The sequence below is a fragment of the Camelus bactrianus genome, chromosome 5 (assembly GCF_048773025.1).
Source record: "Camelus bactrianus isolate YW-2024 breed Bactrian camel chromosome 5, ASM4877302v1, whole genome shotgun sequence".
Taxonomy (NCBI): Eukaryota; Metazoa; Chordata; class Mammalia; order Artiodactyla; family Camelidae; genus Camelus; species Camelus bactrianus.
In genome coordinates, this window is record NC_133543.1 from 63,914,145 (window position 1) to 64,036,040 (window position 121,896).

Here is a 121,896-nt window from a genome sequence, read left to right on the forward strand (position 1 = left end):
TCCATACTACCCAAAGCCATCTACAGATTCTATGCAACCCCTAACAAAATACCCATGACATTTTCACAGAACTACAACAAATAATCCTAAAATTCATATGGAACCACAAAACATCTCCAAATTGCCAAGCAACCTTGAGAAAAAAGAACAAAGCTGGAGATGTCATCCTCCCAGACTTCAGACTATACTACAAAGCTACAGTAATCAAAACAGCACAGTACCTGCACAAAAAACAAGTCCATAGATCAATGGAAAAGAATGACGAATCCAGAAATAAACCCATGCACCTATGATCAATTAATCTATCACAAAGGAGATAAGAATATACAATGGAGAAAAGACAGTGTCCTCAACAAGTGGTGCTGGGAAACTGGACAGCTACCTGTGAAACAATCAGATTAGAACATTTCCTCACACCATATACAAATAAACTCAAAATGAATGAAAGACCTAAATGTAAGACCATAAACCATAAAACTCCAAGAAGAAAACACAGGCAGAACACTCTGACATAAATCATAGCAATGTTTTTTTGGCTCTATCTTCTAAGGTAAAAGAAATAACATCAAGAATAAACAAATGGGACCTAATTAAACTTAAAAGCTTTTGCACCATCAACAAAATAAAAAGACAACCTACTGAGTGGAAGAAAATATTTGCAAATGATATGACTGATAAAGGCTTAATGTCCAATATATATAAACATCTTATACAACTTCATATCGAAAAAAACAAATAATCCAATCAAAAAGGGCAGAAAACCTGAATAGGCATTTTTCCAAAAAAATACTTACAAATGGCCAACAGGCACATGAAAAGATGCTCAGCATTGCTAATCATGTTTTTGTGTTGATTCTCAGAATCATATTTCTGCTTTTCTGAGTGTCTGGAACCTAGGCTTTATTTTCCCTTTCTTTTTCTGAGGATTTATTTCTAGGTATTTGCTGATCCTTTCTGTATCTATTTAGGAATTGGATTTAGCTACACAAAACAAAGACCTGCCCATAAAAGCTTTAACAAATAGAGGTGTTTTTTGTTTTGTTTTTGTTTGTTTGTTTTTTCTCATTTAATTAGAAGTTACTAATTACAGAGCTCACTCAGATGTCAAAAAAAAAAAAAAAAGTTTCTTCTATCTTTCAGTATTTGAGCCTCTTTCAAACCTCATAGTCCAAAGAGGCTATTCTGCCCTCATTCTGATAGTCTGCTATCTGTATTCCAGGGAGAAAGAAAAAGGCAGGATGAAGCAAAAACTTTCCCAGAAATTGACTTCTACTGACTCTTCATCTTTCTGTCCAGAATTGTAATACTTGGCCACACTAGTTGCAGGAGAATCTGAGGAGGTAAGAGTATTTAAATTGACACACTGCCTTTCTCAACAAAATTATGAGTAGTAAAGAAGGGGGACACTAGAAATCAGGAGTGCAAATAGCATAGTCTGCCTCAAGTCAAGAGGTTTCTCCTACAACTTCTTTCTGGATTCCTCAGTACAATAATGAGAATGGAATCCATTTTTAAAATCTACATCAATAGTTCATGCTTTCCACGGTAAACAAAGCAACCGATTTCACATATACACTGTTCTTTTATCAGAATCTTTCAAAGTGCACCAAGTGTGCCTGTCTTCCATCTGAGGATAATCATATACTCAGTATCACTCTGTTTGTTGAAGAAATCTCAAGTTGATGTGAAATCAGAACCCAGATAATTCAACTTCCCACATCCTTTTTCCTCTAGCCAACCACATTTTGTCCACTCCAAAACCCTCCCTCACAGATCTGACTATCTTTTAATAAAAAATAAATAAATCATGCATAAATAAATAAATAAATAGTAAAATCCTTCATCTATATCAAGAATTTATTAAACCTGCCAGTATGCTATATCATGAGACTGTATAAATCTATATTTTACCTTCTACACAGATATTTCTAATATTTTAAAGTTCTGCTAAGAAAAAAATCATGGTTAATTTTAATAAATTATTCAAAACATGTAGTATTTGTCTATAATTTTATTTGTTATTTATCATTTTCCATCAATCTGGTCACCAAGTTTTTCTCTTTTTTCAGGGGGAACTGACATAGCAAACTGCATCAAGCTAAAATAAACTTTTGATTCAAATTGTATGTTTTCTTATCTGTAATTTTTAAATCAGGGTTGTTAGACTGTGGCTCTTTACTTAACTAGTTTCCCCATAAATAATTTCATCTTTTTCTGATGTATTTCAAAGTAAATGCAAAGTAAAGTACACTTAATCCCTGAATACTGCAGTATGGAAAGAGTTCAATATTTGTTCAAGTATTTAGGGTTTTTTTTTTGCTTGATATAATATTCACACACAATAAAATGCACAAATCTTAAGTGTATATTGGAGAAATTCTGATGAGTGAATACTCCTGTGTAACCTATATCCTTATCAAGATAGAGAACTTTGTCATCATCAGAAATCTCCTTTATTTCCCTGCCCATTCACTTCTTACCCACACTCAAAATGTAAGCATTGTTATGCTTTTTCCCCATAAGCATTAGTTTTATGTGTCCTACAAATCCGTATCAATTGAATCATTCAATATGCAATCTTTAGAGAAAGTGTATTTTGCTCAACAAAGCATTTTTAAGATTTACCCATGCTGTTGTATCTATCACTAGTTCGTTACTTTTCATTTCTAGTAATATTCCATTGTGTGAATGTATCACAGTTGTTTAGTACCTCTTTGTAATTTTAATTTGCATTTCCTTAATGACTAATCATGTTGACTGTGCTGCTTTGAGTCTTCCTCAGGTATGCATGGTTTTGGAGTCAGCCAGAGATTTTATCAGAATTTAAACATAGAATTTGGAGCTTCTCATCTCTGTATTTTCAGATCTAATATTTCCATCAGTTTTCTCTCATATTTGCCATTCCTCTGCTGATATTTCCTATGTTTTCACTCATTTTAAGCATATTTTCCTTTACTTCAATGTACATTAGTTCATTGAACAATACTAAAAAGAGTTATTTTAAAGTCTTGGTGTGAAAATTGTAGCATCTGAGTTAATTAGCAGTCACCACTTGTTGATAGCTTTTTCTTGACACTTGGTTACATTTTCCTGACTGGTGAATAATTTGATTTTGTCCTGACCATTGTGAATAGAATGTTGCATAGATTCTGTTATACTGCTACAAGAATACAAATGTTTTTGTTTTACTTTGTTAGACTTATAGCTAACTCTTACACCTGCACTGGGTGGCAGCTTAGATTTCCACTCAATTCCTGAATCTATGGCTGTAAGCTGCTTTCAATTTGACTTCATGTGCCTCATTCAGGGACCATTCAGTGATACGGACTGAGTTAATGAAAGAATCAGTTTTCTCTTGGCTTTCCCCTTACTAGAGACTCCTTCCTCACTTTCAGGCAGCTCTGGTTTACTGGAACTTTTTCACTGGGTTCCTCTAGCTTCAAAGATTTCACATTTTTTCTATTAGGCTTTTGGAACCCTGTGCTGGCACTTTTGCAACAATGGTGGGTCCATGTTGATCGATTCTCCCAAGTTTTCCTCCCCTCAAAAAAAATTCCCTACTCTTTTAAAGCTATAGAGCTCTTAGGCAGTGCAGTGCTGTGTTTTGTTTTTTCCTCCAAATTATTAATAATTTATCTGTGGGAAGACCAGCGTGTTAAATACTTACTCCTCTGTGGCAGACAAAACTTCTTGCAGCCATATGTATTGACTTTACTGTGTCAGACTAAAACTCTGACATTTAAAGTGTCACAAATAACAGCAAGTTACTGAATGGGCTAGCCTTCTTAAAAGTATTTTTGTGGACTTTTGTCTTTCATTTGAACTATATTACTAAACCAGAATCAAATGAATTCAGAGTATTTCCTGTGTATCTGCTATGGGCAACCATTCTATTAGCCCAACTATTCCAGCAGTCCTTTTCATTTCTCCAACTCTTATAAATGTTTAGACATGTAAGACATTTTAATAGTGGATAGATGATGTAGGTAGAGGAAATGGAAAAGCAAATATTATTGTGTGTCTACAATTATTAAGTATTTTGCTAGAGAAATGAACACTAAATATCTGGTCCTGCCTAAGCTTACTCCAGCTACTGAATTTCTCCATGTGGCTCTGATAGCAAAACTTTAAGTGCTCAAATATAACTTAAATAGTATAAGTAAAAACTGAAATCTAGTTACTAAATAGTTGTCAAATTTTCAAGTTTTCATAGTAATTTAGCATTTTTAATCAAAGTAATTTGGAAGTTTAAGATATAATTTTGAGACAGAATGGGAGATGAAATAAATGCATAAAATAAGGACAAAAAATTTCTACATGTAAAAAAAGATTAAGAAAGATACGATTTTCTTTATTTGAACATAATATGGAACCAATAATAAATATGCCTTAAATTTTGACTCAGGTTAATATTTTATGAACCTCTGTCTAACCTGCTGATTAAAATCAATTTCAAGAGTCAATTTTTCTTTCTTTTCATTTTCCTATCAAAAGGATTTTATATCTTATGAATTAATAATGGCCCATCTACTCCAGATTTTAGATATACTGTATATTATTTCTACTTAAATAATAAATGAATCTTAGGCTACCTGTGATTATTTTACAGGTATATCATTTTTGTTATGTATTTTACAATAGACTGAATTTTAGAATGCAATTATTCTTTGAGTTACTTTATCACTATTTTAATACATTGAAGATCACACTAAACCTAATACAGACTGAAAAAGTCCTTCTATTTAATGAAATCCAATCATTCTGTATGGTTCAGTCTACTTTCATAAAGCCTTTCAATCCTTCCTCACTTCTGATGATGATATCATGCAACCTCACTCAAGTGGAATTAATCATATGCTACCTTGTGACTTCATTTGTAGTATTAGTTCTGTTTTTCACACAATGTCCTGTTGTCCTAAATAAACAATCTCAGGGAGATTACATTGTACTTAAAATTGTTCCTTTATACAAAGAAACTCACAAAGATATATACACATAATCTGTTGACTACATATAAAAATGAAATACATCTGTTTGAAAACATGAAATATCTTTTTTTGTCTTCATATAATAAGATAACAGAAATATTTCATTTCTGAAGATATAAACAGGGAAAAGCATTCCAGAATGTCTACAGTTGAATTCAAGTAATTATACATATCTTTTATTATGCCATCCTAAGATTTTATTGTGCATACATTTTAGGTTGTTAGCTGGTTTTGGTTTTTGACTTTTTGAAAAATTTGCTGTTACATTTTGTAAATTTAAAGTACATAGTGTGTTACTTTGATACATTTATATATCATAATATGACTACCATTGAAGCAATATCACATTACATGATTATAGCACAATATTATTATCTACATTTGTTAAACTGTGCATTAAGTTCCTATAGCCTATTTACTATTTGTTACAAGTTTGTACCCTTAAACACCATGAATATTATCACCCCAGCCACATCTCCTGGTAATCATCATGTTTCTATCTTTTTCTTTACAAGTTTGACCTTAATAGATTTCACATATAAGTGATATCATACAGTACGTGCCTTACTCTGTCTAATTTATCTTTTAGTATAACATGCTCAAGGTCTATCCATGTCACAAATGGCAAGATGTCCTCTTTTCTCCTTGCTGAATAATACCCCATTGTGTGTATCATTTTTATCCATTCATCTACTGATTTCTGGCTGTATCCATATCTTGGCTATTGTCAATAATTCTGTGAAAAACATGGGTATCCATATATGTTGTCAAAATTCTCTTTTCATTTCCTTTGGGTATATACCCAGAAGTGGAATTTCTGGATTGTATGGTAATTTTACTTTTAACTTTTTTAGGAACCTCCATATTATATTCCACAGTGGTTGGACTGATTTACTTTCCCATCAACAGTGTTTAAGAGTTCCCTTTTCAACACACCCTCACCAACACTCGTCTTTTGCTTCTTGATGACTGCCATTCCAGCAGATGTGAGGTGATACATCACTGTGATTTTATTTGCATCTCCCTGATGATTAGTGATGTTGAGCATCTTTTCATGTGCCTATTGGCCACTTTAATGTTCTCTTTGGAGAAATATCTTTTTAGTTCTTCTGCCCATTTTTAAATTGGATTTTTTTGTTGTTACTGAGTTGACCGAGTTCTGTATATATTTTGGATACTAATTCCTTATTTGATATATAATTTGCAATTTTTTTTTCCCATTCTGTAGGTTGCCTTTTCATTTTGTTATTGTTTCTTTTGCTGTGCAGTAGGTTTTAAGTTTGATGTAGTCACATTCATGTTTTGTGTATTTATTTTTCTGTTGTGTTTTGTGCTTTTGGTATCATGTTCAAAAAATCATTGCCAAGGCCATTATGGATAAGCTTCTTACCAATATTTTTTTCTAACAGTTTTATGGTATCAGGTCTTATGTTTAAGTCTTTGATTCAAGTTAATTTTTGTGAATGACATGAGATTGAGGTCCAATTTCACTATCTGTATTTGTTATTCCAAGTTTCCCAGCACCATTTGTTGAAGAGATTTTTCTTACCTCATTGGATTTTCTTGGTTCCCTTGTTGAATACTAGTTGACTGTATATGCTGGGATTTAATTCTGGGCTCCCTTTTCTCTTCCACTGGTCTATGTGTGTTTGTGTGCCTATGACATACTGGGTGTTTGTTTGTTTGTTTGTTTTTTGTTTTATTGCTATGGCTTTGTAGTATAGTTTGAAATCAAGAAATGTGATACTTCCAGCTTTGTTCTATATTCTCAGGATTGCTTTAGCCATTCTGGGTCTTTTGTGATTCCACACAAATTTTAGGATTATTTCTATTTCTGTTAAGAATGCCTTTGTTACTTTCATGGGGATTGCACTGAATCTACAGATGGCTTTAGGTGGTAAAGCCATTTTAACAATGTTTATTCTTCTGAACCACAAATATGGGATGTCTTTCCATTTGTGTCTTCTTTGCTGTCTTTCAGAAAAGCCTGTAGTTTCCATTTTACAGATCTTTCACTTCAGTTAATTTACTCATAAGTAACATTGTTTTGACACTGTTGTAATTGAAACAGTTTTCTTTGTGTCTTTTTCTAATGCTTTATCATTAGTATAAAGGAAATGCCACTGATTTCTATAGTTTGATTTTGTAACCTGCCACTGTATTGAAATTGTTGATTAATTCCAACAGTTTTTTTTAATTGATTCTTAGGGATTTTCTACATATAAAATCATATTGTCAGCAAATAGTGACAATTTTACTTCTTCCTTCCTAATTTGGACAGGATGCCTTTTATATCTTTTTCTTGCCTAAGGGCTCTGACTAGGACTTTCAGTACTGTATTAAATATGAGTGGTGACATTGAGCAGCCTTGTCTTGCTCTTGATCTCAGAGAAAACTCTTTCAGTTTTTTTCTATAAGCAAAAAAGTCAGCTGTGAGTTTGTTACATATCATCTTTATTATGTTGAGGTATGTTCCTTCTATATCCAGTCTATTAAGGGTTTTTAATCATGAAAGGATGTTGTATTTTTATCCACACCCTCTTCAGCATTTATTATTTGTAGACTTTTTGATGATTGTGGTTTTGATTTGAATTTCTGTAATAATTAGCACTGTTGAGCACATTTTCATGTGCCTGTTGGTCAAGTGTATATCCTCTTTAGAGAACTATTTAGGTCTTCTGACCATTTTTTTCTTATATTGAGTTGTATGCGTTCTTTGTACATTTTGAAAATCAGTCCCTTGTCAGTTGTGTCATTAGCAAATGTTTTCTCCCCTTCTATAGGTTGTCTTTTCATTTTGTTTATGGTTTCTGTCCCATTTCTTTGTGGTTGGTTATTAAAGCTTATAGACTTCCTTTGGCAGTATTATATTTGCCTGCTTCTTCATGATCAATGCACCCTTGCATTGGTGGGCAATTCCTCCCAGTCCCTTGGTAAATGGGGCTAGTGGCAGGACCATGGCTAATGGGGCTGTGGTCTACTCCTTAGGGGTACAGAGCTGTTTCTGGGTCTCTAATCAAGACCATAGTTGGCAAGTCATCCTCTTGGGCACAGGCATGCTTTCTCAAAATGGCTTTCCTCAGTCTTGGAATCCACTAGAATTTCACAACTTCCTACTTAGATACCAAAATTCCCACAAAGGCAGTTTGCCCATTTATGGTTGCCAAGGTATTATTGCTGAGGGAAGATATGAATGAGGACCTCTTATTCCTCCATTTTGCTCACTTCATCAATTTCTTCTTTTTTGTCTTTTGTCTTGTATCTTTTCTTTTCATAAAGTATTATTTCAATTTTTTTCCATTTTCTTTCCTTTTATCAAGGTAACCTAGACAGGAGAGGCAGACATGGCTGGGGTAGAGGTAACTGGCAGGATTGGAGAATGGTTAAACAAAGGAGTCATGAAAAATAACTAAATCTACTAAAGATACTGGATACCAGAAGGGAATTAAAACACAAGAAAGATGAAGACAAGAATGAAGCCTGTGGCACTGGATTGGAATTGGATAAACTGGTGTGAACTTATATTGTTAATAAATGGAGATGAACAAACAAAGAAACAGGTATAGGTCTGTGTGTGTGTGTGTGTGTGTGTGTATCTTCACTCTTTCTACTGAAAACACTTAGAAGCGATGAGCATATTTAATGTCTAGGGGCTTTTTTAATAACAGTTTCAAAAACAATAATAGTAACAGAAAAGAACTAGGATTGAGAATGAACAAATAAGTAAAGAAGGTAAGATCATTTTTAGAGTATAATCACAATTAATAGACTTTAAATAAATAGAAGGAATAGTAGAATTAGAAAAAATCAAAATTTGGTAAACATCATAGTCATTTTTTTCAGGCAACTATCCTCAGTGGATACTAAAACTCATGGATGGAAATGTTTTGAGCAACAGATACAACACAGTCTTAAAATACCTCCCACGATTCCACTTAAACTGATGGCACACTTTGTTTTTGAAGAAATTTACAAACTGATTCTAAAATTTATATATAAATGGAAAGGGTCTCATATATTTAAGATTGCTTTGAAGATGAAAATCAAAGCTGGGTATTGTACAACACGAGATAAATCAATGGTAATTAAGAGAGTGTGGTATAGGTATGAGGACAGAGAAAGAGCTCAACTGAACAAATGGAAACACACTAATTCACACTAATTCATATTTTGTCACCTGGTTTATGTCAAAGGACCACTGCACTGAAATAAGGAATGGTGTTCTTTTGAAAAAAAAAAATGATGGATCAGTTGGAATCTGTATTAAAAAGAACATGCCTTTATACCAACCACACACAAATAGCAATTCCAAATAGATTATAGACCTAAATTTGAAAGTTAAAACAATAAAACCTTTAGAAGTTAAAATAGGCAAATATCTTCCAGACCCTCAAGTAGACAGCAATTTCTGAATAAGTATATAAGAAACAAATATTAAATAAAAGATAAACTGGACGTCAAAAAATAAGAGATTCTGTTCATCAAAAAACATGATTAGAGTGAGAAAATTAGGCCACAGAGTGATAGAAGATATTTGCAATACATGAAAACAACAAAGATTGTATCCAAGTCCACAAAGAACCACTACAAATCAATAATAAAAAGCAGACATGCCAGTAAAAAGTCAAAAACTTGAACAAACACTTCACAAAAGAGGATAAATAGCTAATAGTATATGAAAAAATATGCACTATTAATAGTCATCAGAGAAATGAAAATTAGATACCACTGCATGTCTACCAGAGGGCTAAAATAATTTTATCAAATATTAAAAGAATTGCAACTGTACCAGATTATCTATCTCTTCTGTACCCGTCTTTACCACAACCTTGGTAAGAATAAAAATTGGTTTTTCTGGAATCTTCTTCCCTACAAGCTCTAGGTTAGAATTTCCCAATGAAAGTAATCTGTATGAGATTTGGAAGGCAGAAATGAAGCAAAAACCATTATTTTCAGAGATCAGCCATGGTGCCTTAATCAGAGTGACACTGTAGATGTCTTTAAGGTTCACACTGTCCCACTGTGGCAAGCTTTGCAGAATTCTTCATAAGCTCTCTCTTCATGCTCCCATCTTTGGCTAGATGCCTCCTATTACTGGGCTGCCACTTGAACAACAGCTTTTCCTCCTGCTCCAGTGCTTTAGGCTGAAGTTGTTAGTTATTGTTTCACTGATCATCCAGCTGGTGCATTCCAGATGTTCATACTAACTCTTCCTGCTTTTGTATAAGCTCCAATTCCTTTTATTAAGCCCCTCATTCCTATAAAAGTTTAATGGCTCATTTTTGCTGAGTGAGAAGCCACATTGATATTTTACATATCGAAGTTTTCCAACTTTACTGCCACATTCACTTTGTTATTAAAAATAAGAATAGAATAACTTTCTGAGATTTCTTACTTAGATTTCAACTTTAGATTTCACTTTTCATTAATTTTTAATAATGTAACAATCTTCATACTTTTAAAGGTACGGCTGCTTCCTTTATCAATCTAGAAATCCTTGGAAACTTCACCAGGTAGTTAGTAAACTTGAATTACTTGATACAAGAAAGATTTTTTAAAATTCTTGCACTTTGTGAAGGTTACAGAAAGGGTACCTTGTAATAATTTTGGTTTTAAAATATATTTTATGGAAATAATGCCATTTGCAGCAACATAGATGGACCTAGAGATTTTCATACTAAGTGAAGTTAAGCCAGAAAGAGAAACAAAAATACCATATGATATCACTTATATGTGTAATCTAAAATATGATACAAATGAACTTATTTATAAAACAGAAAGAGACTCACAGACATAGAAAACAGACAAACTTATGGTTACCAAAGGGGAAAAGGTGGGTAGAGAGACGAAATTAGGAGTCTGGGACCAGCAGATACAAACTACTATATATAAAATAAACAACAAAAGTCATACTGTATAGCACAAGGAGCTAATTTCAATATTTTATAATAAACTATAATGAAAAAGAGTATATACATATACAGATATATATATTTGTATCTGAATCACTTTGTGGTACACCAGAAACTCACACAACATTGTAAATCAACTATACTTCAATTTTAAAAAAATAATAAAAATTTATTCTTTAAAAAAATTAAATGAAATAAATAAAATATATTTTATGAAGCTCAACAGCTATATATATCAAGATTTTACAATGACAGAATGATGCTAATCACCAAAAATAAAAAAAGTGTTCTTATTTAAGATTAGCTGCAAATGAAGTAGGAATTTAAATGTGTTATCTTTACAGCTTTGGACTACCAGATACTCATTGGTAAGTTCCTTCTTTAGTGGTAAAATAGTCTCCAAATAGATGTGATGAAAATACTATCTTTCAAGTAATTTTTGATGAAATCTGATAAAGCACAGAAAACTGCATTATTTGAGTAACAATGAGGAAAGTGAAAGTTGCCCAAAGAAACAGAATATGCATTTAACTCTTAGGATCACAACCAGTGAAAGTTGCCCAAAGAAACAGAATATGCATTTAACTCTTAGTATTCAAGTTCTCATAATAATTTTTGCTTCCCTAGAGGGAAGAGGAAAAAACTAATGTAAAGAGGAAAAGGAGGAAAATAACATTTATTGAGGGCTATCTATAAACCACTGCACAGTTTCTTCACATATGCTATCTCATGTTTTTAATAATGATTATTTAAAATAGATATTGCTATTATCATTGCCATTTTATGAATTAAGGGACTGAGGTTCATATCTCATCAGTTAATAGTTGGTAGAGTAAAGGCAAACTGAGAACCATCTTGTATGAAAGCCTGTTGGGATTTTTTTAAATTAGTTTGACGAAAGTAAATTATTCTTAAGACACACTAATATATAAGAACTCTAGAGTAAGAGAAGAATCACTTTCTAATTCTGTAAACTTGAACAAGTTATTAACCTTGAGATAAAAAAAAAGATTCCATTCTCAAATCAGATTTACATGAATCAAAGACCTTATCCAATATAAAGCTTTCCTAATAATTTCAAAGATACAATCAATTAAGAAGAACACGTAAGGCAGAAAGAGGCCTCAGAGTCTATCTGTATCCACCCTGGTCCCTTCTGTTAAAATGACTTTGAAAAGAAAGGACCAGGGTGGATTGGATGTATCATGTATATTATACATATATTAACTTTAATTATTATATATGTATATAACATATACTTCACATAGTATATGTTATATACATTATATGATTATATCATTTATCAGTATAACATATTAAAATATGATACATATATCATATGAGATATATATATATATAGATATATATCTCTATCTCAGAGTAATTAATGGATAAAATAATTGAGTAAAATGTGCAGGTCGCCACATAGATCAGTTAGCATTTAGGGTATGGAAATCTCCATTTTATATTCAAAAAGTTACATGCCTTATGTGACATGTTCCAAGGAGCCATGACACATAAATCGATAGATACTGGGTTTGTATACCATAAGCAATTTTAAACCAGAGACCTCCTATTCAGAGCATCCCATATATAAGAACTCTTTCTCCAAGAAAATATCATCAATTTATTCTTTAGGATGGTAATTTTTAGTGTTTCCTGTAAGATTTTATGAATCACTGGTCCTATTCTCTCCTGGGAGCACCCTCCACCTCTACCTAGGTATGGAAGAGAAAAGGATTGCAAGTTATCTGCTTTTATAAAGGTCCAAAGAGCTAATCCATGTAAAGCACTTAGTACAATGCTGTTAAAACATTAATAATGCCAATAGAAATTATTATTATCATTATTGGCTATACTCTCTACATTGGGAGTTTATAAATCATTGACAATAATGTAACAAGAACAAAGATGTACTTAGTTTTGCAAAATGCAAAACTGTTGGTACCCTCTTGCATTCATTTTTGGTCTAATCACATAGTGGAAAATATCTTCGTGAAAGCATATTTTAACAAAAAAGTTACAAGTCATAAATTACTATCCAGGTATTCAACAAAAGAAATAAGGAATGAGAGTAAGTGGGAGAGGTAGGAGAGAGGAAAGGAGAAAGAGTAAAAGAATGAAAAAAAAATCAATAAAGGAAAAGATTAAGATAATTTAATCTATGGTAACATTGTTATGCTAGAGTAATACACAGACTTTTGCTAGTGATTTGACACTAACTTTCTTCTAAATATTTAATTCAAAAGTACATAATAGCTCACTTTTATTTAACAAAATAAATGATAAACATTACTTCTTCACCTTTCAATTGCATTATTTAGTATTACCAACTAAGAGAAATTATAAAAACAATTATTACTACTTTTTGTAATACCAGTAATCATCATGCAAAGATGTATTTACAAGTCTATATTTTTGTAGCAAAGCAAATACATTTTATTACAAAACTAAACTGTGAAATGGATTACATTTAAAGAAAATTTTTACATTGCATGCTTTTGATAAAACATAGTGCAAGCATCTGAACATTAAAAGCTAATTTAGGCAAATCAATTGCTTTATTCTTTCTAATACTAAACAAGAAAAGAAAGAGACCTGGAAAAAGAAGCTTAATAAGCTATTATCCAACACCCTAAAGTCCTCCATTGTAGGGATTGCTTTTCATGACAATTGTTTTTACATAATTATCTACAAAAATAAGTTTCAATGATTACCAGGGTTACCAAAGGAAAATACAATAAATTTAAAATAAGAACAAATCTAATGTATTTCCAATATTCGGACACATCAGAGACTAATAAGATCATGTTTGAAATGAAGCACCCATATAAATGAGAGCACGTGAAAAACTCAATCCTTAAATGACAAACTTTTTCTGAAATGTCTTCCCCTTTTCACTTGAAGAAAATATTTTAGTTTTTGTTTCTTCAAGATTTCAGCAAGAAACAATGGCTCTGATGGTGTCTTAATGTTGGCCAGAATTTTTAAGAGAGATTACTCCCTCTTCCATATGCACTCCCTGGGCCAGAATAAAAATATTACAAGCACATCCTTATGAGTTCATAATGGAAAATAATTTATTAGTACTTTCTGTGTAAAGATATCAAAGAAATCTAGAAGCATTTATAAGGCAATTAAGACCTTTAATAAAGTTAAACAAGAAAGGGAATGAGAAAGAATCTTAGTAAACAGCATAAAATAATTTGACTGAGTAGAATATACATATTATTTGTGGTAATAAGTAAAATAGGTTAATCTATTAAATTTTTAAAAAGAAAATTTCAATTGTCCCACAAAACAAAGCCCAACTACCTTCTGTATTTTGGAGTTATATCTAAAATTGGTTCAGAAGGATTTACAATAAAGTGGTAGGCAATGTCACGCCAAACGTATGCAAACACTAACACAACAGAAATGTGCTCCTAGTATCAGACAGGTAGAACTGGAAAGTCTCAAAAGAAAAAGCAAAGAATTGAGAGGTTTTTTTTCCTACAGAATGTCCTCTAAGGTCTTTTTTATTCCCACCTTCATTACTTTTGAAACCATACTAAAGATAAAAATTTTCTTCAGACTGTTCACTATTTAGGTGAAAAATTAACCGACCAACCAAACAAAAGCCCCACAACTGATAAGGTGTTTCCTGAAATAATCTTGTGATCCCCTTCAACATCAATATAAATGACCAGCCAGCAGAAGACGATAAGGATGTAGTAATGTTTTTAATTGGTACTTATTCTGAACACTTATATTAGAATAGTTTTAATATCAACTACATGAAATCATTATTTAATATCAACTACATGACAATTATTCTATGTTAATAAAAAAATTCTCTTAATTCACTATTATAAGGATAAAAAGTAAAAAAAAAAATAACCACAAATAGAAGCAATTATTATTTAAATGAATATTTATTCTTTAACAAAAATTGAAAAGAACCACCACATTTCTATGGTGATTGCACTTAACTGTAATAAGTGTGCTTACTGATAAAAATTAATCTTTATTCTAGTTTGTCTGAGTAGAATGGATCCAAAGTAACATGCTTGGACAGCATAAAGCATTATGTTCTCTTAAGCTCCATGATTTAATGGAAAATTGATAGAAGAGTTGAATTACAACCTTAAATTTTCCATTAATCTACTAGCAATTTCGGAAGACTTCATTTTACTAATTCCCTGTATCCTTATTTGTAAAATAAAAGTGTTAGTTTAAATGTCTAATACCATTTTCTGTTCTAATTTTCTGAAGGGTTTTCACATTTTAGCATCTTTTACTGAAATATAAATGTTTATAATCCATTATCTTGTGTCACTTTCAGAATTTCCTTCCTTAAAGTCATAATATATACATTATATATCATATATTTACAAAGCCAAAATATGTCAATTATATATCTATAATTAAAACAAGTTTACATAAAGTAATACTCTTGCTAAATCTGAAACACACTAATTTCTATTCTTCTCTCCTTTATCTTTAAAAATATTTCCTTGATCCACCGAGTTAATTTCACAAGTAACTACCAGTTTCTGATCCTCCATTTAACAAACTAACTACATCTTTATGCATACTAGCAAGCCCTGAACTTTGTATAATCCTCAGATACTGATAGGTTTTATTAGTATCACTGTATGAAAGTGGAACAATAATTAAAATATTCTGACATAATCAAAGAAAATATGCAACAGCTATTACTACCAATTTAATTATGCACTTATAACTTAAATAAACAAATCAATGAGAGCAAAAGAGAAATGACAGGCTATAACACAGTTTTTTGTTTGTTTTTTTTTTAGACTACTCTATAGCTCACATTTTTAATGTGGTGTAGGGAAACAATAATTTAGGGATTTAAAATGTGCGATGCTATCCGAAAGAAGATAGTGTCAATTAGAAGGATTACTGCTCACAGATGGATGCAAAAATAAAAATAAAAATTAGAGATATCCGGAAGCAAACATTGGCAATGTCGGTTTAAGGAGTGACTGGGGGAAAGATAACTGATTTACTCATTTACCAAAGGGGTATTCATTGAGTCTTTTCTATTCAACAATAATTACCGAGCACTGATCTAATTACTGAAGAGTACATTGAGCAATATAGAAAAAAATCTTCCCTAAAGAATTTTCATTTCACTGTGATGAGAGAGACCCATGTCTTCACATGGTCTTTCCTCTGTGCCTGTATCCTAACCTCCTCTTCGCATAAGGCTACCAATCATATTAGATTAAGGCCTATTCTAATGACCTCATTTTAACTTAATTACCTCTGAAGGCCCTCCCTCCAAATATGATCACATTCTGAGATACCGGGGGTTAGAATTCCAGCATAGTAATTTTAGGAGGACACAATTTAGTCCATAACAAAGTCCAAAGTTTTCAAGGTGGCTGATTACATAAGCACCTGCTCTCCAACACAAATCAAAATCCCAGTGCCCAGGTAGAAAGCATGTGCCCAGCATAATCTACACTCTTCCCAGGCCGTCTAGGTACAGTGAACCCATGAAATCAGTTAGGGAATGGCTCAACTGCCAAGTTCCCAGATGCCAGTCTTGAAAGAACCTTGTAAGCAAGATTCACCAAAAAGACAGCAGGCCCAGGCCCACTGTATTAACCCTTGTGTACACAGTCAGGCTGACAAGTTCAAGGTTATTTTTAATTTGTAATACATTTTAGACTGTATATACACATATATTTATTATGATTACTAAATATTGCTTTGATTTTTAAAGGAGCAAAAATTACAGTATTTTGCAGGTTAGTTTATAATAAGCAATTTGGCCGCAACTTTCCTTTTACTCATCCCCTAAGCTTATATAACTTTAAATGCATGTAACAGAAAAGTATCCAGTGTTTTGCTTAAAGTTAGCATAGTAAATATTTCAAAATTCAAAAACACAGCGTGAAAATTGAGAGAAAAGAATCTCTACTGTCTCTGAAACAAACAAACAAATTAGAAAAACTAGTTTTAAGCCATTACTTGAAAACACAACCTCTGAGAAACATCCATCCAGGATAGAAAGTAGATGATAATAACAGGCACGTACCTTATCAGATCTCTGTCTGTCGGAGGATAAACTAGTGTAACTGCTTTGAGGAAAACACAGCAATATCTACAAGAAAAAATAAATAAAATCAATACACCCTTTAATCTAGGAATCTATATAAAAGGATGCTTAATATAATTTTTGTAACAGAAAAAAATCTAAAAATTCATAAATACAAGACTAGTTGAATAAATTATGGTAATTACAGCATTACATACTATGTGTAGTTTAAAACTAAATTAAATCACACTGTGCTCCTATGGAATGATCTTCAAAATACATTGCTCACTGAAAATTGAAAACTAAATGCTTCATAGAATATGTTTGCATGTGTATAATGAAACACAGAGTACTGTTGTTTGCCTCTGGGTTGAGAGTCCAAGGATCTGAGAATAAGGGTGAATTATTTAACTTTTTATTGTTTAGATTTTTCCCCACATATGTTATTATTTACCCATATAAAATTTTGCCTTTTATGCCTCTGAGGGACACCAAAATGATTAAATCAATTAATAGGATGAAATCTGAGAAGGGTTATCATAGAAATCAATACATCTTGGAATTCAAGATAACATAAAGGGTTAGTTTGATAATTCAGAATCACAGGACTCAGAAACCTTATCCAGTATCAAATGTTACTAATGATTTCAAGGATACATGTAATTAGAAGGCACAGGTAAAACAAAGAAAGGTCCAAGACCTCAAGCACAGTTCCCCAAGTACTACCATTCCATGTCAGATGAACTCTGACCCAAGTTAACAGATGAGGTTTCTGTGAGGAATGCGGGTTACCTCACTTTCATAGAAGGAGCCAGTTAGATTATGAGACATGTATATTTTATATTGAGAGGGTACATGGATTGTGTAACATTTTCCAACCAGTCATTGTCCATAAATCCTTATATTCCAGTCTGTTTACCATAAACAACTACAGACAATTAGGCACATCCTGTGAAAAGCATTCCATAGAAAAAGGCCCTTTTGCTGGCAAAAGCCTTTGTTGTTACTGTTGTTGTCGCTGTGCCAGCTGGGCCATCATTAGAATGTTTATAAGGGGACTGGTGCAGGTCACTTGCTTTCCTTCTTGCCCTGGAACAGCTCCAGTGAAGGGAAATACTGCAGATCTGCAACTTAACTTTTTCCATCCAGAAAACAAGGGAAAGCTACCAAGGACTGGTTGATCAACCATATTTACATTAGAATGAGAGAAGTAGTTAATTCTTAAGGTCCAAGAAAGAAATTAGTATTTAATTCACAATATGGTGAATTTACATTCTTCTGTATTAAGCACAGAGATTTGTTAAAATGAATAAAAATAAAAATAGACATTAATAAACAAATGAATGGGATCTGGGTGAATTACTGAAATACGTAAAATAGTTTAGAGATTGTATCTTCAATACCTGAGATAAAATCAAGGAGAGAAATTAGTATATCCATCCTTTTATAACCTGTTCCTCATGTCTCCTTCAGTTTCTGCCAGGGTCATAACGGTGCACAGTATAAATGGTGAAGCTACACCCACGTAGTTTTCTACTCTTCTCCCTAATTTTATACTAGCGAAGTCCAACATGAGAAGCATAGAAAACTATGTACACAGTTTTTCATGATTTAAGGGGAGAGGAAATTGGTGGAAGTTGGTCAAAGGGTTCAAACTTGCAGGTATAAGGTAAATAAGTACTGGGGATGTAGTATGCAGCGTGATGAATATAGTTAACACCACTGTATGGTGTACAGGAAAGTTGTCAAGAGAGTAAATCCTAATAATTCTCATCATAATGTGGCCTGAGAATAGGTTGGAACCTATTCTCACACAGGGAAGAATTCAAGAGTGAGGCATAGTAAAGTGAAAGCAAGTTTATTTAGAAAGATGACACCCCATAGGGAGAATGTAGACCATCTCAAAAGGCAAGAGGGAGAGAGAGGTTGAGAGGTGTGGGGTTTTCAGTTTAAAGTAAAAGTAGATACACACTCCATAGACAGAGTGTTGGCAGACTCATAAGCCAGAGGGACCATGAGGTGCAGGGTTGTTAGTTTTTTATAATCTCGGTAATTTCACATGCTAACAAGCCGGAGGATTATTCGAACTATGTTGGGGATGGGACGGAGAGTTCCAGGAGCTGGGCTCCCACCCACTTTTTGACATTTTATGGTCAGCCTGGGAACCACCATGGTGCCTGTGGGTGCACCACAAAGCCCAAGGTCTGCTGGAAGTCGAAACTTCAGCCATCTTGGTTCTAACCAGTTTGTCCTGTCCTCAGTTGCTGTCATTACTTCAGTGGCTGTGCCCTGCCCCTTTTCCTCCTGTCTCAATAAGGACCTTTTTTTCCTTTTTCTTTCTATTGTAGCTATATAAGATGATGGATGCTAATTAAACATATTGTAGTAATTATTTCACAATACATGTTGTACATATTAAATTTATACTGTGATGTGTGTCAATTATAGCTCAATAAATTGAAAAAAGTTAAGATGTAAGCAATTATTTTATTTTAAAAATGATGAGGAGAAAGAATAACATTCTGCTGGCTAAGAACTCCTTAGAACTTACAGCCAACTGCAAAGCTTTATGATAACAGGCAAATAATTTCTCCAAGCCCAATCTCCCATTTGTAAAATGGAGATTGCAATAATGGTCTCACAATGTCAATAAAAGGATTTAATGATACACACCTTGCTAGCTGCCTACCACAATGAATGGTACATACTAAGCATTAGTTATTTATTGCTATGTGACAAATTGTCCCCAAATTTAAGAGCTTAAAACAACAAACATTTAGTATCTCACAGTTCCTGTGCCTCAGCAGTGTGGGCACAGCTTGGCTGTGTACTTTTGGCTCAAGGTCTCTCACAAGGCTGCAATCAAGCTGTTGGCCAGGGCTGGTATTTTAAAAACAAACCACAGCTACCTGATTAATAAACAAAAATACTCATTTTTTCTGGATGATATTTTCCAAACTTCTTCCCCCAAATATACCAAATGTATATATTTCTGTGAATAACAGTGATTGGGATTGTGGGGGTAACATATTTCAACAATTAAAATGAAAAGAAATACATCTATAATAACCAGAAAGTCTAGTCCCTCAATGTCTCTATGATTTTACCTAGAAGATGTGGTACAGTGGTCAGTACTACACTAACTGGGGCAGGCTGCCCATTACTTAAATTAATCACGTCCCTATTTTGGGGGAGAGGGGAGGTAATTAGGTAGGTAGGTAGGTAGGTAGGTATGTATGTATTTGAATGGAGGTACTAGGGATTGAACTCAGGACCTTATGCATGTTAGGCAGCTGTTCTACTACTGAGCTATATGCTATCTCAATCATGTCCCTATTAAAGTCACTCAATCAAAGTAATGCTAATAATAAAGCTATCATTGATTAAGCATCTCTATGGGCCCATGCATTTTGTTAGTGTTTTTATCAATTTAACCTATTTAATAACGCTATGAGATAGGGGTTATCATTATGCTAGTTTTAGAGATGAGGAAACTGAAACCAAGAGTTGAAATATATCGGATTTAAACCCTAAGTCTGCACTATTAATACTGCACCCCTAGTGCTTCCTACTACCAAGGAATTTCCTCGCCTGTGATGTCTTGTATGACTGGCTACCTTAAGTTTTATGCTGTCCTCCTCTGAATGCTTATATTGGAAATATGTTTGAATATTACTTTTTAATATTTCACTGTGATGTGCTTGTGCTGTCACTTAAATATATATATATACATATACATTGAGAATATATGAATAAAGATCCCAACAAATATTTAATTTGGTTCCCTTCTTTCTGCATGGTCTGAACCACTTGATAAATCAGGAATCTCTTCCGAATCAGCTTTTCATCATCATTAAATATTATATCATCATAATACTAGCTGTAGTATTTTAAAAATAATTAAAGTATAATACAAAGTGTTTAAATGGGGAGGATACTGGATATTGGAAAAGAAAGACATTTCGTATTATGAAAGGATACTGTGTGGTCCTTACCATATCCTGTGTGTGTGAGTGTGTGTGTGTGTGTGTGTGTGTGTACACACATGTGCATGCACAAACTTTATTTAGCAGTGACTAAAGGAAGGGTAGTCAAGAAATACTGAGCAGCCCTGGACACCACTGACCCACGGGATCCAAGCAATATAACTCTGTAACTCTCATCAGAAGCACCTAGAATCTTACTGAGGATGTAAGACCCACAGGAGGAGCTCTAAGACATCCATGTAAAAAAAAAAAAAAAAAAAGCATGGTCTAACCATCTGGAGGATGAAAACAACATTTGTAGAGAGTGGTCCAGCAATCCCAACCATTCCAGCCATCCCAGCTGAAGTCCTGGACATGAGAGTGAGGTCATCTGAGATAATCTGGCCCAGACAAACAGAAATGCCAGCCAACCCGAGAGTTGTGAGGAATAATAAATCAATGTTTAAAGCCATTAAGTTTTGTGAACAGTTGTTATGAAGCAAAGACCAGTAAATACTGTCTCTGAAAAGACCCCAAAGTTCATAAAAGTTCAGACACATACTCCTCTAACATTTCCAAGAAAGCACCAAATCCTTCTCAACACAAAAACATCATGCTTTTCCTGCCTCTCTATTCTTGCTTTCCAAGTGCTTTCCTTATGAAAAGATGTGGGTTTTTTTTCAGGGAATTCACTTACTTTTCCGGCTAACTATTCCCTCCAAATCCAAGCTTATCATCTACCCTTGTTAGCTTCAAAACAGTGATTGTTCCCTTTAACTCCATTGTTTAAAAAGTGGGTGAGATAAGGAGAATCCAAAGTTATGACAGTGTTGACTCAAATATCTCTTTAACCCATTCTCTCTTCTTCATTCCTATCGTTTTTGACTCATTATTGCAGGACCTGATTGTTTATGTGATTATGTATCATTAGGTCTCCACGGCCTTCAGTCACACTCCTGAATCCACCCCCTATACTGTTGCCAGACTTACCTTCTAAAATGAGAATTTGCTTAAAACCCTTCAGTGGGTTCTCATTTAGGTCTGCTTTGGTCAGGACAACAAAAATACACTCAGGACTCACTAAATTCTTGCTAAGCACTATGCTAAGTGCTATCTTTCCATGTTTCATGTCAATGGCAATTAAGACTGATGATGGAATTACGTTTGCTCATCAGCTGACCTTAAAGAAATTATCCTGGGTCATCTAGATGGGGCCAATGTTTAAAGTATAGAAGATGGAGGCAGAGGTCAGAGTCAGAGAGAGACCTGAAGATGCTACACACTGGATTTGAAGTGGAAGGAAAGGAGGCTTCTAGACCAGACAGAGAGATTGTGCCCTACAGCCTCCGGAAGAATGCAGCCTTGCCAATACCTTGATTTTAGCATAATGAGATTCATTTCAGACTGCCGACCTCAATTATTGTAAGATAATACCGTTGTGTTGTTTCAAGCCACTGAGATTGTGGTAATTTCTTATAGAAGTAACAGGAAACTAATATAGGGACCAAGTCATAGAGGCTGTTACATGCTTTAAGTCTTCCTGAGGGCAACTAAGGATTTAATGCAGGGGAGAGAAATGGCATCAAAGATCAATTCAATAAAAGTTGGACTGCTGGGATGAATGGTAGCAGGGAGATTTTATAAGGCTGTGGTGCTCATACAGACTGAAAAAAAAAAAAATGACTGGTTTAGTTGGCGGAGTACTATAGAGACAGACAGGAGATGCCCAATTAATTTCATGACAAATTTAGAAGGACTAAGAGGTCAACTGAATGTGAGAATTAGAAAAAGGAGAAGTATCTAGAAGGATTTCTCAGTTTCTGGCTTGGGTAGATACTGATATTGTCACTGAGATGGGAAATTTAGGAAGAATAACACCTTTGTTTTGTCCTATTTGCATGAAAGGAGTGGGTTGAGATTACAATACATTGAATTTGAGATAACTGTGAGACATCCGTGTGGCAGTGGATTATAACCCAAGATTAGATTTCAAATTTAGGCGTCTTATGCATATGCATGGTATTAAAACAAATATAGCAGATGTAAAAGTAGAGTGTATTGATTAAGAAAATACCTCTGGGGCCACTATTTAATAGGGATTGTCATTCTTTAATCTTTGGAAAAATGGGGTAATTTTTGACAAGGCTGTTACAAAGATTAAATTAGTGAGTAGCATAATGTCTGGAGTTAGCAAATTTTCAATAAATGAAATGCCCCAGAAATAACAGAGGACAACAGTAGGCAAAGGAATCTAAGGGCTAAGTCCACATTCCTGACAGTCTCTGCCCTCAAAACCCTCAGAGTCTAGTTAGCTCCTTGAAGGACCGGGGCCATATTGTTCTCATCACTGTAATCCTAGTGCCCAGCTCAATGACTGGCCCAAAGGAGTCAAGCACTTTATGAATTTTGCCTGGATGTGTTAGGCAGTTAGATAGAAATGAGCACTGGGCAAGGGGAGAGGTAGGAGTGGGGAGCAACCCAGAAAAGAACAGTACACTTGTACTCAGGATAAGGGGCTTCAAAAACTTTTTACTTTCTCTAAATGAAGACCAGCGAAGAAGCCTGCTAGGATCAAACGCTGCATAGTAGAGAGAAGGGCCCGGCTTAACTTGACTCAATGCTCACTATAATGTAATTAATATCCCAGTTGGAGCCCCCTCCGGAAGGTTTCTCTGTGTGCATCATGGGTAAGAACATGCACAAAAGAGATGGGAGTACCTGAGAAGAAGGACCAGGAGCCTTCAATCAGCCTGAGCACAAGGAATGTGAGCCCTCAATCAGCCTGAGCTGGAGGAACATGAGCCAGTTAATCAGCCTGATCACTCAAAGAACCTGAGCCGTGAATCAACCAATTATAAAAACGCCCCTAAGCCAGACTGTAAGAACAGGAAAAACAAAGGCCAGCGCCATTTTCCCTCTCTTGGTCTGGCCCACCCCTAATGCTCGGGGGTGTACTATATTTTACTACCTTTTTACTTCACTAATAAAATTGTTTATATCACACTCTTTGTCTCCCATTAAAAATTCACTAAGGACTGAGGTAACTTGTATTCCCCTCCTCCCGGTAACAGATGTTTGTGAGGAGAAAGAAGGATAAATGGGAAAGCAAGGGAGGCAGAGAGGAGGGAGTGGGAGAGAGCAGAGCTAGAAATGGAGGAGGACGCCTAGAGGAGGGAGGAGGACAGTATGCCACCTGGACCTGGAGTGGGAAGAGGTTATGGGACCTGGGGATGGGCTACGGGCACCCTGGCTCCAAGGGAGCACATGTAGAAAGCCAGAGCCTCTGGCCCTAGAAAGCGCTGTACCATCAGGCCTGTTTTGTTTGTTTTCCGCAGGAAACCAAACCTTCCTGGAGGTTACGAGAAATCAGCCAGCTAACCTGCCAGCAAAGCTTTGTACGTTTGATTGGGGTTCGGTTTGACTGAGTGCTGTGGGTATCAGAGAGCAACAATACTTCGCCCTTGGTGCTCAGGCGCCAGGCCCCAGTCCGGATTTCCGCAGCTCCGCGGCGCTCCGGCCTCAGGCGCGAGGGGCCGGCCCTGGGGGGCGCGCTGCGCGTCCGGCGCCCGCACGTTCGGAGCCTGGAACGCCGCGAGGGCGGGCCTCGGGGACGCGAGGTACCGGCCACTCCGGGTCCGGTCGGGACGGAGGGACGACGACAGGGAAAGGGTGCGAGGGGAGGCGGGAGGGAAGGGCGGCGGGGACGCGGAGGGGCCCAGGCCGGCTATGGAGCTGTACCTCAGCGCCTGCTCCAAGGCTGCCAACGTCGCCGCCAGCAAGACGGCCTCCAGCGGCCTTGCCGAGGACAGCCAGCAGTGCGGAGACGTGAGTGGCAGCCAGCCTGGAGTCGTTGTCCTCCTCCGGGCCCCTGGCCTGGGGGCGGGGCGGGGCTGGCCCCGGACGAGTCACGTGCTGTCCGTCAGGCCTGTAACGCCCGCTCCTGGCGTCCTCGTGCGGCGCGGCCGGCGGCGGCGGCGGCGGCGGCGGGGCCAGGGCCAGGGCCAGGGCCAGCGCGGCTGGGCAGGCACTGGCCGCGACTGGCTGGTAACTCGGGAGGCGGGAGGCCTTCGGGGCTGCCTGGCAGGGCGGGCCCCTCGGACCCTGACTGTGTGACTCTTCGGTTCCTTTGGTTGGAGTAGCAGAGATTGCTTTAAACTAAATGAGTAAAGGAAAGACCAAACTCCCAATATATCTGACAGGGCGTGCAAAAAACCCACCTTCCGGGGGTCGGAGCGGCTCAACTACTGGATCTGCCTCTTGGGGTCAAGCTGCCTCTGATCCCAGGAAGCAATACTTTATTCTATACTACGAAATTAAGTGAAAAGGTAAAGTAATTTTTAATTGTCTACTTTGGTTTTTGTCCTTTTCTACTTGCTGTTGAATTCAGGCGCTAGCTACATCACACAGAGTTCTTAATTAAGGGAATTTGCACTGATATTTGGGGGGTCGGGGGAGGAACATAATCAAACCCATGTCTAAAGGTATTGTTTGCGATGCATGCCAAGTAACTTCATCTAGTATGGTTCGGACAAAATTATGGGCTAGAAAGTTTAGATACTCAGTTCTGTCTTAATTTATAATTAATGGAAGCACGCTAACGTTATAACACGTCACATGTACCTAATCAGTGAGATTTAATTTACTTAGAAGCGTGTTTAGTTGAAAGGTGGAAGGTTATCTGTACTGGCTGGCATTTAATTTTATGTTGTGATTTTAACCAGTAATAACTTGGACAGAACTCTCATTACTGAACAATTTTCTTTGTTTTATTTTGAGCTGAATTCTGTTTCACACACGAAGTGAGGAGAAAAGAGTTGAAATGACTTACCGGGTTTAGTATTTTAACCTCATTTTAATATAAGAAGGCTCTGTCTCCCTGAGGAGGCTCCATGATTTGCTCCAGCTGCCCGTCCAGTCTTTTCTCCAGTGCAGAGCCTCAGCTTTTTCCAGTTAGGGTCTTGTACACCTACTCACATAAACCATGTTAATGTTTCTATGCTTCCCAAACCTGGCATATCTTCTGCTCTTCTCCCCAGCTGTGAATTTGGGCCATCTTTCAAGATTCCTTCTCAACTATCACAGTCCCCAGTTAGCTTATATTTCCTTAGAATTCGCATTGCCATTGAGTATAATTTTACTCAACACTAATTTTATAATATCATCATACTGGGTTACAGTGTATACTGCCCTCATACCCTTTTATGTTTTTAAGTCCTCAAGGCTACCCCGACCTTCAAACCTCCCCATTCCTTGACTCAGTAACTCATGCTGAAGGAGTTTCCATGCATTTTTTCTAAGTGGTTGCTTTGATCAATATTGCAAAAATTCTACAAGGAAGAATTCCGAGTGACTGCTCCTTACCCATCTACTCTCTATGATGTCATCGGAAATGAGTAGGGGCCCTCTATATTTGATGCTTGCCAAATAAACATGATTTCTTAAAGTAAATTTTGTTTGGGGGGACATACATAATTTCCCATTTTAAAACCAAATCTATACTAGAATAGAGCAAGTAGACTTCAAGTATACCCACCTCATACAGTTTGATGGAGTCACATCTGTACAAGTCATCTGTCTTTAGGCATGCTTGAAACTTGTATCACTTCTCTTTAATATGTAAAATTAACTGTCTTTTGTCTGCTTCCTCAAATATATTGTTTGCTATGTTACATTTTCTCTGTTGAATATTAGATGTCGAATACTAGTTTGTCAACTAGTATTCGACAATTCTTTATGACATTCTTTATGACATTAATTTTCCACTAAACTCTTTATTTAATCATAGGCATGATTTCCCTGAAGACTGGATTTGTGCTATCTTTCTTTTTCTTTTAGTACAATTTCCTCAATGCAGGCATGCTTAATATTCAAACTTGTAGTTTCTTTCTTTTTCTTTCCAAAGGGAAACCAATTATTTTAATTGACAACAGAAGGGTTACCCTGACACTAATTAATGGATTTGTATAAAAGGTGTTGTTTACAGGTCAGTAGCCCAGGCTTGCTCTTGAGAAACATATGTCATCAAAGCGAAAATTCGGCATCTAAAAGAAGTTGAACAGCTAAATGTCAAATCTAAAAGAAACAATCTACTCCTTGACTCATGATTGTTGATTGTTTCCCTTACAGGAAAGAATCGGGCTTTATGCCTGGTCCCACTGAATTCAAGACATTGCTCTATAGAGTCCCCCCACCCCTTGCTAACCTGCCTTTTTTTTTTTTTTTTTTTAAATTTGCCTTATCAAGGAGACACTGGTAATTAGGCATTCCACTTTATGACTTAGGCCCCTTGGAAGAGATTACAGTCTGGTATTAAGCAAGAGGCCAGAAACTTACCAAGAAAGCTTTTAAATGGATAAGGAACACTAGCATCCTGTCAGGTTCCTCTAGGTTGCCCCTTTACCGACAATACACAGCATCCTCACATTTACCTTGAGGGAGTTCATTTTAGGGTCCCACCCAGCCAGGCTCCTGAGTGGTCAGAATCTGACTGAAGTGGCTACTGCCAGACTGAACACAGAGGTCACAAATTGGTACCCGCAGACAGGTCTGGATTGGTGAACAATGTGTGGGGTCATAGAAATTGAATTGGATGCCTGCAAACAGGGCAGGTACTCTCAGGATTGTCACATCTCCCACACATTCCAGTTGCCTTTCCCTTGAGCCAGTTCCTGCTCTGACATTACTTTAGACTGAATTTCTGTTGTTCTGGCCAAGAAAACCTAAAGAAAAACAGAGATAGGATGCAAACACAACATTTGGACAACTTCCACACATACTTCCATCCTCCCTTTTCCCTATTAGGGGTTCCCCATTACTCATTATCACCATCCTGTTATTGAAAAATGGACTAAGTACTCATACCAAAAAAAATTAAACACTCTCTCTTTGGTAATGTTTTAATTTACAAATGAGATTAAATAACTCATCTGGTAATGGATATAGAAACTATTACTTGATATTTTCCTTTTTTATGTGTTAATGGCTATTGCATAGGACCTTATTATGTAAGGTCTTTACACATATGGAGAAACCTCAGTCCCTATTAGTATCCTTTCTAACTGGTTCTTCAGTATGTTGAACTTTATAGTATAGACTTTAAAGTTTTCCTGACTGTAGCACTCAGAAATCATTTGGTTTCTTAGATTAGGTAAGACCTGAAAATACAGTAACTCTAATCCATCGTCTTTAACATCTGAGTTTTACTTTTCACTGTTTTTTGTCTAGTTGTTTCCATGAATGTTTATGAAATATTTTAATTTTTCTTCTTTTTCAGATTATTGGGCTATAATAATGATAATTGATATTATCCCTTTATCCTTCAAATGCAGTGCCTTAATCTGGAAGAGGGGGAAGGAAAAGGAAGAATCTTAGTATTAGCTTTATGCATTAAAACAAATTAATCCTATTTCCTTTCTTTTCCTTTTCTCCTATAGCTTTGGGTCAGGGACTGATGGAGATGGGGCAGGAATTAATTGAGTGAGGATGGGTTTTAGAATAATTGAGTTCAGTGAAGAAAAGAGGTAGGGATAAACAATAAATGTTGCCATTCCAAATCTTGCTGTTGCTGGCTTTCCCCACTTCACATTCTTCTTGCATGCTTTATTTTCATGAACAATCTAGTCATTTCAATAGGTTGATATTTTAAAAGTGAAATTCATTAATTGTACATTTGTATTATGCTTGAATCTATGTTTACAGCTTTTTCGACCTTCTTATGGTTTTAACCTGACTGATCCTTATTGTCACCTTTTGGAAAACCAATATAAAAGTCTCCATGATCCACACTTAAGAGCCTACCATAAGCGTAAAGATATCCTGAGGAGATTAAAGAAAGGTGGCTACGTTACCAGCAATAATAAAGTGGGTTGAAAATTACTTCTTTTTGATCATTGAAAACCTCCAAAACCAAATAAGCTTGCTTCTGTTACCTCATCATGCATTAATGGGAAATTCCATAAATTACTCAGTATTTGTGTCAAGGGAAATCAGACAACAGTTGTTTCTAAAAGAAACTACTTCCTTCATGTTTTTTCTTTGTAATGTCAAAATATGATTACCAAGTAATTTGAGGATATAAATATAATTTTCCCAGCTACATCATAGTCTTCTTTCTTTGTCTTTAATGGTACTGTATGCTTGTCAGGGATTATGTCCCATATACTTCCAAAAAACTTAAGACAAATTAAGAACTTAGCAAAATCAGCCTGATAGAGGCTTGATAGACTGTATTCTCATTGGGGTTGAAAATTATTATTGGTATTTTATTTTAATAACTCCAATTGTTTGTGCTCCATCCCTTATCATGGCTGAGTCATATTAATAAAGTAATGTTTTTTGGATAGCAATTTCCTATAGATTAACAATTTCAGAGAGATACTACTTACAAAGTTGTTAGCAATTTATTATTCTACCAAAATGTTTTCAAATGGTATATTATTCGTATTTTTCAACTGGAAAGTGCTATGATTTTAAAGTATTTGTATTTATATATATTTTGTTAAAATTTTGTGTTTTTTTCTTTAGATTGTATGTACCTTGAGGGAATTGAATAAGTACAGGCAGTATCTTACCAGTTTAAAATTAGACTTTGAAAGAAACTATATAAGAGAACAAGTAAGTTAAATACTTAAATTTGGTTTCTTTACATAGGGTTTGGAAGAAAAGTTTGTTTGTATGCAAAGTTTTTGTTTGTTTTACAATATTTTACCTTTAATTTTGACAGACTCAATAATTTTTCCAAGTAAAAATTTAGATCAGGAATAAATAATATTTTGAGGTTGCTGTATTGGGCCAAGGAAGGGAAAAGGACCAGGTCATCTGTTAATATGCTGGTGGTAGCTGACAAAATTTCATAATTAAGTTGCTAGTCAGATGTGTCCCTCCTACCTGAGCTGAAGCCAATAGGAAGTGACTGTTGTGGCAGCAAGATTCTTAAACTGGAAGCCAAAACAGCTTCAGTAACAGGAGAGGAACAGTATGAATAGTTACAACATCCTAGAGATGACTCAAAGAACATGTACAATGTATGTTTGTACCCACACACATGCAGATGTGCTCACTCAGTAAAAATTGTTGTTCTTAAAGGTGAAGTGGAATGATTTGGTATAGAGTGGGTATAGTGACTTCCTTTCAAATTTTGATTCAAAGTCTGTGTTAGAGTGTGTGTACGTGTGTGCCTGAGTGCACAGGTGCGTGAGTGAATTCAAGTTTTAGAGTCAAGAGAGTTGGATAAAACTGAGAAAAGTGTGTATAGGTGTACTTTTACAAATCTATGTTCTAAGGTCAAGAGAATTGTATAAAAATTAGAAAGACTTTACTATACTTTTAAGTATTTTATCTTTTCCCCCGTTCCCTCCTCTGTGCCTAGAGTTTCTCTTCCACTTCCTCGGTATTTTAATTTCTTCACAATGGGTAGAAAAGTAAAATAAAAGTGTTTATCTTTTATTTTCAGAGAGAGAAATCTTTAGTTCAGTTGTCCATGTCTGCAGTGGATTCAAAATAGATTTAAATACAGTTAAACAAATTTAGCTACTTACAGAGTATGGGAATTTTATTAAATACTAAATATGAAAAGGCATATCAAAAGACAATTTTATTTCTGGAAAATGTTAAAATTTTTATATACGTATATACATACATATACATGTCTGTGTATATGTGTGTGTGTGTGTAATACACACTTTTTTTTTTAATAGAAAATGCTTTCAAAACAAGTGAATAAACTGCAGGAAAACAGTCAAATACCTGGACATTCTAATGTTGCACAGTTCCAAAACTGGTTATTGCAAGAAGGCACCCAGTCTGTTAAGGACCAGGAACGATTAATAAGGCAGAGGTAAGACTGAAATTAATGTATATTTTATGTATATATTGTGGACCCAAGTAAGTTGGAAAATACTATAAAGAATTGAAGGAAGGAAATTTTAAAGTACTAGACACTATTTAATTCCACTGTTGCCCTCAGTATGGAGAGGAAGGGAGACCAAGAGGTATAGGAATTGGGAACTTTGGTGCCAAGGATATGAGGAGGAATTTCTACCAGAGAAGGTAGTGTTGCTGGGCATCCAAGAGGTAATCCAATCTAGTGACTGAAGAACAAATGAGATCCAAAATCCTTCCTATAGTAGGAGATGGAGGGAAAGTATCTTTAGCACATGCCTCTAATAGTTTATTTTTAACTGGTTCATCTTTAAGGCTGACAGCATTAAGTTTGAGGGAATTAAGTAAAGTCAGAAAAGGAAGTTTTATATGACTTCATCTAATACTGATATAAATATGCATTATCTCTAAAAGAACTGTAAAAGCTGTTTAGATATTATCTGCTTACATTCATTCAATCATTACCTTTCTGTGGTCAAGACCATTTCTTAGGAGGTGAAGAGATTTTATAGTTCTTGTTCTTCCTTCTCCATTAAGGTTAGGAATTAGGCTGAATTACCAGACTCTTACGTTCCATAGTAGTTCCATAATACATATTGACATACCAGGGACCAAGACTGTAGATGGAAGGTTTGTTCAAGGCCTTATAAATTACAAGGGACTCAGCATACATTTTAGGATATTCAAATCTGATTTTTTTCCGTATTTGAAGTCAGTGTTTCAGTTATTTCAGCCTTCTTTACAAACTTACATTTCTAAGCCTACTGAGTTGTGAATACACACTGTGGAAAATGATTTTTTACCAGTCTGCTCCACATTTCATCATTGTCTTAGCCATAACAGCAGATAATTACCTCATAGGGAGACTTCTATAATGAGTGAAATACAGTGAGTTCATGGGTCAGGCTGGCTTAAAGTCCATAAAAAGAGCTGATAGAAAACCTGTAAAATTCCTGTAGCTCAAGAGATAAAAAGCAAGCAAGGAGGTGGTTTTGGAATATCTAAGCAGATGATGCCATCATAAAGGAAACTCCCAATTCATCTTCAGTTGTATTTGTATCTTTATTTAGATACTTGGATATGGTAAGTAGGGAATTAGAACAACTTGAGCGCACAGCAGAAGAGCAACGTCTACTCCGGTTGGATAGAGAAGAAAGAAGACAGCGGGAATACACAAGAAGAAAACTTAACCTCCGTAGAAAAATTGAAGAGGTGAGAAATAACAAACTTAAAATATTGAGAGAAAAATTGTATATATTGTTTCATTTGTAAATAATTTTAGCTGTCCATCGTACTTCTTGAAGTCATTTCAGAGCTAAATAATTTACCCACATTGATCTTTCTTCACAGCTGTTAACACTCAAGTTGTTACATAAAATAATGAGGCTGACACCACAACTACATATGAGCCAATGTCTGCTTTTAAAGAGATGATGGTAAAAGTGACTAGACACTGTTTAACACTCCTGTAGCCCTCAGTGTGGAAACAAAAACATTTTTAATTTAGCTCTGGTTAAAAATAATCGTCCTTGTATTCCTGATAGAAGTGCAGTAAAGAAAACCCATTTTAAAGCAAATGTGTAACTTTAGTCGTACTTGACCTGATTTCTGTTAGACTCTTGACTTGTTTTAACTTGCTTGTTGGTAGTAGAAAAAATACAGAGGTTTACTGTGAGTAAATACTGAGTACAGTCACATTGTGCTCTCTAGGAATGGAAGACAAAAGAGATGTTACTCCTGATGAGGATCGGAGAAGATGTTAAAAGAGAAGCTAGGATAGAGGAACAGCGGCGTAGAAGCAGAGAAGAGAGTGACAGAAAGGTTGGCTGAGCTTTAATCTCTCATTGAGACTATTTGAGGACAAGCTTTTGCTAGTTTTGATTTTTGAAAGTTCACTTTGTGAGATGATGATGAAACAGTTACCCCAACTGACGTGTATTATACAAAACTGAAAGTTCTAAAAATGTTTACTCTATTTTAGTCATATTATATTGTGACTATACTATAAAAAATACTTCCCTATTTATTATTTAAGTACTTTTTTTGATATAACTACTTTTGATTTTATCTCTCATATCATAAACTACACTTGTGATTCCTATAGAAAAAAATGACATAGTTGATTGTTTTTCTTAGAATCAGCTTTTCTTGGAGAAAGTTGTCAATTTTTCCCCACCAGTTAATTCTTTTTATAGTAACTGTTTCTAATTTTAAATAATATAAAATATTTTATGATTTAAAGTATAAATCAGTATAAAGAGAAAGAAAATTCATTTGTAATTCCAGCACCCCCCTATTAATGTATTGATATACACACACACAACTACAAACATACAAATTGCATAACATTTCTATGAATATTTACATATTCCAATAAATAAACTGATATTATTAGACCTTACAGGCTGTTTTATAGATTGCTTTTTCATTTAATAGGATAACTGACAACTCTATGTCAATAAATACTGGTCTAAAATAATATGAGTAATCTAAATAATCATTTTAGGTTATTTATTGTCAACAATAAATAAATGTAAGTGTAAGATTTACATAACTTGGTTATACCAATATATACTGCTATATAGAAATTTGTTAAGTATTAGAAATTGAACTGTATTGATAATCTTTTATTCTACCCGTGTTGCATGTACCTTTTAGTATTATCAGGGACTTAACTGTTTATATGGCAAACTCAGCACATTCCAATTTACTGTAATTATTATTTTCCAGTATTCAGTTTTTTCACCACTTTTTTTCAGTGGGAATTCTTTTCAAATTGGCCTTTTATTGTTTGTTTCCAGACATCTCTGAAAGCATCTTTGTGTTTCGAGAGCAGTAGAGTGCCCCAGGTTTCCTCTTACTTTTTGCCTGACAACATTTACTAGTCAAGTAGTCCTGGCTGATTTTAGTGACATCTAGTGCAGTGGATCAAATTCTGGCCCTGAGAGTACCCATTAGGCGTGACCACTGATAGTAGGCGTGATGGCCTACTGCTATAGGTGCTTCATTACAGAGTTATCAAACTCTTTGACATTTTGTCTTTGCTTCTGTCAAAAATAAGTTGTGTTAGTGTAATTTTGGACTCTCTTTCTGCTCTTTTACCTATTTGTATACTGTCTTGATTATTGTACGTTTAATAATTCTTTAAATCTGTAGTGCTTGCTTTCCAAGTTTGTTTTTCTATTTTGAAGTTGTTTGGTTAATCAAAGCCCTTTACATTTTTATGTTAATTTAAAAAATCATCTTTCAATTTCTGCCAAGAAATCTTAACTGCTGTTTTGTTTGGAATTGTATTGACTCTGTAGGACAGTTTGAGCAAAATAGGTATCTTGATAATACTGGGTCTTCTGACTCATGAATCAAATACCTCTCTCCATTTATTAGATTTTACTTTATTTTTCTTACCATGTACTTTAATTTGAAGTGTACAGCTCCTACACATCTTTTGATAGATTCATCCCTAGATATTTCATAATTTTATGCTATTGCAAATTGTATTTTTATTTCAAATTCTGATTATTTGATAGGATATAGAAGCAATTATTTTAAAATATTTATCTTGTATCTTGTATTGATAAAAACACTGGTAGTTTTTTTCTAGATGCCAGTTGATATCCTACATAAATGATCATGTCAATAAAAATAAAGGTAGTTTTTACTTCTTCTCATTGAACATGGATGCCTTTTTATTTCCTTTTCTTGCCTAATTGCACTGACTAGAACCTCCAGTATAACATACGATTGAAGCAATTGTGGTGGATATTATTATCAAATATTTCCTTTGTTCTGTCTCATCTCTCTACAGACATATTAGGCTCCTCGACGTTGTACCAGACCTCACTGATATGCTTTTAATTTCATAATATTTTGATATTGAAATATAGTCAATGTACAAAATTAAGCTAGTTTCAAGTATATTACATAATGATTGGATATTTTCATATATTATAAAATTATCACTACAGGAAGTTTAGTAATCCTCTGTCCTCATAAAAAGTTATCTTAATATTATTGATCATATTCCCTATGCTGTATATTATATGCTTGTGTTTTATTTATTATATAACTTGACATTTACACCTCTTAATTCCTTACATCTGTTTCACCCACTCTTCACCCTCTCCCTTTTGGAAACCACTATTTCTCCTCTGTATCTGACTTTTAATTTTATTTTTCAGATTCTATATGTGAGATCATTCCGTATTTATCTTACTCTGACTTGCTTCACTTAGTATAATATCCTCTATACTTACTTAGTCTTACTATAAGCTTCCTTCTTAGAACTGCTTTTATTATGTCCCATTGATTTCTGGATCAGTTGTGTTTCCACTTTCTTTTATCTGCAGGTATTTTTTAATTTTTTATTTCTTCAGTGACCATTTGATTGTTTCCTGGCATATTGTTTAGCCTCCACGTGTTCTTGGTTTTTTGCAGTTTTTTTCTTTCTTGTAGTTAATTTCATTGTGGTTGGAAAAAGATGCTTTATATGGTTTCAGTCATCCTAAATTTACTCAGAGTTGTTTTATGGCCTAATGTGTGATCTATCCTGGGGACTGTTCCACGTGCACTTGAAAAGAATGTGTTCTGCTGCTTTTGGATGGAATGTTTTATCTGTCTGTCATATTTGTCTATCTACCTACCTACCTATCTATAGTCCATCTAGTCTAGTTTGTCATTTAAGGCCATTGTTTCCTTATTGAGTTTCTGTCTGGATGATCTAGCTGTTGACGTAATTGGAGTGTTATAGTCCTTTACTATTACTGTGTTACTGTCAATTTCTCCCTTTATGTTTGTTAATATTTGTTTTATGTATTTAGGTGCTCCTTTGTTGGGTATGCAGATATTTATAATTGTTACACCTTTTTGGATTGATCCTGCTATCATTGTGTAATATCCTTCTTTGTCTTTTATTACAGTCTGTTTTAAAGTCTGTTTTGTCTGATATAGGTATTTCTACCCTAACTCTTGTATGGAGTACCTCTTTCCATTCCATCAGTTGCAGTCTGTGTCTGAAGTTAGTCATTTATAAGCAACATATTTATGGGTCTTGTTTTTGTATCCTTTCAGCTGCTGTCTTTTGATCAGAACATTTAGTCCATTTACATTCAAAGTAGTTATTGATATGTATGTACTCACTGCCATTTTGTTCATTGATTTCTGGTTGTTTTGGTAGTTCCTTTTCATTCTTTTATTCTTTTGTTCTCTTCCTTTATGATTTGATGAATGTCTTTAATGTTATGTTTTGATTTCTTTATCTTTTGTGTGTGGTTTATTATAAGTTTTGATTTGTGGTTACCATGATGTTCATGTGTAAAAAACCTATATATTAAGACGGTTATCTTTGTTGATGATCTTTTGCATTCAGATGCATTCTGGCAACCCTGCATTTTTACTCTCCCACTTTTAATGTTTTTGACATCATATTTTACATATTTTTATTTTGTGTATCCTTTAACTACTTATCATGGATATAGATGTTTTTACTGCTTTTGTCTTTTAACTTTCCTACTAGCTCTATAAGTGGTTGATCTACTGCTTTTCCTGTATGCTCACCTTTACCAGTGAGAGTTTCCCTTTTATATTTTTCTTATTTCTAGTGTGGTCTTGTCTTTTCTGCTTGGAGAAGTTCCTTTAACATTTCTTGTAAAGCCAGTTTAGCAGTGCTGAACTCTTTTGCTTGTCTATAGAACTCACGAGCTCTCCTTCAAATTTGAATGATAGCCTTGCTAGGTATTCTTGGTTGAAGGTTTTTCCTTTCATTGCTTTCAATGTATCTTGCCACTCCCTTCTGGTATGCAAAATTTGTGCTGAAAACTTAACTCAGAGTTTTACGGGAATTCCATTGCACATAACTAGTTGCTTTTCTTCTGCTGTTTTTAAAATTCCCTCCTTTTTAAAAATTTTTCCAATTTAATTGTAATGTGTATTGGTGTGGATGCTTTTTGGACGCCCTTGGATGTCTGTTTCCTTTCCCAGGTTAGAGAAGTTTCCAGCTATTATTTCTTCCAATAAGTTCTCAGCCCCTTTCTGTCTCTCTTCTCCTTCTTGGACCCCTGTCATGCAAATGGTAGTACGGTTGATGTTGTCCAGAGGTGTCTTAAACTGTTATTTTCTTAATTCTTTTTCTTTTTTTCTGTTTGGGTGATTCCCACTACTCTGCCTTCCAGTTCACTGATTTGTTCCTCTGTATCATCTAATCTACTGTTGATTCCTTCTAGTGTACTTTTTATTTCAGTTACTATATTCTTCAGCTCTGTTTTATTCTTCTGTACATTTTCTAACTCTTGTTAAACTTCTCACTGTGTTCATACATCTTCTGAGTTTTGAGTATCTATTATCATTACTTTGAACTCTTTATCAGATAGATTGCTTATCTCTACTTTGTTTAGTTCTTTTTCTGAAGTTTTGTCTTTGTTTGGAACATATTCCTCTGTTTGCCTAATTCTTTGTTTACTTTTATACATTAGGTAGGTTGGTTACATTCCCCAATCTTGAAGAAGCGTCCTTAAGTAGGTGACATCCTGTCTAGCTCAGCAGCACATTCCCCTCTGGTCATGAGAGCTATGTGCTATGGAGGTGTCCCCTCTGGGGGCTGCATGATCCCTTCTGTTGCTTCTTCTGTGGCAGGGCTGACTATTTGGGTGCTCTGATAGGAAGAACTAGCTCCTGGTCTGGATGACTGTCAGGCCCTGCCTCATATGATGGCTGCCTGCCCAGTAGTAGGAAGGGCTGGGTCCTGGTGCAGCTGGTTACATGGCTCAGGGCATCTCATGTCTGTTACCAGCCCATTGGTGGGCAGGGCATGTCCCTATGACTGTGTTGGCTGTGGGGCCTGTGCTGGCTGGGGCAGGTGCCAGCTTCCTTTTGGGAGGTGTTGGGTCCCATTGCAGCTGGTTGTATGGCCCAGGTGGGCAGATCATCCCACAGTGCTCATAATCTAGAGGGAGGGCTCCAGAATGGGACTTGCCAGCACCAGGGCCCTCATAGTAGAATAAGCCTCCAAAAATGGCTGCCACCAGCATCTCTTCCCCAGAGGAACTGCCCGCTGCCTCCTGCCTCTCCAGGAGTCTCTCCAGAATGAGCATGTTGGTCTGATCCAGGCTTCTTTCAACTTACTGGCTCTGCGCTGGGACTCAGAGCTTGTGAGGTTTGCATGTGCTTTTTAAGAGCAGAGACACTGTTTCCTGTAGCCCTCTGGGTCTCCCACATGCAAGTCCTGCTGACCTTCAAAGCCAGACATTCTGGAAGCTCGAGCGTCTTCTTGGTGCAGGGTCACACCCCCCCCTCATTTTGTAATTTTTTTCTGTCAGTATTCCTTTTTGGATGGTTTCTTTTCCTGAATACATGTTAGTTAATCTCTTCCACTGCAGTGTCTACTCTGTCATTAATGCATCCATTGCATTGCTCTTCTTCACACTTTTTTTTAAAAAATTGATTTTGGCCCTTCTTATATCTTTGATGTCTCTTGTTTTCCTTGAAAATGTGTGGAATGCAGTTATGTTATCTATTTTAATGTTTGTATGTTTAATTCTAACATTTGTATTATTTCTGGGTCATTTTTGATTGATTACTGATTTTATGGATCATACTTCCATGCTTCTTTATATGTTTGGTGTCCTTTGTACGCCACGTATTGTGAATTTTATTTTTTGTGTGCTGAATATTTCCAGCTTTTTAAAGATATTCTTTAGCTTTTTTTCTTGGACGTAGATACTTTGGAAATGGTTAGATTTTTTATAGGTCTTGCTTTTTAATGGGGCCAGAGCCATATTTAATCTGGGACTAGTTATTCCCCACTACTAAGGCAAGACCTATTCTAGTACTTAACTCATTGCCCTGAAATTTCTCTGGGGTGGCTGGTGAGGATAGGCATTATTGGTAGGTGCCAGGTACTGTTTTCTTGAGTCCTTTGGGATGGTCCTATCTTTGGCCTTGGGTAGTTTCCTCACATACATGTACTGATTCATTCTCTCACTAACTACTCTAGGTAATTTACTGAGGACTTCTGAGTTTTCCTCTGTTCAGTTATCTCATTTTTGGTACATTCAGTGTCAGTATTAGCCCAGAGATCTACAAAGAGAAGCCATATTTCATGTATGATACTACGTTTACCTGTGGGAGGCCTGAGTAACTTTTGGTTAAGGAATCCTCCAACTGAAGATGACTTAGAAATTGCCTAAACTCACCAGAAGAGCTTATGAATTAAGAGACTCTGTGTGAACTGAAACTGGACTAGTTCCCTGAGGTATATGGCATCTGAGGGTTAAATGTATTCTTAATGTTTGACCACATATGGAAATTTATCCCTTACCACCTTTCCAAGTTTGTACTCAGAATAACCTTACAAGTCACAAGATCGGAATAACTCCTCATTTCCAACATACTGTCACATGTTAAATATTTATTTTGCATTTCTAAACAGCAAGTTGATGTTAACCAATATACTTTCTTAATATTTTAGAAACAGGCCCTTCTAGAGAAAAAAATGGCTTATCATTTACAAAAAATGCAAGACAATGGCATTAAAAGAGAAGAGATGAGGAAAAATATAGTTGATTACAAAGAACAAGATGGACCATGTTATGAAGGTGAGTACATTAAGAGCTAAAGTGGGTGTGTAGAAAGTGCTTGTCTGTATATTTAAGTAATTTTTTTTTTTAACAAAACTGCGTTTACTTAGGCTTTCTAGCTGCTTTGTGCCAGGGCAGGGTTCTAGGCATTTCCATATTACAGTTCAATTTGAAAAGTAGGCATATATGTAAAAATTAAAACAAACTAAAATAATTTTATCAAGTGGTTCAGCAGATAAGCTTGTCTATACTGCAGTTCTAACTAACTTCCCTATATTTAAAATAATGTATTTTTTGCTACTGAAACTTTAAAAACTTGTCTGAAGATAATTGCTATTGCACACCAACATGGTATTCTACTATCTTACCAGCCATGAAGCATAGACAGTATCAGAAAAGAACAAAGGGAAGAAGAAAAGGAGGTAGAGAAAGAGGGAAAGGAATGAAGAGAGTTTAAAAAGGAAGAAATAAAGGAAGTTTAAAGGAGGAACATCAAGTCATGAGTTTGCTATGCCCAATATCTACTAGCATCTTTTGATTTTTAACATTATAAGACTATCATAGGAGTTATTAAATTAATTAATGATATTAATTAAAATTTCATAGCCAGAATACAAAAATGCAGACTTCTTTTAATTATCTGTGATCATGTGTATGAGGAAAGAACGTCTTCCATGCATTTATCATAGCATCTCATCAATCCTGTATCTGTCCCATCAATCCAATTTCTAGGTGAGAGCCTCCCTTTGTCAGTCTCCATTGGCACTTATTTTTACCTACCTCAAATCCATTGCCTCCACTGCTACCTAATTACACTTAAAATTCTGTTCTAATGGTTTCTTCTCCTGGTCCCAAAACTTAAAGATCCCCATTACCTCTCAAATGAAGCTCAGACATCTTAGGCCTTAATCACCATCTAAGTTCCAACCCAAACCTAACTTTATTTCATATTACCTCCTTGAAGAAGTCCGCTGTGATCTAGGGGTGAAGTGCATAGGTTGTGGAACCAAACCACTGAAGTCCAAGTCCTGCTTTACCATTTTCTAGCCATGTAAACTACTTAACCTCTTTGAACAACACTTTCATCATCTGAGATCAAAGAGAATTCCCATAAAGAGCCCACAAGTTCTAGCCCATAGTTAGCACTCTTTATTCAGTCAAATGAGACTACTGACCATTCCTAAAACACAAGTTAACTTTTATAATCCTGTGCCTCTCTTTATCTAAGTTTCTAGTCTGGGATGACGTGTTCACTGTCCATCTATCCAAATCCTACAATTCTTTAAGCGTCATGGTAAATAACACTATGAAAAATCTTTCTTAGTAAGTGTAATTGGAAGATACCTCTCCTTTGAATCCCTGTAGTAGGTTGTATTATTCTTAATACACTATTCATACTTCCCACTATCTTAATTATGTGTGATACTGTAATTCCCACCTTTGTGTTCACACAGCACCTGGTACTGTGTGTATATGTACTAAATATATGGTTGCTGAATGAACTAGCTGATCCCTGCCTACATCAACAACTGTTAACTTTCTCATTTAATTGCAGTAGAGTTTCAAGTAGACATCTTAAACATTTGTTACCTCAGATCCACTTTTTTGAAGAAGTGGGATACAAATGAATTTAATTTATATTACAAGGTGACAGAATATCTATTTCACAAGTGAAATTGAATTATGCCTCTATAGTAATGCTATCATCCTCCATTAAGTAGACAGCTTCCAGAGGGACAGAGAATAAGAGAGGAAAGGAATACTGGGTTAATCTTCTCCAATGAGAAGACACATCACTGTCACATTTGACAGCTTTAATGAAAACCCATTGAGCACCCATGCTGTAAGGATCTTTTGTCTTCCTAAACGGTTAGACACAGGAACTGTAAGGTCCTGTGTCACAAAGGAGGAATGTGTATATGATTGCTTATGCCAGACTAAGAGGCACATTCAGAAACTGCAGTCATCACTGTGGGCTGGTGGATCTCCAGCCAATAGCTATGTTGGTATCCATCTCTACACAGAGGAAATGACATGTTACTGTTGGGCTACGGCTAGCTTTTCTCTCTGAAGAAAGAGAAGAAAATTCCATCCTTGTGGGTATATCTTTTAACTTGAAGGGATAATATTTGAAGGTAATTGTCTTTTTTCCCATTGCACATGCCTCCATCTTATCCAGTACTTCCCAGCAAACTTGCATATAAATTAGCACATGGTTCACTTCCTCTTGGTAATGAAAAGAGAGTCTATCTTGGGTAAATCTGTCATCACCACTGGTGAAAAAAAAAATTTATTTTATTTCTTTAAGCTTATTATTCTCCAAAGAAGAAAAAGAAGATTTCTGATGACATAAAGTTAGTTTACTCTGCTGGTGACCAGAAAACAAGTAAGGGATCATATGGTAATTGAATATTGTGATAAGAAATACTAATAGTATTTTGTGAAAGACTGAGTTTGGATGGCCTCTTTTGCTTAAATGCAGATAATTCCTCCGTTCTTTGTTGTCAAATGACTGATTTAGAGTGATGCTTACCAACAGTGATACAACCTCTATTGCTGCCAGAATTTGATCTCTAGTCGCTGATTTAGTGTTTTGAAGTTATTATATCATCATTTTAGAAAAAATAAATGATGAGTCTGTTGCTGTTAAATGAGCAATGCGTGAAACATAACAAATTGCAAAATAATTTTTAATGCTCAAAATGATTTTAGAAAACTCTGAAGCAGGTCAGAAATTAAATACATTAACTCTAACCCCCCTGTAAACTCCATTGAAATATCACTTTATTGTTTATCTCATACTGTGTTACTTTATGTTGTCTATTAGAGCTCACTGTTTTATCCCAGGAACCCAAACGACAGCATAAATACCTTGCAAATAACATACTATCAAAAGTATGAGACTGTTAAAAATTGAACAATATGAATTCTTCTCACATATTAAATTTTCAGGGAAAAAGTGTAAAAGTTAAATCCCTTTGTCTTTATCAGTTAAATTCTAAATAAAAAGTTTAAAATCTTCCTCGAACATAAAGTTTCATTAGTCTCATAAAGTCTCTGGGGGAAAACAGGCTTGCCTTAGCTGAGGCTGTCTTCCACTCAGCACTGCTGAGGTGAAGTTAATTCAGCTCTAAGCTCCCATTTTTAAAATCTAATGCTTTTTTATAAAACACCAAAGAGTTAATACAACACGTAAAATTATGACAACACCAGCTGCACACCTACTAAATGTAGACAATAAAACTAAATTCTCAGTCTCACGCAGAAAGATCTTCTAAAACTCCAGTGTTTAATGCAGGCCAAATTGGTCAAAAAAAATCTCAGTGATATTGGAGGAAGTGGGGGTAGATGGAAAATATTTTCAGCTTCATCAGGGTACCAGTCTATCTGTGATAACTGCAAGGATCAAAACTAAATTTAATTAAGCATAGCTGGGAAATGTATTCCATTAAAATATGAATTCTGAAACTATATTGATACATAACTGAGGGGAGGGGGTCTATTTCTACTTTCTGTTCTAAGAGAATGACATGTGAATCATTCTGTCTTCTTTGTGAGTTTTAGAAACGTACACTAGTGACATCACAGTTCGTTATGTATTATCAAAAGTACCCCTCTTCCCCCTCCACCATAATCAAACCTCTTTAGTATCCATTTCACTGTTGAGCCAAGTATAAACTCCATACAGTGTCACAGCCTTTACACTCTTATGGGCAGTTTGCCTCACGTTTTGTAGTTGTCAATTCTTCAAGCAGAGTGCAGAACCCTGAATTCTCTGTAGGCTTGCTTCTGATCTTGACTCTATTTTTTCACTCTCAAAAAAAAAAAAAAAAGAAATCCTGAGGTAATTTATTTTTATTTCTAAATTACCCTAAAGCAAAATGGAATTTTTTTGTCTAATTGCATGAATTTTAACACACATATGTATTTGCATGACTTCTACCACAATCACATAAGAACATCCCCAACAGTCCAAAAATGTCCTGCCGTGACACCTTTCTCCCTCCCGCTAATAACCCCAGGCAGTCACTGATGTATTCTGTATCACTATCTATCTTTTTCCTTTGGGGAATGCCTTATAAATGGAATCAGATTAATGGTATTTGACCTTTTGATAATTACTCCTTTCACTCAGCATTATGCCTTTGAAATTTATTCAAATTTTTTGTCAGAAGTTTACTCCTTTTTATTGCTGAGTAGTATTCCATTATGTGTATATTATACACCAGAGTTTGTTTATGCATGTATCATTTGAAGGATATTTGGCCATTTCCAGATATTAGTGATTATGAATAGAAAGATTAGAAGCATTTGTAGTAAGCTTTTTATGTGAACAAGGGATTGTTGTGTATATTTAAGTTTATAAAGAACTGCCCAACTGTTTTCCAGAGTGGCTATAACATTTTCCATTCCAATTAGTAATGCACAAGAGATCCATTTGCCATGCATCCTTGCAAACATTGTTATTATCAGTAATTTTTATTTAGTCATTCTGATAGACATAGTGGTAATCTCACTGTGGTTTTCATTTGTATTTCCCTGATGGCTAATAATATATTTTCATATGCTGTTTGCCTTTTGTAAATCCTTCTTGGTGAAGTATCTGCTGAAGCTTTTTGCTCATTTGTAATTGGATAGTTTTCCTACTGTTGAGTTTTGGGAGTTATTTATATATTCTGAATAGAAGTCTTTTTTAGGTATGTTATTTGCAAGTATTTTCTCTTATCTGTGACTTGCCTTTTCATTTTCTGTTCCTGATTGCTCTGTGTGTCTGCTTCTGTTTCTGATTCTCTGGGTGTCCCTTTGCTCAGATTGCACTGTCTTTGATTACTGTAGCTTATTATTGTCTTAAAATGAATTAGCATAATTCCATCAACTTTATTTTTCCTCAGACTTTTTATGGCTGTTTTAATTCATTAGCCTTTTCCATATAAATTTTATAATTAGCTTTTCTTCAAAAATTATGCCAGGAGTTTTGAATGAAGTATATTAAATCAATCTATAGATAGATTTAAGGAGAAAAGAAATGTTTACTATACAGGATCTTCCCATTCATAAACATGGCGTCTCTTTCTATTTGTTTAGATTGTCCTTGATTTCGTTCATAAGTATTTTGTAGTTTTCAGCATAGAAATCTTGTGTTATATTTATACATAAGTGCTTCATTTTTGGTACTATTGTACATGGTATCTTTATAATTTGATTTCCAGTTGTCCATGACTATTGTTTTTATTATGTCTCTTTTACAGATTTTTTTTAGTGATTGTTCTAGGTAAGAATTTACTTAGTTATCTTTGCACAGTCAACTCTAACTAAATATTCTACCGCTTTAGTGGAACATGGAAACCTTACAACTATAAGTGTCTCCTTATCCCTCTCCCCTTTGTTTGGGTATCTTATGTATTACATCTACGTACATCAAACACCCATTCAGACAAAGTAATCATTATTTCAAGTGGCTAAATAGGGAAAGAACAGTCTATTATATTTGTTCAAATAGTTAACATTTTGGTTGCCTGTGCACTTCAGATGTTTCTGGTCCCAGATTTCTTTCTGGTATCGTTTTCCTTCAGTCTATAGAACTTCCCTTAGCATCTCTTTGAGAACAGATTTTCTTGAACTGAATTATCTGAGTTTTCCTTCATCTAAGAATATTTTTATTTTACTTTGATTCTTGAGTGATACTGTTTACACTTGATATAGAATGGTAAATTGTCAGGTTTTTTCTGCCAAAACCTTAAAACTGTTGTTCCTTTTCATTGTGTTCTCCATGGTTTTGATGTTTAATGTAACTGATATGATATTATATACAGTCTTATGTGACTTATTTTTTACACTCAGCATTTTGTTTCTAAAGTTCTATCTATGTGTTACCTGATATTTTACTTCATTTCACTACTAACCCTGTCCCACGGTGTGACTATCCCATTGTGTGAATATACCACAATTTTTATATCTGTTTTTCTTTTGGTGGAAGTATCTGTTATTTGAACAGTATTGCACTGAACATTCTATACATATCTCCTGGTACTCATGGACGAGATTCTCTAGGGATTATATGCCTCAATATGGGATTTGTGCGTCATGTTCCCTCTTCTGAGAAACTGTTTTCAGATCTCTTTATTTTCCTACTGGGTTATTTTTCTTATGAGTTTGAAAGATTTTTTTTTGTCAGACATTCATCTGTTTTATATATATATATATATATGGTATAGCAAATATCTTCTTCCAATTTGTGATTTGTTTCTATTTTTATCCTTTGATATACAGAATTTCTTAAATATAATAAAATGTATACCTTATTGTTTGTGTATTTTGTTACATTTTATGTGAGGTTCATTTATATGAGATATTCTCTTAGATACAGCAAAGACAATCTTTTGTCTTATTTGTGGAAAGTATTTCCATAATTTTGTTAATGACTTTTTTTGGTTTTTCTCATCAAACATTTTATACATAAGCAAAAACCAACAGAATCCTTATGTGCCTATCTTTCAGCTTCAGAAGCTCATGGACAATTTTGTTTTGTCTGTGCCCTCAACTTCTCTCTGCTGCCATATTGTTTTAAAGCACACCCCACACATACTGTTTCATCCATCAGTATGTCAATATGCACCTAAAAGATAAGGATTATTTTTAATGCGTAACCAGAATACCATAATCACATTGCACAAATGAATAATTCTTTAAATGTGATCAAATATTTAATCATTATTCAGTTTTCCAGTAATCTCATAAATGTCACAAAAGTATTTTGATGTTACTTTGAATCTACACTGACACATACTGTAACAGTTTGTCTTAATGAGTCTCTTTTAATCCACAGGCTCTCCTTCCATATATCCTTCTTCTTTCCTCCTTCCCTCCTCTTTTTTAAAATTACAGTTTATTTGTTGAAGAAACTGAGTTGTTTGTCCTGTGGAGTTCCTCAGAGACTGAACTTTTGCTGATTACATCTATATGGCTTCTGTTATTTCTTCAGTATTTCCTGTAAAGTATTAGTTAGATCTATACACTTTCAGGTTCAGTTTCTTTAGCAAGACTGATTCATAGATGGTGGTGTGTCTTTCCATCAGGAGGCATATAATATCTCATTGTCTTTCTCTTTGTGACATTAGTAGCCATTTATGTTCAAGGGCTTGATCTGTGAGTTAATTAGGGGTTGCAAAATTGGGATAGTTTAATGCCATCATTCCTTCTTCATGAATTAGCTAGAATGTCTAATAAAAAGAAACTTTCCCTCAACTACTATTTGGTTACACTGTGGTACAAGATACTTAGGAAAAATAGACTGTTGCTTAATATTTTGTCGTCATTTATCAGTTTTCAAAATGAGGAATTGTTGGTTGAGCAGTTAGTTTTGTATTATGAATTCAGATTTATGTAAATGCGATGTGCTTAAATTCATTGCTATTATTGTGCTTATTAATGCTGAAATTGTGACAGCTCTGGCCAGTGACAGCCCCTTGAAGGTAACTCTTGAGTCCTCTTTGACACAACTGTAGTGATTTTTGTTAGCTTTTTTGCTATCTGAGAAGATAGGATTATCCAAGCTTATCTTGTACACATTCAGTTGTTTCAGCACCATTAAGTTTCAGTGGCATCTTTGAAAAGATAAAGTGGTCATACATAGTTGGAACTTTTTCTGGACATGATCTTCTGTTTTATTGGTCTGTTTGTCCTTATGTGAATACAGGATTCTCTTAATTACTGTAGCTTTATAGTAAGTCTAGAAATTTGGCAGTTTTACTTCTCCAACATTTGTTGTTCATTTCCTTAGAAAATTTATTTTTTAGAAATAAATTTCCTTAGAAATTTCCTTAGAAAATTGCATTTCCTTAGAAAATTTATTTTTTGTTGAAGAAAGTTGATTCATAATATTGCATTAGTTTCAGGTATACAGCATAATGATTCAGTTATTTTTTGTAGATTATAGTCCATGATAGGTTATTACAAGATATTAACTGTAGTTCCCTGTGCTATATAGTAATTCTTTGTTAATGTATCTATTTTATGAATAGTAGTTTGTATCTGTTAATCCTGTATACTCCTAATTTGTCTCTCCCTCATTGCTCTCCCCTTTGATAATGATAAATTTGTTTTATAAGTCTGAGTCTGTTTCTGTTTTGTGTAGATTCATTTGTATGATGTTTTTATATTCTACATGTGATACCATATAGTATTTGTCTCTGTCTTATTCCACTAAGTATAATATTCTCTAGGTCCATCCATGTTACTGAAAATGGCAATATTTCATTCTTTTTATGGCTGAGTAATATTCCATCACACACACACACACACACACACACACACACACCCATGCCACATCTTCTTAAGCCAATCATCTGTTGATGGCACTTGGGTTATTTTCATGTCTTGGCTATTATAAATACTGTTGCTATGAACAGTAGTGTGCATATGCCTTTTCACCTTTCCCATTTCTACAGCATAGTCTACTGGGATATTATTTGGGTTCACCTTTCATTTCTTTTTCTTGCTGGCTAGGACCTCCAGAACAGTGTTGAACAAAATGGTGATTGTGTACATCTTAATCTTGTTGCAGAATTTAAGGCTAAGTGATTGATATAAATTAGAATATTAGCTCTGGATATTTGAAGATAGCTTTTATCAGAGGAAGGACATACCTCCATACTCCTTATTCATTAGGGAGTTTCATCATGAATGAGTGTTGAATTTTATCATGTTTTTCCTTGAGCTTTTGCGATAATCATCTGAATTTCCTCCTTTTTTCTCTTAATGTGGTGAGTGACTTATTTTTGAATGATAAAACAACCCTGCATTCTTGGAGTAAGCCTCATGTATTATCTTTATTATACATTGTTAGATTCAATTTATTTTATTTATAACTTTTACATCTTTTCATGGGGGGAAATGGCTCAGTTTTTCTGTTCTTGTACTGTTTCATACTGTATAAAGATTTTTATATTTGAGTGATTCTGGTCTCAAAGTTGAGAAAGGAGTTTACTCCTCTTCAATTTTCTGGATGAATTTGTATAGAGTTAGTGTAAATTCTTCCTTAGATATTTTGTATAATTCAGAAGTGAAGTCATTTGAGTCTGAAGTTTTCTTTATGGAGATGTTTTTAACTACATATTCCATTTCTTTAATAGATATAAAGTTCTTTATATATTCCATTTATTTGTGAATGAGATTTGATAGTATGTGTTTTTCAAGGAAATTTATATGTAAGTAATGTCCTTTACATATAAATTTTTAAATGTATTGCTATCCATTTTTCATAATATTCCTTTATTATTATTTTTAGTATTATCTGTAGACTCTATTGTGCTGTAGTCTCTAATTTTCCTGATGTTGGAAATTTGAGTCTTTTCTTTTCCCTGATCAATCTGTCTTTTCAGTTTTATTCAACTTCTCAAGGAGTCAAGTGTTAGTTTATTTTCTCTCTTGTTTTTCTGTTTCTTTTTCACTTTGATCTTTACTTATTTCCTTTCTTATGCTTACTGAATGTTGAGAAGGATATGGAAGAATCAGAACTCTGATGCACTGCTGAATGGTAGATGATACAATCACTTTGGATTAGGCATTTAGGCATTTCTGAAAAGCTAAACATATACCTACCATATGACTCAGCCATTCCACTACTAGGTATTTACCCAACAGAAATGAAAAACATATGCCTACACAAAGACTTGTGCATGTAAGTTCATAAGTATTTGTAAGTTGCCAAAACTGGAAGCAACCCAAACAACAGGTGTGTGTATTTAAAAATTGTGACATAAGCATACAATGGAATACTTCTCAGAAATCAAAATAGGAAAAATTATTAAAACATACAATATTATGTTGAAAGAGCCAGGCAAAAAAAGAGTGCATAGTATATGATTCCATTCATACAAAATTCTAGAAAATTCAGGTTAATCTTGTGTGAGAAGTACAGAACAGTGTTGTCAGAGGATGAGAAGAAAGAGATGGATGGATTACAAAGGTGGATGAGAAAATTTTTAGAGATAGTAGAAGCTTTATTTTGGTTGAAGTGATGGCTTCATGGTTGTAGACATTTTAAAGTTGAGGAAACCATGCAATTTAAGTAAGTACAGTTTATTGCACTTCATTTATACTTCAATGAGTTCTTTAAAAAATATGCTGTTTGTTTCATTTACTTTTAGGATCCTCAGTAAACACTATCCATCAATCTCCAAGTAGTTCTAAGAATGTTGACAAAAAGTCAGCACCTTCTAGTGCTTGTCATCCAGATGTACAAGATAATGATACTGAACAAAAGGTATAAAATTATGTCTCAAACTTGTGTATGGTGATTATTAATTTATCTAGTTAAATTTTACTACTATGAACCATCTCCTTCTCTAGCATGTTACTGACTGGTTAGGGAAATTAGGGTCTATTCCTGAGAACTGATCGCTTTCCCTGGATATGTTGAGTTACCTTTCTGCTAAACTCACTGTGTAATTTAGCAGAAACTAATCCAAACAAACATTTAGCAATTACAATGATAATAATATCTAATATTTATTGAGTATCTCCTGTTACCCAAAGCCCTGTACTAAGGCAGAAGGATAGGAAAATGAAGAGATTGGTTACATAGTATACAAAGAAGAATAAGACATAATCATTCCTCTTGAGGGCTCGTTGTCTAGTGGGGCAGACAGACACAGAAAAATGTTATTGCAATAAATTGAGAGCTGGGGATGATAAATTTCGTTTTTATTCTAAGCAATATGTTTTTAAAGCATTTGATTAGATTAGAATAGGTTGGATTGTATTTCCCTGAAACAAATTGAATGACTAAACTTTTTAGAATGAGCCATTCAATAGATTACCATGTCTTTAAACAAAATATGGAGTACTGGAATAGGAGCAGTTTTATACCTGGCTACATATTAAACTCAGTTTTGAACTAGTTCAATTTGAGATCCCTGTGAAAGGTATCCTAGAAGGTTGGTAATAAGTATTGTCCCAGAGACAATTTTCATGAGAGAGTTAGAAGATAAAAGGGAAGATAATCTGTATTAATTTGGTTGATTACTAGAAGGCAAAATCTGTTTCAGAAGTAAAGTGACTAATGAATGTTCTTATGTTTAATGTACCATATAGAAAGAAGGAGAGACAAGTAAAAAATCAAATATTTTCGATGATAGAGGTAAGAAAATAATAAAACATTCACAATTGTTCTGTCATTTGTTAAGTACCTAATTGTGGTTTCATCATACAGTTTCTCAAGTTATTTGTTTTACCTGATTGTAAAAACCATGGTTATTTTGGAAGATAAAGCATGGTGTAAAATTGTTTATGAATTTTGATGTTATAATTAGCCTATATTTGAATGATTGATTGATGAAATCGACTTTTGAAACTTGTAAAGTGTAGAAAAGTTGGAGTGCATACTATCGCTGTTTCTGGTGATAGGTAGAGTAAGGTACTGACATGCTATGGTTCGGTAGGTTACAGTACAGAGAACTGTCCCCAGGAGGTTCCTCATACTCCACTGCCATCAGTTCCCCACAGACAATAAATCCTATCTCCCATCTCCCCTTGAGTGGAATATACAATAGCGAGTTTCTCTGTACTTTGTTAGATTTCTGAAAGTCACTAAAAACACTCCCAAGCACATCTTACATACACACAAACTACTGACTACTACACACCTCTATCCAGTGGCCTGTGACCACCTGACATTCAGTACAGAAACCAAATTCCTCGTCTTCCTGATCCTTCTGTTTTTATTTAGGCACAAAACTTATCTTATCTCTGACTCTTACTTTCTTGAATTTTGCATCCCACAGCTGCCACCTTCTAACTCTTTAGTTTCTCTTTCCCTCTCTTTTGTTCCATTTCCACAGCTGCTGCCTTTGTTTCCTCCATCCTTGACTATTTCAGTAACCTTCCTCAGATCTCTTCCTCCTCTTTTTAATCTACTATACATCTTGGTGTGAAATCAGTCTTCCTAAAACACAGTTTTGATTATTCCCCTGTTCAAGTTGTGAGTGGTTTTCCATTGTAGACTGAATGAAATGCAGACAGTTAAATCTGCCAGTGGTTTGTGGGACTAAGATGGTATAATATTAAGTAAATTAGGAATGGAGGATAAGGATCTCAGACTTATTCCTGAGGGCAATGGTGAACCACTGGAAATTTGTAGATAGTGAACATAAAGAAAAGTCATGTTATTATTAAAGATACTTTCTTAACTCAAGTAAATACCTGATTGATATAAGCCAGTTATTGTGGCAGCTCTGTAGAGAGAACATGGATCAATTCTATCCATTAACGTTGACTGTTGTTCCAGAAATATTATCTTCTCATCTATGTAAAAGTATCTCTTTTTTTCTCCAGGAGATGTATGTATCTCGGCTCAAAATTCAGTTATTTCAGCTCAGAATTCACCTACAAGAAATTTTCCCAGACTGTCACACTCTTCTGTGGATCCTCCAAAAAATGAGGTATATAATATTTCTTTTGCCCCACAAACAGTAAATGAAAGTACAATCTTATCATCATTGGTATAAAAAATTTTATTCATGAAATGACCATACAGGACAGCTCTATTCCCTGAAATGATTCATACTCTAACAATGTTAATAGCTCTAGGATAATCTTCCTAAATATAGGTAACTACATGGTAGTTCACAGTACATACCTGCAGCCTTCAGAGAAAGTATCAGATTGGGCTTTGACTACTACTGATGGATTGTTCAGAGGCAGATATATCATCTCTCCCCATTCCCTTTTGACCAGTGGTCAGTTACCTGCTGTTGAAAAGTTACTGACAAATATTAAGGGTGCGGCTTCTGAATGTAACACAGATTTTTATTTATTTTTATTGAAGTTTAGTTGACTTACAGTGTTGTGTTAGTTTCTGGTGTACAGCATAGACTTTTTCTACGGGTTGCCAGCTTGCTATGTATTACAGGAGTCAGAACATCTTTCATTCCATTAGTTAGCACAGTATTAACCGATTCAACTGTGCTAAAAAAAAAAAGTTAACATGGTTTGAAAGAGATTTCAGTAAGCTAGAAATGTATAAAATTCTTTCCAAATGAATTCTGTTTGATTAGACTAGAAAGTATTATCATTTTCCGTGTCCTCTAATGCATGATGATCGAGAGACTACATTATACAAAACTTGTAAATGTGGTTTGTTTACCATAATATGCTTCTCTGTAGCATGGTTTTATTATAAAGAAACATTTTACATTTCAATATTTTACTGTGTTAATGTCTACATTAAGCATGCTGAGTCAAAAAAAGAAATTTCTTAACTTTGACATTTAAAGTTCTCCTAGTGCCCAACAAATGTCAAAGGGTATGCCATTTACTAAAAACCAAACCAAAACAAACAAAAAACCCCAAATCTTCTTTAAAAATAGTGTGTAAATTTTATTATTGAACTTTTTTGAATAATGTGTATATTATTAAATATGTCATCCATAGTGCTCTAAAATGAGTATTGAATGTCCACAAATAACTTATTTATCATGAGAAATACCATGAGATATTTATTATGGTAAGTATTACATCCTGTTTCCCTCATTTTGTACAAAGCCTACCACTGTCAGAAAAAGTATTTTTGGTGACCTTTGATCAGCTCTCAGACCTAGAAATAAAAAGCCTATTGCGCTGGACTTACCACCCTGAGCAGGATGAGTTACTGGACTAGTCTAGAGAGCCAAATCCTCATTTATTCAGAGAATCTACTCTCTGCCTTCTAGCTCTACTTAAACTTTTCTTCTTTTGTTAGCATTGTTACAAAGCACACATACTTATTTGTCCCATCATGTTGATTAACTTCCTTACTAATCAGTGCTCCTAAGATAGTTAATTTACAAATAAATAATGTTATGCAGAAAAGAGTTAACATAGCAAGCTTGGGACTACCGTCTTTATAAGGGCGTGCTCGCAAGACTGGCCTATGGCTAGTGTTTGGGAACTTAGCTCTTCTAACATTCCCTAACTGATAGGGAAGTTTCCCTAACTGAACTGGGTGGTTGCACTGTACCTAGATTCTGCAAACAATATGATTTTTGCTGAACATCTGATTTCCTTTTGGGAGGCTAGAATTTTAGATGTACACTAGGCAGAGGATGTGTTTATGACCAGCCTTCAATAAAAACCTCAAGTGCTGAGTTTCTAATGGATGTCTCAGGCAGAAATGTTACATATGTGTTACTGAGTTTTTTATTGTTGGAGAAAACCATGTTCAAATGTGTCCTTTCACAGGAGGGAGAGAACATAAGGAAGACTGTGCATGGATTTTTCCAGACTCAGCCTATATCTTTTCCCCTTACTTATCCCATAGTGTATCCTCTTATTTTAATAAATATTAGGTGTAAGTACAACCATATTCTGAGACCTATGAGTCTTAGCAAATTACAAATGTGTGGATAGTCTTGTGGCCCTCCTATGATACAACTTTGAACTTTTGAATTCTGTAAATATTAGATGTAATATAATCATCAAAATTCATGCATTTCTTAAAAATTGACATTTAAGAGAAGTTCTCAAAGTCCTAAATCTCTATATTTTAAGTATATAAATAATAGTTGACGTTCAAATCCTGGAAAAAAATCCTTTGAGGATGTTTATTTGTTTTGTTGTTTGGATTATGTAGAAGGAGATAAACGCTGATTGGAACAGAAAACCAAAGAGACCAAGCAACCTCTGTGAATCAGGTAAACATCAGCAACAGCAATTGACAAAATTGTATCGTCTCTTAATTCATTCTTTCAACTAACATTAATTGAGCTCCTGCTTCACACCAAGTATGGTGCTAATGACTGAACAAAGAAAACCTATGGTTCTTACCCAGGGCTGTTACAGTGTAGTAAGGAGATAGTCATGCCAGTAAGCATAACCCAGTATAAGAACAACAATGAAGCAGGTGTGTATGCAAATCAGAGGAAATACAGAGAACTCAGTGCCTAGGTCTACGTAGGGTCACCAGAGAAGCCTTCACAGAATAGGCTATCCTTAAAACACGAAAGATGAGGTGGAATTTTCTATTGTAATTTTGAAAAAATTGGTACCTTTAAATGTTAATTGTTCTCTCTTTGAATATTGAATGCCTTTCTATTTGTTTAGAAGTTGCCTTGAAAATTGTTTTATTATATACATCTATATGACATAAGTATGTGATATAGGAAATATACTGGTTTCTGTGCTTAAGTTTATTCCTAAGTAATTTTGTTATTTTTGCCATTTTTATAAATATTTTCCTCCATTCATGCATAGATTTCTAATGCTAGAGAAACACTATAGTTTTTCATCTTGTATCCAATTACCTTACCAATATCTCTTAATTTTATATATTTTTCCTAATGTTACCTGTTTTTTCTTAATGGTTACATGAGAGTTTTAAAAAAAATTTCCCAAATGTTTATACTCACTTTAATATCTTGTCTAAATACAGTTACTGGAACTTCCAATATTAAGTGACATGGCAGTTAACAATATGCCTGTTAAATTCTGTGTTTTACATGAAATAGCTTTGGTGTTTTGCCAGTTAGGTTATTTGCTCTTGGTTTTGGTAAATATACATTATTCTCTTTAAATAGTGTCTTTTCCTAACTTATTTGTAGTATTGTGGCTGAAAATGACATTATTAATTTCATTTTATGAAATAAAATTATTAATTTTTGAAAAATCTTTTCCAGTAACTATTAATATAATCATGTGATATGTCTCCTTTAATTTTTAAGGATTATGTTGATAGATTCCAGCATATACTATTTTCCCATTTCAGAAATAAATCACACTTGTATTATACTTCTGTATATTTTAAAACTGAAGTAAAACATACAAACAGAAAAGACCAGAAAATATAAATACACAGCTGAATGAAATTATCACAAAGCAAAACATCCATGAAATCACAGACTGAGAAATAGAACATTGGAAATCCAGCAGAAGGCCTCATTATATTCACTTTTGATCAATACTCTCTCTTTTCTCCTCTGTCATTATCTTGATTTCTGATATTATAGCTTAGTTTGTATATCCATTTGTGTATATTCATGCAGTTCCCTACCATCTTATTATCAAGCCAGTACTGTACTGTCTTAAGTACAAAAGCCTTGTAGTAAATGTTGACATCCAGTAGGGTAACTAAAGCATCTTGGCCATTCTTAGCTTTTTGCCTTTCCATTTAAATTTTAAAGAGCTTGTTGAATTGCAAAATAAAATCTTACTGGGATTTTTATTGGAATGGCATTAATCTGGAGATCAACTGCAGGCAAATTGACATCTTTTAAAGTGTTACGTCTTCCAACCCAAGAACATAATTAAATTTCCTTTAATTTCTCCCAATAATGTTTATACTTCCGTGTCTTAAATTTTATTCATTAGATTTATCCCTAGAAACTAGATTTTTATATTTTAAAGAGTATCTTTTACACTTTATTTTATATTTATTGATGTTATAATGAAATAAAACTAATTTTTCTATATTGGTCCTCAACCTGGGTAACTTCAATGATTGTTCCTAATAATTTATCTGCAGATTATTTTAGACTTTCTAGATACCTAATAGTGTTTTCTACAGATGTCAACTTTATTTCTCCCTTTTCAATCCTATAGCTGTTTTTCTTGACTTATTAAACTATTATCATCAGTCTGTGTTGAAGAAGGCTCTCTTTTTGTTCCCAATCTGAGAGAGAAAACTTAACATTTTGTAATTAAGAATCCCTGCTTACTTTTTTTTTAGGTCTTAACATATTAAGGAAATTGTCTTAAATCTTTAACCTACTAAGAGCTTTCATTATGAATGGATGTTGAATTTTGTTCAGTTGGATTTTTTGTTTTACATCTATTGATGTTTATATGCTTTTTCGCCTTTATTCTGTTAATGAATTATGTTGATTTTTAAAATGCTGCTCCAAAGTTTTCTTGCTTTAAATAGAAAATCATTTGATCATTATGTATTATCCTTTTTCTGTGCACCTATATTCATTCTCTTCATGTTTTGTTTTAACACTTTTTTGCTTCTGTAAGTCATGCAGCGATAGGCCTGTTACTTTCATTTCTCATTTTGTCTTTTTTGACATAAAGTTGTGCTGTCCTCACAAGTGTTCCATCCTTTATTTTCTTCTGGAAGATTGAGGTTGAATATTGGGGTAATTTTTTTTCCTTAAAGGTTTCATAGAATTTACTGGTGAAGCTCTCTGGGCAAGGTGTTACTTTGTTAGGTAATTTTTAATTAAAAAATTTTAAATCTAGGATCATTTAGTTAGTCTTCTTAAGTTTTCTTTTTCTAGAAATTGATCAATTTGCCTAGGTTTCCAAATGTATCAACATATTCATAATTTCTCATATATATATTATACTAATATTTTAACTTTTTAATTAAAATTAAAAGCATTTAGAAAGTACAAATTTTTGTGTTCAGTAAATTATCACGAAGCACACAAACCTATGTAAACCTCTGATATGAACAATAAAATAACCTGCACTGCAAAAGCCCTTATTCTGTACCCTTCAAATCAAAACACCCTGCCTTCTTTTTGTCCTCTTGATTTCTACCACAATAGATTAGTGTTGCCTGTTTTTTTAACTTTATGTAAATATAATCATGTTGTTTTCTTTCTGGCTGCTTCTTTCAATATTATATTTCTGAGATTCATACTGTCTTTGTGTATAGTTATAATTCACTTTAATTGTTGTATAGTATTCCACTTTATGAATGTACAACAATTTATTCTACTGTTCATGGATATGTGGATTTTCCAGATGTGAGCTGTTATGAGTAGTAACTTATGAACTTTCTGGTACATTTGTGTGTGTGTGTTGTGTGTGTGTGAGTGTGTTCTATGGCTATATATCTAAGAATAAAACTGCTGGACTGTTGGGTATGTATGTATGTGTTCAATTTTAGTAGATAATGCTCAAGAGTTTTCTGAAGGGATCCTACCAGTTTAAACTTTCACTAGCAGTTAATGAGAGTTCTTGTGATTTCATATCCTTTTCAACACTTTGGTATTGCAGACTTTAATTTTAGCCATTCTGGTAGATTGGCATCTTATTGAGGTTTTAATTAACATTTCTTTTAGTAGTAATGAAGTTTCAGTTCTTTATTGGCCATTTGGATATCCTATTTTGTGAAGGATCTACTTAAGTTACTTACCCATTTTTCTGTGAGATTGTGCCTCTATTTCTTATTAATTTGTTAGGGTTTTTTAGACTCTACATAATGAATCCTTTGTTGTATATAATAATATATTCTCACAATATATGCCTCTCATTTTCTCTTATTATGGCTTTTGAAGAAATAGTTATTATCATTCAAATTCTTTTATTTTTGATGAGTTATTTCTGTGTCCTGTGTAAGAAATCTTTTCCTAGCCAATGTTAAATATATTTCTTTTTTTTTTTTTAAATATGTGTGTGTGTGTGTGTGGAAACTTAAGTTCTATTTTGTTAGCAAATTTCAATTATGCAATACACTGTTACCAACTATGGACACTATGTTTCACATTAGATCCTCAGATTTATACCTAAAACTTAATACCTTTTACCAATGTCTCCCTATTTAACTCATGCCCCAGCCCCTGGAAACCACCATTTTACTCTGTTTCTGTGAGTTCAACTTTTTAAAATATATATTCCACATGGAAGTGTTATCATGCAGTATTTGTCTTTCTCTGTCTGGCTTATTTTATTTAGCATAATATGCCTTCCAGGTTCATCAGTGTTTTTGTAAACAGGGTGGGTGGGTGTGTGTGGGTGTGTGTGTGTGTGTGTACACCATATTTTCTTTATCTATTCATTCATCAACAGACTCTGAGTTTGTTTCCAGACCTTGGCTATTGTGAAATTGTGAATAATGCTGCTACAATGAACATGGGAGTGCAGATACCTCTTTAAGATAGTGATTTCATTTTTTTTTAATGGAAGTACTGGGGATTGAATTCAGGACCTTGTGCATGCTAAGCCTGTGCTCTACCACTGAGCTGTTACCCTCCCCACTCATTTTTTTGTATATACATATATATACCTGGAAGTGGAATTGCTAGATCATGTTGTAGTTCTATCTTTAATTTCTTGAGGACCCTCCATACTGTTTTCCATAATGGCTATACCATTTTACATTCTCACCAAACAGTGTGCTAGGGTACCCTTTACCCACATCCCCACCAGCATTTGTTATCTCTTGTCTTTTTGGTATTTATCCTAACAGTGAGATGATATCTTGTGGTTTTGATTTGCATTTTCTTGATGATTATTGATGTTGAGCATCTTGTCAGATACCCGTTGAACATTTGTAGGTTTAAATTGGAAAAATGTCTATTCAGTTTCTCTGCCTATTTTTTAATTGGGTATTTTGCAGTTTTATTGCTATTGAATTGTATCCTTACATGTTTTGGATATTAACCACTTGTCAGATATCTGGTTTGCAAATACTTTATCCCATTCCATAGGTTATCTTTTCATTTTGTTGATGGTTTTCTTTGCTGTGCAAAAGCTTTTTAGTTTGCAGTGACCCCACTTACTTTTGCTTTCATTGTCTTTGTTTTGCTGTCAAATCCAAAAAATGCAAGACTGATGTCAGGGAGCTTACCCCCAAAATTTTCTTCTAGAAGTTTTATAATTTCTTACGTTCAAATTTAATTTATTCTGAGTTGAATTTTGTGTATGGTATAAGGTAGGGCTCCAGTTCCATTCTTTTGCATGTGCTTGTCCTGTTTTCCCAACACCAGTTTATTTAAAGAGACTATGCTTTCTCCATTGCACATTCTTGACTCCTTTGTTATGTTAGTTGAATATGTATATATGTGGGTGTGTGTGTATGTATATATGTGCACATGGGTTTATTTCTGGGCTCTCTGTTCTGTCCCATCTACCTCTGTGTCTGTTTTTATGCCAGTACTATGCTGTTTTGATTACTATAGCTTTTTTTGTGTGAGGTTACCATGGCACTAACATAAAACATTTTATTGGTATAACAGTACATTTTAAGCTTATAACAATTTGAAATGCAAACATATACAGAAGCTCTGTATTTTACACTTTTTGCCTACGCCCATTTTATGTTTTTGATGTCAAAATTTAGAGTTTTATATTTTATCCCTTAACAAAATACTATGTTACAGTTTTCAGTACTTTTGTCTTTTAACTTTTAATCTAGACCTCTGAGTCCTCTACCCACCACCATTACAATGAATATCTCAAATTTAACTATATATTTACTTATACCTGTGCTTTATATTTTCATGTGTTTTCCTGATAGCTGATAGTGTCCTTTCATTTTAATTTAAAGAACTCCTTTAACATTTGTTGTAAGGCTAGCCTGTTGGTAATGCAACTCCTTTGGCTTTTGTTTATCTGGAAAAATCTTTCTTTCTCCCTCAATTCTGAAGGACAGTTTTGCTGGATAGAGTATTCTTGGTTGGCAGTTTTTTAATACATCATCCCAATTTGGGGGCCTTCAAAGTTTCTGCTGAAAAATACACAGCAGCAATATGGGAGTTCCATTGTATGTAAAAAGTTCCCTTTTCTTTCACTTCTTTCAAGATTCTCTGTCTTTAACTTTTAACAGTTAAGTTTAATGTGGTTGATGTGGGTCTCCTCAGACTGATTTGTTTTCTTAGGCCTTCCAGGATCAGGATAGTTGTTTCTCTCCTGGGTTAGGGTTGTTTTTAGCCATTATTTTTTTGAATAATGTTTCCACTGTTTTCTCTCTCTTCTCCTGGGATCCGTGTAATCCTCATGTTGGTCTTCTTGATGATATCCAATAAGTCTTTTAAGTCATCTTCACTCTTTTTCATGCTTTTCTCTTTTTCTCCACGGATTGGTTGAATTCCACTGTCTCTCCTTTCAGTTTGCTGATTCTGTATTGTCTGATCTAGTCTGCTGTTGAACTCCTCTATTGAATTTTTAGTTCAGTTATTGTATTCTTCAGCTCTGTGATTTCTGTTTGGTACTTTTAAATCTTTTCTCCTTGTTGAAATTCTCACTTGGCTTCGTGCATGCATTGCTATCTAGACCTTAGTAAGCCATCTTTGAGACCATTATTTTGAACACTCTGTTGGTAAATCACTTATTTCTGCTTCATTAAGATTGGTTTCTGGTGATTTATTTCTGGTGATTGTTCTTTTGTTTGGAACACAGAGTCCCTTGTCTCTTCATTTTCTTGACTCTCTGTGCTGGTTTCTGCCTATTAGATAAAACAGCCGGATCTCTCAGTTTTGAATGACTGGCCTCATATAGGGGATAAGCCTTGTCAGTCAGCCCAGCCTGAGCTCCTGGTAGCTCAAACCTTTTTTATTGTCAAGGCTTTGATCTTTGTTCCTGGTGGCTACCAGTAGTTGAAGAGCCACTAAGTCAGTGTCCCCAGTAGAGGATCACAGTCATTATCTATTGTAGGCTGATTAGAAGCTGGACCCTCAGGTATCATCGAGGAGGTTTGCAGTCAAACCCCTTCCGGAGGGAAACTGGGAGATGGGCTCTGTGCTAGTTACATAGTTGGAAGGGAGTGTGCCTGCATACTTTTAAAAACTGTTTCTTTGTTTGATATAGTCCTGTGGGACTCATGAATGCAAGGCCTGTTGACTATCAGAACTAGGTGATTTAGGGGCCCATCCCTATGATGACGGACATAAAGTTTGGCGTGGTAGATGTATGAATAAGTCCTCACTAGGGAGGTGTTGGTGAGTTAGTTTTATTTTTGACCAAGCTGGAGGGAGATGGTGGTCAAAGTGCCCACTGGCTGCCCCGGGTTCTGGAGAGAATCTTAGATGGATGTTATTTAGAAGCTGGAACCTCAGGCAGCAGCTTGTGAAGGATGCATTCACATCCCTTCCAGGGGAAGACTTGGAGATGTTTCTGCTCCCTGTGCACTGAACCGTGGGGAGATAACCGTGATGAGTGCTCATGTGCCCACTGAAAACTACTCTTCGTTTGGTATAATCTAGTGAGACTCTTTAATCAAAGCCCAATTGGCTTTCAGAGCCAGCTGTTTGGGGCGCTTTTCCTTCAGATAGGGTACTATGTGCATTGTCCAAACACTTTGCTTTTCAGGGAGAAGCAGATTTGGAAGTTCCCTCCCAATTGTATGGCATTGTGCCAGGGATGTGGTTTATGCAGAGTGTGTCTCAGCCTTTCCTACCCATTTTGATGTGGGTGCTTTCTTAATTTCCTGATGTGATGGAGTCACTGAGCTAGTTTCTGGATTTCTCTTAGAGGAAGTTGCTCCAGGTGTAGCTGTTCATTTGGTATGTCTGTGGAAAGAAGAAAATTCAGGACCTCTCCTGAAACCAACTTGATATGAAGTCTGGCTATTGTTTCTTAGTATTATCTGTTATAAGTTTTAATGTCCTGCCTTTCACAGACCAAAAATTCATCTGGAATTGATTTTTCTTCATAGAGTGTTAAAGACTATTCAGGGTTTTGTTTTTTTTTTTTAATTTCTTTTGTCAGATTTTATAAGTTATTTTTTTGAAATTTCATCACAATATTCAGAATTATTTGTATACATTTTTTCTTAATATTACTAACTGAAAGCCTGTTGTATCTAGTGATGTTCCCCTTTCATTCATGATGTTGCTTATTTGTGCCTTCTCTTTTTTGATCAATCACAGGGGCTTATCAGTTTAAAAAAACAACTTTTGAATTTGTTGATTCTCTGTTGTGATTTTATATTTCAATAATTTCTACTTCATCTTTATTCAGTTTTTCTTTTTACTTCCCTTTGGTTTATTTTTTATTTATTTATTTTGATTTTAGTTCTTTTCGTTTTTCCTAATTTTATAAGATGGATGCTAAGCTCTCTGATTTTCAGACATTCTTCTTTTCTAATACATTCACTTAAGGAAGTATTTCTAATCATGGATTTAGCTGTATACCAGAAGTCTTGATAGTTAATCTTTTTCTATAAATGAAAATATAAAGTAATATGTGTTGTGGTTTCTGATACGTCATATAGGTTACTTAGAAATACACTTTAAAGTTTCTAAATATATAGTTTTCTCCATTTTTTTATGATGGAATTCTAACTTGATTTCACTATTATCAGGAAAACAATCTGCATTCACTGAGGCTTGCTCAATTTAGGTAGCATATCTGGTCAACTGTTAGAAATCTTCGGTGTACCCTTGTAATGAATGTATATTTGGCTGGTTTGGGATGTCATGGTCTATATATGTCAGTTGATTTTAGTTTGTTAATCATGTTATTCATATCATATATATCCTTACTTATGTGTTCTGCTTCTTAAAGCAATGATGGAGAAGTGTATTTTCAAATCTACAATGTAATTTTGGATTTGTGTATTTTTCTATCTAGTTCTTTCAATTTTGCTGCACTTTTATTAGATGCATGCATATTTATAATTGCTTCATTTCCTGGGTGAACTGAAACCTTTTTGAATATGAAGTGATGAATCTCTAAAAAGGCTAATTTGCTTTGAAATATACTTTATCAGAATATTAATATAGCCACTTGATTAATGTTTATATGGTATACCATTTCTTACACTTTTTCATTGAATCTTATATTTAAGATATTTCTTTTAACGTGTAAACACCTTGGTTTTTTTTTTTTTTTTTTTACTTTCTCTTTAAATGGAGCATTTAATTATTAAATTTCTAAAAATTTTAAGATATTTCTAAAATGTGTAATTTACATTAAAAATGCATGATAAATTATCACAAAATAAACACACTATCCACTGTCCAAATCAAGAAATACAATATTGACAGCATGCCGGAAATCCCTCCACCTCTCACCTTTTACTTCCCAATCACTAGTATCTCTGTTTTACAGAAAAATTCTCTCTATTCCTGTCTTCTAATTACATAGACGGGGTTTTGCTGTTCCTATACATGGTAATATAGAGTTAATACATTTCTGTTTGATTCTGATGTATTTTACTCTTAATAAAGGGAAGTAGCCAAGTTGTTGACTATATTACTAGTTGACTCATATCATTCCTGTATAGTATTTCACTGTATGAATCAACCAGTTTATCCATTTTGCTATTGAGGTACACTTGATTATTTCCAGTCTTTGGCTATTATGAAAGTATCTTTGAACATTTTTATTCATGTCTTTTGGCACATGTGAACATGCATTTTGATTAAGTATATTCCTGCTAGTGTTACTGTTGGTTTATGTGGTATGCTTATGTTCACCATTAGTGATTGCCAAATGGTTTTCTAAAGTGGATTTTTATAAATTTTCACCTCCATCAACAGTATGTGACAACTATTATAGCCCTACATTCTCAACTTTATTTTTGTCTTTTTAAATTTCATCATTCATGTGGGTGTTTTATGCCATATTGTGATTTTAATGATGACTTCCTTAATGACTATTAAAATTGTACATCTTTGAGTAGGTTAAGGGTTTTTTTTTTTTTTGACCATTTGAATATCCTGAAGTGTCTGCATTATTTTTGTCCACTTTTATTTGTCTATAATTATAGATTTCTAAGAGTTCTTTATATAATCCAGACAAGAATCTTTTGTCTATTTTATGTATGGAAAATATAGTCTTCCATTCTGTGGCATGCCTTTTCAGTTTCTTTAGTCTTGTCTTTTATAAATAGAAGTTCTTGTTTAAGATGCAGCCCAGAATCTCAATCTTTTCATCCCATTTAAGAAACCTTTGCCTACCTAAGTCAAAAACATATTCTGCATTACTTTCTGGAAGTTTTATTATTTTACCTTTCACATGTACATTTGCAATCCAGATAGAAATGATTTTTGTGAAGTGTTGTGGTAGGTTATGTATATTTAATGTAATTTCCAATTTTGTTTGGTTTAAGTACTTCTGTTTGTCTCAGATATTCTTTTCCCACTTTTTTTCCCTGTTTTCTGTGAGTTGTAAGATTTTTTTGGCATTCTGTATTATTTCCTCTGTTGATCTACTGGATAAAGACTTTGTTGTTCTTAGTGGTTTGTCTAGGTTTTAACATATTTATAACTTATCACACTCTACCTCCAAATAATACTATACTACTTCACATTTAATGTAAGAACCTTACAGCAGTACTGTACTTCTATTAAAACTGTCTAGAACTTTGTTAGTGTCATCATATATTTTATTTCCATATGTTTTAGATTTAGAATACAGAATCACTTTTTGCTTTAAAACTTTTAAATAAATTTTAAAAGTATATAAAAAATTGTTCTGTATTAATCCATACATTCACTGTTCCTGTCATTCTTCGTGTGTGTGGATCTGAGTCTGTGGTGAACTTCCATTAGCATTCCTTGTCGTGAGGTCAGCTGGTGACATACTACCTTTTGTTTGTCTGAAAATATGATTTGCCTTCTTTTTTAAAGTTTTAAATTTCTGGGCATGAATTCTAGGGTGACAGGTTTTGTCTATTTTGATTTTCTTTTAGCATTTTAAGGAGGCCATTACATTTTTTTTTTAAGCTTGCAATATTTTTTTGAAGGTAGGTCTGTGGTGATTTTTCTATTTCTTCCTTTATATGTAATATGTCTTTTCTCCCCTCTGGCTGCTTATAATTTTTCTCTCTTCTTTGCTGTAACACCTTTATTGTGGTATGATTCCTTTACAGGAAACTACATATATTTCAGGTGTACAATTTGGATGAATTTTGATAGATGTATACACCCATGAAACCACCACCACAATCAAGATAGCTAACATTTCCATCATTCCCCAAGAAGTGCAAATTTTAAATTCCAAATTTATCCCCTCCTACCTGCTTTATCCCCTGGTAATCATAAGTTTGTTTTCTATGTCTGTGAGTTTGTTTCTGTTTTGTAGGTAAAATCATTTGTGTCCTTTTTTTTTTTAGATTCCACATATAAGCGGTATCGTATCATATCATATTTTTCTCTTTCTGCTTACTTTGCTTAGCATGATGATATCCAGGTCCATCCATGTTGCTGCAAATGGCATTATTTCATTCCTTCTTATGGCTGAGTATTTTACACACACTCTCTCTCCCTCTCTCCCTCCCTCCCTTTCTCTCCCTCTCTCTCCCTGTCTCCCTCCCTCCCTCCCTCCCTCTCCCTCTCTCCCTCCCTCTCCCTCTCTTTCTCCCTCTCCCTCCCTCTCTCTCCCTCTCTCTCTCCGTCTTCTTTATCCAGTCATCTGTCAATGGAAATGTTGGTTGTTTCCATGTCTTGGCTGTTGTAAATAGTGCTGCTGTGACTATTGGGTGTCTTTTTGAATTATATTTTCCTCCAGATATATGCCCAGGAGTGGGATTGCTGGATCATATGGTAAGTCTGTTTTTAGCTTTTTTGAGGAATTTCCCTACTGCCCTTCATAGTGGCTGCACCAATTTACATTCCTGCCAGCAGTGTAGGAGGGTTCCTTTTTCTCTACACACTCTCTAGCATTTATCATTTGTGGACTTTTTAATGGTGGCCATTCTGACTGGTGTGAGGTGATATCTCATTGTAGTTTTGATTTGCATTTCTCAGACAATTACTGATGTTGAGCATCTTTTCATGTGCTTGTTGGCCATCTGGATGTCTTTGGAGAGATGTCTATTTAGGTCTTCTGCCCATTTTTGATTGAGTTGTTTTGATATGAAGCTGTATGAGCTGTTTGTATATTTTGGAAATTAGTCCCTAGTCAGTCACATTATTTGCAAATATTTTCTCCTATTCTTTAGGTTGTCTTTTTGTTTTGTTTATGGTATCCTTAGCTGTGCAAAAGTTTTTAAGTTTAATTAGGCCCCATTTGTTTATTTATGCTTTTATTTCCATTACTGTAGGAGCTAGGTGGAAAAAATTATATCAGTGATTTATGTCAGAGTGTTCTGCTTATGTTTTCCTCTAGGAGTTTTATAGTATCGAGTCATACATTTAGGTCTTTAATGCATTTTGAGTTTATTTTTGTATATGGTGTTAGAGAATGTTCTACTTTCATTCTTTTACAGATAGCTGTCCAGCTTTCCCATCACCACTTGTTGAAGAGACTTTTTTCTCCATTGTATATTCTTGCCTCCTTTGTTGTAGATTAGTTGATCATAAGTGTGTGGGTTTATTTCTGGATTTTCTATCCTGTTCCATTGATCTATGTGTCTGTTTTTGTGCCAGTAACATACTGTTTTGGTTACTCTAGCTTTGTAGTACAATCTAAAGTCAGGGAGCATGATTCCCCCAGCTCTGTTTTCATTTTTCAACACTGTGTTGGCTATTTGTTTTTTTTTTTGTTTCCTTGCAAATTTTAACATTTTTTGGTCCCAGCTCTCTGAAAAATGTCATTGATAACTTGATAGGGATTTTATTGAACATGTATATTGCCTTGGGTAATATGGTCATTTTAACAATATTGATTGTTCCAATCCAAGAACACAGTATATCTTTCCATCTGTTTATGTCATCTTCAGTTTCTTTCATCAGTGTCTTATGGTTTTCAGAGTACAGGTCCTTTGCCTTCTTGGGTAGGTTTATTCCTAGTTATTTTATTCTTTTTGGTGTGATGGTATATATGAGATTGTTTCCTTAATTTCTTTTTCTGATATTTTGTTGTTAATGTATAGAAATGCAACTGATTTCTATGTATTAATTTTGTATCCTGCAACTTTACCAAATTCATTGATAAGCTCTAGTAGTTTTCTGGTCACTTCTTTAGGGTTTTCTGAATATAGTATGTCATCTGTGTACAGTGACAGTTTTACTTCTTTTCTTATTTGAATTCCCTTTATTTCTTCTCTGATTGGTATGGCTTGGATTTCCAAAATGAATAAAAGTTGTGAGAGTGGGCATCCTTGTGTTGTTCCTGATCTTAGAGGAAATGCTTTCAGCTTTTATCCATTAAGTATAATGTTAGCTGTGGGTTTGTCATATATGTCCTTTATCATGTTGAGGTATGTTCCCTCATGCCCACTTTCTGGAGAGTTTTTATCATACGTGGATGTTGAATTTTATCAAAAGCTTTTTTCTGCATCTATTGAGATGATCATATGGTTTTTATTCTTCAATTTGTTAATGTGGTGTATCTCACTGACTAATTTGTAGATACTGAGAAATACTTGCATCCCTGAGATAAAGCCCACTTGATCATGGTTTATAATCCTTTCAATGCATAGTTAGAGTCAATTTGCTAATATTTTGTTGAGGATATTTGCATCTATGTTTATCAATGACACTGTCCTATAATTTTCTTTTTTTGTGATATATTTGGTTTTGGTATCAGGGTGATGGTGGCTTCATAGGATGAATTCAGAAGTATTCCTTCCTCTGCAATTTTTTGGAATAGTTTCAAAAAGATAGGTGCTAATTCTTCTCTAAGTGTTTGGTAGAATTTGCCTGTGAAGCCATCTGGTCCCGGACTTTTGTTTGTTAGGAGTTTTAAATTACTGATTCAATTTCAGTACTGGTAACTAGCCTATTCATATTTTCCATTTCTTCCTGGTTCAGTCTTGGCAAACTGTACTTTTCTAAGAAATTGTCCATTTCTTCTAGGTTGTCTTTTTTTTTTTTTTTTTTTTCCTTTTTTGGTGTATAGTTGCTCTTAGTTGCCTCTTATGATGCCTTGTATTTCTGGGGGGGGCAGTTGTGGCTTCTTTATCACCTCCAATTTTATTAATTTGGCCCCTCTCCCTTTTTTTCTTGATGAGTCTAACTATAGGTTTATTAATTTTGTTTATCTTTTCAAAGAACCAGCTTTTAGTATCATTGATTTTTTTCTATTTTTTTAAGTCTCTGTTTCATTTATTTCTGCTCTGATCTTTATGATTTCTTTTCTTCTACTAACTTAGGGTTTTGTTTGTTCTTTCTTTAGCTGCTTCAGGTGTACGGTTAGGTTGTTTGAGATTTTTCTTGTTTCTTGCGGTAGGCTTGTATTGCTATAAACTTGCTTCTTAGAACTGCTTTTGCTGCGTCCCGGAAGTATTGAATCAGTTTCCATTTTCATTTTTGATTTCCTCTTTGATTTCTTCCATGATCCATTGGCTGTTTAGTAGCATGTTGTTTAGCCTCCATGTGCTTGCAGTTTTAGCAGGTTTTTTTGGTTTTTTCTTATAGTTGATTTCTAACCTCATAGCATTGTGGTTGGAAAAGATGCTTGGTACAATTTCAGTTTTCTTAAATTTACTGAGACTTGTTTTGTGGGTCAGCATGTGATCAATTTGGGAAAATGTTCCATGTACACCTGAGAATGTGTATTCTGTTGCTTTCAGATGGAATGCTCTATAGACATCAATTTAAGTCCATCTGGTCTGATATATCATTTAGGGCCTATATTTCCTTACTGATTTTCTGTCTGAATGATCTGTCCATTGATCTAAGTGAGGTGTTAAAGTCCGCCACTATTTTTGTGTTGTCAATTTCTCCTTTTATGTCTGTTGACAATTGACTTATATATTAAGGTGCTCCTATGTCGGGTGCATATAGATTTTCAATTGTTATATCTCCTTCTTGGATTGATCCCTTGAGCATTGCGTAGTGTCCTTCTTTGTCTCTTGTAACAGTCTTTAAGATCTGTTTTGTCTGACGTAAGTATTGCTACTCCAGCTTTGTTTTGGTTCCCACTTTCATGGAATATGTTTTCCATCCCTCACTTCCAGCATGCATGTGTCTCTAGCTCTGAAGTGGATAGTATATATGTGGGTCTTGTTTTTGTGTCTGTTCAGCCAGTCTGTGTCTTTTGGTTAGAGCATTTAATCTATTTACATTTAAGAAAATTATCAATATGCATGCCCTTATTGCCATTTTGTTAACTATTAATTGTTCTGTTAATTTGTTTTGTAGGTCCTTTTTTTTTTTCTTTCTTTCTTTTTTCTTTTTGTTCTCTTTTCTTGTGGTTTGATGACTAGAGAAGTTCCTTTAATATTTGTCCTAAAGCTGGTTAGGTGGTGCTGAATTCCTTTAGCTTTTGTTTATAATTTCTCCATCAGATCTGAATGAGAGCCTTGCTGGAGAGAGTATTCTTAGTTGTAAGTTTTTCCCTTTCATCACTTAAACTATATTGTGTCACTCCTTTCTGGCCTGTAGTTTCTGCTGGAAATTCAGCTGATAACCTTATGGGAGTTCCCTTGTATGTTATTTGTTGCTTTTCTCCTGCTGATTTTAATATTTTCTCCTTATCCTTAATATTTGTCAGTTTGATTACTGTGTGCCTCAGTGTGTTCCTCTTTGGGTTGATCCTGTGTGGAACTCCGCGCTCTCTGGACTTGGCTGTTTCCCTTCCCAAATTAGGGAAGTTTTTGGCTATTCTTTGTATATTTTCTCAGGTCCTTTCTCTCTCCTCTTTCTGGGATCCATATAATGTGACTATTAGTGCCCTTCATGTTGTCCCAGAATTCTCTTAAACTATCCTCATTTCATTTTCTTTTTAAATTTTTTCTGTTCTGCAGTAGTGATTTCCACTAATCTGTCTTCTAGCTCACTGATCCGTTCTTCTGCCTCATTTAGTCTATTCGTGGTTTCTTCTAGTCCGTTACTCATTTCAGTCATTGTATTCTTCAGCTCTGTCTGGGTATTCTTTATTTTCTCTTTGCTAAAAACTTCCATCTGTGTATCTATACTCCTCTTGAGTTCTCTGAACATCTTCAACTTCCTTATTGAAGGAAGAATCACTCTAAACTCTTTCTTGGATAGTTTTCCTATCTCCTCATCATTTATTTCTTCTTCAGGGATTTTATCTTGTGCCTTGGCCTGGAAGATATCCCTCTGCGAATTCACATTTTCTAACTTTCTATTTGTATTTTTAGCTAGGTTAGTGACGTTTCTCAACCTTGGAAAAGTGGCCCTCTGTGGGAGATGTTTTATGCATCCCAGCAGTACACTTCTCTCTTGTCACCCAAGAGCCAGGGTCCAGGCATTCCCAGAATAGATTCCCTCCACAAGCTTTGGGATTGTTTTCTGATTTCTGTTTCCTGCCTTTTGTGGATAAGGCTGGACTAGAGGCTTGTGCAGGTTTCCTGGCAGGTGGAGTCAGTGCCTGCCCACTGCTGGGTGGAGCTTGGTCCTGGCCTTCTGGTGGGTAGGGCCATCCCCTTCCTCCCCAGGAGACCTTCCAAAACCAGCAGGCCATAGGGCAGGAATTAGCTTCAGGGTTTGCTTACCACTCCATATTTGTATTCCCCCAATATTTTACTGTCAAGGATTTCTCTTATATCCTTGAAATCTTAGCTGTTTTTAAGAGGATGGTTTTAATGTTTTACACAGAATTATAGGAAGGTATTTTTAGAATATTTACTTTGGTTTTTATTAGCTGCAGAAGTTTTTGATTTTGATTTTAAAATTGTGTTTCAGAATTTCTGAGGTCTCTGAACTCTTAATTTCAGGTACTACCTCTCCAAATCTGAACACATACAAAAGCTTCATAGGATTTAAATAAGACTTTTTATACACATCATGGGTACCTACTGGTTACTCATTTATTGGGAGAAACAAGAGTTGACACTTAAACTTGACTTTGAACTGGCTCTAAGTACTAATACTACTTTCTGTAACCAGGGGATTCTTTCTGTCTAAAACTTTTATTCATTTGTGTATTTGTATAATTAACATACACCAAATCCAGTGTGCCTGTAGAGATGGGAAGAAAAACTTCCTATGTCATCTATATCTAGAATCTTTAATAAAATCCAGTAACTGAATCTTGCTAATTACATACAAAGTAAGTTAGATGATATTTGTGTGGGAAGAGATTAATGGCCAACAAACCAATGAATAAATGTTGAAGAGACATCAATTAATGCTTTAAAAAATAAATGCTAAGGATATCGTGGTAAATTTATGTCATAATCAGGGAGACAGAGTAAACATTTAATTACAATATAGCATAATTAGTTTTACAATAGTAACATGTAGAATGTTTTAGGAGCACTAGAGAATTTTTTTACTTAGGGAAGTTTCAAGGAAGGCTTTCTAGAGGACTTAACACAAGTTAAATGAGACCTAAAAGAAAGATAAGACGTTGAAAGAAGGCATAGGGGTACTCCAGAAAAGGAAATGGCCTGGGAAAACAAGGACCTGGGGGCATTAAAACATGATACATTTTTAAGAAGTAAGTTCTTCTCTGCTTCTGACCAGAGAATGGAAAACTAGCCAGGAAAGGCACCGGAGAGGTGGGTAAGATCATCATATTGTAGGTATATTTTATGCCTTGCTAAGTAATTTGGACTTCATTGTGCAGTCTCTGTAGACTTTTCAACAAGACTGTGACAACAGAGAATAAAGACCTACTATGGGATATTAATTACTATTTTAAAAGTTGTTGGGGAAGGACACAAACTAATTTCTTTTTCTGGTAAATAGGACCTCAGGCTCCTGCCACAGCCCAGGGTATTTTCCCTTCTCGTGTTTTCTCAAATATGTAAGTATTAAAGAAAATTAATGTATAATTATAAATTAATATTTTAATAAATACATGAGTGTTATTCAAAAGTAAGTAATTACACACAATCATCCATTCTTGTAGTTCTACTTAGATTTAATGAAACTTCTGTCTTTTGCAAATTCTCAGCACTAAGCTTAAGTTGTGGAGCAAAGTTAATGTTCTTTCTCATCTCTATTTCCTTATCCCCACTGTGGTTCTACATTTTCCCTGTGTTTAGATCTTCATGCCATTTTCGGGTATATCCTACCATGACCTCTTCTCTTCAGGTAGCTTTCCAGGATCTGGACTTGTCCTTTTGTGTTTCTCCCCTTTGAAATCTTCACCATTCCTTAAACCTGTTGAGATTATTGGCTTCGTAAGGATGGTAATCAGTTTTAATTTTTAAATTTTTAATTAGTCATTCCTATCCTAAAATAATAATCTCTAATGATGGAACATGGAAGTCTTTATAGAAGAAATTTAGGAGCCTGAGAGATTCTTTTACTCCTCAAAACTTTGGTGATGACCTATTTCTCTTGGTGTCTATATGGCTTTCTCAACTTTAGAGCAATTTAGACCCAATACTATCACCTTAAAAAAATGAAAAATCAGTAACCCAAATAAGGTTGAGGATAGACTTTACAAACCCCAAATTCCTATGAAAATGGTTGGGTAAAGTGGTATATGGTAGTAAGTGGTGTTGACATATTCAGACCAAGGCTTGGAGGAAGGATCTTGACTTTAGGACTGATAAACATAAGTTTGACTGACTTACTGAGAGTTCATAGGAATACATAGCACTGTAATAGATGCAGAAAGAAGGAAACTGGACTAGTCTAGTTTAAAGCAATAGAACAAGGTGGAAGAATGGCAATCATTTTTATAAAATGATGACTTTAATTTTACTTATTGAATTAATGTTTATTTATTGAAAATATAAATATCTGCATCTTTATAAAGCCTTTTTTTTAACTGAAGCACAGTTGATTTACAATGCTGTTAGTTTCTAGTGTCCAGCATAATAATAGTTATACATATTTTTTCATACTCTTTTTCATTATAGGTCATTACAGGTTACTGAATATATTTCCCTGTGCTATATAGTAGGACCTTGTTTATCCATTCTGTATATAGTAGTTTGTATCTTGGTAATCTCAAACTCCCAATTTATCCCTCCTCACTCCTCCCCCTTTGTAACCATAAGTTTGTTTTCTGTGTCTGTGAGTCTTTCTATTTTGTAAATAAGTTCATTTGTGTCATTTTTTAGATTCTACATAGAAGTGATACATGATATTTGTCTTTGTCTGACTTACTTCACTTACTATGATAATCTCTAGGTCCATCTTTACTTTTGCAAATGGTATTATTTCATTCTTTTTTATGGCCGAGTAATATACTGCTGTATGTATATACACCACATCTTCTTTATCCAGTCATCCATCAATGGACATTTAAGTTCCAATAATAAAATCTTAGTTGCTGCTTCATTTTTCTCCACCCAAGATGATAGAAGTACAAAGTCACTTAAATCTTTCACAGCAAATACTTCAGTTTCTTTCATTAAAAATCTTTGCTTAGAAAGTTGAGTGATTCTATGCATTACATGGAGCTTCTTCACCATTTCCTCCTAAATTGACAGGGAAAAATACCTTTAGATGCACCCAGGTAGCCTAACATCACATGAGACTACAAACACGGCCAATAGTACTGTCTAGTCTGACTCTGCCCATCATACAAGTCACATTATTCTCATTCTGATTTAACTCCAGCTTTCATAAGGCTTTATTGTGGAATCATCACATCTGTTCCACCATCCACCTAATCTGATTAATAAAGTATGTGGGCCAGTATCAAAGGGGGAAGAGAAATAGGTGGTGGGAGGTGGACAAAAAAGTTTATTCTTTTGAATTTCTGTAGAAAAACTCTCATATAAAGAGAAGAAACTGATTCAATGATTAGTAGTTTTGGAAAAAGTTACACAAATTTTTGACTCTAAGTAACTAAATCATCAATGTTTCTTGACCTTACAGACAACAGAACCTCCTACAAAGTTGCTCGCAAGAAAAAGTATGTATCATAAAATGCATTGATAAAGCAGCATATTAATGTGTCATAACAGTAAAAGTCTATGATTAATCATCTATTGATGTTACTCTCTCTTTTCCCTTCTTTAAAGTTTACTTTCAGGTAATTCTTTACTTTGCAGTTGTCTGAAGTACTCATCAGAAGATAAAAGTTTGGCCTTTAGGGAAGAGGTCTTAAGGGGATGCCAGGGGGCGGGAGTTCTTTAAGGGACCCAGCCATTATAAGAATAGCATCAACGAACCATGAACCCATTCTGTCGTGGGAAGCCATTACACAACATCACTTTGCAGACTTGACTGTTGAGTTAAGATGCCTGGGTTTGTTTTTAGCCATTTTCATGGGAAGAGCCCTACTTACCTAAGAAGGTCATATAAAAAGGTACCTGGTTACCTATGAACTGAGACTTGGAACAGTTAGATAAGAGGGTTTATTTTTTATAAGGCCCCACTCTGGATCTAGTCAGACCAGTCAGGAAAGAGAAAGGGGTTTAAGAACATATTTTTTCACATGGACTCAATTTATAGAATCTGTAGCAACATGAAAGTTCAGTTCATAGAACAAGTAGTAAATATGAAAGATTTGATTCAAGGGAATATTTCTCAGTTTAATATTATAATGGAAAATAACTGCAAACTAGGTTCTATTTATCATATTTTACTACATAGGAAACTTTAGGAATATCTTTCTACCATAAGTCAAGGTTGGAATCTCTTTCTCATACCTAGCATAAGTAATAATGTAAATCTGTTTATTGTCTCTGATAGTAAGAAATGTATCGAATGTCTTAATTTATGTGTTGTAGATTATTATAATTTTTGTTTTTATTCTTAAAATACGATTTTGGATGTAATTATGTAAGTATTACAGAAATATGATGTCATCCAAAATACATTTTCAAACCACTAGCCATTGTACAATAAAAAACGTCAGGAAATTCAGCGGTTAGAGCAGAATAAAATGGCTTTCCCTGGGGTGCCACAATACTGAAATGTGTCAGGAAAGAGTATACTACACAGATGTTAACTTTTCTTTGAATGTTGGCTTGAAATGGGAATAAGATTCTGCTAACTTGAGGCAATATTTTGGGTGTGAACAGTCCCATTGCAAGAATCCTGTTGTTTATTCTCTTGCCTACATGGCAGCCTTCCAGGCTTTGCTGCCAATTACTTGTATTTGCTGTTTTTTATGTCTTAAGAGTAATAACTGTTTAAAAATGGACTATTAGTTTATTATAGGCAAGAGGATTTTTGAAGCCCAAAATACATTTTCAGTACATAAGTAGAGGTATATAGAAACAGATGCATTCTGTTTCTACTCATGGTCCAGTTTAAACATCCAGGATAGCACCACTGACGACTAAGGAAGTGGTCATTCAAATCTAGTCCCTGGATTTTTATTTTTGGCTCAAAATGAGGAATTCTCCAACACTTACCTTTGCTCAGCACTCCTGACATTCTGAGACCCTGTTCTGGCTTCCTCTGACTTTTCTATCTAAACTCATTTATTCCTTCATTGCATCATTTTTTCCTCAGGCTTCCAATCTCAGGCAGTTTGCATTGATCCTTTTTTGTTGGATGCAGAGCCATTCAATCTCCATAAAGGATAAACTTTTTTGTTGCCTATCAAATAATTTTTAAACAATTAGGTGTAGTTACTTCCATATATACACAGAGACTCACCCTCTGCAGCAGGGAAGGAGGATGAGAGATGGCTTATTTTCCATCCATACATCTTAGCTAGACAAATGCTTCTAAAGGCTCCCAAATGTTTTGACCACATCTGTTTTGAGAAATTCTTTGCTGGGTTGTAGATACTGTGTTTCTTCTTGCCAAGCTACATGTATTTAATGTGCACTGACAGCAACTTGGTGATTTTTTTTCTTTTTTTACCAAAAAGTCATTTATCCCAGCAATAAATGTACAAAAAAACACAAAACAAAAATCTTCTCAGGGAATGAGATTTAAATGGAAACTTATACATAAAATATTTTACTATAGTACAGAATAAACCAACTTGAAATTAATTTGAAATTCTAAGTAGGTTTTTTCTTTTACTACGTTCTCTTTATAACCATGATGGTATCAAGCTATGCACTGTTTGACATAAAAAAAAAAGTTACCCTTCGTCCCAGAACAGATAAAAGTTGTTACATGATTTTTTTTTCATTCCTGCTTGCCTCTTTTCCAGGTAACTTCTGAAGAATTGAACAGCATAATTCAGAATATAATGACCTGGGTTGTGGCTACAGTGACCAGTATATTGTACCCAGCCATCACCAAGTATGAAGAAAGGTTGCAAAGTAAAGCATACCCAGTGTCAGATGACTCCATCCTCTCTTCAGACAGTTCGAGTTTCTGCAGCACATGCAGTGAAGAGTTCACATATGGAAGCTACACGTCTGCAACAACTAAAACACTCCAGAGAGAGCCCTGCATGTGTGCCGTTGACATATCAGTCAGGCGACCAGCCACACCTTTAAAACCACCATCTGCCAATGTGGAAAGAACAGTTGTGGGAAAAACAAATCACATGAAAGGACAACCTATAACATCTGAACTCAAATATAATAAAACCAGCACAATATCTACTTACCCTAAGCTCAGAAGTTGTAAATCTGATAGTCACCTAGCATCATCTGAAACAGGCACAAAAAAACTGAAGGATGCTACCACTGAAACAGATGGCTTAGAGAGTCCATTGCTTTCTGATCAAAAAGCAAAAACCATGAATGAAATGAAGAATTTGGAAAATGTTTTTGTTAACTTTAAGTGTCACTTAAAGGGGGAAACTGAATTGATTTTGGAAAGCATTTTTCAAGAGATAATATCTGATTTAACACAGGCCATTCCTTCTATTTCTTCCGTTACTGCCGAAGTTTTTGTTGACCAAAGTAAGCCTGAAAAAGGAGACTTGGTCTCCAATGTTGATATCTGCTCAGTAGCTTCAGAAATCGTGGAAAATATGCTTGAGAAGCTACAGTCTGCAGTCGAAAAAAAACGTGTCCAGATGTTTTCACAAGAAGATTTGTCAGTCAACATTAAACCAGGCTTAATACCCAGTGGAGAATCTCTCACTCCATCAAATGGAAAAGTTTTAACAGCCTCACTGCCTTACACTGTGGAACCCATGTGTGATATTGCAGAGGATATGGTGCATGCCATTTTAGAAAAACTGATGACTCTTGCATCTTACAAACAAAATGAACTTCCTCATCTTGAAGATGCAACTAAACTTTCCCATCAGCAAAATATGACAGACCCAAGATGTATGTTCCTTAAAAAAATCAACAAAAAGAAATGTAGTCCTGAACCTGATGCAACTAATTTAACTGTTAAAGAAGAAATACAAAATTTAATTTCAGATATTTTTTCCCAGTCCTCTTTGGCTGGCTACATAGAGGAAGCAGTCAGCACTATACTAGGATATGTACAAACTGAACTTAATAATGAGAGACTTATTGCATCTGAAGAAACAGTAATACTCCTTCAGCTACTCAATGATATCTTCACTCAGCTACACCAGAAACAAGTAAAAGTAGATGATCAAAAATGTAGACACTCTAGACTGAGAAATCCTTCTGAAACTGAAGAAAAGTACAGACTCACTGGCCCTAGATTATCGACTGGCTCTAGGTCTGGAAGGCCACTCCCACCTATTAATGTTCCTGGCATGGTCCTTTATTCTGAAGATGATAATGAAGAAATAGATAAAATAGTGGAAAATGTGCTTGCTTCTTCTTTCAAAGATGAACAAGCAAAATCACAAGAACACATTCCTGAGCATTGGTTTACCAAAGGTGACACTTGTCTTGAATACAAAAGAAATAGCAAACTGCCTACAAAGCCCACTTCTCCGAGAAGCAAAGTTGCATTCTGTGATCGGAGGTTAAAGACTGAGCTACCATCTTTTAAGAATAAAGAAATGTTAAAAGAAAAGCCCTGTTTGAATAAAGAAATTTTGTTTAGCCAAGATCAAAAGTATCAAATACAAAAGGCTTCAGAAAACATAGTTAAAAGTATTTTAACAGAAATGCTCAAGGACATACCTTCTGTTCATCCTGGTCACTTAGACAGTAAAACTGACAATGAAGCTTCAGTTCCTGTTTCAGAAAAAACTCAAGGACTATCGCATCAAGAATGGATGGCCCAGATGTTTTCTGTGTCAGAAATTAGTACAGTGGCTCAAGAAATAACAGATGCTGTGTTAAATATACTTCATAAGGCAAGCTGCTTTTCCAGTACCACCAAAAGTTCCATTTCATCATCAGTTCATCAAACTATTCTCGATAGTTCTGACACTCTCCATATGGCCAAAGCAGCACCAAATAAAAAGCCACTAAAAATATGGTTTGGCAGTGAAAAGAAAATGAAATATTTATCTTCACTTGATGTAGATCCTACAAAGCCTTCCCTGTTACAATCTGAAGAAAGTCAACCTAAACCTGTAGGTGACGTTATTGGTAAGATCATTGACACAGTTTTTAAAAGGCTGAAGTTATTAGTTTGTCCAAAATTGCAAGTGGGCTATAAACCTTCATCTGCAGGTCGGTCTTCATTACAATCTGAACTTAGTACTTACACAACAAAAGTAGTAAACATTGTTTTGCATGCTATCCAGAATGAACTGGAATGCAGTAAGAAAAACCTAGATCTTAGGGAAACAGACCACACCAAATCCCTTACAGATAAAGGATTTTTTGCTGACACTGATGAATTAGAATCTGTTGTCTCAAATCTAAACGATGACATTATGGCATCTCCATTATTAACTTGTATTTGTGAAATGTTATCTAGTGGACGTTCAGATCAAAGTGATATTTCACTCCCTTCAGATAATCCAGAGCCTACAACTTCATATGGATCTGACAATGTTGATAAACAGAACATTTTGCCAAGTAGGCGGGATAAAAAATCTTTTTACAAATATTTATCTACTCCATGTGCTCTCCATAGTGTCTTTAATGGAGAAGATCCCAAAGAGAATTCCAGACTGCCGGTGTTAGACAGCATTGGGGAAACACTGTATGAAATGTTATGCAAGCTCATAGGAGCCCCCTCTCACTGTCAGCCATCTGGTAGTCAGCTAAACGAAGAGAAGATCATTCAGCATCAGCAAACAGCCACTGAACTGCAGTCTAATATTCAGCTCATTTCCACAACAATTTTGGAATATATCCTTACAAAATTATGTAATGTTGACATGGATACTAGTGTTGTAAGTTCTGGAGTTAAAGCTGTCTCAGAGTCTCTTGATATTGACAGCCTATCATTTGCTTCAATTATTGAGGAAATGACCAAATGCACTGACATAATCTCCAGCATAATTTCCAGGATGGTTCAGAAGGATAATAAAGAGATGACCAAAAGCAAGCAAAAAACTATAGTGTGTGTGTCTTCCAGAACAGGGCGTACAAAAGAAATACATTCAAATAAACTGAAAGCTGTGGCTTCAGATATTCTTAATACGGTTTTTGCTAAACTGGAAGGGTTTGCCAGTGGCAATTTAGAAACTATGGTTTCCATTAATGATGGAAATGAAAAAAGCAGTAAGATGGACTTGGCATGTGAAAGTCCCCGTGTTTTCACAGACACACTGCAGTCTGCTTTATACATGCAGGCAAAGAAGGTATCAAGTACTATTTTGAAAGCTATTCAAACAGAATTAAATATGAACTCTTTAGATTTGAAGACAAGGGTAAAAACCACACCACCTGAGAAACAAACACTTAAGAATATAATCAATTTAATTTTAGATGGAATATCCTCAGATATGTTTAGTGAAACTGAATCTGAAGAGAGAGGCCCTGAAACTTACCGATACAGGCCAACCTATGGAAATTTTCTTCCTGGCGGAGCTGAATCAGATTCATTTCTAGAAGATACTGCAAATACAGAGAAAGAATTCACTGGAGAGAGAACATTACTAAGAGAAGAAACTAAATCAGATTCTCTTCAACAATGGGTTCTAGAAAGGACTTTAAACAAAATTGAAGTGAAACTCAAAGAACCACAGAAATCTCCAGTCATTCCCATTATAAGAAAGATTTTGAATGAAATTTTTCAAAGTGCTTTGGTCAGTCAGTTAAACGTGCTCTCTCTCTCCCATTCAGGTGGCATCCCTCAGACTGTCGGTGGGCCAGCTGCTCAACCATCTGTTCAATGTGTAGATAAAATGATGGGTCCTTTCGTATCTGAAGCAGACGTAACTGTAGTGACAGATGATGTTGTTAGAACTGTGTTTCATAAACTTTACTCAGCGGCTATGACAGAGAGAAATGCAAGTGAAAGTAGGTATAAAGCCATCACCTTTTCAGCAGATGTTTCTTTTCATGACCACAGCTTCGGAGGAGGAAAGCCTTCCATTACAGTGCCGGACAAGAATCCATCTACTCTTCAGTCCAAATTCAGTGCTGACAAACAGGCTAAAGTAAACATAGTTGAAGATATTGTACAGGCAATATTAACAAATTTAGAAGCTTTTGCTACTTCTAAAGTAAACTCTCTCTTTTTTCCCCAAATAAACTTCACAGTTCCAGTGGCTTTCCCTATTCAGCAGGATAAGAGTACAGTAAGCAAAGCATTTTCAGCCAAAGATTTGTATTCTGATGATCAATTTTCCTGTTGCTCAGTGTATCATAGTATGTCAGAAAAGACCAACTCATCATGTCAACTCTCTCTGAATAAACTGAATACATATGCAACAGAAGTGGCCAGAAAAGTTTTACAAGGAATCAAACATGAATTAGATAAAGAGAGGGAAAATCCTTTCTTAACTAGTAACATTGTGGTTTCTGAAAGTATTGCAAGTCAGATTGTTAACACAGTGTTAGATATTATATCACCTAAAGGAAAATGTGACAACAACAATTCTGGCAAAGAGACTGATTCAGATCAGCAAGAAGGTATTGAAAAGCTGTTTAGTAAGACTGCGTATCGACAGGCACTTCAGTTTCAAATACAGGATACCATTGAAAGTATCTTATGTGATATTTATGAAAAGACACTGTATCAGAATAATCTCTCATTTGCCACACCTACTTTGAAATGTAGCATAGTTGGTAAACATTCCAGAGCAAATTCTGAAATGTCCATTGAGGGTGCAAATCAGCTTCTTCCAAAACATTCAGTTCCTAAATCAGATGTTACTTTGATATCCAATGATATGGTGGATATTGTTCTTCATAATCTCAGTTCTCCCGTCATACTTGGCATAAATGCAAAAGATTCTATTTCTGCAAGATTGCCCTTAACGTTTTGTGATATGTTTCCAAAAGCAGAGTGTCAACAGCCTCTTTTTATGGGTTCAAAAAGTGAAAGAAAAACAGAGTATTTTCCATCTTCAAAAAATCTGAAATCAGCTTATGCTAATGATAGTCAGATAACTGTAGTAGAGAGAGGAGACACCAAGAAATCTGTTCCTGACTCATGTGAGGAAAATGCTGACTTTATTACTAAAACTATTTTCAATCGGTTAGAATCATTTGCCACAGAAAGAATAGATTCGTTAATTAATCTCACTTTCCAGACTAAAGAAAAGTCACTTACGAGCCCGGAACTGGAAAACTGTAAACAAGATGACAGCATCTTTCATGAATCAAGCCAGGGGGAATCAAATGTGAATATTCTGAAAATATCAACTGAAACTATTCTCGGCCAAGAGCTCACAGGTTCCACTTTTGCCAGTTACAGAGAAAAACTTGGATCCATAATTCACCTATCACAATCTAGTCTTAAGGAATATGCTGATTTCATTGCCAGTGCCATTTTGAAGCTTATTAAAAATGACTTAGACCTAGAAATCCAAAAGATGCATCCACATCCAAACAACATTTCATTCCAAGAAAACATCATTGTGAGTGAAAATGTCAGCAGTATCTTAAAGATTTTATATGATAAAAGATCTTTAAAGGAAATTAGTTTTTACTCAAAAGACAATCCTAACTTACTTTCACAACTAACTGTATCAAATGAAGTATCGCTGGGACAAAGAGATCAGGAAAAAACAGACAAACTACATCTGTTTTCAGAGTATCCATTAGAGCAAAACCAAATGGCTTTGGAAACAGAAAGCCAGGTAATTGTTTTGGAAGAAATATTTATGAGAAATGAAGAATCAAAACAAAAAGAAAGATCCGCATTATTCAGTGCAGTGGAAGAAGTTTTAAATAAAGTGCATCAAAGAATAATGGAAATCATAGGCTATTTGCCTTCATTTAAAGCAATCCCTTACTTTATATCCAATTCTAAAATTAAAACATCAGCTACAACACAAAAAAATTTCTCTCAATCACATATTAACAGGGTAGCGAATGACATAATTGAAAGTGTTTTGGGGAAAATGTACTCTGTAGTTGTGACAACATTACAGGAATGTAATAAAGTAGAAGCAGATGACAAAAATATCTTACCCAAGAAACCATCATGCATCAGAGAAACTAAACAAGCAGGAATAGGAAGTAATCTCACTAGATATGTGCTACCACAGGTTTATCCCTATGCAGGCAATCGAAATGTTTCTATATCTTTTTTACAATATTCACCATTGCAAATGGGTAAGGATTTAGTCCAAGTGGTTCTCAATAAGATCACAAATTTTGCCTCACTTTATCTAGAAGAGACGCTGTCCCGTGAAGGTGGTTCTGACGAGTCACAGTCTATAAGGCTACACAGTTCTAAAGTGAGCCCTAAGGGAAGTCCTAAGCCGAGTTTTAAAACGAATTTAAAAGCAAGATCGAAAGTTACTCCTTTGCCTAAATTTAGAACAAAACCACACGTAGAAACTAGTCATGCTAAGACCAAAAGCAAGACCAAATTAGGTCCTGGAGAGAAGACTCCAAAAGAGAGCTCGTCCAAGACTGCCATTGGGCTGCCACAAATCCTGTCAATGGGAGATGCCAAAAACTTACTGGAAACAAAACTGCCTGCTTCAGAACTAAAAATGTATGCCAAGGATATAATAAGTAATATCCTGAAAACAACTGCAAAAGAATTTGAAAAGGTGAAGCAAGCTAGAGTAATGGTAAATGCTAAAGCTTTACCAACTGATCAAATCATGGCAGCAAATAAAATAGTTAATACAGTTTTGCAAGGATTAAATGCTACAAATAACCACAGTTGGGCTAATCCGATCAAATTCTCACATCTGGATGATCCCAAACTTTCACAGGGGACTATAGATGCAGGGTCTCTTGCCAAACCACAAGCATGTTTTTACTTGGAAAATGTTTCTTCACAGTTAGAACAGATTTTTCCTAAAGAAGGTATATTTAAGAAAATGTTTGACAAATGGCAAGCAGAATCAAATGATATGGAAAATGAAAAATGTAAGCTATTGATGATAGCTGAAAATGTTTTGACTGAAGTTTCAATAAAGGCAAAAGAATTAGAATATTCTCTTTCACTTTTAGATTTGCCACATCTTGAGGATTGTGAAAGCAGGCTTCATAGTTGTTTTAAAGGAGCTTCTTCTAGAGCTGAAGACACCAAAGCACAAATTAATATGTTTGGAAGGGAAATTGTTGAAATGCTATTTGAAAAATTACAGCTGTGCTTTTTGTCCCAGATGCCCACCACACACAGTAAAGAAACTCTAGAATGTAGGAAAGAACACATTACTACTAAAAGTAAACATGGCTTTCCAACCAAGGACATCCTCAGCAGTGTACCATTATATAACACTAAGATAAAAGACCAAATTTCTTTTGGCTCTAGCAACCAAATTGTTCGAGAAATTGTAGAAAGGGTTTTAAATGTGTTAGAGTCATTTGTAGACTTACAATTTAAACATATCTCTAAATACGAGTTTTCTGAAATAGTAAAAATGCCTATAGAAAACCTTTTTCCTATCCAACAGAGACTATTAAGCAAAAATATCTTGCCAAAATTACAACCACTAAAAAAATTTTCTGATGAATCCAAGTCAAGTACTGTTACTTCCAAGGAAAATGTACAGAATACCCTTCTACAGATTCATTCATTCCATTCAGAATTACTTACATATGCTGTTAACATTGTCAGTGACATGCTTGATATAATTAAAAACAAGTTAGACAAAGAAATAAGCCAAGCAGAGCCATCTTCAACTAGCATATTGAAAGAGAACATGGCAGCAAGTGAGATCATTGGAACACTGATGGACCAGTGTACTCATTTCAGTGAGTCTCTGATCAAAAACCTTCCAAAGGAAAGTTTGTTCCAAGGAGTAGAAAATACCTACATTGTTAATCAGGTTGAATTAGCCACTAATATGAAAACACCCATGTCAAAGTCAAAGGAAGCAAGTTTTACGAATAATTCTCCACAGATCACTGTACCTGGTTTGGACTTCTATTCAGAGGAAGAGATGAAAAAAAAGTATAAGTCTTCATCAAATTTACCTTCATATGCCAGAGCCCCTGTGGAAGACACAATTAAAAGCTCAGAGCCAATGGAAAGGCCTGCTGCAGAAAATACACCATCATGCTCTAGAAACAAAGTACAAGATTATAACCCAAGGGAATCTGACTTTGGCTATTTTGACCAAGCTATGAAAGGAAATAGCTCCCTCCGTGAAGGCACTGTCTTAGAAAAACTGTTAAAGAAAGAAAATGAATCCACAGAAGCAGCATTAAAGCAAGTCATGTCATTCATAGAAATGAGAAAAGGTGCAAATCCAAGAGTATTTCATTATGAGATCCCCAAACCAGTTGTTGAGCCAAACCAAATTCAGACAGCTGTTTCTCCACTCAAAATATGTTTAGCTGCAGAAAATATTGTCAATACTGTTCTGTCAAGCTATGGCTTTCCAGGTCAACCACACTTTAATGAAAGCATGGAAACAATGAAACCATTTTTCATATCAAGGCAAAACCCTTTGTCTGTAACATCTGGAGGACAAAAGAGTGAGGAGAAAAGTTTGCTTAGAATGTGGGATAAAAGAATCAGCTGTATACCTGAAGAAGAATACAAACAAACTGAAGCCAGTAGAGGATATATTTCTTTATTGCAAAAGTGGGAAAATAAGAATTATCCTACATTAAAGACTCTGAAGGAAGTTGAAGTCATTGCTTTTGCTGATCATGAACTGGGTCCGAAAGAAATTCATCTGGTAGCAAGACACGTCACAACATCTGTGGTCATGTATTTCAAGAACTTTGAAACTAGAGGTAAGCAAGAGATAACCTACTTTAGAAGTGGGCATAATTTAGAAAAAATAGATACAGTTAAATGATCTCCTGTATAAGAACCTGCATTTACCATTTTTCTGAGAACAGTCTTGGAGGTAGGGTATTTTATTACTTCTTAATATATAAGGATATAAAAAAAAGTTTAAATGTTAACATGGTTTGAATCTGAAAAGGTCTATTGCTCAATTTTCTATATGTGCAGGTGGGAGAAAATGTGACTATTTCAAACCAGGGGATTTTGTTCAACATGAGGTATAAGTCCCAAAGAGTTTAGAGTTCTCATACACGGCTTCTTCATAATCATACCAAATGTACAGATAACTAACTAAAGGTTAGTGATTCAACTTTTCAACGTGTACAGTTGAAGTGTCTGCCATTATTAGTCACAGTTCATAAGAACAGTAATATTAAACATCTGGTTTTGTTTGCATTCCAGTATTATTAAATTCCTAATAATATGTTTACATATGTTTACAAAGATAAACATGTTTACAAAGATACTTTCACTCCTTTTAAAAAATGTTTATCTATATATATCAGGTTGAACCATATATGATAGCCACTTTTGTAGATCAAAATCTATTGATTATTGGAAACTTCATAAAATTCAATTGAATATCATAGCTTTGAACTGGATCGGTAATTCTGGTTACCAGTAATTTAATTGTTACTTCACCAGTCCAGATATATCACTTACCCATCATTCAAACAGAATACATCCTACCAGTCCTATCCACCTGCACAGCAAGGCTATCTCCTATATTCAAAACTGGTGTTCTTTTATGGTGGACAGCTGTGTGCCTGCAATTGCAAGGTCATAAACAGACGTTCTCCAGGTATTGCCTAATTGAACTTAGAGAATAAAGAAACACAGCAGAAACAAGAGAAGATTCATGATTCCATCCTATCAGTATTTGGCTCTTTCTAGCAAGTCTATTTTCTATTCCCAGATATGTCCAGGGCCTTCCAGTGATTTCACTCATGCCCCTTCTTTTATGTGGATCACTCTTTCCTCCTCTCATCTCAATATAGCCAAATATTGAGCCTGTCTAGCCATCAAAGCTCATCTTAAAGCCTCCCCTCTCCACAGAGTCTTGCCTGATTCTACATGCAGAGGTATAGAACACATTATTAAATTCTGAGGAAGTTTTGAGAAAAAAAAATATGTTGATCTGGTCACCATTCTGAGAAACTGGCCATCCCAAGTAGGTATGTAATTTGTGATAGTCTGTTGAATAGAAGAAAGAATAGAGTCCTGTGCCTGGCTGGGTTGGCCCATCATCTTTAATACAAACTAACCCAGGGAATAAACTACTACAGACACTACAATTTATCCCTAACCTTTGTGGAGTGAGGACATGTTTATTTCAAATTGTTATTGCAACACGACTCTTTAGCTTTCTAAAAGTAATACACAACATCAAATGTTTTGACTAAATACATTTTTTAAATAACTAGATGAGGTCTGTAGAGATCACTGCAGACATGCTAACATGTAACACCAATCTTGGAAATGATTTCTCTGTGCCAGGATTCCCAACATCTTAGAGCACTTTAACCATGTAAACAAGACAGGTATCAGCTTGTGACTTAGAGATTTTAATTTTTCAGTATTTTCTCAACTTTATGGCTAAAATTAAGGCCCCATAGGTGGGAAATAACTACTTGAAGAAAACCCAGTATCTTTCTTGACTAGGTTTTCCTTTTTTTTTTTCCCAATGAGGTGTTCCAAAGGTGAAATTCATATGTAAACAATGACCAGTATATTGAATTTTCCATATTTCCCTTAACGCATGCTAAAATGGTAATATTTTCTTTTTTAAGTTTCCAGTGAGGAGAAAGTGTCTATTGTTTCCACATTGTCAAGGAAAAAATATGAATCAAAACAGCCTCTAAGAAGCATATACAGTGATTCTTCGCTTTATCAATTTTGTGAACATCTCACTGAGTCTGTTATTTGCCATTTAATTTCAAGCATTTCTGATAGTACCAAAGATGGCCGAGAAAAAGAGAAAGCATGGGAAAGACAAAATGCAACATTTAAGATGATTATTTCAATTGATTCTCAAGTGTCTGAGAGTAGGTCAATTTCTATCGGTGAACTTGCTTTAAGTATTTCTGAAACCATTACTGAAATCCTTTCAAATAGTAACTTCATAAAGGCTGACATTGCACAGCAAATGTTTTCATTAAAAACGAAGTACATTTACTGCCCAGGAGTAGCTTCTGCAGATTTTGATGATCTCTTTCAGGATCTCTTAATGGGAGTGATTCATATATTGTCCAAGGAAATAGGGTTAAATCATCACCTTGAAAACAGTGGAAGAAATATACCATTCCGCATGCTTAGAAGCAATCATGTGCCCATTTGTGACCAAAAAAATACCATGCAAAGACGGAAAGCTTCCAGAGAACAGGAATCATCTATTCACCAAACTGATCATCTCATTCAAAAAAATAAATTAAATTATCTGGCATATAAATTAGATAGTCTGGCTCATAGCCTAAAAACTCATGAATCCAAAGAAGTAGTCAACAAAGTTTTTAATATTGTTTTGGATTTATTTTTACCAGATGAACACCCAGGTGAGGCTATGGATTGTGATAAAAAAGCAAAAACATTTTTCTCATCATCAAATGACTGGCAAAAAAATAGTATACTTGGAAATAACTTAGGGCTTACCCCCAAATCAGTTTTTCTCCTCAATATTGTATGTGAGAAACTTATTAGAACACTTTTGGAGAAATGCACAAACTCTGTCTTTCTTGATAATAGCCCTTTTTCTGAAGAAATAGCAGGAGAATGTCAACTTTTCAAAATACTTCAAAGTGTAGAAGATGAAGAATTTGATTATTGTAAGGGAGTGATGGACTGTGAACAATTTCAAGGAGATTATGTGTTGGACATTTTGGAAAATATGGCAGAAATGGATCAAGATTTATTGTCATCAGATTCTATGCTTACTATTATTTCCCACAGGTTGGTTAAATCACTGATGGACAAGCTATGTCACAGTGTACAACTCCCTCAGAGTCCACCTTTTGAAAACAAGCATTTGAAGCATAGAACAAGAGAAATACAGTCTAGTTCCTTAAAAGCAAAAAGACCAGAATTAACAGGATTAGGACAAGGTCAAGACTCTTTAGGACTCATGAGTTACGGCAATGCTTTGACAGCATCCCTGAATAATCCCAGTATAGTTAGCTCCAGAATACAAGCACCGTTTGGCAAGAAATACTCAGTAACTCCCTCTAATGTGTCACCTTTTAAAAGACAGGGAACAAAGGATATGGATACAATAGCCACCCATAATAAGCTTTATCCAGGAGATATGAATACAGGTGTTTATTCAGCCACTTTTTTGGAGGAAATAATTTCAGAACTGTTTTTTAATCTCTCAACTTCACTGTGGGTCAAAAATGAAAACATTTCTGAGGCCCAGCTCAATGAGTTGAATGCATTATTTGTCAACAGTGTGGTAAATGAGTTCAATAATGCAGGAGTCACTGTTTTACGGAATTCTGAAGAAAGGTTGTGTTTTCCACCAGTTCATAAAGAAACTGTTAGTAGGATTGTTGACTCAGTTTATTATGATGTTTTACAGCAATATGAATTGAAAGTGACCTGTGGTGGTAATCTGGCATGTGACAGTATTTCAACAGCAGAACAAATAACTAACAGCATATTATTAGAGATTTTAGACTACCAACTCCCATCTTGCTTCAGGGGAAAGCTCTCACATACTTCATATTACCCTCTCAGAGCTGAAGTTATATTACAGAAACTTCAAAATAACCTGAGAGAATTTACTTCCCAATGCAGGTCTTCAACAGGCTATAGCACCATGTTATCACAATCATTTGTAGAAGATATCATCAGAAGACTTTTATCTCAGCTCATTCCTCCACCCAGTAAGGCTTCCTCTTTGGGAAAAAAATATTTAATGAGTTCAGATTTTAATGAAATGTCTACCTGCATAATAAATAAGGTTATATCTGCCATTTCAAAACATAAAATTTGGTTCACTATATATGATAATCAATTTCTATGTACTGGAAAAAACCTCCAGAAGATGGTGGATTCTGTTTATAGTAATATTGTGCAAACATCCGACTCTCTTGTTTCAGTACAGAGAAGTATAATCAGTCGAAGCCCGATTATGGTTGACCGAATTGCCAGCTTTATTATCCAGGAGATTATTGAAAATCATCTTCAACCTTTTTTGTGTGGAGAAGGTTTACCTCGTCCAAAGACTCCATCCGATGCAATATCAAATATGGTTAAACAGGTTCTCAGTGAAGTCATAGAGTCACACAGACCCCAGACACCATCACCCTTGGGTATTTACCCTGAGACCTTTGTAAGGGAAATTGTTGCCAGACTTTTATCAAAGATTTTCAGTCCACAGTTCAACACTGAAATTGAGTTGGGAAACATGACCCAAAAAATAGTAAATTCAATAAATAACCATTTTGACAAAGCTGAAGTTCACCTTTTGTATGATGACAAAGGAAAGTGTTACCCTTCAGTGCATACAGATGTTGTGGATGAACTCGTCACTTCCGTTTATAGAAATGTTTTAAAACAGCACGGACTAGACCCCGGGGTTGATAAAAAGCCTGAAGTCAGTGATGTTTTTGTGGAAAAAATTACTAACCTAGTTGTAGCAGCTATTTCAGATTACCTTCTTCATCCACTGTTCTCTGGGGACCTGTCATCTTCTTCATACTCTATTTCAACAGCTGAGAATATCATTCAAGACGTTCTTAGTAACATCAGTAAATCTACCAACCCAAGTCAGAGTTTATCTCCGTATAACACCTTGCTGCCATACACGTTTTTAGAAGACATGATCAGAGTACTATTATTTAGAATCTTTCCTTCTGCATCCAGCATTGTTCCAGACAGAGAAATGCCAAAAGACAGATCAAGAGTTAATTTCAGTGAAATTGCTTCAGAGATAATCAGTGATATTAGGATGAAAGTTTCCCAATATCAAATTCGATTTTCAAAAGATGAAGAAGAAACCAAGTTTGTTTATTCAGAAGATGATGTTCAGCATCTCGTTGAGTCAGTATTCAAAAATATTTCACAAAACTCTGAATCTCAGGCATCACTTGAGCAAAATATCACAAGTAGTGATGATGTTCTTATTGATAGAATAGCAGGTTTTATCATTAAACATATCTGTCAACAGCATCTTCAGCCATTTGTGGACAGAAAGTCATTACCTTCATCATACACATATTTTGGCAATGAGAGAAGGCAATGGTTTTATGCCAGTGTTTATTCCTCAACTTTTTTGGAAGATGTAGTTTCTGGGGTTTTAAGCAAAATATTCCACAGGGTGTTAGGCATTGTACAAACAAAATCAGTAAAAGATTCAGAAAGTGAACTGTTTTATAAAGTTGAAAAACTCACACATTTGATAACAGAGGAATTCTCAAAGGCCCAAGTTAGCATTTTAGAGAATGCTGAGGAAAGAATATGGTTGCCTCCAGTGGAGAGAGATACAGTCAAAAACATTATTGACAGGGTGTACAGCCAAGTTTTGCAAGAATATGAAATGGAAATAATGCCTGATAAAGATTTTCTAAATGACACATTGGCTGCAAGGATAACTAAAGTCATCCTGGCTGAAACTTTTGATTTCCAAATTCATCCAAATCTTATAGAAAAGCTTCCATTTAGGTCACACTCCAAACTTAGTACTGATGTTTTGATAAAGAAAGTTCAGTGTGACATTACTAAATCCAGACTCCAAAGACAGGCTTCAACAATATATACTACTATGTTATCACATACTCATTTGGAAAAAATTGTGTCTCAGCTTATATCTCAGATGAGTCCATTGGCCTACAGTGCAGAACACCCAGATATTTCTCAATCAGAATTAAGTGATACAGTCATAAAGCTGATAAATGAAATCATGTCAATAATTTCAAAACATGCAGTATGTATTATTAAGCATGGAAATGAAAAGCAAAGTATGATTTCAGAAAAAGATATCCAGTCTATGGTTGATTCCATTTATGCTGATCTTTCATATACAAATATATACCAGTCTCTTACAAAAGATAAAAAAGGTATAAGTAATATGCCTGTTTCAAAAATAGCAAGTTTTATAATAAAAGAAATCTTTAACCATCATCTTCAGTCATTTTTATCTAGAGATAAATCTCTGCTTTCAGCTGCAGATGATCAGAAATATAAACAGAAAGCAGCAGATCCTAAACAACAAGAATTGTCTTCCATTGTGAACTCAGCTGTCTTTTTGGAGGAAGTAATTTCTGAACTTTTATGTAAACTCCTTTACGCATTCTCACATAATGTCTTGGCTGCTGAAAACCCAGAAGCTGTAAAAGCCAAAATTACTGGCATTGTTACAACATTAGTAAAATCAATTGTTCTGGAGTTCAGCACATCAGAGATTTTAGTTGCAGATAACTGTGATGATGGTATTTTTTTTTCAGAAGGCTATAAAGAAATGGTTCATAAAACAGTCAACCTAATTTATGAAAAAATACTAGATGAATATAAGTCTCTGATTCAAATATATAGGGCTATACAACGTGACACTGTTTGTTTTGGAAGAAAAATATATAATTTGCTGTTGGAAGAAATTTATGATTATCAGATGCAGTCATTAGTTTCAGGACAATTAGTGTCTTCTTCATATTCTTCCCCTCAAGCTGATAACATCATCAGAAATGTGCTCAGTGTCATCATGAGGGACAGTCATGCCTTGCCATCATGCATTACTGTCCTGCCTCGTTCTCTTTTAGAAGATATTATTTATAAGCTTCTAGTGCATATCTTCCCTTCAACTTACAGTGAAAGTGAAATGAAAGAGGAAGAGGTTTCACCAGATTATGAGTTTGTAGATGCAGCATCAAAACTGACTGATGAGATTATCAGAGAAATTTCTGAACATGAGATCTATCTTGCCACAGCAGAAGAGAATGCAGAAAGTATGCAGTCAGAAGTGGTTGAGAATTTGGTTGACTCTATATGCAGTAATATTTTGAAAAAATCTGAATTTCAAGCTGAAGTTGAGAAAGATGCAGACAAAAAAGGGGGCTTATTCCTCAGTAAAATAGCTGGTTTCATCATGAAGGAAATCATGGATCATCACCTGCAGCCATTTTTACATGGTGAAGAATCATCTTTTAGTAACTTAACTAATTATGACCATGTCTCTGTACTTAGTAAAACTGGTAAAGAAAAGAGACAGTCTTCTTTATATTCAGCTACATTTTTGGAAGATGTAATTGTTGACCTTGTTTGCAAGTTTTATTCTCTTCCAAGTACTGCTGAAGATTCTAAGAGAACAGAAACGCCAGAGCCAGACATTGTGAGCTTGGCTATAAAATTTGCAAAGTCTCTGATAGGAGAATTTAGAAAAAGTGAAATTAAAGTTCTACCAAAAGCTGAAGAAATATTTTCTTTTCCACCAATTGATAAAGAGACAGTTGACAATATATCCAATTTTGTGTATGATCAGTTCATAGCAAAGTATGGATCTAATGATATTCAGAAAGATGAAAAAAATAACATTGTTATAGAAATGGTTGCTGCTTTAGCCCAGAAGGCAATCTCTGTGTTCAAAATTCAACCACTTTTTTCAGGAGACTGGTCTTCCACCTTCTTTTCATTTCTAAATCCAGATAACATTACCCAAAGGGTTCAACACCTTCCACAGAAAACCTCTGCACCAATAAATAGATGTTTAAAAGGGAACGAACTTACTTTACCAGAACACTCATACAAACCCACTTCTCTAACCTCAGACCAGAAAAATGTGTTGGATACTTTGGGAATAGATAGAGGTACAATGAGTAAAAAAAAAAGTTTCAAAACTAAGGAGACATCAATGAAAAAAGGTGACATCCAAGATTCAGTAGTTACTTCTGTAACTAGAATTATGAAAAGCAATATGGATAGCCTGGTATCAGGGTCAGCTGTGGGTGTGGCAAATAAAAAGAAAGTGAATGAAAATAAAATGGGAATTTCAGTTCAAAAATCTGATGTATCAGTAGTTACTTCTCTAACTACTAATGTGAAATGTAGAGATACTCTCAAATCTGGCTCCTGTGTAACATATAAAGATAATGAAATTGAGAAGAGCATATCAGCTTCAAAAGATAAGGAGAGGCAAGGTAAAGAGATACACACACAATTTCTAGTAGCTACTAATGATACAGAATGTGAAAAGAAAATACCTGGATCATATGTTGAAATAAACCATGAAAAGAAGAATGATAAAACAAGAGAAAATCCATTCAAAAAAGAAGACAAGCCCTTTCAGTTACCTCCTTTGACATCCAAAGTGAGAAATACAGGGATCACAACAGAGAAAACTTTGAAAGTGACCCAAGAGGCAAACAATGAGGAGAGAAAGGACACTCCAGTTCAAATAAATACAAATGAGGGACAGTACTCAGATTATGAAAGTGTTCAAAATGTCATTGGAAATATTTATGAAAATATCTTAGAAATATATCATTCTCAAGAATCAGCAGATTATTCAAAACTCCAAAGTCCTCCAGGTCATACAGAATTGCCTGTAATTCAAGAGGTTGGCAAGGATGTTACACAGCCTGTTTCAATTATCAAAAATCTCTCTGCCAAAGAGAAGGAAGAAACAGAGAGAGAGAGAACAAGAGAAAGAGAAAAAGAGAGGGACAAAGAGAAAGAAAGGGGGCAAAAAAGAGAAAGAGATAAAGTGGAAGTTAAGGAGATTAAAAATGAGCCTAGTAAACTAGACAGTCCTCGGTACCCACCAAAAAGTAAACCTGGAATTTTTCCTGCTAAATTTTTAGAAGATGTAATCACTGAAATGGTTAACAAATTGATCTTTTCCTCCTCAACAGAAACACAAACATATGATACATGTCAAAGCGTAAGTGATGATGAAAATCAAGCTGAACTCTATGACACAGCTATGAAACTTATTGATTCACTGCTAAAGGAGTTTTCAGATGCTCAAATTAAGGTATTTAGGCCCAATAAAGAAAACCAGTTTTTTCCACCTGTGTCATCAAGTTCTAAAGAACCACCCAGGCATAAAGAATCAAGTATAGGTGAAGCATCATCCAACATTAAAAAAACAACTGTGGATGAAATGCCACATATGCATAAAGTAACTGAAAAACCCTCTTCAAATAAGATACCTTTCCTAGATAAAATTTCTGCAATTGATGAAACATTGGTCAGCAAAGTTGTTCATTCCTCTGTATGCAATATTTTGAAAGAATATACATCTCACGGCTCCATTTGTAAGAATATAAAGAGTAATACAGGGGATTTAGCAAGAAGACTAACTAGTGCAGTGATAACTGAAATTTTTCAACATAAGCTTAATTTGATACTGTGTGATGAAGTACCAGCCTCATCATGTTTGCCTCTGGAAACTAAGGATATTGTTAAAAAGATCCAAAAGGTGGCTCAAATGGCCAGCAAAGAATGTCAAACATCATCGCCATATACCATCATGCTGCCTCATGAATTTTTAGAGAATGTGATTTCTGCTCTTTTATCTAAAATTTTCTCAACAGTATCCAATACCAAAGCAGAAGCATCTGAGGGCAACTGGTCTGCAGAACTAGATTTCCTTCAAATGAAGTTATTAAGTACAGTTACAGCAGAGATCTCCAAAGACGAAGATACGATTATTCAGTATGTAGAATCCTTACATCCCAATGATGATGAAATTATTCAGTTAGTGGTTCAGTCACTATATGATAATCTCTTGTCTCAGTTTGGATCACAAGAGATTATACAAAATTGTGTAGCCAGTGGATGTAGAATTCTTTCAGAAACTGTAGTTGACTTAATTCTACGAGAAGTGGCTGGCAATCAGCTGCAGAACTACTTTTCTGGAGAGCTCACCCCATATCAGTGTGCAGAAGTTGACAGTGTTGTTGAAAATATTCTTAAGGATGTTATTGAAACTGCTGATGCTCCCCAGCCTCAACCATCACATGCTCATATACTGCCTTACAACATAATAGAAGAAATTGCTGTAAAATTTTTATCAAAGCTTTTAACTATGTTTCCAAAAGTGGATAAGGAAAAACCCAAATCTCTAGAAACTGAAATGCAAAAAATAACCTCAAAAATATTAAATTCAATGCAAGAATTCATCTCGAAAAGTAAGATTAAAGTTTTACCACCAGCAAAGGACTTGCCTGCTGTACCTTTAGCTGACAACAAAACTATTGAAACAGTAGTTAATTCTGTTTATACCAGTGTTTTAAAACACTCTGGCTCACACATGTCTATACTTAAAGATTTAATGGGTAAGAGTAATGTCCTCTCTGATATAATAGGTTTCTTAATGGTGAAAGAAATTTCCAATTCTGAATTTCAACCTCAAGTAGAGGAAGAATTGTCAAATTCAGAATTAGTTCTGGAAGCTGTAAAAATTATGGAAAAAGTGGTCAAAATTGTTGATGAATTTAGGTCCCAGGAAAAATCTTCATCCAAGAAAGGTTCTTTGTTAGATGCCATGTTTTTAGAGGAAGCATTGGCTTTGTTCTTGGCTAAAATAGTAAGGTTGCCAAGTGCCTCAAGCAAAGATGCGAAAAACTTATCAAAGCCTGAATTAAATAAAATTGCATCTCAACTGACAAAATCTGTGACAGCTGAAATTTCCAAAAGTAATATTAGTCTTATTGCCGCTGATCCTGAAGAACGCTTTTTAAATACGAAAAGTATAGAAATGATTTCTCAGGTTATTGATTCGATTTATAGTAATATACTACAACAATCTGGAACCCATAAAGAACTTTATTATGATATTAAAAATGCAAACAGAGTTTTCCCTAAAAAAGTGGCTAGTTTAATTATTAATGGAGTTTCAAATTTTCCCTTAGATGTAGGTAGTCCACAGAATTCAAGTGTTAGTATCTATGAAGATCTAGACATTGATAGAATTGTTCAAAAGGCACAAGAGCATGCTGTTGAAATGATCCCTGACATAGATAAAGGAAAGTCAGATGAAAATTCAGTTGTAGAGGACTCTCCAATTAAAATAGTTCCATATGTTGGGGATAAACCAATCAAAATAGATCCAAACATTATCTCAGAACACTTAGCAGTAATTTCTGTAAAGACTCAACCTCTTGAGAAACTTAAGATGGAATGTTTAAAAAAAACTGGACACAGCATAGCAGAACTAAGAAGAGCATCAATAAGTGGAAGAAGTTACTACTCATCGGAAATGTCTGCTGTAGGAGAGTTAAAGAGAGAAAGACGTACCTCACTGAGCAAGACAGGACGACTAGATATAAAACCCTTTGAGGTAAGTGCAAAACAATAGCAGAACAAAGTAAGACATGGTTGTTCTCTGGTTCTCTTCCTCAAGTAGGTAGATGAGAATGTATTTTTTTGTTGTTACTCCCAGCCCAGTAGGAAAACTGGGTCCACCAGTCCATCTGTATAGTTAGATGTGGCACACTCTAAAGGTCTCAGGCTAATTTTCCTAAGACAATCAATTAAAAAAAAAAGTAAACTGGCTTAAAAAAATTAATGGAGATACAGACACCCTTAAGAGTAAAATCAGGCTGACTGAAATTAGAAAACTAAAATAGATTTCTCAAGATGCTGTCTGTACAGCAGCAATGCTACTCTCTTGTTAGCAACATTCATCAACAAACATTAGACTACAAACTCTCAGATTAGTTGTTTCTTATTATTTCACTTTAATTATATTAGCTTTCCTCAAGTTACTGTACACTCTCAAGAAGCACCAAGTCTCTGCTTCTGTCCATGTTCTAGACCTAGCTGTTTTAATGCTGCATAGTTATGAGCATGTTTCTTCTTGCTATAGACCCCAGCTCGCCCTGAAGCTCCACACTCAAGCCCCGAATATATTAAACTAATTGAGACCTTAAAACGCCAAAACAATGTCCTTGTTACAAAACTACACCCCTGAGGACAATGGGATGGTCTGCCCAATACAGTTACACTGATTCACTGCACATTTTGATTTTTATCAAAGCCCCTTGGTACTAATTGATGGTATTCACTCATAAGAGAACTGAGTGAGTTTAGGGATAGAATCTGTGGCCTGAGCAATGAGCAAATTCTTACAGAACTATTCTCCTTGGAGCATAAACTTTAAATTTTCTTCAGCACTGTCCTGCAACACATTGAACTAGATTCCAGGGCTGTTAAATATGTTAATTGGTGCATTATGTTTTCATACCCAAATATTGAGATTTTTATAGACTGACATACTACTTGCCCTAAATTTTTTGGGCCAGATGATAGTCCTTTCAAGCTCTAAAATTTCCGCCTCCATATGGATTCCTGTCATTGTATTAGCATATTATTTGGTATCTTCGTGCATATATAAGTAACCCCTTAGGAGTACAATTTGTTTGAACAGACTATAGAATAACGTTAGTCAAAATTAGTTTTTAATTATCTATAGAATTGTCTGTCACAAATAATAAACCTTTAGTTACCAGTTCTCTAGTTATTGATAGACCACAGAAAACAGGAAGAGAATATTTAAACCAAAATAATTACCTCTATCCTCCTAAGGGGAAGAAAATCTCACCTAAAAATAAAACACAAAGAAACAGACCTAGAGAACTCTGTTAAGACATATGATTTGTACCAATCTGGGTACCAATGCTGTCAACCTCCAGAACAGGGACAGAGACTAGACTAAAGAACAGTAGATTAGATCAGAGAACCTAGACACTTATTGGCTCCACCTCGGGAATTCATTTTCTGTTTTGAAATATCATAAATTCCCAACACACTAGGTATATACATATTATAACCATATATAGTAACAAATTCCAAAACCACATAAAATGATTTTGGATTTTCTAAACCACCAGTTCTCTACTAACACAGAAAATCAAAAAACTCCTTAAGGAGGTTGTTTCTATATTTTGTTTCCACAGCAGATACTCTTATAGAGCACCAATATGTGAAAAATAGATTACAATGTTATAAAGGAACATTGAAATCTAAGATTATTAAATCAATTTGGAGGTTCGGTGGCATCATCAGCTGCTACTGAAATGGGGAAGTTCTGTTATTTAATTATAACTGTCTTTTGTTTTTACTCTGTCTTTGGACACTGTAGATGGAAAATGAGATTTGACTAGGGAGGTGAGAAGAAAATGAAGATTTGTGTTTTGAAAATTCTTTTGGAAAATATGTCCAAAGGATCAGGAGTGGAAGGATAGGGATTAAAGAGTCAGAGACCTTCAAATGTTGGTTACTCATCATTTTTAAAAGTCAAGATCAGATAATACCTTGCTTTTTTGTCAAAGATATGTATATTTAGGTTTTGCTACTTACAATTTTAGGAAAACATATTATCATGTCTACTTCTGTCACAAAACTTTCAAAGTAAATGAAAAACAAAATAAAATGTAAATTTTACGCTCTGGAATAAATTATGGTAGATTAATAAAATAATGCCTGAAAGTAAAAGAACTGATAGATACCAATACATAGTTTTGGTATAATACATGGTAGAATTTTGGTAAAATACATGATTTTCATTTCTTTTTTTTTAAATATTGCTAATATAAAAGTGGCATCTGAAGATACTACTTTTACACTGAAGCTAGAAATCATACTAAAATAGCTAGCTATATTACAGTAGAACCACAGGAGAAGTGATTGAGGCATTTGTTTTTGATATTCATTGTACCCTCAATTTCAGGTTGTTTGCAGAAATTCATTTCAGAATATAAGAAAGCCTGATATCACCAAGGTGGAGCTTTTAAAAGATGTTCGGAACAAAAAAGAACTTATCATTCGGTTAGTAGCTCATGATATTGATCAAGAAATTTCAGGAAGTAGCATAGAAGAGGGACTAACGTCTGATGAAGATGAAGTTGTTTTAAAAGAGATTGTACAAGAAGAATCCTTAGAACAATTTGAGGATCAAGTGAAAGAAGCCAGGAAGCCAGTAGAAAGCAAAGGTGTTTCTCCCAAACCAACACGAAGCACAAGCAGCCTGAAAAAATTTTTTTCACTAAGCAAATGTTGTCAGCCCACATCCAGTGCAAATGCTGAAAATACTGAAGCAACTTCAAATCATGTAATAGAACCTAAGGAAGTACAAGTTAAAAGAGCTCTTGCTAAGCTTGACATGACCACCTGTTCAAGAACGTTGATTGAAGCAGATTCTGTTTGGGAGGAAAGACCACAGAGGAAGGTGAGTGAGAAATATAACTGTCAATGACCAGATACCTATAGAAAGATGAGAGATCTTCAGAAATTCTGCCCAAGAGTGTAGCTTAATTGGGCAGAAAAACACTAAAATGGTTCCAGACAGTCTCTTCCTAAGCCTGGTAACATTTACAGTATGAGAGAAATAACTAACAGATGAAGCTGTAAAACTCAACTGAGGGAAAGCAGACAAATGGAAAGAGACCTAGATTAGTTAGAAGTCCAAGAACAGAAAGTGGAAGCTTCTTCATTATGTAGTGTCCTTGGACTTGGAGGGCATTATGCTAAGTGAAATAAGCCACATAGAGGAAGACAAATACTGTATGATATCATTTATATGTGGAATCTAAAAAATATAACAAACTAGTGGATATTAAAAAAACCAAGCAGACTAGTAATTACAAGTGATACAGAGACCAAATTAGTAGTTAACAAGTAGGGAGAGTCAGGGAGGAGCCAATACAGGGGTGGAGAATACGCTCAAGGATGTATTGTACAACCTGAGAAATACAGCCAATATTTTGTAGTGACTGTAAATGGAAAGTAACCTTTAAAAATGTTTAAAAATTTTAAAAATTAAAATAAAATGTGTTTTTTAAAAAAGAAACGAAAGCTAAGTACTTACATCTATTTTTAAAAATATATTCCAGCCCGTTTATATTTTGGTGACCAGACAAGCTTCTTCTCTGTTTCCTCTTTTTCACTATATCATTAAATTATGTGTAAAGTCCAGAAATGGAAAACTGTATCCTTCAGACTTTGTGCTAGGTTTATCTTCAAAGTTTATTCAAACTCCAGTATTATAATATAGATCATCTTCACTAGCCATTTCTAAAGAATTATTTTGGAAAGATATATTTTAATTAGAATTATAAGGTTAATCCATTTTTATAGTAATCTTTGAAACTTTTTCTCATTATAGTGTAGATTAAAGGGCAGAATATGCCAATTAGGTGAGAAAGTTCGTATCAGACCCTACTTCCTGTAATTCTTGGTTTGCACTTTTCCAGAAAGAAGAAAAAAAAACCATTACTGAGCCAACACATTACTTCATACACAGAATTATGAGTTCATCTTCATACAACCAAGAAGATCTGATTTCATATGCCGGGTACATGAAATTAAAGCAATATTAAAAATAGAAATCTGAGATGAAAGTAATGCTTATGGGAAGAGCGGGGTCCCTGGTAAAACTATTAATTGGGCAAATATTCAGCCCTAGGCCTTCCCTCATTCCTTCCTACTCTTCCCTCCCTCGGCTCCCCACTGTGGACACCCCTAAGACCTCTCCTGATCCCTCATTTCTAGTTACTTGGCCTCTGCATTCTTCCTAGAATAGCAATGTCTTGCCTCAAGAATTTGCTCATATGTTTTGGTTTTGGTTTTTGTTTTTCTTAATCTAGAAGATAGTGTAGATACTATTTTGAGCCACTGCCTATCAGCCCAAAGGGATCCTGCTCAACTCTCTTAAGTAGATAAATGGTCCAGTGTGTATAACTGCCTGTACAAAGAATCCAAAGATGAGAGGGAGCAGTGCAAGTTGGAGCATCCAGAGATGAAATCTATAAGGCAATGGAGTTTCATGTGGGACTGTAAAGATGAACAGCATTTACATGAGGAAGAGACAGTCAAGTTTGGACGACTATAGGAGCAAAGTCTGGACTGTGTGGCATTTATAGAGGACAGAAAGAGCAAACACATTGTAGACTTGAGATCTAATGAATAACTATATCTAGAACAGTTAGAATTTGCCTGAAATTATTAATTTTAAAAGAACATTCATAACCTAGAAGAGGTAAAATTTCTATTGTGGGAGAGGCAATGGGTATAAGGAGAAAAATCTACCTGGTTACAATTTTTTTTCTTTTTTTTAATACAACATTATGGAATTGTTTCTTTTTGACACTGACATTGACATTATTATGGGACATCTGTTCCTGGCCCATCATTGCCTCTCTTCAATACTCCTAAAATTACTGATACAAAAATATTCAATAAAATACTAGTAAACAGAATTCAATAGCATATTAAAAAGATTATACACGCTGACTAAGGGGGATTTATCCCAAGAGTACAAGGAAAGTTCAACATATGAAAATCAGGCAATGTAATATAACACATTAACAGGACTAAGGGGAAGAAAATACTCTTATCTAAATTGATGCAGAAAAAAAATTTGACAAAATTCAACTTTTCATGATAATAACACTTAACAAACTAAGAACAGGAGGAAATTACCTCAAAATAATAAAAGCCATATATAGAAAAACTACAACTAATATTGTACTTAGAGTGAAAGCCTGAAGGGTTTTCCTCTAAGATTAGGAAAAAGACAAGGGGTCCCACTCTTACCACTTGTATTCAGCATAGCACTAGAAGTCCTAGCCAGAGCAATTAGGCAAGAAATAAAAAGCATCTAAATTGGAAGAGAAGTAAAAAAAAAATATAATAATAATAATAAATAAATAGGAAGAGAAGTAAAATGATCTCTATTCACAGATGACATAAGCTTATATGTAGAAAACCCTGAAGATTCCATACAAAAAAGAAACAAAACTTTTAGAATAAATGAATTCATCAAAGTTGGATACAAAATCAAAACAGAAAAAAAGTTACATTTCTATACACTAACAATGAGCAATACAATAAATTAAATTCAATCTGCACTGTATCAAACAGAATAAAATATTTAGGAATAAACTTAACCAAGTGGCAAAAGATTTATACACCGAAAACTACAGAACATACCCAACGGAGATTAAAGGACACACAAATTAAATATTCTGTGTTCATGAACTGGAAGACTTAATATTGTTAAGGTTTTAATATTTTCCAAAGTCTACAGATTACAAAATCTACAGATTAAAAGCAATCCTTATAAAAAATATTAAATGACTTTTTTTTTTGCAGAAAAATAAAAAATTCATTCTGAAAGTTATATTGTATCTCAAGGAACTCCTAATAGCCAAAACAGTCTTTAAAAAGAAGAACAAAGTTGGACTTCCTGATTTCAAAACTTACTACAGAACCATGGTAATCCAAAGAGTGTGGTGCTGACTGAAGGCAGACATTAGATCATTGGAATAGACTATAGAGCCCAAAAACAAATCCTTAATATATGGTCAAATAATTTTTGATAAGCATACCAAGACCATTTAATGGAGAAAGAGTCTTTTCAACAAATGGTGTTGGGAGAACTAGATAACCACACACACACACACACACACACACACACACACACACACACACACACACACACACAAAGTTAGACCATTACCTTATATTGCATATAAAAACTAACACAAAATGGATCAAAGACCTACATAAAACTATAGAACTCTTACAATAAAACATAGGGGGAAAGCCCCATGACATTGGACTTCACAATAATTTCTTGGATATGACACTAAAAGCACAAGCAATAGGAGAAAAATTAGATAAACTGGACTTTACCAAAATTAAAAACTTTAGTGCTTCAAAAGACAAGGTGAAAAATCAACACATAGAATGGGAGGAAGTGTTTGTAAGTCATATATCTGATAAGGCATTACTATCCAGAATATATAAGGAACTCTTATAATTCAACAACAACAAAAGAACCAAGCAACCAAATTAAAATTTAAAAGTCCTAGCAAAGGACTTGAATAGGTACTTCTCCAAATAGGATATACAAATGGGCAATAAACATATAAAAAGATCCTCAACATCACTAATCATTAGGAAAATGCAAATTAAAACCACAATAAAATGCTATTTCACACCCATTAGGATAGCTGTTATCAAAAAAGAAATTTCAGAAAATAATGTGTTAGCAAGAATGTGAAGAAATTGGAACTCTTGTACAATACTGCTAGGAATTTAAAATGGTACATTCACTACAGAACACTGTGACAGTTTCTTAAAAAATTAAGTATAGAGTTATCATATGATACAGCAATTCTACTTCTGGGTCTACACCACAAAGAACTGAAAAAGGATTCAAATAGGTGTTTGTACACTCATATTCATAGCAGCATTGTTCACAATAGCCAAATCGTGGAAGTACAGAGGAGTACATTGATGGCTGAATGGATAAACAAAATACAGTACATACATTCAAGAGAATATTATTCAGTTTTTAAAAGGAAGGAAATTCTGACATGCTACATATAAGCTTGAAAACATTCTGATAAGTGAATAAGTCAGTCACAAAAGGACAAATATTACATGATTCCACTCATATATAAGATGCAGAGGCAGAAGGACATGGAAAGAGAGGTATGCAGTGTTGGTATTTATGGATATAAAATTTCAATTGGGGAAAATGAAAAAATTCTAGAGATAGATGGTGGTGATGGTCGCAGAATAATGTGAATGTACTTAAGTATAGGACTATACACTTAAAAATTGTTAAGATGGTAAATGTTACGTATATTTAACCAAAATTTTTAAAGTGGGAAAAAGTCAATTTAGAAATCATTTGCGTTCAATTTGGAAACTCAGTGATACACTACTCCAGGTTTACTTCCATGTGAAGAATGACTGACAGATTGTTCTTTTACTTAACTGGTAATTTCTTCATTCGTTAAATATACAAAAAATGAAATGTTCTTTTTCTTTTGTTTTAGGGAGACTGAAGATTGTACCCCAGATACAAATACTCAAATTCTGGAAGGTTGGATTCATTATTTTTCTTGATTTAAAGTAGAAAGTATTCAAAAGGACACTAGTGCTTTGATTAGTTTTTTTAGTTTTCAAACCTGAAATTGATCTTTTTTTTCCCTATGAGCTTATCTACTTTTGGAAATGATCCAGTACTACTTCACGCAGGTGTTGAAATAAGCCAACTAGTTTGCCTTATTAATGACTTTGTTAAAAAATATGGTGGGAATAATATGAATTTGTATTTATCATGCTCCTATGAGAAATATCCACAAACTCAGGATGTATTATATGACAGTTTCTAGCTGAACCAGAACCCATGATACTAGGATTTAAAATTTTCTTTGAGAGGTTGTCCTTCCTTTGTGCTTAACCCTATCAAAGTGCACCCAAAAAAAGGCTTATGGGCTAAATTTATTCGCTCACATTAAAATCTGGTTAGTATGGACCTCACTTTTTTACAAAATCCATAATAGTAATAATGACTGCTTAGAACATTTGTGTGGGGATTGCTTGGTTCTCTACTGTTGAAACCTCGAATGATTAATATGGTTCTGACAATGATAGCATCTCCAAGAAGCAGAGTGTCATTTTTACTATAAAGTGGCCTTGAAATTTGAACCACAGGTTTACCCTGGGTATTTTAAACATACCACTCACTCAAGGAGTTACAAGAAACATATTCTCTCAACTTGGAAGTAGAAATCATTTTTATTAGGATGATTCATAGAATAACAGTAAATATGCCAGAATTCTATGAACACATCATAACCAGAAGGTATCAAAATAATCACTGATATGATTCCTGTGTAATAGGCTCATAGGCTGTTAGAGTCAGAAACCAATTAATATAACTCCCCTCATTGTTTGGACGAAGAAACTGAAGCTCGGGGTGAGGAAGTGACTTGTCCAGGGTTACTATGAGTCAGAGCCAGAGCCCAGTCTGAATCCCAAATCTCCTGACCCTGAATTCAGTGTTTCGTTTTTTTCCAAAATTGTTGTAATGATCAAGCTTAATTACTATATCTTTTAGAAATATTGCAGCTGTCCAATTCAATCATTTATTCAGTCAGAGATTTTCCTTAGCACATAAAATCCCATGTGTGAACAAGACAAAGACTTTGAGCTCACAGAATTTTTATTTGTAACTTGAGGCACAGCATCAAAGGCAAGACATAAACAAGTTATTTCCAGATACAAGTCTTTCCCATCTCATCTGGGACAAAAGCCCAAAGAAACTTCAATGTCCTGCAAAACTCTACATCATCTGGACATCACCCTAAGCCCCTACAGCTTCTTTAACCTCCTCCTCTGTTTCTCTTTCTGGCTCACTCTGTTCTAGCCTCACTGACCCTGCTGTTCCTTAAACATTCCAGGCATTTAGCATCTTTGTACTTGCTGATCATCATGTAGTGCTCCTGTCCCTCTGTCGACATGGCTCACTCTTCACCTTCAGATCTGTGCTCGGTTTTCACCTTCTCAGTAGGTCTTCCTTGACCACCCTCTTTGAAATTTTAACCTTTCTCACGATGGCATTACATATTCCACTTCTTTGCTGTTTTTCTCCCTAGCAGTTATTACTGTATATTTTAATTGTTTTTTCACTATATCCCTCTAGAATGTAAGATCTGTGAAGAGCACAGCTGTATTCCCAAGAGCCTAAAATAGGCATATAGTAGGAGGAGGCAGTTAGTAAAATAGGAAAGACTATGGGAATAATTGAGGGGGATGCACAAGAATTCTATTTTGGTTATGTTAAGATCGAGGTACCCATTAGATATTTAAGTTGAGGTGTCACATAAGCAATAGGATATTTAAGTCTGGAGTTCAATGACAAGGTCAGGGTTAAACATACACATTCTTAATTTTTGTTTATAATTTTACATAGAATATAGAATAAATACATAGAATATAGAATAAAATCTCCAATAACTTAAATCTGAGTATCTCAGATCCTGAACCATCAGGAATTTTTCTGTGACTCTTCATCAAAACAAATTTCCTAGTGTATCCTGGAAAGCTGATAGCCATGTAAACTAGAAACATAAAAACTGATGTTTGGAATGATAGCCCTGGTAGTAAACCCAAATGTCCTTCATCATTTAAAAGCAAAAATCAGTTCAATTATGTATGATACAGAGTCAGACATTAGAAATTTTACCAAGTTTGTCAGATAACTCAAATAATCAGCTCTTCCCACATGACTTAACTGCGGTTTTGCTGCTACTTTTTTTTTCCCCAGAACCTACAGCTTGTGTTGATCTTGATGAGTGCATGTCCATAAGATGCATAGTCTTTACGTATAAGATATCTCATGGTCCTCCTGTGAGACAGGCAGGAAGAGAGTCTCACTCACATTATGTGTATGAGGAAATAGTCAGAGAATAGTTAGAGTCCATTTGCTAATACTTGCCCAGCTCTAAGTAGTGAGGCGAAGGCTCAGACTCAGGTTTTCTGACTCCCTAGCGTGTTAGCTGCCTTCCTAGTGGTGGGTCTTTGAGAAGCTTATCTCACAGTATCATTTCTACCTCCTTAAGTTGACTTTCTTTTACTGGTGTATTGACCTCCTTTGAAATTCAGGCAACTTTTAGTTCTGCAGCAGCAACTCCACCAGATTTCCTTTTGATATTGCCTCAAAATTTTCCTGATTCTCACCCAAAGAATTTCATAAGATTAGCCATCTTCCTCTTTGTTCCAATTATCTGCTTTTGATTAGCTGTGTGGAATCAAAGAGTGTTAGAGCTAGAAAGGCCCTCAGGAATCCCCTATAGGGTAGTGTCTCATTTGACATGTAAATAAATAGGCTCCTAGAGACTGAGTGGTCACACATAGACGTAGAGCTGTTACGTTGCAGAATCTGCCTTTCTTACTCATCACACTTCATCTTTCAAATTTCCTACAAGAAGGGCTAAGGCGCCCCAGAATTCTAGGGCTCCCACCTATTTCAGGTTTGTTCACCCTGTCTATACAATAAATAATAATAATAATAATAATAATAATAATAATAATTAATAATAATAATAATAATTTCTTCTATCTCCCTGAATTCTATGACTTTTTGATGTAAAATAGTATCAGGTTTGTGTCAACACTATTCATCCCTCAGAAAAAATGTTTTTTAATTTTTTTCTCCCCTCCACAGAACATTCTCAGGAACAAAGGCCAGAGTATTCAAACAGTGTTAAGGTAAATAATTTTCAGTAGCCTCTAATTAGTATACCTGTAGTCCAGCTGAATACAGCCGTTTTCAAGGTCAAATTAGGGACTGTGTGGTCCTATTTGAGAGACATCTGGAAGCATTCCCAGTAGTTTCCTTATGCTCAGATCTCTCCTCCTGGCTGAGACTTGCTCATGGTACCCAAGAAATCCATTAAGCAAAATTCTCAGCTTACGGTTAAGTTATCATTCCTTGTTTAAGTGTACAGGATAAGCCTCTGTTCCTCCCTAGCACCTACATACAGTTCCATTCCTTAACTCTGTTACTGCAATCTCTGGAGAAAACCCTGCCTAGGGCAGGCAGACCCAAGTGAGGGACTTGGTGGAGGCATGGGGGAAATAGAAGCTTCAAAATGGAAGAGAGTGGCTTGCAAGAAATGAGTGCTGATTCCATGTCTCTGTATTCCTAAGGACTGTCTAAAGGCAGGTTTCCAAAAGGCCAAGCGACTCTCCAGTATAAACTCTGGAAGTGTCCTCTTTCCTATCCTTTTTAGAAACTTTCCAATGAGCACTCAAGCTCCAGATCCTCTTCTGTTGTTTGTTTTGTGGCTCAATTTCTTACCATCTTTAAGCAATCCATCAATTATTCAGTCCCTTCTCATTACCAGAATAATTTTCAGAACCAAACCTTACTACTCATACTTAAGATATCTTCTGTCAGATCTCTAAAGATGCTGGATTAGTTCTTTACTCAACCTAATCTTCATTTTTTAATATAAACATCTATTTGACAGCCTCAGCCTTTACTTTGGCCATATTTTCCAAGTAAAATCATATGGCACTAAAGGGGAAACAATAAATCTCTAGTCTGAGGACCTGATGACAGGCCATTGCTCATGCCAAGATGAATTGCTAACTAATCTGGACCCTTGTGCCTTTTGTCCTTTTCCTCACTTGCTGCCTTTTCCATGGTAAAACTATGGTTAATGTTGTTACTCAGTCCAGTTCTGACTGAGGTGGAGTAAGCATTCCACCTGTATCGCTCACTGACTAAAACTAAAAACTTCAGACAACTACTGAAGATTCTGAAAAGTAAGTAATAGCAGGAGTTTGCGGAAAGAAACTAAAACTCAAAACACAGTACCATTATGAGTTTCCTGGGTTCCCCCCTACACACACACACACACATACACACACCCCTCCTAGCTTAGACCCAGGGCAGTTCAAATCCTGTAATTACAAAGAGGGAATGGACAAAATAAGAAAGCTCCAAGAGAAACCATTGCTCATTTGCAGAATTAGGAAGGAGCTCCTATGGAATGGGAAGTAGGGAAGCCCACTTTTTACCTCATTTCCCCCCACTTCCCCCTGCCTCAAGATAAGTCTCAGCTATGAAGCTGCACAGTGGAAGCAGAGGCTGTGAGGCACTTAAAACTGAGAGAAAAGCCTTCTCTCTGACCAGAGGAATTAGGAAAAAGTCTCCAGTAACCTGAAGGACATTATGGGAAAACCTGCTACTTTTTCTCTGCTTTCTCTTGTTGATTTACCCTGGGTGTGGATGCAGTCATGGGATGTGTGAGACAGCGAGTAGGAAGGCTAGAGCCACAGCATTTTAGACATAGGACCAAAAAAGAGGACTGCTGGTGAGAGTCTAAAAGAAGTCAAAGAGAGGAGGGATATAAAAAAGGATTCCCTCCAAACGGTTTATAAAGTCTCTCCTGAGCTGTGCATGCATGGAACTGACCTGAAGTTCTACAGACAAAAAGCTATGACAGCTTGAACTATGTAGTCTTAATAGTGGTACACACATGGGATCCTAAAAAGTTACTGCCAAGACTTTGAAAACTGAATTTACATTGGAACTATTGCCATCGAAGGCAGGGTTGGATGTGTGATCTGAACCTTGATGGGTTAATTACCTACTTAAAAAATACAACCCTCTGCACAGAGGATTTTAACAGTTCTTAGAATCATATAAATTGTTTAAAATGCTCAGGACATAATCCAGTATTACTCAACAATGTCTACAACTTTTAAGGGAAGGACAAGAGATGCCAACTCCAACATAGCCAAGATTTTGAAATTTTCAGACAAAAACCTTAAAAAGTAGTGATTTTAACAAGGTTCCACAAAATAACAACAAATACTCCTGAATCTAATGGAAAGCTAGCAGCTCTCAGCAGAATTTAAGTATATTTACTCATCTCAGACACATGGCAGCATCAGCTCCCTGAATATAGAGATTAACAACTCTAATTCTCACACATTAGAGTCATGTGGGTATTTTTTTTTAATATCAATATCTGCTCCATCCTAAGGAATTTCAATTCCTGTGGTGGTGTGGGGCCAAGGGATTCACATGTTTTAAAAAAATTTTTCCACAGATAACTCTATTGTGCAGCCAGTGATGAAAATAAGTTCTTTAGATAGTCTGTGCTCTGTTTTATTTTTCAGATGTCCTGTTCAAATGATGTCAATACACAAACAGCCTCAAGTCCTCTTAAAAGAACTATTGTAAAACTCATATTAATATCTGGTGGCTTCTGCATAATCTACATGCAGTACATTTTACATTGCATGTATTTAGCTTTACTTCATTGACTTTTTAACTTTCTTTTTAAATTACTAGCACTGCAGAATGGCTCCAATGAAGTCCAGCTGCCTGTCCCAGGCTGTTTTATGCCTCTCTGGGAAAATTGCTGCTTTTGCATTCAAAGATATAAAGGCCTACAGAGTAAAGCCAGTACCTGAGCCATGTTCCCTGCCCTCGGTCCACGTAGTCACTTTATTTCTCCAGAGTCCAAAATGGCTAAGATTTCCATAAAAGGAAATTGAAGTTACATAGTAAACATCCATTTTCCTTCTCTTACCTCTATTATCAGAAAGTAACTTATAAATTATTATTCGCTCCAGTTCATCCAAGAGGGGCAGAGACAGAGCTGACACTTTTTGTCACTTAAGATGCCTGAGTCTTTGGTCATCATTTGGTAACTAAGGCCCGTATTTACAATAAGAGTCAATCCTAGGCATGCTAATTGGCAAAAATTATGAGTCTCTGTCTCAGAGAATAATACTTTGGGACTGCAGTAGACAGGTATTATTCACATGAAATGCTGTAATGACTGTACTACATCTCTTGAGGATTTCTAGGTGTCTCCAGTGTATAGTATCCAACAAAGCACTGAGTCAATGCTTTGCTTTGTCTTGGCAGTTTATCAGCTTATTTGAAGGAAACAAGAATGTTCTTGGCAGTGCGAATCCCTCAAAAGAAGTCATTTCAGGTACAAATTATACTCTTTTTAACATTACTCCTGAATGAGTGGTTATTCCCTTGCAGTATTGACACCTATTACTAATGAGATTGATCGAGATATACATGTGTGTGTGTGTGTTCCATTTGCAGTTTGTTATGCAGTTCTTAAACCAAAGGAGTAATAGATAATGAAGTGACATTGATTAGGTATCAGCTATCTTCATTTTACTGAAGAGAGAACAATAGTAGGTTAACTCAAGGTCACCCCAAGCTAGTAAACTGCAGAGCTGGGATTCAGATTACAGATCTGCCCGATTTTAAAGCCTGAGCTCATTCAACAAGACCATAGTTCACCCACTCAGATGTTCACAGCAGCTAGGCAGGTAACATAAACAAGAGCGGTAGTTTGATCAGGGGTCTGTGGTCCACTGGAGATGGCATGTCCCATCTAAAAAAGGGAGCTGCTACTCAGGTCCAATCACTGGCATGCTGGATTATTACCATCCCCCCTTCTCATTCAGGTCTTAGCATTTTTCAAAAGAAACTGGAGATGGAAATTTTATGTGAAAATTCCTGACTTCAAGTTTTATCAAGTAATTCAAAACTTCTGTGCGAAGCTGTATGGATCAAAACTTGTTCATGTCTTCTACACCATATTATACTCCCTCTGCAAGTCTTAGAGCCCTGACTTACAAGAGAAAATGGAGGCAAATAACTGTCTGAGGTTATGCAGTCAACAAATGGAGAGCTTTAAGGGCTCAAAAACACGTCTTCTGACTTTGAGCCTACATTCTTTCTACCCTCTACATTGTGGTTCCACATAGTTGCTGTTGCATCCCAGAATTAGGTCCTCACTGGGTAATGACCAAAGATAGCTTATAGTTTTGCTGTGAAGAGAACAATTAACTGATAAAGGGTTCACTATTCTCTCTGGTGATGATGCTATTAACCTGGGACACCAGCCACCTACCAGTCATCTAATAGTGAATGTGGATTTGGGCAGTGTCTTCACTGTGTTTCCAGGAGCTGCTCTGCACTCGAACCACTCAGGATACCTTTTAACAGTGAAGCTTCTTGGGCTCTCTCTAGACTGGCTAATTTAGCATCTCGGAGAAATGGTGTCCAGGAATCTGCATTTTAAACAAGACTACCAGGTTTTCAGAACATTAACTCTTACCTCTCCACTGAGAATTTCAGAAGCCCTGTAACAATGCCTCAATCTTGTTAGTAAATTTTTCATTCTTGCTTTTTCAGAAAATACATCTTTCTCTTTCATCCATGCTTTTGTCTTATCTGCTGCAGATTTTGGTTTTCCTTTTTAACTTTAGGTCATTTAAAAATTAATAGCACAGTAAGAAACCTAAACGTATATTTTTTTTGTTCTTTATGCTTCTGGCTTTCTTAGCTTTAAATTTGCTGTTGGCTATGTTAGCTTTAACCATAGAAGGTTACCTTGCTAGAAAAGACAAATCTAGGTAACTGGAAGAGGTACAGTCAGGAACTTTGGCCTGTACTGGAATTAATATGGGCTTTTACTATCATGTGTGTTTTCATGTCCTATCACATCCTGTCATAAAGTTTTAGAAAAGTACATGTGTGTTCACTTCTGTCTTTACACGTAAAATGCTCATTTTGTTAAATTATAATATGATATGCTCTAAGAGCCCATGCCCGGGAGAAGTGGTATAGAAAAAAAAAAAGACTCCAAATGGAAACTCTTATTATCTACACAGTCTCCTCTCATATGACCAAAAAATCACTTGAAGTTAGTCAGTTGAAAATTTATCCAAAGTGGTGAGAAGTTATAACAGTTTTAATTGCACTTCTGTTTTCAATTGAGCACTCTGAAACAAGACACCCTCACTATATAGAGCTGACATTTACTTTCCGAAACGAGTTTAGCTCATCAAGCTTTTTCAGAATGTTTTCTGCTAGGAAAAGAAAGGTAATCTTCGCACAGCGGGCTGGAGAAGTAGCAGAGCGCAGCAGGTATAGCAACGAGAGCCAGGAAGCAGGACTCTGTCTCAGCTTGGCCACTTTCTACTCCTGTGCCTTTAAGCAAGGGGTCTGACCTCACCAAGGTTCATATCCAGAAGTGGAGCCAGCCTTCTTCCTGCTTCCTTCTCAGGAGAGTTGGAAGGATCAAATCAAAAGAATCTTTGTGAATGTTTTTTTAATCCCACAAATTATTTTATAAATGTCAATTTCTGAATTCTAAATCATCAATGCTATATAGTGTGACTGCCTCAATTAGAATGTCTAATAAATGTCCATATTACTTTTTGCTTTGTCTGCAGAAACTCCCAAGCCCAATATTTCCAAACAAGGATCCAAAATGCTGGCAAAGGTATCTTCAGCTCTGTCAAAGGTGTTTTCTCGAACTAACGCCAATATTTCCAAATCTCCCTCACCACCTCACCAGGAAGGACCCTGAAGCTTCCATATCTGATACAACTATGCTTACTTCCCTTAGAAAATAAAATATTTTTAAAGCATAACATAGTGTCCTGTAAGATGATCTTAATAATACTGAGCAAAAAGAATTAAGAGCAAGAGAAAGTATAACAGAAACCTAGGTAAGAGAAAGTTGTGATAAATGCTTTTGAAAGCTTTTTGGTGTGAGGAGAGGGAGAGTGCTAGTACTGCGTATGTGCCTTAAGGATAAGGAGTCCAAAGGGGTACCTAGTAAACCAGTCAGCCCTCATTCCAGACCAAAAAATGAACTTGAATTTTTCCTGTCAGATTTTTAGAGGGCATTTACACTAAAATAGCTAGCAAACTGAGATAAAACTTAGGCTGAATTCTGTAACATAGCTATGAAACTGGTTCACTATAAAAGCTATACTTGGATGTCCAAATAAAAGAATCTACACTACCTGCAGATAAAATTCATCAGTTTATAAAATATCTCCCAAACAGAAAGACCCAGCTATAGACAAAGCACCATCTAGAAGAATTAGTGGATAGAATATTATACATGCCTAAACTGACTCCTGTGACAAAAGCACCCTTTTCAGACAAGGCACCTTTTGTGGATAAACCTCCACCAATAAATAAATAGTTGGTCAGTAATGTTACTAATCCTTCATTTAAATAGCTTATATAAATACAGATATCAAGATTCTATTTGTAAGAACATAAAAAATACTGAGTAAAATTAAACAAGATGGATAGCTAGCTACTACAGTGATAAAAGAAAATTTTCTAAATCAGTTAACTTGCTACTTTGTGATATGGATCCAACTTCTTTTAGCACGTTTGCCTCTGGAATCTAAAAATCTTGTTTAAAAGAGCCAAATGGTGGACCAAACAGTGAAGAATGTCAGTCATCATCACTATCCTAATGCTGACTCATGAATTTTTGAAGAATGTGGTATCTTCTCTTTTATCTATATTTTTTTTGACAGTAGCCAGTACTAAGGCAGAAACATCTGAGAAAATTCTGTTTTACCAAATTGAATTTCTTGATAAAGTTAGTCAGTAAGGTTATGACAGGTAATGCCAAAGAAAAAAATGTAATTATATAGAATTTCTACATTCCAATGATGATGAAGTTATTCAATTACTAATTTAGTCTATTTAGAATAAACTCTTATAAATTATTTGATCTCAGCATACAAAATCATGTACCTTACAGATGCAGACCTTTTTCAGAAATAATAGTTGATGAGAAATGACTGGCAGTCCAGTTCAGAACAATTTTTGAGGAAAACTAATTCCACCAGTGTGCATCAGCTGACAGTGGTGCTGAAAGTATCCTTTCCGATGCCATCCGGACAAACCACTGATGCTCCCCAGCTTTAGACACTGCATGCTTTTAGGCTGCCTTTTAACATAAAAAATTCTACAGTAAAGTTTTTTTTATCAAAGCTCTCATACATATTTTCAGAAGTTGATAAGGAAATAAGCAAATCTCTAGCAACTGAAATGCACTCTAATTTTAAGGCATTCTGGTTCCCATACTTCTCTAGTTAAAGACTTAATATATAGAGTAATGCACTCTCTGATAGAGGGTTTTTTTTTTTTTTAATGGTAAAGGAGATTACCAATTTTCTCCAACTAAAGAGGAGAAAGAAGCATAAAGTTCAGAATTAGGTCTTGAAGTTATCAAAATTATGGAAACAGTGGTTTAAATTATTGATAAATTTAAGTTCCAGGGAAAATAACCTTAATCCAGACAAGTTTGTTACATGTCATGTGTTAAATGAAACTTTGTGGATGTTAGATAACTTAGTGGGAAAGATGCTAAAAGTACCAAAGACTGAGTTGAAAAAAATACATATTACCTGACAAAATCTGTAGTAGCTTACATTTCTAGAAATAACAGTCTTGGAGCTGTTGATTCTGAAGAATACTTTTTAAATCTATTAAGGTATGGGAATGATTTCTCAGGTTGTTGATTCTGTTTCTGTTGTACTAAAACAGAGGCTGGCAACCTTTTTACATAAAGAGCTACATAGTAAACAGTTTTATAAGGCATAATGGTCTCGGTCAAAACTATTCCACTGTGACTTTGTAGAACAAAAGCAACCACAGACAATACACGAACAAGTGAATGTGGCTGGGATTCAGTGAATATCTATGAAAAGTAAAATTTGAACTGTATTTAACTTTTGTATAATAAAACGTTAACAAATGACAGACAAGGCAGTTTGCTAACTCATGTCCTAAAAAAATTGGGGACCCACAAATTAATTATGATATTAAAGGTACAGAATGTTTGTAAAAACAATGAATTTTACTAGTGAAGTTTAAATTTTATTGTAAAAAATTAATACATAATGCTCACATGTTCATCTTTGTAGTGATTTGGTTATTGAATACATTGCCAAGAAGGCACATGAGCATTCTGCTAAAATACACCTTGCCTTAGAAAAAGAAAGTTAGAAAAAGAAAAGTAGATCAAGATTTAGCTTGAAGTTAAATTTCCAGTAAAAATTCTTTATTACCTTAGGAATAGCCAATCAAAATGGATCCATTGTAGTCACATTTGTGACTTAACATTAGTCTTGACTGCAGTAAAATAGAGTATGCAGCTAAGAGTTCCCACCCCACTACAGAAAATACTGATAAACAAGCAAAAATTGTCAAATCCAACTGATCAGAACTCTGGAAAACAGTTAAAGGTTTTATAGTAACTAACTTAACTTTGAACCAAGAAAAAAGTAACTTTAAAATGGCAGCAAAGATTCACAATGTTTTTCCTTGCTCTTCTCTGCACCCCTTACCCCCACCCCAACCTGCCCCAGCACAGTCTTAAAGAAAGAAACTTGCATTCTTTGTGTAAGTCCTTGGTCCCTGGTTCTAGAGGGCGCAGAGCAGACTTTATTGGAAAATTATTGTGTTTGTCTGTTACAGATGATCTGGGAGCTGCAAGAAATAGTGGTATTAGGCACTTGTCTGTTCATCTAACTAGGAACTCAGACCAAAAAAGTGGTGGACATTGCTGAAAAAAAAAACAAACAAACAAAACAAAAAATAAACAAACAAAAAAACCCTGCAAGCCAAACTAACAACTCACAGATGTTCAGGAAAAAAAGTATGATGGAAACATAAAACAGATGCCAAAGGACCAGGAATAAAAGTTAGGGAATTTCCTTAAGAAATCAAGACATTCAGAAGCACCCATGAGAGGAATTTAGAAAGCCACGCACATGCCCAGAGCAAAACTCATGCTCAGCAAAGATATGAAAGACCCTGAGATTTCCCCTCAAGCCAATCTTTGGGCTCAGGGTAAGCCTAGCTGAGTACTGAAGTAGTACCCCTCATAGATCCAATCTGCAGACTGGGGGATTTGTTACTTTGTTTACTTGTTTTTGTTTTTGTTTTTTTAATTTTGCGTGTATGGTTTTTAGCTCCTGGTGTTCAAGGGAATCTCTGTCAGGACTCTAGTTTAACACAAGGAATGAAGCTTCAGTGACCACACAAGATGAGGAACACAGCCTTTGAAAAGTAGTTTGGGAAATTCACCGAACAAATGGACTACTATAGCCTTAACAATCAAAAACAACAACAAAAATCATGGAAAAGAGGGAGGTCTGATTATACCCTGAGGAAGTGCAGACTTTGGAGTAATTATACGAAGACCATAGAACAACTATATTAAATATGCTCAGAACCCTAAAGGAAAACATAGACAGAGACTGAAGGAAATCAGGAAAACAATATATAAATTAAGAGTATCGATAAAAAAGTAGAAATTATAAAAGGGAACCAAACAGCCACTGTGGAAAATACTGACAGTTCCTCAAGAAGTTAAACATAGGATTGCCACATGATCCATTAATTCCACTTCTAGGTATATACCCAAAAGAATTCAAAGCAGGGACTCAGATACTTGCACACCAATGTTCCTAACAGCACTATTCACAATAGCCAAACAACCCAAATGTGCATAAATAGGTGAACGGATAAACAAGACATAGTAAAGACATACCATAAAATGCTATTCAGCCTTAAAAAGGAATAAAATTTCTGATATACACTACAACATGGGTGAACCCTGAAAATATTATGCTAGGTGAAATAAGCCAGACACAAAAAAGAATAATGTATGATTCCACTTATCTGAGCTACACAGAACAGGAAAATTCATAGAGAAAGTAGAATAGATGTTAATAGAAGCTGGACAGAATGTGGACTGAGAAGTTACAGTTTGATGGGTACAAAATTTGTATTTGGGATGATGAAAAAGTTCTGGAAATGGGTAGAGGTAATGTTTGCACAACATTGTAAATGTACTTCATGCCACTGAATTACACACTTAAAATAGTTAAAATGGAAAATTTTTGTTATGTATTTTTACAATAATAATAATAGTAACTTGTAAAAAAATGGAACTACACAAATTCTTGAGATGCAAATTACAATAACTGAAATGAAAAATTCACTAGAGGGGTTCAACAGAAGACTTAAACACATAGAAAAAATAATCAGTGAACACGAAGACAGAAAGTTTGAAAATATTTAGTCTGAGGATCAGAAAAAAAACTAAACAGAGCTTCAAGAACCTCTATGAGATACCATCAAGCGGACTAAAATATGCATTGTGTGAATCCTAGAAGGAAAAGAGAAAAAGGACAGAAAGAATATTTGAAGAAATAATGGCCAAAAAATATCCCAAATTTATTGAAATTCAGTAATCTACATTTCTAAGCTTCAAAACTGGATAAACTCAGAGACTCTCACCAAGACACACTATATGAAAGCAGTGAGAGAACTGACACCTCACGTTCATTTACAAGGAACCTCAATAAGATTAATAGCTAATTTCTCCTCAGAAACTATGTGGGGAAAAAGACAGTGGGATGACATATTTAAAGTGTTGAAAGAAAAATACTGTCAACTAAGAATTCTATGTCAAACAAAACTGTCCTTAAAAAGGAGGGAGAAATTAACACATTCCCAGATAAACAAAAGCTGAGGGATTGAGTTACCACTAGACCTGCCCTAAAAGAATTTATAAAAAGAATCCTGCAGCATGAAACGAAAAGACGCTAGACAGTAACTCAAAGCTTTACAAAGAAACTTCTCTGGTAAAGGTAAATACATAGGCAAATATAAAAGACAATGTTTAACTTTTGGTTTGTAACTCCATCTTTTCCTATAGGATTTAAAAGACAAATATATTAAAATAATTATAATTTGATGGTATTGGCCACATCATGTATAAATAAGTTCTTTTATTTTGCCTTTTTTTTTTTTTTACAGTAACATACAGGGAGGAGGAGGAGCTGGAGCCATACAGAAACAGATTTCCCATGCCATTAATGTTCATATCAATTTAAATTATATGTTGTAAATTTAGAATTGTGAATATATTCTCTCCATGGTGTCCACAAATAAAACATCTAATATACACAAACTAAAAATAGAATCAACTGGTTCACTGCAAAAAATCAACAGTAATGAAGAAAATGAAGGACAAAAAAAGTGGTAAAGCATACAGAAAAAAATAATTAATTGGAAGAACCCTTTTCTATCTGTAATTACTTTACATGGAAATGTATCAAGTTCTCTAATCAAAAGGCAGAGGTTTTCAGAATGAAAAAAATAATAATACAACTCTATACTACCTATAAGAAACTCATTTTTTATCCAAAGAAATAAATAGACTTAAAGGATGGAAAAAGATACTCCATGACACTAGTAACCAAAAGAACCCTGGGGGCTATACTAATCTCAGACAAAATAGACTTTATGTCCATAGTACAAGAAAGATAGAATGGAATTGTATGTTGATTAAAGGGTCTATATGTTAATAAAATAAAACAATTATAAATATATATGAAAATCAATATATGAATCTGGAGGCAGCACAATTCAACCCATAACACAGTATACTACACTGATTAGTTTTCTCATGTTGAACCTTCTTTGCATTTCTGGGATAAATCCCACTGAGACATGATGTCTAATCCTTTTAATATGTTATTTAATTCAGTATGCTAGTTTTACATTTTTGCTGAGGGTTTTTATATGTATATTCATAAAGGATTGCTATTTAATTTTCTTTTCTTGTGACGTTCTTATATGGCTTTGGTGTCAGGATAATGCTGGCCTTATAGTGTAGGTTAGGAAATGTTCCTTCCTCTTCCATTTCTGATAAAGCTTGAGAAACACTGTTAATTCTCATGTAAATGTTCAGTAGAATTCACTAGTGAAGCCATCTGGTCCTGGATTTTTCTTTGTTGGGAGGTTTTTTAATGCCCTGTTTCATCACTGCTATTCAACATTGTAATAAAATTTCTTACCAGAGCAATTAGATAATAAAAAGACATAAAAGGCATCCAAATGGGAGAGGAAGAAATAAAACTATTTATATTTGCAGATGAGAATAGAGATCCCCAAATATGCAAATCCACAAGGCTACTAGAACTAATAAATGAACTGTGCCAGGTTGTAGGATTGAAGACAAATACAGAAAGTCAATTGTATTTCTATATACCTGAAATAATCCCTTCCAAAGTTAAGAGCAATTCCCACTACAATAGCACCTAAATAAAATGATAGTAATCAATCAGTCAAGGAAGTGGAAGACTAATACAATAAAAAATTCATAACATTTCTGAACTAAATTTTAAAAAGTCTAAGTAAATAGAAAAAAATCTTCATGACTTTATGGATTATTAGATAAAACACCAAAAGTAAGAGCAACAAAACGACTTTATCAAAAGTAAGAACTTTTGTGCATCAAAGGATATTATCATAAAAGTGAAGAGAAAACCTATAGAATGGATGAAAATATTTTCAAATCATCTAATAAAGGTTTAACATTCAGAATATATAGAGAACTCATACAACTCAAAATTAAAAAACAATTAAAACATAGTCAAAGACTTGAATGGACATTTCTCCAAACAAGGTATAAAATGGCCAATAAGCTTATGCAAATATATAGGATTATTAGTCATTAGGAAACTGAAATCAAAACCACAATGAGTTATTATTTCATACATACTAGGATGACTATTTTTTTAAAAAAGGAAAATGACATGGATGGCCAGGATGTAGAAAAATCAGAACACTCATAAATTGCTGTTGAAACTTGCATCTGCTGGGAAAACAGTTTGGTGTTTCCTCAAAAAGCTAAACACAGAATTACCGTATGATTCAGCAATTCGACTCCTAGATACATATCGAAAAGAACTGAAAACAGGAACTCAAAATACTTATATGATAACATTCATTGCAGTGTTATTTGCCAAAAAGTGGAAACAACTATCAACAGATGAATGGACGAAAAAACAAAACAAAACAAAACAAAACAAAACAAAAAAAGTAAAACAAAGCAGTGCTATATACATATAGTGGAACATTATTCAACCATGGAAGAATGAAACCCTGATACATGCTATAATAGGAATGAACCTTGAAACCATTATGCTAAATAAGTGAAATAATCCAGCCACAGGACAGATATCTATTCTACTTAAATTATATATTATATACAATAAGCAAATTTAGAGATAAAAAGTAGATTAGAGGTTACCAGGAGCAGAGGTTGGAGGCAGGAATGGGGATTACTGCTGACAATTACTGCTTAACAACATGTTGTAGTTTCCACTTGGAGTATTAAGAAATTTGGGGCAATGGTAGTGATGGTTGCTCAACACTGTGAATGTAATGCCACTGAATTTTACACTTAAAAATGTTAAAATGCCAAATATCACATGTTCTATCACAATAAAAGAAATTAAAAACCCTCAACTTCTAGAGAAACTAAGTATGTTATATTTAACTTGGATTAGTCATAGAATAACTGAACTGAGAAGTGAAAATAACTGAGAAGAGTTACTTACTAGGCACATCCAATGCAGAATACAGAAAGACCTATCTCATTAGACAAACCTAGACAACTGGATGTAAACTTTTTAAAGGTAGGTGAAAAAAGCAATGATGAAAAGAAATGAGGGGGCAGTTAGACACAGTTCTTCTGTTACTTTCTCAAACTGGACTTTGGTAATGGGAATAGAGTAAAACTGGCTCAAATTGTAATCCTTATTGACCATTCAGAAGAAATGCAATCTTTTAGTTTCTACAATTATTTTGGATATTCATTATTGTAACACTGTAGAGATGCAAAAGGGCCAGTAAACAGAATAATGGATAAACTAACTCTACTATAGTTTTAAATCCTTAAACTAGTGTTCCACAGTACTACTGTTCTTATTTTAACAATATTAATTAGATTTTAAATACTAGGTTTCCCTCATTTTTTCTTATTATACTTTCATTATATAAACCTTTCTCATACATTTTCACATCCTCATAATAAAACCAAGTTCTTCCTCTTTTACCTTTTCCTAAAGCAAGCTGCCCCAGTGTTGCAACTTTTATGCACCAGTTTCGATTAGGAGCTTACCAGGTCAATAGTCTTATCTCATACAGTATGTTTTGGAAAATACAGATATTATGAGCAAATGCAATGTGCAGTTTCCCACTGCAGCACGATCAGAAATGCTGGCCTATACCATTTCTAAGGAAATTATGTGTGTCTGGTTTTTAAATGTGTACCAAACTCTACTTTGTGTAATACCTGACTTGCATTTTTTTCTATAGAAGAAAGGAGACCAATTACTGAACCCACACACTACTTCATACATAGAATTGCGAGTTCACCCTCCTATATCAAAAAGGATCTAATTTCATTTGTTGGTTGTATTCAATTAAATCAATTAAAAAATACAAACCTGAGGTGTAAGTGAAGCATATGGGAAGATGGGGCCCTTGTTAAAACTTTGAGGAAAACCGTGACCAACCCTCAATCTTTGCTGACTTCCTGACCATTCCTGCATTCCCGTACTCGCGTCTATGGTCAGTTCTTAGACCTCCCTTTTCTGTTTGCTTCCCTATTCCTGTTTCCCTGATTTCTATTTCCTTTTCTTGAGACCAGATTTGTTGTGTAGCAGTGATGCAATGGATCAAATTTTTGGAATGTGTTAGATTATTTAATTGGGAGACAGGGACTGAGTTAACAATAGTACATTGCCTGTATTACAGGCCCAAAAGTTCACTGATTCATAGCTTACATTTTTGTTTTTAGTATTCAATTATTCAGTTTACAAATTTAAGTCTCCTTAAACTTGTAAACACAACTTATGATCTGTCACTTACAATAATCACTTGTAAATATAGTAATTTGTGTTAAAATTAAAGGTGCTCACATTTACTTGTGTTGTTTAATAGGTCATCATTCTGACAGCAGGGAACTACCTTAAATATTTACCACAGTTTGCAAATTTCATTATGTAAATTCCTTAAGATATTTCAAGC

General features: G+C 34.8%; 1 protein-coding gene across 1 annotated transcript; it reads left to right on the plus strand.

The window, feature by feature from the left end:
* The first annotated feature begins 24,643 nt into the window (after positions 1-24,643).
* Positions 24,644-112,598, plus strand: FSIP2 (fibrous sheath interacting protein 2). The gene is made up of 23 exons (XM_074363208.1): positions 24,644-24,742; positions 25,117-25,242; positions 28,616-28,777; positions 29,441-29,530; positions 30,613-30,752; positions 31,867-32,008; positions 32,507-32,617; positions 39,258-39,375; positions 41,675-41,767; positions 49,515-49,630; positions 50,461-50,506; positions 51,700-51,806; positions 53,975-54,035; positions 71,553-71,610; positions 73,644-73,680; positions 75,886-84,841; positions 86,687-96,168; positions 98,560-99,057; positions 100,082-100,182; positions 103,679-103,725; positions 106,855-106,898; positions 110,080-110,149; positions 112,419-112,598. Exons 1-23 carry the CDS (start codon positions 24,644-24,646, stop codon positions 112,553-112,555), a joined length of 20,841 nt encoding a protein of 6,946 aa, XP_074219309.1. The 3' UTR covers positions 112,556-112,598.
* The last annotated feature ends 9,298 nt before the right edge of the window (positions 112,599-121,896 follow it).

What these genes read in the sequence shown, in the direction of transcription:
- FSIP2 (XM_074363208.1), top strand. Translation starts at nt 24,644, where the DNA reads ATGGAGCTGTACCTCAGCGCCTGCTCCAAGGCTGCCAACGTCGCCGCC. An exon ending in TCTCGTGTTTTCTCAAATAT is followed by an intron (nt 71,611 to 73,643) that starts GTAAGTATTAAA and finishes TTGACCTTACAG; the next exon opens with ACAACAGAACCTCCTACAAA. An exon ending in GATCTGATTTCATATGCCGG is followed by an intron (nt 100,183 to 103,678) that starts GTACATGAAATT and finishes CTTTTGTTTTAG; the next exon opens with GGAGACTGAAGATTGTACCC.